We start from the raw sequence: 121,896 nt of genomic DNA on the forward strand, positions 1-121,896 counted from the left end.
GTCCTCAAATACCCCCTACTGTACACTTGCTTGCTTGCATAGCAACAGACCCACAGAACGCGTGGCGCGGCATATTCCAAGTCCTACATATGTATGTTCAACGTCTTCTTTCGCATCGTACGTAGCCAACCGTGATAATCGGAGGTGCAGGGGAAGGACAGCGAAATTAAGTTGGTACATACTTTGCTTCTCACTGTGAAACAATGTATGTGGTGGTGACACCGCTGCTGCTGCTGCTGCTGCGCTGGCAGTGGTGCACACGCACAATGACCAACAACAATAAACTCAACACACGTGTCAGTAATGCGGTGGCCTTAAAAGAAAAAATATATAATACTAGCATAAGTACCCGGCGTTTCCCGGGTGAAAAATATATTTCTTAATAACCTTACATATATACACAGATGGGCTGCTACCCCCCCCCCCCAGCCACGATCTCCTCGGCCGCTGTGCAGTAATATGTACGGCCTATAGTGTGGTGGGGTGTCGAGGCCTAGTACCGTGCAGAGCCTCCGGCCTCGCCTAAATTGCCCACCCGGCTGAGGCTGGGTACGGGTGCCATTCCCCCCCCCCCCCCCCCGTGCTACAATAATACTGTCTAATCGCTATAATTTTATTATTTACCGACCCTATAATAGTAATTGCACACATTGGGGTGGGGGGGGAGTGAAGAGGACGTGAAACTTTGATGAATTTACCTCAGAGTCACGTGGTGGGTGTCGAGGCCTAGTACCGTGCAGAGCCTCCGGCCTCGCCTAGATTGCCCACCCGGCTGAGGCTGGGTACTGGGTCCGGTACCCCCCCCCCCCCCGCGCTACAATAATACTGTCTAATCGCTATAATTTTATTATCTACCGACCCTATAATAGTAATTGCACACATTGTGGTGGGGGGGGGGAGTGAAGAGGACGTGAAACTTCGATGAATTTACCTCAGAGTCGCGTGTTAATGCGTGCGCATATTTTTAACGAGAATTAAAAATGACGTCCACCCCGCAGCGAATGCGTCGCTACCCGTTGCCAGGGGCAACCGCCGTCCAATGAAACTGCGTATGGTCCGGCCACATAGACACACACACAGACAGACAGATTTGCGATTTTATATATATAGATGCTACGGTTGGGGCAATACCCCTTCTTTTTGATGTGCTACGAAGAAGAGCCATTGTCCAAAACGTCACAAATTTTATAATAAGTTTTAATTTTAAGGCCACGAAGTTATTGGCAACACGTGTAGAGTTTTTTCTATTTCAATTTTAACTTCAGTTTTCTAAAAACCTTCCAAAGTGCAACAAGAAATAGTACATCTAGCGGAGAAAAAAATCTACGTAAAGTTACAAAAAAACACAACAACGTATAATTGCTACTGTTGGAGAGAGATGATACAATCAATATTGATATAGTTCATATTGTAATGAACGACCCCGGGGAGCCAATTATATGATAGTGGCTGAATCCCATAGATGGACATTTGTCCACACTTACCCAGCGCAGCCTGAGCCTTGGAGCTACTGGACCTCAGACAAGGGCAGAGGGCCCGATATTTGGAGAGCGCGCATGGATGTAATGCCAAATTGGGGAAGCTGGTCATTGCGTGTGGGGGAGTGGTGGCGCAGTGTTGGTGCACCGCGCTACGAATCAGGCCAACCCAGTTCCATTCCTGCTCACGGCCACCAACACCAGTGACGAATATCTGAACCGGTCCTGGGCATCCCCTGGGTCGATTCAGCATGAAATGTGTACCTGGTGTGATGTTTAAATATCAACAATAATAGATGACGTTTCGGACAACGGCCCTTCCCCTTCATAGCACATGTGCAGTGAAGAGGAAGGGCTAAGTGTGTGCGTGTGTTAAGAGTGATACAGTAGAGGGCACAGGTGGTGGATCTGCCGGTCATCTTAGTCAACCCATGGCACCTGGGTCTGTCCCGTGAGCTTTCGACACTTCACGTGGCCTCAAAGTGCACCAAGCATGGCACAAGCGCCGTGATGGCATCACTGAGAGCACGTGAGTCAAACCTGGCCACTCAGGCATTTACATATTAAATACATGTGCCCTTAATGAGCTGCGGGAGGCACGGGCGGGCTGATAATCCGTGCCAGTGGTGGAATTATCCTCACACTCGGACTTATTTTCTACTTCTTCTTCCATGTTGTGCTGCGTTATAACTCAAATGTATTCGTAAATAACCTTACAGTTTGTTTGTTTCTGTCGCGACAATTCCGTGCGAAGTTACCCGCAATATTACGGCCAACATTCGCTCCGCCACTCCAACGAGAACCTGAACTGAACATCAACGCCATCGGATGAAATGCGGGGAAAACTTTCTGGACGCTTCCGCCACAGCCGCGGAATATTAATAAGCATACATCGTGTGCGGCTATGGAAAGTGACACCTCGTTGGGAAGGAGCCCCTCGGCTCCCCTCTGCCGCGACAACCATGGACCGCGCTCGCGCCACGCTCGAACGCCCCGTTGGTTGGAGACACGCTCCCGCCTTTCCCACAAGCCGACGATCGTCAACGAAATCGCTGAAACTGCGACCGAAGAGTGGCGACGTGACGAGGGTCCAAACTGTCACACACCTCCGATTAGCACGGTTGGCTGCGTACGGTGCAAACGAAGTTCAACGTCCGGTGCAGTACGTAGGGAAGCGGACTGGCGAAAGTGCTCCAAAATAAACTTGAGCAAAACACTCAGTGAACCTCCGCTTCAATTCCTGTCTCATCTATGCGATGATGTCGGCAAGCCGTGGGAATGAGGAGAGCGAGCAGGGGGCGGGTGAGAGTGGAATGTGTTGGGGGGGGGGAGATATCGTGTGTATTCCAGTCGGGGGACTCATCGTTGCTTTAACACCGCATTAACCTGATGGATTAGCATTGATAACCCGCCCCAGGACCTCCAGCCGTGCCACGTGCGCTGCAAGGAATGAATCACCGCGGTGCAGCTCTGAATGAGACCGCGTGGCCATGGTGGTGGTGGTGGCAGTGGTGGTGGTGGCAGACTTAAATTATTCATACGCACAGTAACCAATTACACGTGGAGCATCAATTCAATCGGCGATGATAAGGCAGAGACGGACCTCATTCATCCACCCGTATGCATGGCGATCCATTCATAGATACCCCGCTGATGTCGAATGTCGACCCTTCGACTTTCTCCTCCGCGGCTGTAGGAATATCGTTAAAGCGATGGCTCCACGTGTTACAGAGGAACAGAGAAGGAAAAGTGGTGGTGTGGATAGAAATTCACTGATCTGTGGTATACAATATAAAGGCAAGATCCCCCCTCCCCGCACAGTGTAGCCTCAACAGGCTTTGGAACAAGTGCTGTTCGTGAGCCGTGCTGAAGGCCGGCACGGCACCAGGTACTGTACTCATTTGAGACTGAGCCAACGTAGGAGATGCCCAGGATCGGTTCAGATAATCATCACTAGAACAAAGAATTGCAAAACTTCATCGAGAATTCCACGATAAAGGTCCAATTCAAAATAATGTAAAGACATCCAAAAGCAGGTTCGGTATAACATTCTGCATGCATTACTTAATAGTTCATTATAAACAGCAGCAAAATTGCAATGCACATCAGCGAATAGAATAATTCCACTCCCGTGGAATGTGACATCGAAAGCCAACAGAAAGCGAGCCAATCCCCAACGGATGGGCGATGTGCGCTGATTGATGGACACGGCGCTGTGTGTAGTGAGAGCAATAATAGCAATAATGCACGCACAAGGTGATATCTAGACATGAGGATCGGTCCTCCCCCAGTCAAATTCGTGACCGCGTTAGTTTAGACAGCAGTTGCAGCGGCAGCTATTGGTAAGACAGCTGCAAAGAGCGGATTTAATCCTCGTGAAACAGTAAATATCGGTATGGCACTGTCATCGTTGCCTAAACCTCAGGGGCTGTGTGTGGACAGGCTGTCCGTAATCACTGTGGGGACACATTCACGTGATTGTGGAGAAAAATTAGCAACAAGATTTACGACGAAAGCGACATGACTTCTGCTTAATAATATAATCGCTTATACAGGGTGGGCCAAAAGGTAGGGTTATTGTCCAGGGTGGCCGAAAAGTCAGTACACATAGTGTCTTGTCTTGACCCTCCAGAGCAAACCCCGGACTCACTCCTGAAGCAGACCAGAGGCAGAGAAGCTTCAACATGAACGAGTGATTTACTGAAGGACTCAAAGAAGCGGCCCCGAACCCCAGAAACCGCGGCCCTTTATAGCTCCGAGCGAAGCTTGATATAACGCTCAGGACCGCAGACAATTACACCCAAACAACGAAACATAACACATCGGGGTTGTTGTACAGGGTGGGCCAAAGGTCAGGACACATCGGGTTCTTATATTTAGGTTAACACATCACATCGAGTTATTTCAGTTTTTTTAACAAATGTTCAAACTGACATCCGTTAGCATTAATGCATGATGCTAGAATTTTCTTTTCACAATGCATGCATGACTTGTTCAAGATTTCACGTGTAACCTTTGAACATTCATTGATTATGTTCCGTCTGAATTATAGCAATGATGTATTTTTCAGTTTTTTTTATGTCACCGATTGTGCGGTCGCACCGCCTTCCCAACGCGACGGCTACGCCGCTGAACTCGGAGATGACTCCGTCGTGGATTTCGGAGCGAGGGCGCTCGTCGCAATCACGGCGTCCCCTCGTCCCTCGGGCAGAGCCGTGGGAAACAAATCAGAGAGTTCGTGCGTGGAGAATCATCCGCCACGTTGACAACCCGCGCGCGAGAGATGCGCCCCTGCGCCTGCACACTGCTAAATATAGACACATTCTAACGCGGCGGATTCAGAGATAATTTCCATGGCCCACTCATTTGCATATAAATCACGCCCAGTGATTTTTGTTTTGATTGAGTTTTTTGTTAGTTTCTTTGTATGCCTGTCCTATATATATATAACATGTATGCAGGGTGAAGGATAATTCATGGAATCGTAAAACGAACGTGGCTTCTATTTATACGGCGCTGACCCCCGTGCCGGGCAGGCAGGCTACAAATACACGCAGGGGCTTGCGAGAATGAATGGGCGCATGCCTCTTCAACACTCGACGATCTTTGCAAATCAGCCCCTACCCCGTCCTTACGAGTATATTGTTTGTCTCTGTTTTGTTTGGGTTTGGAGGTGTAAACATGCCATTTATTGCAAAACGATTCTCGCGCTCGTGATATAACCACGAGTACTTGCCACCCCCGGTGAATCATAGCCAACTAGCCACTGCTGCTGGCCCTTCTACTGCCCCTAACCACCCGGCCACTAGTGCGAGCCATTACAATAACCCTAATCAATTAGTCTGCCAGCGACTAGTACTAGCTCTACCGCTGATACCAACCCCACGCGCTAACCCACCGCACGAGTTTCGCACAACCTCCTTTTCACTTTGCGTTTGTGTCTCACTGTTGGTCGGGGCGATTCTAGGGAAGCGCGCTGCACATCGAGTGTGGAGGCAGTGCAACTGAATCGGAGCCTCCACACAGACAGACCGAAGAAGCCTAGGTTGCAAATAAAACTGCTCAGGCAAAGGGGGCGGGGTGTTAGACAGGGGGGGGGGGTACTTATTTTATCCAACCAGGAGGAATGATGGGCTGATTTGAACTTGTGGCTTTACGGTTGCAAGTCGAGCACTCTTAACTAGCCATGGCGCCATATCCCACTCCCCATTAATAGGCCGTTCCACTGATTCGGCAGCCTCAATTAAGATTTCAACGCGTCTTTATTATACAGATGGGGGTGACATTTTGATGGGAATGATCTCGAGTTTCAGAGAAAGTGGCTTATTTATGGCGTAAACTGAATTCACAACCACCAAATGGCCAAATCACCCTGAATCTACCTGTCACATCTGAGAAGTTAAGCAGGCTGGAGCTTAGATATCACTTGAACGAGAACTGCGAGGTGGCCAAACGCTCATTAATGGAACTGTCCAAACTTCTCAACGCAGGACCCTCCTGAAAAGCGGATAAATTAATGGCATTATTCATATTTCTATTTTCGCTCGTGTAACTTGACAGCCAACTGTCACTTGGGAAGCATTTGAAATACCTCCATCAATTTGAGCCAGCATCGAATAACACTGGTCTACAGCCGAAATGCTTCCGAAATAAATGTAGTCCAACTTAACTCATTCTGAGTCACTAAGAATGAAAATTACGCTTAAAATTGTTGATTTGCTCTAGTTTTCAAGATATGCTGCTGGATCAGTATATACGACCCTTGAATTGGGAATGGTGGAGAATAAGTGAGTTTTAAAGGGAAGGGATCTCAATTTAAACCAGAAATGACTAAAATATATATTTGACTGGATCTATGAATAAATCTATGACAGTACTTGATTTTTGAGAAAAACAATTAATGATGCAATCTGAACCTGATATTGCGTCATACATGATATGAATTGCATAATGTTATTCCTAGAAGTCATGGATGATGCAATCATAACTAGGCTTACATCCCTCTGCTGAACAAATTGCCCTACATCAGCTCTAGAAATCATACAGTGTCGTGCTCTTATTTGTCAGTGTTTGATTTTGCAAAGGGACACATTTTTGTTCAGCCAATGTGTGCAGAGATGCCTCATACTTGTGTGAACAAAGCAGATAACTTCTGCTATGTTTGTGGTGAAGTGACTTTTGCATAACAAAAGCGCAGTATAACCACTATGGTTAAGAAAGCCTATCACCTTTATTTTGGCTGCAAAATTGGAGATCAGGACAAGGTGTGGGCCCCACACATATGCTGCAACACTTGTGCAATAAATATTCGCCAGTGGTTGAACAGGAAAAGGAAATCTATGCCTTTTGCAGTGCCAATGATTAGCAGAGAGCCAACAGATCATATCAGCAATTGCTACTTCTGCATGGCACCTCCAGTTGGGAAAGGTGCATCAAAGAAAAAAAAGTGGGCTGTGCATTATCCAAACATTCCATCAGCTATAAGCCCAGTACCCCACGAAGAAGGACTGCCGGTTCCTGATGCACCAGAATCATTCTCACTTGAGTCAGACGAGGAAGAGGATTAAACTTCTGGTCCTGAACCATCAAGGTCACATGACCCAGATTTTCTCTCAACCTCCTCCTCTGACCCACACCACATAACAAAAGGTGAAATGTAAGACCTTGTCAGGGATTTGGAACTCGCGAAGAGTAAGGCAGAGCTGTTGGACTCCAGACTGCAGCAGTAGAATCTCCTGGCAGGTGATGTTAGGGTTTCCATGTTCCGTGAATGTCAAAAGGATCTTGTCCCATTCTTCTTCATGGAAGGTGATCTTGTAGCCTGCAACAACATTGTTGGTGTGATGGCAGCCCTCAACATCGTTCATGCTCCAGATGAGTGGAGACTGTTCATTGATTCATCGAAGATGAGTCTTAAAGCTGTTTTTTCTGCATAATGGCAATGTGTTGCCATCAATTCCAGTTGGTCATGCAGTCCATATGAAGGAAACCTATGACAACATGAAACAACTTTTGAGGTGCATAAACTATGACCAACATCAGTGGCAGCTTTGTGGCGATTTGAAGGTTGTTGCTCTCTTGCTTGGTCTGCAGACTGGATACACAAAGTACTGCTGTTTTCTCTGCGAATAGGATAGTTGTGCGAGAGATTCCCACTACATCAAAATAGATTGGCCACTCCGACAGTCATTGGAGCCTGGGAGAAAAAGTGTTCAGCATCCACCAATTATTGACTAAAGGAAGATTTTGTTACCACCCTTAAACATCAAGCTGGGTCTGATAAAGAACTTTGTCAAAGCCATGGACAAAACACAAGCAGCTTTAAAGTACCTCCGTGGAAAATTTCCAAGGTTAAGTGAAGCTCAGATAAAGGATGGTGTCTTTGTTGGTTCTCAGATTCGTGAACTTCTTCGAGATGATGCTTTTGACAGTGCACTGCGTGGCAAGAAAAGGACGGCATGGAAAGCCATACAGTTAGCGGCAACAAATTTTCTCGGAAACAACAAGGCAGACAACTACAGGGAGTTGGTGTAAAACCTCCTCAAGGCCTTGGTGGCAACATGTCACTGAAGATACATTTTTTGCACTCTCATCTCGATTTTTTCCCACCGAACTGCAGAGCAGTGAGCGACGAGCATGGCGAGCGATGTCACCGGGACATTGCAACAATGGAGAAACGCTATCAGGGCAAATGGAGCCCATCAATACTTGCAGACTATTTCTGGACAGTGACAAGAGACGTTCCATTTAATGAATACAAGAGACAAGCCAAGAAGCGCCGAGTAGACACTGAATAAGGACTGAACTATTTACTTTTGTTTTATAATACATTTTATTTATATAACCCTTTTGCTGATTTTTAAAGTGTTACATGAACAGGACAGATGATATGTTATCATGTAAAGCAACCATAACACATGAAAAGACCTAGGTTTACACTTTATGAGTAAAACTCGACAATATACATACATGTAAAATGTAAAAAAACTTTAATATCTTGGGAACAGTAGCCCATCAGTTGTTTTAATTGTCATATTTGAATTCAGCACGTAAAAATACATAATAGGCAGCACATTTCACCTCTGAAGCAGACGACGTCTAAAAAATTGTCGACCAGTGTAATTAATCACCGTGCCAGCTGGCAATAAATTTCGATTTAAAGCTTTCGTGACTGCAGGGAATCATCTTCTTGGTTCTTTCGGTAAAAGTCACGTAGAAGGGAAATAATAAAATAATAAAAATAAAACATAATAAAATACAAAATATGTTGGGTTTTTTCCCCCTTGTGACTTTACAGAAAGAACCAAGAAGACAGCTGGCAATTCTTTAGCGGCACCAATTAATTAATATGGCCAACAACAGCGGACTACGGTTACGTATCATCCAACTATGGTGAAGAGTACCCATTACTGTTCTTCTCATATTAACGTTGCTACCCGCATGGCTAAATCGCCCGAGGCAGCACTCAATTTCACCCGGCAACACCAAATCTCTCTCCTGAAATGGCAGTGGATACTACAGAGTTCCGTGTTTTTCTCTCGTTTATAAAGCCACTCAGACATAAAATACACGTCTATAATTAGGTGCGAAATTAAGCTTTGGACTGCACGCGCGCGGTACCTATGGCTGTTAGCCACCGCGGGCTCGCAGGGGACACGGTGAGAAAAGAGGAGAGGCGACGGGGTGTTGGCGCAAAAAAGTCCACCGCCAGCTTCACCCGCGGCGCGTACAAAAGTCGCGAGACCGAGCCGAAACACCCGCAGTGGCCGCCTCCTCACACGCGTGGAACAAAGCCACCACCCCCTCCTCTCTCTCTCTGGGCCAGGCGCCTTGCAAACCGGCGCGTCTCCGCGAGGGTGAAATCACGCGGCTCGAATTTACGTTCCCACCGCATCGCCACCATTGAAGTTGGAGCGCCGCGCTGTCGGGAAGAATTGCACGACTCGGCTGTAGTAGAGTGGCGCGGTTGGTTGGCACGGACTCCGGGTGGGTGCGAGCAAAGGGGTTTAAACGCGCCTCCCTTACATCCACCCACCCACCCTTTCTTGTGCAATGTCACCGACTGACCAGCGCGGAGATGTTTCGTCAAATAAACTCTGCAGCACCTGCACTGGGGAGAGGATCGATGGTGGCCGTTTACGCTAAGGCAACGCTAACGACTCGTGTTATAGAGTTATGCCCGCCCTTAATTATTGACTGCAAAAACGCAAGCCCTTAATGATTTACCCATTCATGCTTTAAGTTGTAGGGCTCCATACAAAACCACGGGCAAGTTCAGCGCAGCGAATTTCCCCACCGCGTCGAGGGAGGGCATCGCTCTATCGCGGACGAGCAGAGCGGTGGCGCAGTGGTTAGCGCAGTGTAGGCTATGAACCCGGCAACTTGAGTTCGATTCCCGGCCAGAGGCAATGAACATCCTCAATAAGCGATTGATATCCAAATCGAACCTGCGCTTTGTGAGACTTAAACCAAAACGCGTAGGCTTTCACGACTGCTTATTCACCAACTCGCGCTGATCATCGTGGCGAAGTATGGTCAAACGACAACCAGTGACTGACACCGAATGAACGGGAGACCTTCACCCAGAAGCGGATTGACAAACGTGACGTGATCGTGATAAACACACTGTTCCCGCCGACCACGATCTTGTCGGCGTCACTTCATTACAACGAAGTTGCGCATCCGCCGCGTGTCAAGTCAATTGTCACCGTTAGCCCGCATCATGATAACAAAACAAAAAAAAACCCGGCCAATCATAAAAAAAAACACATTCAGTGAATGGCAGCGCGCGTGTAAATATCTCGTGCGATGCGCGCGCGCGAGCGTGTGCGTACAACGATTCAACGCCACCACCGCCCCCCCCCCCACCACCTCCCCCTCGACTGCAGCTGCTCGCGTCCACACGATGGCCAAGAAGGCGATGTTGGCTCAGCCCCCCGGGGCTCTCGCTCGCGACAAACCCAGAAAAATATCGCAAGGCGCTGCTTTTGCCGGATATTTGACGCGGTGTTTACCCGCGCCTTCGTGTTTACCTGGACAGGTCGATTGCTGCCGTGGCCTCGCAGAGAGAGAAAGAGAGAGAGAGAGGACCACTTGTCGGCAAACCGCCCCCCCCCCCCACCATCACCGTGATCAGCCGACGTCACCGTGAAAAACGCTGGCGGAAACTCGTCTGCGCGTCCGACTCCCTCCTTTGTACGACCCTATTTTTGTACCGACGGCGCAGTGAAGATGATGTTCGCGATCTTTCTATCGTCTAGTCAGCCAAGTCCCCCCTAACCCCCCTCCCTTGTGACGTCGCAGAGCCATCGAACGTGCAGAGCCGTTTGGATTGGAGCGGGCGGGGGGGGGTACGAAGAGCGGGATTGGGGGACACGATAGACCGAGGAGAGGCCCCCCATTTGATTCTGAGTCTCCATTTGAGACATCTGTGACTACTGGACATCTGTGAGTAAAACAAAACCAAAATAGCTTCATAACTCATCGGATTCCTCCAGTGTGGATACATGTTCTGATTCTGAACTCCTTGCACCAGGGCCCATGCCAGCCAGGCTACCGCCCAACTACTACGACCACTAACAGCTGTATGTACCGCGTGTGTTCAACTTATTTCGCACCGTACGTAACCAACCGTGATAATCGGAGATGCTGTTGAACGGCGGATTGGCTCCTCCACACGGGAGGTGTTTACCGGATGCCACATCGATTGACAGCTCGGCACTCGGCCGGAGAATCGAATAATTGTCAGGATTCGGGGTCGCGACTTTCATTGCAGAATCCATCAAGAGTATCATGTCGTCGGCACGGACTTATCTACATTGTACTAGATACGTTGTCTGCCTCATTTGTACAGTGTTGTTCAATCCCTACCACCTAAGTGGAAGAATTTGCAAACATATTCTTGGTTCTTTCGGTAAAGTCACGTAGAAGGGAAATAATAAAATAATAAAAATATTAAACAATACAATTATCACGACGTTTCGACTGCAACACAAGCAATCATCATCAGGTGTGAAATCCACAGCAACAACATTTGCTGTGGCGGTTTTTCTTGCTGTGCTTTTCACACCTGATGATGATTGCTTGTGTGGCAATCGAAACGTCGTGAGAAATCAATTTGTTATTTTTATAATTTTATTATTTCCCTTCTACGTGACATTACCGAAAGAACCAAGAATATGAATCCCTGCAGTCACGAAAGCTTTAAATCAAAATTTGCAAACATCAACTATACTCGTTTCACATACTTATGAGTGGATGCCCATGAATGGTGATCCTAAGGATCGACCTCAATTGCGTACTCTAGTCATCGTTACATCCATAGCTAGCAGCGATGTCTCTACACGGAGGCATCCGCCACTCGTCTACGTGATTTGATATCGATCGGCCATATCCAACCTATGATCATATATCGTCAGATCTCAGGAGCTAAGCCGTGTTGAGCCTGGATATTACTTGGATGGGCGTCCACCTTGCATACTGCAGGTGCTGTAGGCTGCGCCCGAGCGACCTTGTGGACGTTACGGCAACATTCATCGTTGTACTGTACTATTCCTCTGCTCGTACGACCCCCGCCTTCACCAGCCCGCATTGACCAGCGTGGTGAAGTATGGTCAAATAACCTCCAACGACTCGTACGGCGTGCAGAGGTACTCATCCAGCAGTGGATTGACAAAAGGGCTCCATGTGCTCTGGCTCAACGCACAAACATCACATGCGAGTGTGGTCAGTGCCGGATTGAGCTCGTGCGGGGATTGTAGCACATGTTATGAAGCGGCTCTAAATAAATAAAAAAAACACGTAATATTAAAACACATACATTTTGTACTTGCATAGTAAGGTAATTGTATTTTTTTATTTGCTATACAGCCAGATAATACGACAAATCGCTCATCTTAAACACCCGTTCGTTCATAAATTTAAAGGCAGTATAGTACTATCGTAATCGAGCAAGTGCAGAATCACTGAACCGGAATTGATAGCTTGAAAGCATTCAGCGCGGGGCCCTTGAAAGTGCGGGACCCGTAGCATATGTAGCTACTTTTGCTACTTGGATAATCCGGCACTGAGTGTTGTTATACCGCGTTTTATTAACGTTTTGTAGTTTGACTGGCTGACTGGCAGGACGTCACGTCCTCGGGGAATGGAGTGACAGACGGACGGACGGACGCGTCAACAGGACGTGCGCGTTACTAATAAATAATAACTAACAACAATAACTTATTATCCTTTAAGAATAGGTTTTTCCCTTTTTTTCTGGCAACAAAACTGAAACCTTTTAACAAGGAATCATGTCTGCATTAACCACAATACTTGTGGTCAGAATGCAAACAAAAAACATATTCTGATATTATCCTTTGCCAATCCACACGTGGATGAAGGCCTCCCCAACGCCGTACGGGCAATGGGGGTCGTATGACCATACTTCACCACGCTGGCCAGCACGAGTTGGTTTACAGGAGGACCAAGATGGTTTCAGATATCGCTCGCCATTGACGTTAGCGTGGCCCGGAATCGAACTCGCGTGGCAGTGTCTTATCCAATGTGCAGGATATTATCCACCGTGTCACCTTCTTATGTTTTTCCAGGTTCCCCAAAGGAACAGCTTGCATTATGTAATATTCAAATTGACAATCAGCAAACAGAGTCAGGCGATACCTGATAGTGAACATTGGTCATTTTTTTCATCGTCAAGTAGGGGAGCCGGTTCAACTCATCATCTCTGCGCGGACCATATATTGTGTACCACTATGCGAGAAGTGCATTCAGCAGTCGTGCCATGGGCACACTTGACCCCTGCTACAAGAATGTTGAATTTCCACCACCAGCAGCGACTCAGGACTGCCACCCGATCTATAAATATTATACTGGGGATAAGAGGCCGTGCACGCAATTCAAGACTTCTGCACCAAACTGGGATGCGATGTGGCCAATAAAGGGCAGGACAGCCACAGCAAGTTCGTGACCCCGTTGAGGGTTATCCGCTCGGCCATCGTCATATCTGGAGACGTGCCCTGCGCAAGGACACTCGCTTGTGTGGTCGCTGAAATTCCCGAGGACAACCTCGTGTTGGAAAGCAGAACAGCATCCGTGCACACGCACGGTCTTCTTCTCATCCTTATTCTCTGAAGTCCTGCGATGGGGGGGGGGGGTAGCACTGAGAACGGCAGGAGAGGATGGCAAGTGAACCCCTGGGTTTGTGAAGAGCCCAAAGAACGCACCTCCGATGAACACGGTTGGCTACGTGCGGTGCGAAAGAAGTTCAACATACGCACATACGCATTCGAGAGCAGGGGCAGAAACTGCATCCCTCACACCTCCTCGTGCCACGTCTTACAGGTCACACCACCAACTCACCTGTAGACGCACACCGGGCGGTACATCCGCCACGCGTCTCACTCTAGCTGCGTGGACGGCACCCTCGTGTTCACCTTCTGAAGCGCTCGCCCGTCACCGTGGCGTGCGCGATGACCACCACCACCACGTGACTTTTCTTTCGTGTTGTGCGCGGTGCTTTTAGCGCCACAGCGCGTCGATTTGTAGCTTTTATTTTCAATTGTGTGCTGGTGACTTTGTGTATTTGAATATCGAAATCGCTTCCAGTGCTTTTGCTGCTGGCGGAAATAAAAGTTATTTAAAAGTCTAGCTGTGTGACGCACGTGTGCCCTGGTCACGACCCGTGGTTCTTCGCAAACAAAATAGACGACATCATTTACTGTCAGAGGTGGAGATGGGGGGGAAGGGAGTGAATGAATGTTGATGTGAATGAAGGCGATATGAGAGAAACAGTCATCATACGAACGTAACCGTAAAGTACGTAAGCCTTTTTTTCCGGTTGGAGAAGGTTAATCTGAGGGGGTGTAGGGGGAGGGGACGCGGGGAGATATTGAGATCGGGGAGGGGGAGTTCTCTCTCCACCCCCCCCCCCACCAACTCTCGCCCCCGCCCCTCTGCCACACTCCCACCACCCCATCTCCCTCCCGCACAATATAAAGGCGCCAGAACGAGGAGGCATGAGGTGTCCCATCGTCGATATCCCACGGTCTGTCGAGCTCCGTCTGCAGTCTTACAGCTCCGAGGCATAGGTAATTATCTCGTGTTTATTTCACTCATCCGCTCATTCATTTTCATACGACTTCATACATCCACTGCTGGACGAATGCCTCCCCAAGCCGTGTCGCTCACTAGGGTTGACTGACTCACGGTTGCACTTCGCCGCCGTCATCAGCAGCAGCACGGTGTGCGTATTCAAGAGCCGAAAGGCTCACAGGGCTATACCTAATAAATGAACTTGAACTTGTATCGGGCTCGCGAAGCGCACGCCTCCGAGGCCGGCTTCGGATATCGCTTTGCCGCTCGCGGTTCCTTCCTTCCCGCAGCTGGGAATCTAACTCAGGCGTGCAGGCAGGCAGGCGTCTAAACACAATGCGCTAACCACTTTGCCACCGCTCCGCCGTCGCGAAGTGACAGCAAAACTATGACGATCTCCATTTTTTTCATGACACCTCCCGCCACCCTTCTGCTTTCGACGTGTCGCACGGATGTTTCTGCAATCGCGTTATTCGCCGGTGCGGTGCGCGTCGCATGATTCTCGTGGTGCTCTGCCGATGCGCGCCCGTGGGTTTTCAAATGGCCCGCTGCGTCCAACCGGTGGCTCCTCGGTCGTTTCAGAAGTTGAGCAGGTTGCGGAAACACGAGGACGCGGCTTCTTGTATCAATGTGCGATACGCGCCGCGCCGCCTGGCTAATCCAGTTGTTGCAGGGGTGGGGGGGGGGCGCAGCGCTTACGGACCCGAGAGGACTGAGCCGAGAGGGCTACACAAAGTGGGTGGTGAGCGGACAGGGGAGGGCGGCCCCATTTCATTCCCTGCACCAGGAGGGCCCATGACCAAACCACGCTGCGTGGCTGAGTGGTCCGATTGGACCCCCGTGACGCTCTCTTTCAAAGACTCGATGGATCACGACTTCATACATTTGTGCAAAAACCGCCCGCTAACTCAGATCCCTTGCGTTTGCAGGCGGGCAAGTGGCGTCGCTGTCGACAGCACGATGCTGATAATTGTGCTGTCAGCTTCCTAATTAGCGATCAGCAGCAGGATCTATCGGACGTTGATGACAATCGCGTCCCCTGTGCGTCGCGGCGCGGCTGTGCGTGTCCCAACGCGTGTTGTGGGTTTCATCTCACCACTGATGCTGCAGAGATTTGAGGTCACGATGGCTGTTCGAGGTCGAGCGTTTAGCGCTAACTGCAGTATGCGAACCCGGCGTGAACAGAGTTCGATCCCCAGCGAGTGATATCTGAACCTGTCCGAGGTTGTGCTCTCCCCCCCCGCGAAACGCGACCGCAACCCCCCCCCCCCCCCACGCCTCTTTACCAATCCGCACTGATCAACGTGTTCAAATATGTTCTCAATCGTACTCTTCGGATTATAAGACGTCCGCTTCCAAAGTACATTAAAGTGGCGGTTGAGAGGCGCGTCTTACAATCCGCTAAGTGTGCGCGCGACCAAATGCGTCCTGTAGAGATAGAACTTTGAGATCGCGAAGCCGCTTTGGCACCCCCCCCCCACGCCCTTACTTTTCGGAGAAAGCGCTCGTCATGTTGGCCGCGTCCCGTCCACCGCAACAGACAGTTGCAGCAGTTGCCGGAGCTTAACACCCAACAAATACTCTTTGGTTCTTTCGGTAAAGTCACGTAGGTAAAAAAAATATAAAAACATTTTTTTAAAACAACTAAATTAAATCACGACGTTTCGGGCGCAACACAAGCATCCTTCTTCAGGTGGGGACAACGTAGCGAAAGCACAACCGCTTAAGTGCGTCTCAGAGATGGCTGTGACGACTAATATAATTCCTCGTCACAGCAATCTCTTAGACATACTTAAGCGGTTGTGCCTTCGCTACGTTGTCCCCACCTGAAGAAGGACGCTTGTGTTGCGCCCGAAACGTCGTGATTTAATTTAGTTGTTTTCATTTATTTATTTTGATTTTTTACCTACGTGACTTTACCGAAAGAACCAACGAGTAATGGATTCCTTGCAGTCACGAAAGCTTCAAATCAATACATATGTTTCTACATATACACTTGTGGAAATCGTCGTGAGTTACGATGCCCAACGTCGATAAGCACGCTTCACGCGTGGCGGAATGCGCGCTCGTAACTTAGGAGCGAGTCGTGAGGAGTGTGCGCGTCTCGTCGCGCCACAACGGGGGTCGTGTGCGCCACTCCGATGAGCACAAACGTGCAGACGGATCAATCAGAACGCAACACTCCGCTCGGAGCCACCCCACAGGGCAAAACAAAAACCCGCAAAAAACGCGGCGCGTTAACAACGCAAACGGAGTCTTAATTCACAATGGGTGCGATTGGTCTTCTTCGTTACGCGAGAGCATTAGAGTGTATTTGGGGATAGACTGGATAAGATGAGTCAATGATATAGTTGATAATTGGTTTGTTTACCCTTTTATCTGGCAACAAAACTGACACCTTTTTTATAAGGAGTCATGTTTGCATAGACCACAATACCTTATAAAAAAAGGTGTCAGTTTTGTTGCCAGATAAAAGGGTAAAAAAAACAATTATCATATTTTTTATTGGCAAATGAGGTTCCAATAATGGTATAGTTGTTTCTTTTCGAGTCCATTTTAAATCCACTGCTGGATGTGTGCCTCCCCCATGCCGTCCGCGTCATGGGAGGTCATTTGACCATACTTCACCACGCTGGTCAGTATGATATGGTGAAGCGGGAGGTGAACGCACGGTGCAACAATCGTTGTGCCACCACTCCTCCGCTAAAAAAAAATGGAAAGTTGTAATTTGTGAGAACTTGCGATAAAAAAATCGTCGATATGCTATGAAGAAGGGCCATTGCCCGAAACGTCACCTATTGTATTATTCAGTTTAATGGCCACAGTGTTGTTAATGAATATGTTGATTTATTGTTTTTTAATCTATATAGTTAACGCATTTTCCTACGAAACCAGCCAACTGAGTTACATTGATTCCACGGCTAACATCGGTGGCGGGTAGTATGCTACCTGAACCGATCCTAAACCCACCAGCTTCACCAGACGGCATTGCCCAGCGTGACGAAGCATGGTCAGACCACCCACAGAATGGGCACGGCACACGGAATAATACGAACGCCAAACAGTTATACAGTAATACCCCGGTTTACGTCGGGGATGCGTTCCTGAAACGTGCGACGACGAATATCAGAACGACGTCAATCAAAGCGATTCGCCGGGTAGGTGTCGGCGAAGGCTGAGAGGCGACGGATAACGAGAACGGACGGACGATGCTGCCAGCGACGTGAGTGTGGGTTGATGCGACGCAACTCACGTAGCGGTATTAATAAAGTGATGACGTGTTTGCGAAACGACGTAGAATGTCAACCCATACGGTTTAGCCCGTATTCTTGTAGAGGGAAATTGAGTTGTCAGGTCCATACAGCGTACAGCCGTTTTCAATGCGGGCAACACAAATGTGTCTTCTTCCTGGTTCTTTCGGTAAAGTCGCGTAGAAGGGAAATCATAAAATAATAAAAATAAAACATAATAAAATACAATTCTCACGACGTTTCGGCCACAACGCAAGCAGCCGTCCTCAGGTGAAGAACGGGTCTGTCGGAAAGACAGCGTCTGAAAATGAAAAAAATCGGGAAAAAATGTGTCTATTTGTTTGTGTTGAGATTGTTATACGGGGGAACAGGGTGATCAATAAGGTCTGAAGTGGTTTGTAATAAGGTAGGGCACTGATAAAGTGGTTGACAGGTATGGTATGACTGTATTTCGATGAGAGGTTGCATACAACCTTCCTGTGTTCTGCTTACCCATTGCGTTGAGACCCCCGTGGTGTTCATAAACCCAGACGCATTTTCTTTGAACGGACCACACCCTGCGGATGAGACTCAAAGAACGCAAAAAAACAGTTCAGGATTTGTCTCATAAGCTAATGCTGCGACAACCTGGAATGGGTAATCGGTCGGTGGACATCAATTCTACTTTACTCTTTCGTTCTTTCGGTAAAGTCACGTAGGTAGAAAAAAATTCTAATAAAATAAAATAAATCACGACGTTTCGATGGGCAAGCAGGCGGGGTCTGAGCTGGAAAGGAATTCCATCCCCGGACGCAAGCACGTCAGTTGTGTTCATGGGGAAGATTAAGGAGAGAGAGATTAGGAATTTGTCCATGAAGCCATCCAGATATATATAAACACAGAGACAATTTCAAACGAGGAGATGGGTATAAGCTGAGCAATCATTGGAAGGACGTTATTAACCAAGCAAAGTCGTAACTTGCCGTGGTGCTTCCATTCTTCCCTGCCGTTTGGCTGTTGTCCTGTCAGGTGTCTCTGCGTCGCCACATAAATAACCTCTTGTTGTAACAGCTCTCTCGCTGGTTCAGCAGTTCCACTGATGATTTTTTGATTTTTTTTCCGCCTGAGGACAACCGCTTGTGTGTTGCGATCGAAACGTCGCGATATATTATTTTGCTTCATTTAATTTTTTCTACCCCACGTGACTTTACCGAAAGAACCAAAGAGTATGGATTCCTGCAGTCACTAAATCTTCAAATCAAGACTGAAGAGTTCAAAAATATGTTAGCCCTCATTACGTATCAAACGTAATTCATTTATTTCGCGCTGCGTGTGTGCTCGTAAAGTGTACGTGCAGCGTATGTGCTCGTTTATGCGTGCACGTATGTGTGCGTATGTATGCGCAGACATGTGTGTGTATGCGCAGACGTGTGTGTGTGTGCAGACGTGTGTGTGTGCAGACGTGTGTGTGTGTGCGCACGTGTGTGTGCACGTGTGTGTAGAGGTGTGTGTGTGTGCGCACGTGTGTGTGTGCAGACGTGTGCGTGTGTGTGCACGTGTGTGTGCACGTGTGTGTAGAGGTGTGTGTGTACGCACGTGTGTGTGTGTGCAGACGTGTGTGTGTGCGTGTGTGTGTGCACGTGTGTGTGTGCGCGTGTGTGTGTGTACGTGTGTGTGTGCACGTGTGTATGCGTGCACGTGTGTGTGTGTGCACGTGTGTGTGTGTGCGTGTGTGTGCACGTGTGTGTGTGTGCAGATGTGTGTGTGCGCGCATGCGTGTGCGCACGTGTGTGTGTGTGTGTGCACGTGTGTGTGTGTGTGGGGAGCGATAGTGTAGCGGTTAGCACACTGCGATATGAACCCGGCGTCACAAGTTCGATTCCCGCTCACGGCCAACACCAGTGACGATTATCTGAACCGGTCCCGGGCCTCCTCTAGATCGACTCAGCCTCAAATGAGTACCTGGTGAGGTGTGTAAACATTGCCACTAGAGAGACAAAGGCGGTCGGGCGTGGTGCTGGCCACCCACCCCCTCGTGTACCGTTCCGGCCTTCATAGGTGCTCGCTAACAGCACTTGCCCCTACAGTCTGTTAAGGCTATATGGGGGATCTTTCTCTTTGTGTGTGTGTGTGCACGTGTGTGCACGTGTGTGCACGTGTGTGCGTGTGTGGGGAGAGTTAGTGTAGCGGTTCGCGCGCTGCGCTACGAACCTGGCGAACCCGCGTTCGATTCCCGCTCACGGTCACCAACACCAGTGACGATTATCTGAACCGGTTCTGGGCTTCCTCGAGGTCAACTCAGCCTCAAATGAGTACCTGTGTGTGTGTACGTGTATGTGTGTGTGGGGAGCGGTAGTGTAGCGGTTAGCGCGCTGCGCTATGAACCTGGCGACCCGGGTTCGATTCCCGTTCACGGCTAACACCAGTGACGATTATCTGAACCGGTCCTGGGCCTCCCCTAGGTCGACTCAGCCTTAAATGAGTACCTGGTGCGATGTTTAAACATCGCCACTAGGGAGACAAAGGCGGTCGGGCGTGGTGCTGGCCACCCACCCCCTCGTGTACCGTTCCGGCCTTCATAGGTGCTCGCTAACAGCACTTGCCCCTACAGTCTGTTCAGGCTATACGGGGGATCTTTGTCTTTGTCTTTGTATGTGTGTGTACGTGTGTGTACGTGTGTGTGTGTACGTGTACGTGTGTGTACGTGTGTGTGCACACCTGTGTTTGTGTACACCTGTGTGTACGTGTGTGTGTGTGTACGTGTGTGTGTGTGTGTGCAGACATGAGTAACTTACTGGCCGTCACGCTGCTGGTGTCGCTGGCGCTGGGCGCGCTGTGCCAGGAGCGCGCGGCCCCCTGGGAGGAGGCGCTCTCTGAGCAGCTGGCGCGCAGCCTCCTCGCGGAGCCGTCGTCCCTCTCGGTAAGCAGCGCACACTCGGCAAACAAAGACAAAGGTGTGCACCCCCCCCCCCCCCCGTGTAGCCTTCACATGCTGTTGGGGCAAGTGCTGTTCAGCACCTGTGAAAGCCGCAACGACACACGGGCGGCACCACGCCCGCTCGTCTTTGGGGCCGTCCATAAATGACGTCACGCGATTTTGGGTGATTTTTGACCCCCCCCCCCCCCTCGTCACACGGCGTCACAAAAAGTCAGACCTCCCTCAAATATGACGTCACAAAGCTCTGCCCCCCCCCCCAAACCATATTTCCATTTTGAAAATAAAACATGCTTCAAATCGCTTTAAACCATTGTCGTTATCGTGCGTATTTAATTTGGCGCTGCACTCTGATGTTGTAGCAGAAAACATTTATTAAAAAGGAGGCGCTGGGCAGCTGAAATGTTGCATAAAATTCACTTGAAAATATTCAGCGTCTAACTAAAACTGCAGATGTTCAGGATATTATAATTAAATTATCTTATAATTATAAAATATTAAAAGTAATTATAACTATAAAAAAACTTGAAACTTTGTAGTAGAACGAAGCGAAATTATAACAATCACATATTCATTCCACAGAATGAAAGTCCTGGTAAAATCATTATAATCAAAATGTGTACTAACGATCATTAAAAAAAATTGACAAAATTTATGCTTCTCCATTCTCCCGTGGAGAAACAAAATCCTCCTTCATGGAATAAATAAAAGGTGACCTTAGTGAATTTAAATAATCAAATAGTTAATAATGAACATTTATTAAAAATTGTGTTGTAACAATTCTGTTCAATTAACATTTATTTAAAGTTCCGCATTTTGATGCGACACCCCCCCCCCCCCTCATCCCACATCGTCACAAATGTCTGACCCCCCCAAGGTGCGTGACGTCATTTATGGACGGCCCCTTTGCCTCCCGAGTGTCGATGTTTAGACGTCCAACCGGGTACCCACTTTAGCCACGTAGGTTTCAAATAAAATAAATAAAACACTTTCTATTTTATACCTACGGGACTTTACCGAAAGTACCAAAGAGCTATGGATCCCTGCAGTCACGAAAACTTCAAATCTAGATACTCACTTGAGGCTGAGTTGACCTAGGGGAGGCCGTGAGCGGGAATCGAACTCGGGCTCCGTAACGCCGCGCGTGAAGAGCTGCCCTACCGCTCAATCACCACCAGACACTCAACAAAACAGCGCCTCGGCTCATTGCGCAGGCTCCGTCACGCTCACACTCAGTAACGCCCTCGGTCATGAATCCACATCGGCACGCAACTCACCAATGCACTCACACCGCAACCCCACGTCCTCAACAATTTACTCGCAGTCTCACTCACCTTCTCACTACACACACTCACTCACACACACTCACCCTCTCACTACAACAACAACCGCCATTCGCCACTAAGTGGCGGTGACGTCACCACGACGCTTGTGCCAGGCCATGTGCACCTTGAGGCCACGTGAAGTGTCGAACGCCCGCTGGCAGGAGGTCATGGGGCAGACCCAGCAGGTGCCACGGGTCGACTGACCGAGATGACCGACATGACTGGCTGATGCACCACCTGTGCCCCCTACTGTACCAACTTGCTGTGCTTTAGCCACCCGGCGCTCCGCTCGTTGTTGTGAGCGTCGCTCCTCCGCCCTCCGTTGTTGTTTGAGGGCGACTTCCTCCAACTGCCCAGTAGCGTCCTTCACAAGCCTCCTCCACAGAGGCCGTGCTTGACACCGCTGGTACCGGTCATCGGCAAGTCCACTCAGCTCCACGTCCTCCTGTACCACATCCCTCCATCTCTTCTCTAGCCCGTGCCGCGCCCGTTTAGCCCCCTCGATCCGGCCGAACAAAAACTGTTTCGGCATGCGGTGGCTGGGCATGCGGGCTACATGACCCAGCCAACGCAGCCTTGCCTGCCAGAGGAGCTCACCGATGGGACTTTGCCCAGATCTTTCAAGGATTTGTGAGCTCCTCAGGAGCTCCTCAGGAGCTCACAAATCAGCCTAAATGTGTCCAACCGGCGAAGATGCTCCATTAGGGGGGTCCACTCACTCACACATATACACACGCACCTTCTCACTCACCCACACATGCACGCACAAACTCATACACCCACTCACTCACTCATCCACCCACTTATCCACTCACTAATGCCCCCACTCACGCACCCACCCACTCACCAAACTGCGGGTCACCTCACGTCTATTTCTGTTTCTTCCCTCGCACTGCTCCACTCTGGAATTCCCTCCTCCCGTCATCGTCTCTTTTCCCCAAGTTATTTTCACCCTGCCCAATTCAAGAAATTTTTCAAGTTTTATATTCATTATAAATGTAATAGGGCTGTCTGTTGCTGGCATGATTGGGCTGTGCTTAACGACCGTGGGGACTACAAACAAACTGAACTCCCTCCATCCTGCCGCGTCCTTGAAAGTTCGTAGTGACGTTACTGTCCCTTGCGCTTTTGCTCCAAATCCTTCGTCCTTCGTCAAACTGGGAGTGTGTGCCCAACGCACAGGTTTTACCTCTTCTGTATTCCACTGTTCATATTCTATCCAGCTTGCATAACCATGCAACTCACTGCAACCGGCAACGCTTGAATTCATTGCAATCCGTTGTCAGTTGACTGCTGGGTGAAGGCCCTGCCCCACGCCGTGTCGGTCCTGCAGGTTGATTGGCCGTACTTCAACACGCCGGTTCGTGCGTATTCGATGAATGTGGATTCCTAGGACGGGGGCAAATATATCAATCGCCACTGGTGTTAGTCCTGGCTGGGAATCGAACCCAGGTGACTGAGGTCATAAAAGCAGAGCACTCACCATTGAGTCATCGTTCCAACCCACCACAGTCAATTATCAATATCCCATCTGCAATCTCATTACGATGTTTATATGACTCTGACCGCAGTCCAGACTTAACGTGCGGAGTAAAATGCGATTTCGAGATAAACGTTGTTGAGAGCGGACGAAATTATGGCGCGTATGTTTGCTCTGGGAAGGTAAACAGGGTTGAGCCTGGATAGTTGCCTTGGATGGGTGATGACCACGCACAAACAGGTTGTTATAGGCGGCTGTTAGTGAGCACCTATTACGGTCGGCACGGCACACAAGGGGGTAGAATAGCAAACCCCACAACCGGAAAGTCTCGTCTTCTTAGTAACCAATTTTACACTACACCGGGTACTCATTTTACGGCCGAGTCGACCTAGGAGAGGACCTGGACAGGTTTAGATACCATTTGCCACTGATGTTAGTCGTGGCCGGGAATTTAACTCGGTTGGTCGGGTTCAGAGGGCAGTGCGCTAAAGACACAGCGTTTATTCCACACACACACACAAATATCTCCAATATAGCTTGATTTGAAGCTTTCGTGACTGCAGGAATCCATACTCTTTGGCTCGTTCTATAAATTCACGTAGGTAGAAAATAAAAATAAATCACGACGTTTCGGGCGCAACACAAGCGTCCGTCATCAGGTGGGAAAGCATGATCTGCTGCTGAGGCAGACTGTTTTAAAAAGGTTTAAAATGGATGTAGCCCAAGGGTCATAAAGAAGTGGGCGGGGCTAGTGATGTTAATGTGAGAAATTAGCATGTAACTGTAAGATCGGAGAGCAGCCTCCTCGACGAGGGCATGGAAGTGGCTATGTTAATGTGAGAGATTAGCGTGTTAATGTGAGATCGAAGAGTGGCCTCCACGAGGCAAGAGCATCGACGTAAGAGAACCACCGCAACAGTGGCCATGCCAGTGAGACACACAGCCCATAACACAGTAAGAACCCACGATACATCGAGGCTAAGGAAGCAGAAGTGGCCATGTTAGTGAGACCCCAGCCCGTTAATGCAAAGGCATCCCACAGGGCAATGCAACTCAGAGAGTCAGAGATAACAGCCAAATGGCCTTCCAAAAATCCACAAAGTAGGTATCCCGCTCTGTCCTATCGTCTCCACCATTAACTCACCCACCGACAAACTGGCCCGATTTATGTCTGAGACCCTACTTCCTTTCACCGGCAAGTCCACCTCAGCTGTACTTAACTCAGCTCACTTGATTTCTCTAACCAAGGACATCTCACTGTCTCCAGATGATTTGCTTGTCAGTTTCAATGTAGTTTATATGTTCACCAATGTACCTGTACCTGACACCATTGCAATCATTGAAGACTTGGTCCAACAAGGACTGAATCCAGATGTACCTCTTGGGGCATGTGCTGTTAGCGAGCAGTGCCTTTGAAGGCCGGCACGGTACACGAGGGGGTGGGTGGCTAGCACCACGCCCGGACGCCTTTGTCTCCCCAGTGCTGATGTTTAAACACTGCACCACGTACTCATTTGAGGCTGAGTCGAACTAGGGGAGGCCCATGACCGGTTCAGATAATCGTCGCTGGTGTTGGCTGTGAGCGGTAATCGAACTCAGATTGCCGGGTTAGTAGCGCAACGCAGTAACCGCTGCACTATCACACATCCCCAAACACACACACAGACCTACAGACCTGTAAACATTTTTTACCAAACCGAGATGGAGTAATGACTGTCATTTGTCGAAGCCTATTGCATTCGTTGCACATGTATATAAATAAGCATCTAAATTTCAATTACAGCTCATTCACTTCTGCATTGGATCACTCAAGGTGCCCGCACCAACTATTTAGCACTCACGTGGTACAGGGTGCTAAACGATGCCGCGGAGTGACTCGTCTGGATTCATCCCGACAGATCCATGCGCAGGCACATCACTTAATTAACGTCACACAAATTAATTAACCGGCTGCGTTGGCAACGGCGCGCGGGCACAACTCCACAGAGTCCATGACAAGAGCAGAACTTGGTACCACCAATATGGTTAATACGAGCAAATTACTTAATTCACTGTTGTTGGTCATTTCAATAAATTAGAAGCGCTCAAGCTATGCCACTTCAGGTTGTACCAACAAGTGAACTATCTGGTCTGCGCACGTGGAATTATAGGGACCCGGCATATTAGTCATGAACTCTGCTTTATAATGGAATGATAATGCATGTGGCTAAGATCTCTGAACTTGTTAAATTTAATTACACTTTTATAATATAACGCACCAACTCCATCTCTTCGCCCTGAAGAAAGGCCGTTGCCTACCACGTCAGCCAACTATGTGCGCTCGTTCATCCGAATTAAATGTGCTTTCGCCAAATTTTTGGACGCTACGCCACACCACACCACCCTACGCCACCCATGCCATGCCACCCATCCCGTGCCACTGAATCTGTGCCGCACCACCCAAAGCCACCATGCCACCCATGCCGTGCCACTAAAGCTGTGCCACACCACCCAGAGCCACGAGTTTAGGCTCCCCCTTTTTTCTGAGTGAGAAAAACACTGCCACGGCCATCCTTTTGTGAAAGAGACGCCCGGTCTCGCCGGGCACTCAGCTGGTTTTAGAGGAGCTGGATTGAGTGATTGGAAGGAGCTGCTCCAACTTTGCCTCTTCATGTCCCCCCACGATCACGGTCTGAAACAAACACGCTCTTTCACACCTCTGCTGTTCTGAATTCTTTAATAGCCCTTTACCCCCAGGGGCAGCGGCCAAGACGTGAACAAACGGAGCCACACACGACTGCCGTTCTTCCGCCTAATAACGTCATCTGTCACACCCTCACATTTCGTCTCTCCCTCCCTCCACTTCACCAGATTCCCTCTTCTCTCATCTCATTCCGTCCCCTTCTTCCTCCATCCCCACCCCCAACCTCCCACAGTCCCACAGGGACTCGCGCCATTATATAATTGAATGCTCTTACAGTAGCGAATATTACTTATTAAAGCAACCATGGGAGAGATCACCCGCGGCGAGAGTCGATGCAGTCTCGACCACGGACTCTCAATGTTAATCTCCTCTTAACATTCAGGGGTATTGCCGCTACGAACCGGCGAGGCTTACGGAGGCTTTTGATGGAATTTAGGCGATTTTTTAATAGCCAATTAATACGCTATATTTTTAGATGGGAGATTTAATGCGGATCAGATATTATAGGTTCGCTTGGCTGCCAATCAAGAGGCACCTGAAAAGGGGCCACAAATGAGCCCCCTGCCATAAGAATGCAAAGATTTCGGTCATCCTGCACGCGGCCTTGCGCAAAGCAGCCCAGGGCCACTTCCTCAGACTTGGGGTCAGCCCGCCGCATTGTCTAAGTTCAGCCCACTTCTACACGCACACAGCCCTTTGTAGCACCAATCCACTGCTGGATTATAAGCCTCCCCACGCCAGAGGATGAGAGGACAGTTATTGACAACCCACCCGGCAGCCGGTCCCGGATATCGCCCTGCTCTTATTTAAATAGCTTTCCTCCCCCCCCCCCCACCCCCACTACTTAACCAGGTAATGTGCCCTCCACCGCCCCATACGAATGCATTCCCTAGAGGCAAGAGTCACGAAGCCAGAGGACACAATTCGCACGCCGTCTCCCGACGCGTGTCTTCTCGCCTGTAACCGTCGGACATGCAATGGGGTTCAATATATGTTTTTTTTAAAGACGTCTCCCAACGCCGTGCGGGTCACAGGCGCGTTACTTGACTGTCGTTTCACACACGACAAATGATAGATAAACGAACACCGCTCTGTTAGCGGTCTAATAACACCCGTTATTCGCGGGCGGTCGCACCGTCCCACGTCCACGCAGGTTCAATTTCTGCCCTATCGGCGTCCCGAGATCCGACGAAAGATAGAGGGCCGCATTCCGGGTGATTTGGTCGCAAGATGCGGCCCACGTGGGGTCGTAGTGGTAACGTCGCGCAACCGTGCCGGGGAGATCGAAGCTCTGCGAGATGTGGAGATGAGGTATCGATGCAGCTGTAAACACGCAATCCCGGCCCGGCTGCATTCCCCAGACTGCATTTAAACCGCTATACGCCCCACCCCCCCGGTATTGGCGGATAATGCCCCTTCGCGGGCCGCGAGGGAGACACACCGAGAGCAGAGCACCGAATGTGTTTTGGTGTTGATGCATTTATAAAAGCAGGGTCACACACGCGGACGGGATTATAAGAAGACGCGTCCTTATATTACGCGTTGAAATACAGGAGAGGGGGAAGTGCGTCTCATAATGCTGAGATTACGGTAGATTACACTATTAGTAGATGTATGGGACAATGCAACAACGGATATGTCGGGGCAAGTGGTGTTCGCGAGTGCCTTTTAAGGCCAGCACGGCACACGGATGAGTGCTGGGCGTCGGCACCGCGTCCCTACTCACCTTTGTCTTCCCTGCCGTGCGTATAAGGCTGACTACATCGTGTCTGTCGCTCATTAAGACTCAGGATAATTCACCCAAATTATGCGAACCGTGGCCAGAAACTGCCCCCGGAATGGCCAGGATCGCAGTTCGTTCAGTGCAACAAAACCGACTCCCCCTCCAACCGACAGAACACCCCACCCGCCTGCCTACCCTCTCCCCACCGCCCCCTCTGGCCTTTAGCTCAGTGTTCTTCATTGCAAGGCCCGCGCGCCACTGGCAGCCCCTGGTGGCCTTGAGTGTGACCCCTCACGTGCGGCACCAGACAATAAACGAATGTGAAAACACCTCCCATCATCATCGAGCTGCCAAAACCCCCCCCCCCCCCCAATGGTTTCAGATGTGTGGCGGAACATCACACTGATGATGTCTCATCGGCAAAAGTGCCCCCCCCCTCCTTCTAAAAAAATTGTGACAGAAAAAAATGTCTCTTCTTGTTGTTTTGGTTGCCGACCTCTGACCCCTTCCGCCTCCTGCCCCCCCGTGCGCCGTGCAGCAGGTGGAGCGCTCTCTTCACGAGAGTCTGGCACGCCTCGCCAAGCGCTCGTGGAGGAGGAAGCCTCATCCCAAGGAGTTCGTGGCCCTCATGGGGAGGCGGGCCGTGGGTACGTGAAGAGCAGTCGCACGCTCACTCGCTCGCTCGTCCACCTGCTCACTCGCTCGCTCGTCCACCTGCTCACTCGGGCGCTCACTCGCTCGCCCGCTCACTCGCTCGCCCACTCGTTCGCTCGCTCACTCACCTACTCAGTCGCTTGCTCATTGACGTACTCAATCGCTCGCTCATTCATTCACTCACGTATTCGCGCGCTCACCTACTACTCAGTCGCTCGCTCATTCAGTCGCTCACCTACTCAGCCGCTCGCTCATGCGTGCATGAATTCACTCACCCTACACAATGTCTCACATGCTGACGTACTCGCTTATTCATTCACTCACTCAAGTGCTCACCTATTTGCTCACTCAGTGACGTGATCACTCGCGTACTTGTTCGCTGACGTACTCATCACGCGCGTGCCCATTCACTCGCTCACAGTATTCACCCGCGTACTCAACATCGATGCTTATGCTCACGACAGAACGCCCGTCGAATCGTGCGTGCACGAATCGATAATTATTTTCGACGCGTACATGCCGTGTGTCGGCGTGGTGAAGTATGGTCAAACAACCCCCCTCCCCGACCCACGACGACTCACGAAGCGTGGGGGGGATGCCCTCATCCAGCAGTGGATCGAGAGTGCTGTGCACGTAGACATGCGCGTATTGCTGCGTGCAATCAGATCAGCTGAGCCCTGTAGCAAGGAGAGGCATGACTACCACCGCCACGATGTACTGTTGAACCGTACAGGTTTCCCTCGCAAGTATTGCGGCAGTAGATGCGTTCCAAAAAGAAAAGGGGGTGCACAATGCGAAACCGCACAGGACAGCTGCCTGCCGAGCAACCCTGACAATGTTTGCCCTCCACGTGCGGCCGCACAGCCGCATGTTAGTGAATTAAAACCGCATGATATGGCGAATTTAGGAAGAAATAGGTTAGCCGCGTGGACGCTAAATCGCACCGACCGAAGCCGCATAAAGCGAGGGAGACCCGTACCTAATCGATTCTTGATATCGTATCGCGATTCGGAACAAATCATGTAACTCAAGACGGCGAATGGTTACGGGCACCGTGTTTAAAAAGCGGCGGGCATCTCTAATAGACAGAGGAGGTGTGATGGCACGTTGAGGGTGCTGGTGCGTAATGCCCACCACGTGCACCATCAAGCGAATGCACAGCCGTTGCCTGTGATACTTCAGGGCGGATAGGTACGAAATGCACCTCCGATTAACAGGGTTGGCTACGTACGGTGCGAAGAAAGTTAAACATACATACAGAGGCGCCACGGTGGCAAGATGTTAACTACCTCGCCGTGTATGCAGGAGGTCATTGGTTCGATCTCGACCTGACGCCTGTATATTTGGAGTTTGCGTGTCGCTCACCCCGTGGACGCATGGATTTTTCTCCGGGTCGTCCAGTTTTTCCCCTCCACATTTATCATCAACGTGCATTTAGAGTATTAGAGTGATTAGCCCCTTCGTTGAACTGCTATCATTTGTGACCAGATCGCTTCTGAAAAAGAGCTATATAGCTCAGTGGGCCTTACCTGGCAATTTTTTTTTTTACAAATTGTTAGTTAAACAGTTAGTTACATGCAACGCACGTTCTTCATCCACTGAAGCCTCGCCGAGTCTCAAGAGGCGTACTGTATGTGTTTTCAGGAGGCTGCCGCATTGGGCCAATCAAATAGATGTTCGGTTTCGTGTTTGGGGGTGGCTGGAGGGCCTGACGCTCCATTCAACCCATTGCTGTGGCTGACATTTGCTGGCCACCTCGCAATGCAGTAACCCTAGCCGACAACAAGCCGTCTGGATACCACCAAAGATTTGTCCATGAGGCCATACAGATATACAAACATAGACATAACTTCAACCGAGAAGATGGATTCAAATTGAGCAATCATTGGAAAGATGTGATTAACTATGTTAATGACATGTTAATGACATGTTAAACCTCAACCACTACTCTCCCCTGCTCTGCGTCCCCCCCTCCCCCATCCGTAGCTCCGTCGTGTAGTATCAGCTTCACCTGCCTGGCTCCCCCCCCCCCATCCTGCGCCCGTCCTCCTTGGCCCCTCCCCCTCCTTCTCTATCACCTTCCTGGCTCCACCCACACCCCTCCCCCACATCCTGCGTCCGTCCTCCTTGGCTCCTCCTCCCCCTCCTCTTACCCTATATAACAATGTCTCATCACAAATAACTCTCGCTACGGTTATTTTGCTGTGCCTTTTTGACACCTGATGAAGGAAGCTTGTGTTGCCTCCGAAACGTCGTGATTTAATTTAGTTGTTTTCATTTATTTTATTCATTGTTTTACCTACCTGACTTTACCGAAAAAACCAAAGAGTATGAATCCTTGCAGTCGCGAAAGCTTCAAATCTAGAAAGAGTGGGTGTTAGGACACCGCACGCTTCCGCCAAAAGATGCTGCACGGTTGCCCCCTAAAGTCGCCCATCCAAGTCGTAACCACACTCAATCTCGCTTAGCAGTCCGGCGTCGAAACGAGATCGGGCGCATTCAGTGTGAGATTTTCGGACTCCACGTGATAGCCCTGTCCTTGAGGCTATTGCACCATGTCGGCGAGGTCAGGGTTAGTTCTGGGTTTTTCACCGTTGCGTGTCGCGTTCTTACTCCTGTGTGTCGACACCGAGGGTGGCACAGTCGGGTTTTTTTTTTACACCTGGAGGAAAATGGTCTGATCCGCTTTTTGTGGCTAACGTTGCGCAAGTTAAATAAGTACAGCACCTGGCACATTGATGAAAGTCAAATAAACGCATAATAACATTCATTGTTCCCCGACTGTGCTCCGCAGGCTTTCAGAATCTCATGGAGGGACAGTATGACGGTAAGTGTCAACATATCCCCCACACAGCCCTCCCCCCGTATCTTTAACTTGTGTCTACCATGGGTGGAAAAACCCCGATATTTCCAGCGGCAGGCATCGGGTTTTTTCTTTAATACAATTAAACCCGATTTCGGGGAATTAAAACCTAGTTTAATGAATACGAAACTCTGATAGGCTTAGGCTGCTTCCTCGTCGGTGCTGCTATCGTACTCGGGGGCCGTCGGGCACGGGGTAGTCGTAGAATGCGGCGGGCAGGTTGGTCTTGATGAACACGAGCTTCTCCTCCACAATCGTGGGCGCCAGTGAGTTCCTTAGCTTGGAATGGATGAAGCCCATCGTTGAGAAATTGGCGAAGTGCGGTTCTGCAATTAGAACCAATTAAACCGGATTTCTCCCAATCTCAGATGATCGGGTTTAATATAAAAAGACAATTAAACCCAATTGTAAAAAAAACCCGACTGTGCCACCCTTGGTGTCTACACACAGGAGTAAGAACGCGACACGCAACGGTGAAAATCCCACAGCCCAGAGTTTCTAAAACTCCCGTCCTCGCGGCCCACTCGCCACGGCTAGCGTCGTCTATGTGTACTGGTCTTCTCAGTTCAGGTGCAAATTAAGTCGCGTCACACGCGCTGCACGTACCCGATGATTTGTAAACACGCCCCGCGTGATTTCAATAATGGGGCGTTTGTTATCAGTCACGTGGAACAACGCACGCACAACAAAGACCCCTCCGCGTAGCCTGTACACCGACTGATATCACTGGTCAACAAAAAAAACATTATTTTCTGGTCTGGACTTTTGCAGCTGTTTTAGACTAATATCAGGGTGCTGATTCCACATCTGATCTCAGATTTGCTCTATCACATCTCATTTTATGCTATCGGCATACCCATTTTCATTGATTTTACCCGAAAATTAACTCTGTCACTTATGATTGCAAATTGTTGCGAGTCAGTGACTGCTTTAGTGTTAAAATATGGTGCTGTATTTTTAGGATAGTGTGTTTATAATATTATTTTATGTAGATATCCACATTTATTTAATAAAACATGTCTGCAGTTTTTATTTAAAATGCAATATTTGATATCTCAAAAACCTGATGTGATATACAAAAACTGATGCCAGATTTGGAATCACCACTCCAAAATTACCTTAAAACCGTTGGAATACCTTATGCCAGAAAATGTATGTTGACCAGTGTAATAGGGGTTTTACCCCTTTTTTCTGGCAACAAAACAGGTGTTAAGATGTTAAAACACCAAACTGAAACCTTTTACAAGAAATCATGTCTGCATTAACCGCAATGCTTGTGGTCAGAATGCAAACAAAAAACATTCACTGGTCAATACACTTTTTCTGGCATAAGGTATTCCAACGGTTCTAAGGAAATGTTGGGGTGCTGATTCCAAATCTGGCATCAGTTTTTGTATATCACATCAGGTTTTTGAGATATCAAATATTGCATTTGCAATCAAAACTGCAGAAGAAAAATATTAAATAAATGTGGATATCTAAATAAATGATATTATAAACACACTATCCTAAAAATACAGCACCATATTTTAACACTAAAGCAGTCACTGACTCGCAACAACTTGCAATCATAAGTGACAGAGTTAATTTCGGGTAAAATCAATTAAAATGGGGTATGCCGATAGCATCAAAATGATGTGATAGAGCAAATCTGAGATCAGATTTGGAATCAGCACCCTGAAAATAGTCTAAAACAGCTGCAAAAGTCCAGGCCAGAAAAAAAAAATTGTTGTTGAACAGTGTAATATATGCATTGTCCTTGAAACTGATTCAAGCACAATGGATATATTAATTATCAGAGTATGTTTTTTGTTTTGTTGCCAGTAAAAAGGGGAAACCCCTATTATTATATTTTGGTACTGGCAAAGGAGGTCCCATGATGTACATAGACTGTTGGGGCGAGTCGTGTTAGCGAGCAACAGTTAAGGTCAGGAAAGCGCACGATTGGTTGAGGGTGGTCAATAACACGCCCGGCTGTCTCCACCTCCCCAGTTATGTTTTGCACACCGCAAATGGTGCTCATTTAAGCCTCAGTCGACCTAGGAGGGGGCCAGAATCGGTTCAGATATCATTCGCCACTTATGTTAGCCGTGGCCGTGAATCAAACCAAGGTTACTGGGTTCGTAGTGCAGCACATGAACCACCGCCCACCACTCCCCAACACAGAGACAGAGACCACCCCCCCCCCCCGTATAACCCTTAACAACCTATTGGGACAAGTGCTGTGAGCGAGTAACACATATTAAGGCCAACACAACACACGAGGGGGTGGGTGGCGAGCACCATGCCCGGAAGCCTTTGTCTCCCCAGTGGTGATCTTTACACACCGCAGCAGGAAATCAATTAAGGCTGAGTCCAACTAGGGGAGGCCCAGCACCGGTTCAAATATTCGCCATTGATGTTGGCCATCAGTGTAAATCGAACGCGCGCACGCAGGCGCACACAGTAACAGGCATCTGGCCCCATTTACCTTCCTAGCCGACCTCATTAGCTTTCCACATCACGGCTGCCACATTAACGTTCGGCCCAATCATATCTGCATCGCATCGTAGGTCTGGTGCATAACGCGCGCGCTTTTATCTTCAATGTGAACCACGCATGTATTCCGGGTCAGTGCCGGATTAAGCTAGTGCGGGGGCTGTAGCATATGTTCTAAAGGTGCCCTAAATAAAGAAATAAACCGTAAATATTAAAACACACATTTTTAACTTGCATAGTAAAGTAATTGTATATTTTCATTTTCTATACAGCCAGATAATACGACAAATCGCTGACCTTAAACACCCAGTCGTTCATAAAAGTTGAAGGCAGTCTAGTACTATAGTAATAGACCAAGTGCAAAAGAAACTTATGGGAAATTAAGTAAAACTATTAATTTTACGTGCTGTTTGTGTAGTGAGTGGACTCAAGTACTGTGACTCTCTCATGAGGTGGCCGTGTGGCTCAGAGGTCAAAGCACGGAGCTAGAACCACCGAAGGTCATTGTCACAAATTGAGGCAGTTGCCTGTGATTAAACCGGGTTCTCAAGTCGACAGCTTGGTGGTTTCAGCCCGACCACCAATTACTTAACAAAAAAACACCCATCACTTTAAATGTAGTGTTGCAATTAATTTAGCCAAATGTCAACTCCGAGAATTCAAAATGTCAGTAATAACTCTCTTGCAGCAGGGCAGGTGGGAGATGTCGTGCTGCTGTTCGAACGAGAGGTCACCTGAAGGATTCTCAGATATTAGCTCTGTCATATTGTATATACGGTATGTTGAACTTCTGTTGCACCGTACGTAGTCAATCGTACTAATCGGAGGTGCGAGGGGAGGACAACAAACTCAACACAAAAATCAGTTCTAAAAAAATGAGTTTTCAAGTGGGATTATTTGAAAGTGCATCGCTCCAGTGGCTTCCTAATGTCGGAAGGAAGAGCGTTCCAGACGTCCGGCAGAAGCGCGCCTTAAAGTGCGCGATGCGGTGACCGTCTTTGTCCGATTGGCCAGCCAAAATCCGCTGCTGTGGCGAGGATGATGACCGGCGTTCGCGCATGATGGCTTATGCTCCTTGACGAGATCAGCGAGGTATTTCGCTTCCGTAGGCCATTCTCCAACGCGAATAATTTTGCACCGCCTCTGCTCGCGAAATCCGAACGGATTCATCGTCGTTCTCGTGACGCGACACCGGTGGCGGAAATCGGGATGGATAAATGAGAAAACAAAACGGATAACATCGTTGAGAATGGCAACTCATCCGTGCTTGTGTGTCTCTCTTTCTCTTTCCCCAACACTCGACAATTACCCCTTCCTCCCGCCGCCACGCAGGCGACGAGACATCGCCCATGTACTGAGAAATGCCCAACCAGCGCGTGCTCACCAAGACCGCTAACTCTCACACATATTAACACGAAGAAGACCCAACCCCGCCACACTGTATGTGTTAAAAGCTTATTTTTAAACGAAACAAAATGTAAGACAAAGCGTGATTGCCGTTGTTCGTGTCCACGTGATTGCATGCCGCCATTTGAAGCGCCATAGAGGTTACACAGGTAGTAATGCTGTATATGTCACCTCTCTCTCCACACTGCAGTGGTGATTGTACCCAGCCAGAAACACACATCCCCCCACCCATCAACTCACAATTCGAAAAGCAGAGCAGCGATGCTGTTGGCCGTGTAACTTATTCGATGTGTAATAGAACTTGGTTGTACTTCGTGACCTCTCTCACGGACATGTCACTCATGATATTTTCATATTTAATGTAATAAAGGCCATTTGTATAATGCGCAGACGTTTGCTATTTTTTTCCTCCTCTAAAAAGGTGTTACATTGTTTTGTCATTGAAAGAAAAACCAGGAAACGAACCCCGCTTATATCGAATAATGCTCCGATGTCCGTTGCAAGTGTCAAGCTTAAAATCATAAACTTTACTCTGAACGAACGCCGCGTTTTGTCACTTCATACCTCTGGGACCGGGTGGCAGTGATTCTCCCATCTCGCTACAAACCTGGTGACCCGAGTTGGATCCCCGATCACGGCTGATGTTGGTGGCAAGTAACATCTTAACCGATCCCCCCCCCCTTCCCCCACCCCTGCCTTCGTCGTCATAGCCCCCCCACCCCCGCCGGCAACCCCCTTCACCAACCCACACGATCAAGTATGGTCAAACACCACCCCACCCCAATGACCCTTGAGAGCGCTGTATCCGGTACGACCACGTTGTAACCGTCACGGGCGACCCCTTTGGTGGCCTTTAGCACGTGGCCGAACGTGCGGCTCCCGACAATAGACCAATAGTGAAACACACTCCCCTCCACCCCCCATCATCATCGTGCTGCTGTCAAACCACCAATGGTTTCAAATGCGTGGCGGCCCTGACACCGATGATGTCTTATCGGCGAAAGTGCACCGTGGCCACCCCTCTGAAAAATGTGTGAAGAACACTGCTATCGCTTCTCAAAAACGCATGTCTACGGACGGGCGGAATGATTCTATGTCATAAACGATTATCTATTCATACAAAAAAACTATATTTCACTAGTGGCCTAACTTGTCCACAGCCAGAGCACAAATTAATGCCACAAAAAGGTAGGGAAACTTGAATACTGCAGTACACAGACTTATATTCAAATGGCCAATAATAGTAAACTACAGTACTTGATAACACCCAATTGGTTCAAGTGTTTTGCCCACAATCTCTGTTATTGGCCAATTCATGCTGTACGCGTAAAGCCGATTCCAAGTAAGACTAAGATCTGTGTGCGCGTGTGTGCGCGCACGTGTGCGTGTATGTGTTCCGTGTGACGTTAATTGCTTAGCGCGTCACGTGGGGACGTGTCTCACAATCATTGTGCACGTGCAGGGTAGTACAAAACACATTCCTGCGGAGGGAGCTGGTAGGAACGTTGGGTTGCTCGGTCAATGGCCAGGGTCAACGGCGGCGTGGTGTATTCCGCAAATATGCCCGACTGTGAGGGCGGGCACAAGCCGGCGTTAGTAGGTTAAACGTTGAGTTGTATAAGGGCACCACGGGGTGACCAGCCCCTCCCCACCCAGCCCCACCCCTCCCACCCCCCACCCAGCCCCACCCACCCCACCCTCCCCACCCAGCCCCTCCCCACCCAGCCCCTCCCCACCCTCCCCTCTCCACCCAGCCCCTCCCCACCATCCCCACCCAGCCCCTCCCCATCCTCCCCTCTCCACCCAGCCCCACCCCTCCCATTTTTGGATGCACGACGGACGGACACAATAATCCCCTGTGGGCTGGTGTAACCAGGAGGTTCCTACCAGTACTACCTCACGTAGTATACCAGATGTCGTGGGTTTGATCCCGAACCTAACGCCTGTATATTTGGAGTTTGCATGTTCTCCCCGTGGTTGCGTGGATTTTTCTCCGGCTTCTCCCTCCAAATTGAGAAACATGCGTTGAGAGCAGTCTGCTATAATTTCCCACATGATAAGCCACTTTGTTGAGCTATCGTTTGTACCTCTGAAAAAAAGCAATACAGCTCCGTGGGCTTTACCTGGGAGAATTAAAAATAATAGTTTAACTGGAGTTTGGGAAACCTTGACTGAGACGTTCGTTATCCGTCAGCCCGTACAACCCAGTGCACAACGCAATGCTTGAGGCTGTATCGCTCTCTAGTGGCGAACAGTCGGCGATGCACCCACACGTGTTCACGTTTGCCCGAATTCGCTGGATCTTCCAAGAATTTGCCTTTGTGGATGTTCTACGACTGTGTTTCAATCTCAAAGGCACACGCCACATGCCACGCTTCCTTCCGCCACCCTTTCGACGTCATCGCCAGCCACGATCTGGGTGAAGGCCTCGTCACGACATCCCTCGCCGTCCTGCGATACAAATCCTTTTCGCTCCTGCGCACGAGCGGATTGATCCTCATCGCCCCGTCACCCCTTGCGAGAGTCATTCCTTCACCAGTCTCGACCAACGGGCAGCCTTCATCCCTTCCGGCGATGTGTCCAACTCGAGCACACTTACTTTTAACACATTCCTCCTGCGGAGGGAGCTGGTAGGAACGTTGGGTTGCTCGGTCAATGGCCAGGGTCAACGGCGGCGTGGTGTATTCCGCAAATATGCCCGACTGTGAGGGCAGGCACAAGCCGGCGTGAGTAGGTGAAACGTTGAGTTTTATAAAGGCACCACGGGGTGACCAGCCCCTCCCCACCCAGCCCCACCCCTCCCTCCCACCCCCCACCCAGCCCCACCCTCCCCACCCAGCCCCTCCCCACCCTCCCCTCCCAGCCCCTCCACACCCTCCCCATCCTCCCCACCCTCCCCTTCCCACCCAGCCCCTCTCCCCACCCTCCCCTCCCAGCCCCCTCTCCCCGCCCTCCCCTCCCCACCCAGCCCCACCCTTCCCACCTAGCCCCTCCCCACCCTCCCCACCTAGCCCCTCCCTGCGCGACGGACGGACACAATAATCCCCTGTGGGCTGGTGTAACCAGGAGGTTCCTACCAGTATGAACAACCTCTCTACATGGCATGACGTTAGTTGCGTTGCCCAAAATGTCACCTATTCATCATTACGATCCATGGGCCCGGAGATGCCCACTGCACATTTCGTAATGTTTACACTTTGCTCCGTCTTTGTGTCAATATACTCAAGTTCTGCCACATCTCTGGCACCAGTAATCGATATCAAGTCATTCTGTTAGATCTATTTATTTGCTGTACCTTATACCTTGCCAGAAACAAACATTTCGTGTGTACAATAACACGCCTAAATAATAATGCACCATGGTTTAATTTCCTAATGAGTATTTGGTTAAGGTGAGGGTCAGAAGGAGGGCTAGATCTCTTGGCTGGTTGGCTGGTTTTATGGTGCAAGTTAGGGTTATAGGTAAGGCATGCGAGTAACGAGTGAGACCATGGCTTTATTGCCGACTGAACATTTACCAGATAGCTAGCATACTGGCTGGGGCACATGCCAGTCAATAAAACTCAACACCATTGGTGGACGAGCTTTCTCCTGCGCAGCCCCTACAGTCGAGTATATCCCCCCACTCCATATCACATTAATCGAAAATGTCGAGGCATATGCCGAGGAATATAACATTTGGACGTTTGACCCATTGGCCTCAATTGGCCAATACTTTTTAGTATTCTACCGCCTCCATTGTTACGGTTTGCTGGCTGTTGAGAAGTTGGGATTGTGCTCTGGGATGTCACTTAGTAGACGAATTTCTCTGTTGCGAAGCATTTTTGTGTATACCATGTTCTTTTTCTTATTTTGGTGTTTCATTTACTTGAACTGGTAGGAACCTCCTGGTTACACAAGCCCACAGTGGATTATTGTGTCCGTCCGTCCGTCGTGCATCCAAAAATGGGAGGGGTGGGCCTGGGTGGAGAGGGGAGGGTGGGGAGGGGTTGGGTGGGGAGGGTGGGGCGGAGCTGGTCACCCCGTGGTGCCCTTAGCCGGCTTGTGCCCGCCCTCACAGTCGAGCATATTTGCAGAAGACACCACCGCCGCCGTTGACTCTGGCCATTGACCGAGCAACCCAACGTTACTCCCAGCTCCCTCCGCAGGAATGTGTTAAATAGGATGTAGCCCTTATATATCATTACTGGACAGCGTTGCGACATGCAATTGGCATGAATTACACTATGTAAAATTAAGATACATTTCCAATAAATTGTACAATTACTTGTACGATCAGGGGCGCCATGGAGGCGAGATGTTAACTCGCCTGGTATTTAAGGAGTCGTGAGTTCGATCCCGACCCTGACGCCTGTATATTTGGAGTTTGCATGTTCTCCCCGTGGTCACGTGGATTTTTCTCCAGGTCCTCCGCTTTTTCCCTGCAGATTTAGTCAACATGTGTTGATGTTTGAATGCTATAAATGTCCACATAAGCCACTTCTTGTTGAGCTATCATTTGTGACAGTCAGTTCGATTCGGGGTGGAAAGAGCTATGTAGCTCAGTGGGCCTTACATGGTAAAATGAAAAGTACTTTGTTTATAAGATGACCCAATGCAACCGAACTCATAACAGATAGAATATAATCTTGATTTATATAGCGTCTAACTGCAACATGAACGTTCTGGGCATACTTCTGTTTCTGACATTAACCCTTTTGCTCGAAACTTGAGTGAGATGTGATATTGCAGCAACAGGATTTTGAGTAACTTTATTCCTCTTTCCTCTCACTTGTAAGTTTAACGTAAAAAAATTACCTTCGTTTACGCATACATCTCAAATGAAACCGAACAGAGGTTTCTAGCTTTGGGATTGTTTGGCCAATTCCATCAGTGAGTGTTGCATGTGGGTGGGTGATAAAACCAGGTGGGGGCCGGATAAGGCTCACGCAAAAAGCGATACCCCGCTCAATGCTCCGAAAGATATGCATCCATGGACGCATTGCTGTAGTGCCATCTTCTGGTCATCAACGAGCACACCCTCGCAACAGCTGCAATCAATCTCCCATCTAAGAACAGGGTTAAAAAATTAACCCGTAAAAACAAAGTTTTTCACTATAAATCCTTTATATGCGTGGCATCGGGGCGGCTAGAGTCCTCTCGTCCTCTGGCTTGAGATGGCTGCCACCTATGGGTCAGATGATTGTCTGCCACCATTAAGCAATTGGTAATAAAATATTTTTAAAAAATTCCCTAAAGTGTAAAATTTGGGGAAAAAATTTTCACGAAATTAATTGTCACGCACAACGAGTCTGTGTGCAAAATGTCAGCTCGATTGGATCACGGGAAGTGGGTTAAAACACGACCGAAAGATTTGCATGGTCGTAGGCAAGCAAGCAAGCACGCAAGCGAACTTAATATAAAGGATTTAAAAAGAGGGTATTATTGGGGTTAGATCGCGTAAATATGCGGCGTTAAACCACACCGCCACCCGACAGCCGATTAGAGAGGTTTGTCACGGAAACAAAACATGCCAATTCCGTTACTAGTTCAGCACACCGGTGTGTTGGAGAAAAAACCCACATCTACAATTCGAGTACTGTTTCACGGGTTTAACGACATTTATATATACGCGGTCGAACAAAAAAATCCATTATTGGTCGCGAAAGCCTACGTGTTAAACTAAGTACAGGGCTGTTAACCAATCCACCCTGCCTAGGGTTAGCGATCTGACAATACCAGGCACATTGAAGGACATTTCATGACAAACAGTGTTGTTGATTGTATAATAATAATAATGATGCACAAATGTTTGTTGAGACACTTTATTTTTGAACAAGGGCAACTTGTAACTACAAGCCACTAGTCTGCAATTACCTGGTAGTGGACGCAGCATATGAAACAAGCGTGTTGCAGTTCAGAGTCCATTTCTGTGGCACGAGTCAGCAGCGACAGGATTTTAACACGTTTTTTGATGTACAATGTAATACGTTTTGCAAAACGTTACTCGACTCAGTATGCAAGCATCTAAAAAAAAACCCACACGAACACTTTCAACATCTTTCAGTGCCTATGACACTACTCGCCTAGAGTAAAGATTACATTTGCGTAAGGAGTTAAAGCCCGATCTTTACGAGGGACATCTAGTCAAAGCACTTCACGCCCATTTCACAGTCTGGCATCACCTATCGCTAATGGAGTGTAAATCTGGCTGCACAGTTCTGATACCAACGGTCAGAAAAGTGTGAGAGAAATCATTAACACGTACAAAAAAAAGTGAATGGCTCACAGGCTTCGAAGGGTTAATCGTTCCGTACAAAAAAACGTGCAACCACGAACATAAAAAAAAACCCTACACGACCACAGTACGTATACGCAGGTTTGTGGTTTTACACGGCGACAGAAACCCGAGTCCGTGACTTGGTAAAGTCTGTGTAGGCGATGGCACCACGCCCGCCGGAGGCCTCTTAGATGCTCATGGTGCACTGGATGAACTGCAGGGGAGAGAAAGGCGGCGCAACGTGGTTAGTGTCGGCGACAGAGTGGCCGTCTGGACGTGTATGTGTACATGTATGTAGAAATTATTTCGCACCTTACTACGTAGACAACCGTACTGATTGGAGGTGTGGGGGAAGGACAACAAACTAAACACAAAAAGCAGTTCGAAAGAAATAATTTTCAATCTAGATTTCAAAGTGCGTTCCAGACGGCCACAGAAGCGCATCTGAACACGCGCAATGCAGTGACCGTCTTTGTTCGATTGCTAGCCAAAATCTGCTGCGTGGATGACCGGAGTTCGCGTGATGGTTTATGTTCCTTGACGAGATCAGCAAGGAGCAAGCCAAAAGACTTTCAAGATAAAACGTCATCAGCGTCTTCCGTTATTCATCCACCGCTGGATGAGATGCCTCGCTCAGCCCTGCGATACAATAATCCAAGTAGCACCTCCACACTGGGGCTTGATTTTAATGGCAACATCGAAATAGATAGAGGTGGATATGCTCACGGGTGCATTTCCTGCTTTGGTTGCCACTCCTATCATAAGTCTTGACCACCGGACATCAACCCTTTCAGTGACGTGTTCTGACCAAGCCCACATTAAGCGTCTCTTAACAGTCAATCATGTTCCTAACTAGTGCATGTTCTCAGAACTATGCGTTCCTCTTCGTGCCTCTCGGTATAATTCCAAGACACCGTTTATTCGACTCAACTACATTGTCGCTTGCGACATGCAAAACGGTTCTAGTCTGTGACACACATTTACGCCATGTAGGTCTCTCTTGGTAGAAGCATGCAAAAATAGTTCCGAATTCGTCGCAAATTGAGTGACCGCAAAATGAGCAGCTTGACACCCGTCAGAGCCAAACGCTTGGTAGCCTCTCGAGTTTCCTGGGATAATTGGGATGGCCACGATAAAATGAAAACGTGAATAACTCAACCGTTTTTATTGTTTATATTTATTTTCTTGGTTCTTTCGGTAAAGTCACGTAGAAGGGAAATAATAAAATACAAATAAAACATTAAAAATACAAAATTAAAGTAATAACTTTTTATTACGTGTTATTTGTTATTTTTTCTTATTATTTCCCTTCTACGTGACTTTAGCGAAAGAACAAAGAAGATGAATCCCTGCAGTCACGAAAGCTTTAAATCGAAATTTATATTTATTGTTTACCTGTATAGAATGGTGTGTGGGGGGGGTGGGGTGAAAACGCAAAATGCTTAGTCTGATATTGTTTCTAAAATAAATCGGTCATCAAGCGAGTAACTACTAGGATCGCCACAGGCGCGTTGGTCCTCCGACGTGCGCGTGGTACACCACCTTTCTCTATTTCGCTTCCTTTTTCGCGAGCACAGCTAATTTGCAACTTGGATAATCGAGACCAAACTGTAGAAAGGAGAAACGCAAAACTAATTAAAAAGAATCCCAAGCGGCTGCTGAAAACTCACACCCTCGGGGGCAGTGAGATATAACCAAAACAGGTGCGCTACTTCGTAACGTAGCACATTCACAGTTCTTGCCGATGTGGAAAATTCGTGTAAAACAGCCCCGTCACCAACTACTTGAGTCAATTTCATATCGGGCCCATTGAGCTAAGCAGTTCAATTCCAATAGTAATCCAGCCAACACAGACTTTAAGCACCATCTTGTTTTTGTTATGCAGGTAGAATTAATAATACGCAACAATTATACGCAAGTATATCAGTGTTATTTGGTGATTTAAAAAAAATATATAATAACAAATCAAAGTATGAACACAGTATAACGTTGTCCCGCAAACCTTAACAACACCAGGGCAAAACGCCGGCACTCACGTCATCGTAGGCAAAGTTGACGTATCCCTGCTGGGCAGTGTCCCGCCGCCGGAAGGCATCTGTGGGCAAGAGGGATCTCTCGTCAGCGGCCACTCGCACGCCGCCTGCACCACCCCCCCCCCAGCGGCCACGTCTCCCTAGAGGACTTGGCGGCGGCAGCAGCAGCAAGATCACAACCAGGCTTACCAAGCAGTTAAAAGAGGTTGACTGGTAATGCAACAAAATTCAGATGGGGCCAAACACACCAAAGTCGAACCCTTCTGAAAATGTAATAATAAAATTATGATGTATAGCCACTGCTCATCCACTGCCAAGTGAAGGCCTCCTCCCATGCCGTATCGGTCACACGGGTTGTTTGACCACACTTCACAACAGCAGATTGGTGAAGATGGGACCCATAACTGGCTTAGATACCACTTGACACTGAAGTCCACAGTGGCCAGGGACTAACTCGGGTAGCTGGGTTCGTAGCACAGTGTGTGCCTGTCTGAAAGGAAGTTTGCAATTCAGCGAGGCTTCCTGGGTGAATAAAGAATATCATTACAGCATTTCTGAAAATCTTATGGCGTGAGTGTATTTTTATTACCAGACAAAATTCTATTTGGAATTATTTTGAAAACATCTTTAAAGATCAGCAAAAATAAATGAAAACATTTAAATGCATGCACTCTAACACAACACTCCAGGGAAATTCTTTAAAATTGATTACTTATGAATATGGAGGCAAATTATGCTAATTAAGATATTCCTGTTGTATTACAATTAGGTTATTTTCAAAATAGAACAAGCACAAACGATCACCACAGTATGAATGTTAACATCTCGTAAAACCCACAGACAACGAGAGAGCAGAGATTACCAACGGTAACAATGATGCACGCAAAAATATGATCTCAGATTTGTATGAGTTTACGGTGGGGAAGGGGGCATAGAAGATGTGGGGCATTGCTCAAAGCCAAGAACATGAGGTGAACAATAACCAGAACAAACTAACCACCACCACCAGCAACAACTGGATGGGAAAAAGCCAAGGGTGAAAGATCATGGTAACATCATTTAAACTAAACTATTTGTATTTTACCAGGTAAGGCCCACTGAGCTATTTAGCTATTTATTAGAAGCGACCTGGCCACAAATTTTCGCTCCACGAAAGTAGCCAAATACTCTAAATGCATGTTTTTAAATGGCGAGCGAAAAACCGAAGGACTGAGAAAAATCCACGTGACCACGGGGGAGAAATTGCAAACTCCAAATATATAGGCGACAGGGTCGGGATCGAACCCACGTCCTCCTGAATACCAGGCGAGGTAGTTAACATCTCGTCACTGTGGCACCCCATAATCACTGCAGCAGACCTTGACATCGAGGTTAGCTCCACAGAATAGGAGGAGCACAATGTACAGATCCAGCAGCTGGAGCCTCTAGCAATGCTGCTGAAACGTACAAGGGCTGTATGGAAGAGAGTGGCCATTGTGACCACATACAGCCCTTCATCAATCCACTTCCAAACGAGGGCCCTCCTCATGCAGCGTAGGTCATAAGATTCACTTACTGACGCTGGTCAGTAAGGGCTCGGCGAAGCTGAAGAGCATAGACGTGAGAGCCAGAGTACAAATATGTATATTTCTGCGCTGAGGTCAGCACGCCCACAACGCAGCCCCCCCCCCCCCCCCCCCCCCCCACAAGTCTACACGTTGTTATCCATGGCGGTACAACCATTCAAAAACCCCTCCGTCGGGCTCAGGCCCACTTAAGCCTCTGAGATCTGACGAGATCAAGTTCCCTCCCAAACGCTACGGTCCAGTCACTGCGCCATCAACCCTGTAAGCTTGCGCGATTGCACCGTTTTGTCAACGTCCTCCTGTATTCCGCCATTAACCGCAACCTACCTCGCCATCACGCAAGCACGACGATCCACTCTCTCATTGGCCTCCTTTTAAATAGGCTCTCTTTTAGGAAGGTTTGTTTTACCTCAATGTTTAGTTGAGAGCGGTGTTGCATGCTACGAAAAGGTTAAAAAAATAAAAATTCGCTCCCTGGCACTCCCAGGAGGGTTGCCCTAATTGAAACAGAAAAACACCGTAGCAAAAAGGCCACTCAGTCCATCAAGCGCTCAACACTGTGGATTAAGAAACTGGATTCAGCCAGTGTGCAGGCCTCCCCGCTGTTAGCCTCTCTCTTAGCCAATATCTCATCGGGATGACAGATCATTTCTCTCCGAATGTCTCCCAAAAGAAGCTCAGAACACATAACCTCTTTGAGCGAAGCCACACACTCCCCTACATACACATTAACCAGTGCTAAAAAAGGTAAGCTTGGTTCTGCACAAAAATTTGGCTAAATCTCAGCTCTGAAAATTTAAATTATCAGTTTGAATCTCAAGCGATAAACAATAGTCTCAATGGCATAGTGGGTGAGAAAAGGCTAATTTCTGGAGGTAGCTGTGGTATCCTTTTACGCAGACGATTCTCTAACATGAAGGGTTGCTGCTCTAAGAGAGATGAAAAGGGATACCTTCTTCATGACATCGCATCAAGAGCAACCTCATTTTGGAATACAAAATGAAAAGCTAAAAAGCTACTCAAACGTAACCCCCCCCCCAACCCCCAAGTTTGAATGAAGCTATACTACACGTTAGCCACGGTGTGCTGGTTTCCAAACACGACAGCTGTAGTGGGAAGGCAGGACAGCAGGATTGTGTCGCAATTAAAATACATGTACAACCAGTTGAACTTATGATAATGGTGAAATATGGTCAAGTAACACCCACGAGCAAAACTGCATAGGGGGAGGGGCCCTCATCCAGCAGTGGAATTATGCAAGGGTGGTACATGTTTGCTTAAAGGCAGAGGCTGGAATGGTTAGAACGATAAAAATATAAATTTTTATTACGAAGTGACCAATAATTATGCATGGACTTACATTTGCAATTTCCACTGCCGGTTTAGCACCTCTATTACTAATTAAGAAATGCAAAGCTGAAAATTCCGTTGTCTGCTGTTGCCGGAAAGGATGTCAATGGTGGTGGCCCCCTTCTGACATGAGAGCAATGCATTAGCCTTGAGCTGGCAAAAAAAAGCACTTGTTTAATGACCACTTAGCACATTGCCATGATTTATTATCCTGTAGTCCCCTATGCTCATGAGGTGAACATTTTGAAATTTCCCAACTCAGGAGTGCATACTAAAAAGTTAAAGTATTTGCACTCCCCCCTGGCAGTCCATTATCAAATCCAAACACACTGCGCTTTTCATTAATTCTTTAAACTTACACAGCATTAAGTATTATTTTACAACCCATCGGATAACTACAGCTTTAACCTGGTGTCTGTGCGTTCAACGAACAAGCTATCTATTGCAACCAGTTTTCCTTAACAGGTAGGCCAGAGATCTTCAACTAGATTTTCCAGCGAACCGCATGTAATAAATAGCGTGCGCGAACGGAAAAGTTGACGTCGTCATACGTGACTGCAATGCATGCGCACATGACGGTGTCGCACGTACAAGTGACACATGATGTCATATGGCGTCATATCTCTACATGTAACCACTAATTCGTATCACTTGCCTCCAGGTCACTCGCCTCTCTTGTTTTATCTCACTTATCCCTGACTAGTCTCTCTTGGAATCTCAGCACGCATGTCCAGAAGTGAACCAGATGTGGGCCCCCAGGCATACAGTTAAAAACAGATCTAACGTAGGCCAAACATTTTTCATTACGCCAATAAAGGGATATACCCTACAATGCCTCCGAAACAAACTCTGCCAAACAAAGATAGCTGAACCCCAATTAAATCGATAAAGTTAAATCGATTCTTATAACAATATGATGTGAAAATCGCTTTTGATTAAAGCTGATGGAAGAAAAGTCGGCAGAACATACGACGATATTAGAAATGTGGCAGCGCGAACGGGACAATAAATCGATATTGAATCCAACCGTCGCTTCAAATGATGACGACGAATTGTAACGCAGTGGAGGTACGAACGCCTTTTCACGCCTCATCAAAAGCCACCCAGTTCCACGGTCCGAATGCTGAGGAGTTGAGCACTAGCCGAACAAACATTCCAAAGACCTCATTTAACCGCAAGTGGGTTCCCCGTGACGAGCCGTACCGGTGAGCGCACGCAGCTTGACGCAGCAAGCCACGTAGTCATCGAAGAAGATCTTGCAGTCCCGGCTGAACCGCTTGACGATGTTGTTGATCGCCTGTGGGCTCAGCCGGTAACCTGCAGCAACACGGCCGAGACTCTCGTCGAGGGGACTCGGCAATGGTGCCGCGGTGCACCAGAGAACAACGCGTGGACACGTGGGCAAACAGGCGGGACCCACGCGTTATGGATGCGGGGGGGGGGGGGTTACTCGTATGGGTTAATAGTATATTTTCAAAATGATAGAAAATTGTTAACAATGTCAAAAATAGCATCTGGTCAGTAAGTTATGGTGAAAAGGCATTAATAACCAATGTTAAAGCAGTTTTGTTTTCACATCAGCCACTTTTTTTCATGAAAATAAACGATTTTAGGGAACCATTTTGACCAAAACACCAGACAGCATAAACCACTCATTGCCGTCAATTATAACGTGCAACTGTTTTGGGAAGTTAAAGGCTTCATCTTATTTTAAATGTAAGGATTTAGTCAAAATTGGTAGCACAAAGCTGATTTGTTTCCTTTCATGCAAAAAAGGGCCGTGCAAATGTGCGAGGCGTTAGTCTTCCGAGCAAGCCACAAAAACAAGGAGAAATAAAAAAAAACTCCACATTTTAATTAGCCACATGCCAGATCGCATGCCCGCCCCTCACCCCTTGGACACAGTGTCAGCCGTGGACCAAAGGAAAATCCACGCAATCGTTTTGGAAAGGTGGCGTCCAGCTCCTCATTCTCGGCACATGACGGTGCAACACTCCGTCCCGAGGAAGGTCTGTTCTCCGTATTCCACTTGCCATTGCAGCTTGTTCGACCGGCCGTGCTCATGTGGTGAGGGTCGCGCGCGCGCATCGTGCAGTCCTTTTTGCGGGTACGCAACCGTTACCCATTGACGCGAGGGCCTGCGACAGCTCCCCAGGATCCACCGTGCCGCTCATGTCCCGGTCAAATGCCATGAAGTTCTGCTTCCAGCCGTTGAGTGCCGTCCACAGCTCCTTGAATTCGTTGAAACCCATCTTACCGGACATGTCGCGCTGCGCCCGTCAGTGAGTGGTAAATCAAGGAAAACATTGAAAAGAAAACCCGTACTTTCATTTATGGGGCGCCACGGTGGTAAGATGTTAACTACCTCTCCTGGTATACTCTTTGGTTTTTTCAGTAAAGACACGTAGGTTAAAAAAGAAAACAAATAAATTAAATCACGACATTTCGGAGGCAACACAAGCTTCCGTTTTTGTTTTCTTTTTTAACCTACGTGACTTTACCGAAAAAACCAAAGAGTATGAATCCTTGCAGTCACGAAAGCTTCAAATCTCTCCTGGTATGTAGGTCGACATGGGTTCGATCCCGACCCCGACGCCTGTTTATTTGGAGTTTGGATATTCTCCCTGTGGTAGTGTGGATTTTTCTCCGGGTCCTCCAGTTTTGCACTCCACATTTAGAAACATGCATTTAGAGTATTTGGCTGCTATAAATGTCCACCAGATAAGGCCAGATCGCTTCTGGGAAAAAAAAAAAGAGCTAAATAGCATCAGTGGGACTTACCTGGTAAAAAATGTTTTTTTTTAAATACTGCTCACAATCCTCTTGCCTCTACATCACCATCAGCCTTGATCCATCCACTGCTGGATAAACGCTTTCCCCTCCCCCCTAAGCTGTCGCCATATCTCACAGGGTTGGGATATAATAAGCCATCAAAGCACCTGGACACGAGTGGATTCAATCGCAGTGAACGCCTCTCAAACGCGTTCCTTCCTTTTGCCTGCTACTCCGCAGTTAGTCTCCAACAGCAGCAATAATCTCTTTTGGTGACGTGTTCTAATCAAAGCCCTGCCCCTACAGCCTGTGCTCTAATCTATGCCAATTGTTATTGCACACAAGCTTTTATATACGAGGATGTTTTTAAGAGCATTTCTCTATACATCAAGCCATGAACACTTTTGTAATACAAATATATATTTGCCAAGCAAAAATTAAATACAAAGAGGATACATCCAACATGGAAATCATGATCTTGCAGGTCTCAAAGCTGAAAGCTGTAATGACAATGGGACAACAGTAAACTTCAATTTCAATCTGCACAACATGAGATTAAGAATTTAATTCGCTATTCAGAAGCAAAATTGCACAAAATGTTAACCTACCGTAAATATTCAGTTACAAAGCATTGTTACTAACAAAGGCAGTAAAGTGTTGTTTTCCCTTTAAAATTGAAATCTCTTAAGTAATTCACTGCAGCGTAAATAGGACATAGAGCTGTCAATGTGTTTATTATAAATAACACATAGGACGGCAAACATACAAATGAAGGTGAAAATATAGCATCAAACAACAGCACATGGGTAACCGAAACAGCTGTACGTAAATGAGCAAAATAACCGTCGCATAAATATCAACCAGCTTACAATAACAATCTCGTACACACGCGAAGGGACTTCAAATTAACGGTAGTTACTCATACAAGCGGATCGGCTGTGCGGCACGTACGCTGATAGGTGCCGCTGATGCCCGACTGGGTCAGACACCGTTGGAGTTCCTCCGCATCAATCTGACCATCCTGTTGAAAAACACAGGCGCTCACCTCTATAGAACCACAGGTTACGGCTCACCTACAACAACCTTGGCCACGAATGTGTTAAAAGTGTGCACGTACACAAATACAAAGACGCCCCACCTATCCCTGTATAGCCTTTAATAGACTGTAGGGGCAAGTGCCGTTCGCGAGCCCTTATGAAGGCCGGTACGGCACACGAGGCGGTGGGTGGCCAACAACACGCCCGGTCGCCATTGTCTCCCTAGTGGCGATGTTTACACACCACAACAGGTACTCATTTGAGGCCGAGTCGACTTAGGGGAGTTCCCAGATCAGTTCAAATACTCATCATTTGCGTTGACCGAGAGTGGGAATGGAACCCAAGACGGCAGGTTCGCAACGTGCTAACTGCTGCACTACCACTGCCCACGCACACACACACACAAACCTCCGCAGAAATCAATCATAATTCAATTTAGTGCCCAATGTCGCTCGGAATGCAAGCTTCAACGTCAGCATGAGTAACTGCAGGCGAGGGGCTAGACGAGAAGGTTTAGGGAACTAATGTATCACGTTGTGGAACCAAGCCAGTAAATTACACAGGTGCTCAGGTTCCAGGATAAAAACAAATAAAGAGTTAGTATTTATATCTATAATGTGTAACCCTTGTGTAAATCCACTGCTGGATAAAGGCCTTCCTACACTGTCACTCAAGGGGGTTGTTTGAGCACACTGTGCTTGACCACGCTGGGCAGTGCAGGGGGGGCGGGAGCACTGATCAGATATCACTCGCCACTGATTTTAGTCGTGCCCACAGACTGAACTCAGGTGACCGGCTTCATAGGGGCAGTGGCCTAAGCACTACCACCACTGCAGGTCGGTTAGCTCTTGAATTCCATAAACGTAATCATAGCCAAGTCACCTTCAACGTAATGGACAAACTGAAAATATTAAACCATCTCAAACAAAGGCAGCATCTGTAGCAAAAAGGGACAGTCATGTATTATTTTACCAAAGACAAATTTCAGGATAGATCCCTACAGGGAATCTTTAACTGACGCCGGTAATGATATAAAAATGTGGACACTTCCTTCCGCCCAAGTGACGGCTGGCATTATTTATGCCGCTGGTGGAAGAACCAGCCTTTTGGGAACTAAACGCTCATCCACATTTTTTTAATTAACACCCCTTCAGTCCAGCTGCACATGAGTTATAGTTTCTGGTATAAATAACAACATAACCCCCTTTATTTATCCAGAAAAGCCTCCCCCGAGCCTCATTTCCAGATTTTTTTCGGTTTGTTTGAACCGTCTCTATTGTGTGTGTTGGGGACAACCAGAACACCCAGAGAAAATTCAAGCAAATGAGAGAAAAACACTCCAACTCCACATAGATGGTCGGCAACCTGCTGGATGTATTAACCCAAAGCAGGCACCTCGGTACCTGCAGATGGGAATCTCACACACCACCAGACAAGCTTTATCTCAGCATGATTCACCAACCCCACCTCCAAATCATGGGTTTATAGGTGTGTGCATTGGCACTACTTGAAGTGCCTTAATTGAATAGCATTTGATCAATCCACTGCTGGATGAAGGGGAGGGTGTTGTTTGACTATGCTTCACCAAGCTGTTCAGTTTGGGTTGGCAAACGGAGGCCTAGGAGAACCGGGTCAAATGTCACTCTTCCCTAGTGTTAGCCGTGGCCGGGAATCAAAAGCGCAGGGTTCATAGCGTGACGCACGAACCACTGCACCGCCCCGTAAGTGGATTTAATTTTAAATGCTCATGTGACCCAATTTAAGGGAGGGCTTCACAAACTCTATCGAGGCTAGCATGAGCATGAAATGACAGTGGTAGTTGGCCTTCCAGATCACCGAGTGAGAGAATAGGGACAGGGATACGCACCTGCCCGGCAACTGCCGAGAAGTAGCCGAAAAGCGGATCCTGTTGCTGGAAACCTCCAGGGAATCCACCAGGGTACTGGCCAGGAGCACCGCCCGGCGCTCCGTACCCGGAGAACTGCTGCTCCCAGTGCACATGGACAGAGACACACAGACGCGCGCACACACACACAGCCACACGAGTTCTACATGAGCACCAGTTTCGGTACGCAGGTACAAAAGAGGAATAAACACAATGTCACAAGTGTGCACTCGTGTGTGTACATATACTGATAAAGATTCCCCCTAGAGCCTTAGACAGACTACTGGGGCAAGTGCTGTTAGCGAGCACCTTTGAAGGCCATCGCGGGGCACGAGAAGGAAGTGTTGTAGCTAACGCCAATCCCAGCCACTTTCATCTCCCAGTGGTGATAAATCAGGTACTCTTTAAGTCTCAGTCGACCTAGGGGAGGCCCAGGACTGGTTCAGATAATCGTCACTGGTGTTGACCGGGAATTGAACCAGGGTCGCCGGATTCACAGCGCAGCAAGATAACCACTGCACTACTGCTCTCCAAAGGCACAATGTTACACATATGCATATGTAGTGACATAGAATGGGTCACTACGGCGCATAGCGCTGGTTACTGGCAGAGAGGGGAATTGTGGGAGTAACAGCCGACCTGCCAGCAGAGCAGGGTGTTACAGCCGTTCTGCCAGCAGAGCATGCAATGCCACGGAATGGGTCACTAGGGTGCGTAGCACTGGTTGCTGGCAGAAAGGGGCATATGAGGACGTAGCAGCCCGGCCGGCTAACAGGGCACGTGATAGGCCCGGGTAAGGAGATGTGGGGTAAAGCTGACGTGGGGGCATAGCCCAGAACCTTCTGGTAGGTTCCAGAAGGGGACATGGCCGAGGGCGGAGCCAGGCAGGGAACACGTGGGATATAGCCCAAAACCTTTTGGTAGGTTCCAAAATGGGGCGTGGCCGAGGGCGGAGCTAGGCCACGCCGGGGGACATAAAAGGGAAGTCCCGAGGCTAAATCAGGGCTGTCTGTCATTGGAATGGAACCCGTCGAGCTCGGTTCTCATCTCCGGCGTCGTGGGTCAGGCAGCGTGCCGACTGCCGACCCGGTTGTAGTTATACCATGTGTCAACAAGTGTCGAAGTGTAGAATAAACGTGTGTTGCCTCCTACGACTAGTGTGTCTCTAAAGTAACCCACTACACATGGATAAACATTGATGCACATAGGCACACACACAGGAGCAAACAGCGTTTCGCAGTTCAGCACACAGATGAGTACACATACTGATGAACAGCGGCAGACGTCGTGGGAGGACACAGGAACATGTGCTTAGAGTATTTGGCTGCTATAAATTGCATCGTAATAAGCCACTTCGTTGAGCTTTTATTTGTGGCCAGGTCGCTTCTGAAATCTATATATATAAAATCGTGCATGTCTGTCTGTCTGTGTGTGTGTGGATTTCGGACCATACGCACTTTCATTGGACGGCGGTTGCCCCTGGCAACGGCTAGCGACGCCTTCGCCGCTTTCATTGGACCTGGCAACGGCTAGCGACGCCTTCGCCAAGGGCTGCAGTTTCATTGGACGGCGGTTGCCCCTGCCAACGGCTAGCCACGCCTTCGCCACTTTCATAGGCTCCGTAAATAATTAAATAATAGCCATTACACAGTATTGTTGGAGCGCTGAGGGGGGGGGGGGGGGAGGCACGCCACCCGTACCCTGCCTTTGCCGGCTGGACAATTTTGGCGAGGCCGCAGGCTCTGCACGCTACTAGGCCTCGACACCCACCACGCCACTCTGAGGTAAATTCATCAAAGTTTTTCCTACTATTCACTCCACCCCCACCACAATGTGTGCAATTTATATTACTTTTAAACCCAACGCGCCAACAATCGATTACTTAAATGTTCACTGTACAAATAGTCATTAAGCTGGGTCAGCGTACTGCCAGTCTATCATGTAGACTGTAGCCTGCTTATTAAACTCGGTGAGCGTACTGCCACTCTATCATGTACACTCTAGCCTGCTTATGAAGCTGAGTGCGTGTACTGCCAGTCTATAATGTGGACTGTAGCCTGGTTATTATAATCGATTCTTTATATGTTCTTTGTACAAATAGTCATTAAGCTGGTTGAGCGACCCCAGTTCCATTCCAACTCACGCCCACCACCGCTGACGATTATTTGAAACGGACCTGGGCCTCCCCTAGGTCGACTCAGCCTCAAACGCGTAACTGCTGTCGTGTGTGAACATCGTCACTGGGGAGACAAAGGCGGCCGGCCATCGTGGATCCAAGTCCCGGGCGAAGCCGGGTCATGTGTATGTGTGTATGTGTTTATGTGTATGTCTGTGTGTCTCTATGTATGTGTGTATGTATGTGTTTGTGTGTATGTGTGTGTGTATGTATGTGTGTGTATGTGTTTCAGTCCGGCAAAACAACCTCCTACCTCCTCGCGGTGCCGGACGGGCAACACTGTCGTGGGCAGTGCTGTGGGGGGAGGGCCAATGCTTATTGGCCTCTCCCCTCATGGCGTCTGTGACCACCACAGTGGCTAAACGGGGGCTCTGGACGGGTGTGAGGGGCTGGTAACCCCTCCACCTTCAATTAACCACCACTAAACCACGAATTAAACATAAACCTGTAACAAATAAGCTTGTGCCGGAGGCCCCGGGGGGTCAGGCTTTTATGACGTCTCCTGGCCAAACCCCATTTGGCGGAGCCAGGAGATTGAATTTTCACCCTCGGGGCTCCTCCAGAAACAACAAAAAACCATTGCGGATGGCCACGTGGAATGTTCGAACGCTCACTGCGGAGGAGAGGCTGCCACTCCTCTGTCGGGAGCTGGACCGGTACCGCCTGGATCTCTGTGGCATTCAGGAGGTCCGGTGGACCGGTTCTGGCTCCTGCCACCATGAGGGGTGGACAGTCCTCTACTCGGGGCAGGAGACTGCCAAACAGGGTGTGGCTCTTCTTCTGAACAAAAGAATGAAGGGGGCGTGGGAGCGTGGCGGTGAGGTGTGGGAAGCTGTAAGCCCCAGGATACTTTGGGCTCGCCTTCCCATCAACCAGAGGCGAGGAGTGGTGGTCGTGGTTACTTATGCCCCCACCGAAGACGAACATCCGTGGAGGGATGCAGGCAAAGCCGATGAGTCAGACTCTTTCTATGACCTCCTGTCACAGGTGCTGGCTAAAGTGGCCACTCGGGACAGAGTCATCTTGTTGGGTGACTTCAATGCCCGAGTTGGTCATGATGCTGATACCTGGTCTGGAGTGATTGGAAGGCATGGGCCAGATCAGCTCAATAATAACGGTAGGAGGCTGCTAGATTTTTGTGCAGCCCATGGGCTTGTAATTACCAACACGCTCTTCCGGCATCGGCGCATCCACACAACATCATGGATACATGCCGGGTCCAAGCAAGAACATCTGCTGGACTACATAGTGACGGACCAGCGGATGCGAACCCATGTCCTTGACACCAGGACCTACCGTGGAGCTGATCTCTCCTCTGACCATCGACTAGTCATCTGTAAGATGCGCCTGCCTTTCTTCCACTCCGGTGGTGGGTGTACACCCAGGATCCCATTCCAACCAAAAGTGGCCTGGTCTCAGTTAGCTGATGAAAGTTGCAAGCGAGAATTTCATCATCGCTTGCAGCTGGGGTTGGCATCGTCCCCCACTCCACCTGATGTCGAGGGGAAATGGGCGAGGTTTAAGACTGTGACTCATGCAGCTGCAATGGCTGCTTTGGGTACGCGGTCCAGACCTCCCCAGAAACCCTGGCTGACAGAGGTGTTCAGGTTAATTGAGAAAAAGCGTCAGGCCCACTCTCATCGCCTACAGCATCCCACGTCAGAGAATGAGGAGGTTTACCGCAGCCTTCGCTCAGAAGTTCGGAGAGCCGTAAGGCGCTGTAAGGATGGGTGGTGGTCGCGAGTTGCTGAGGAGATGGAGTCTGCCTCAGTGGCCCGTGATCACAAATCACTATTTAACTCCATCAAAAAAGTAACCTGCAGCGCCACACCTATTACCATCATTAGAGGAAAAAACGGTGATCCAATCTCCGACCCACAGGAACAGGTTTGCAGATTTGCTGAGCATTTCTGTGAGGTCCTGGGGGAGGGAAATTCTCTCAGCCAGGAAAACATCATGGCACAAAGTGGTGATAACCCTGCTGAGGCTGCGGTGCCTCAAATATTGGAAGAGGTCACCCCCTGTGAGTGGCTGGCTGAGGTGCCAGCTGTTGAGGAAGTACTGAGGGCGATCCGGAGTCTGAGACCAGGGAAGGCATCGGGCAGAGATGATCTCCCAAGCGAAATGCTGAGGGAGGGTGGCGTTTGTGCACAGACTGCCCTATATGACATCATAACAACAGTCTGGACCACTGGACGGGTTCCGCAGGACTGGAAGGATGCCCTGGTGGTTCCCCTCTTTAAGAAGGGGGACCGTACCGACTGTAACAACTACAGGGGCATCTCACTCCTCAGTGTGCCGGGTAAGGTCCTGGCAAGGATTATTCAACATCGCCTTGCTAGGCACGCTGAGGAGAGGCTTGCGGAGCCCCAATGCGGTTTCAGGAAAGGGCGGTCCTGCACAGATGCCATATTTTCTGTCCGTCTGCTACAGCAGAGGTGTAGGGAATTCCAAAAAGACCTACATCTCTGCTTTATTGACCTGGTCAAGGCCTATGATACCATCAGTAGGCCTGGGCTCTGGGTTGTTCTTCGTGCTTTCGGAGTCCCTGACCCTCTGCTCACGATCATTAAGGACCTTCATGATGGTGAGCGGGCCCGGGTAAAACTACGTGGCCGGGAGTCGGAGCCTTTCCCTGTACACCTTGGGGTGCGACAGGGATGTCCTCTGGCTCCCACATTATTTAACATCTATTTTGACCGCGTAGTTCGTGAAGCCTTCAATAGCTGTACCGGGGGAATTTCCATTTGGTACAGATATAATGGGAGGCTGATCGACGCCCGGGTGCGATCAAGGGATGGCTCCCTATTGGTCAACCACGTTATGTATGCCGATGATTTGGTAATAGCTGCTCACTCAGAGGAGGAGTTGGAGACGCTGCTGCTGAGACTGGAGCGTGCCACTAAGAGGTGGGGCCTTACCATCAGCCCCACCAAAACTAAGCACCTGCCTGGGTATTTTGTACCATCGGACACTCCACCCCCACAACTCCCAATTGGTGATGGGGCAGTTGTGGAGAGAGTGGAGAGTTTCCCATACCTGGGCAGTGTGCTTATGACCGGCTCCAGTCTATCAGCAGAGGTCTCACTCCGAATCAGTCGAGCGGCAATATCTTTTCATCGGTTGCGTAACGCTGTGTGGAAGCTACCTGGTCTGTCGCTCCGCACGAAGCTTCAGGTCTTCTCGGCCACGGTCATTCCCTCCCTTCTCTACGCTTGCGAGGCGTGGACCCCCCTGGTGGAGCGTCTTCGCCGGTTGGAAACATTTGGGCTGGCCTGCCTACGATCCATCCTGGGTTTAACCAGGCTGGATTGTGTGAGGAGCTCACAAATCCTTGAAAGATCTGGGCAAAGTCCCATCAGTGAGCTCCTCCGGCAGGCAAGGCTGCGTTGGCTGGGTCGTGTGGCCCGCATGCCCAGCCACCGCATGCCTAGACAGCTTTTGTTCGGCCGGATCGAGGGGGCTAGACGGGCGCGGCACGGGCTGGAGAAGAGATGGAGTGATGTGGTACAGGAGGACGTGGAGCTGAGTGGACTTGCCGATGACTGGTACCAGCGGTGTCAAGATCGGCCTCAGTGGAGGAGGCTCGTGAAGGACGCTACTGGGCAGTTGGAGGCAGTCGCCCTCCAACAACAACGGAGGGCGGAGGAGCGACGCTCACAACAACGAGCGGAGCGCCGGGTGGCTAAAGCACAGCAAGTTGGCACAGTAGGGGGCACAGGTGGTGCATCAGCCAGTCATCTCGGTCATCTCGGTCAGTCGACCCGTGGCACCTGCTGGGTCTGCCCCGTGACCTCCTGCCAGCGGGCATTCGACACTTCACGTGGCCTCAAGGTGCACTTGGCCTGGCACAAGCATCGTGGTGACGTCACCGCCACTTAGTGGCGAATGGCGGTTGTTGTTGTTGTTGTATCTGTGTGTATGTATGTGTGTTATGTGTCTGTCTGTGTCTGCATGTATGTGTGTGTGTAATGTCTATGTTTTGTGTGTATGTATGTGTGTGTTTGTGTGTATGTGTATGTCTGTGTGTATGTATGTGTGTGTATGTGTGTGTATGTGTTTGTATGTATGTGTGTGTATGTGTTTGTATGTGTTTGTGTGTTTACGCTCGCATTACACAAATGTGTTGCAGGTCTAAGGCGTTCCTCGCGCAGCATTGCCGCTTTCTTTTTTCAGTCGTTTACTGCCGTACGCACCCTGACAGTCGTGTGTGTCTGCAGCAAGCGTGCGTATGTGTACCTATCGACGCGCGCGCGTGTGTTGTGTAGGGGGAACGGTAGTGTAGTGCTTAGCGTGCTGTCTGTGTCTGTGTGTGTGTGTCTGTGTGTGTGTGGTAGTGTAGCGGTTAGCGCGCTGCGCTATGAACCTGGCGACCCGGGTTCGATTCCCGCTCACGGCTAACACCAGTGACGATTATCTGAACCGGTCCTGGGCCTCCCCTAGGTCGACTCAGCCTTAAATGAGTACCTGGTGCGGTGTGTAAACATCGCCACTAGGGAGACAAAGGCGGTCGGGCGTGGTGCTGGCCACCCACCCCCTCGTGTACCGTTCCGGCCTTCATAGGTGCTCGCTAACAGCACTTGCCCCTACAGTCTGTTCAGGCTATACGGGGGATCTTTGTGTCTGTGTGTGTGTGTCTGTGTGTGTGTCTGTGTGTGTGCGTGTGTGGTGTGTGGGGAGCGGTAGTGTAGTGGTTAGCGTGCTGTCTGTGTGTCTGTGTGTGTGTGTCTGTTTGTGTGTGTCTGCGTGTGTCTGTGTGTGTGTCTGTGTGTGTGTCTGTGCGTGTGTGGTGTGTGAGGAGCAGTGGGTGTAGTGGTTAACGCTACGCTGCGCTACAAACCCGGCGAACCGAGTTCCATTCCCGCTCACGGCCACCACCGGTGACGATTATTTGAACCTCCCCTAGGTCGACTCAGCCGCAAAACGAGTAACTGGTGTGGCGTATTAACATCGCCACTGGGGAGACAAAGGCGGCCGGCCGGCCGTGGTGGATACAAGTCCCGGGCGAAGCCGGGTAGTACAGCTAGTATAGCTATATAGCTCAGTGGGCCTTACCTGCTGACGTAAACATTTTTAAAGGGAGTAATTATATGCAGGCATCTGTACACAAATGGTGAGCATGTAAATTACTGAGATCACATACTGTATACAAATCAATCTTGATTTGAAGCTTTCATGACTGCAGGAAACCATACTCTTTGGTTCTTTCGGTAAAGTCACGTGGGTAGAAATAAAATAAAATAAAACAAATCACGACGTTTCGATCGCAACACACGCAATCCTCATCAGGTGGGACAACCACAGCAAGAAAATGCTGAAGTCGGCGGGAGAGCTGCCGTGGCAAGAGCTTATATAGGTAAGAAAGGGGGGAGGAGTCAAGGGGGGGGGAGAGAGAGAAGGGGGGGCTGTGGGGTAGGGGGAGGGGGGGGCCACGTGAGCACAAGGGGAAGAGGACGTGAGGCTGGGGGTGGGGAAGTGAGCAGGGCTAGAAGTGGGAACCGGACAGACACATAGCAACTAGCAGTGGCTCCACGCTTGCCAAGATCGTTGCTGTGCTGCATTTTATTTGGTTTGCTTTTGTCATTTGTGGTGGCTCAGCTCACTCTTGCAAATGAGCCTCATCCTGGTCTCTTAAGTTCTCATCCGGTTAAAAAAATTAACTTCAACTTGTTGAATAAATGTGTATGTACAGCCCGTTTAGACATACAACCGCCATGTTGGCTATGGGAGTTCATTCACCATCCTTCAAGCATGCTGGTCAGTGTTGGTTAGTTAAATGCGGGGAACATTGGGACAATAGTCAGTACAGTTCATCAAATGTCATTTTCTGTACTGTCTGCGGCCCGCCACGTAGGCCCGCAGCAGACTACAACAACCAGACATTTGTGGTGGTCGCCCGCCCAGGCACTAGCCAGGCTTAAACCTGCTTGGCTTCCAGGATCTAACGAGGTCATTGGCAGCAACAACATGTGCACAGTGTTAATGAGTTTCAATTACCAACCGTCTCCACAAAAAGGCTATTGTGTCTGATTTAGGTAGTAATTTCTGCAGATCTTCATACCGTGTCTTACACGTGCATGTTTAAATGTCCTGCAGTACTCACAATAACAAGTGTTCCGTTGTGGCCACTGCACAGCTAATGAAACTTTAATTACACGCATCCATTTATGCTGCAATTGTAATTCACTAGTCACACCGTTGTGTACAAACGGCTCATTAAAAATACATATGAGCATCTGCACGGCCACGTTGGAGTTCCTTTTAATAATGAGTCTACACGCAGAGCACAAACACAACAAAATTGCATGTTACAGTATTACATTAACATGACAATCTGTTAAATATGAGCTCAAGTTTCGGCAGCAGCATATTCCGCGCGACCATTATTCATTCCAAGAGCTCCATATTGAAATGTAAAAATGTCACATCCAACTAAACATCCGTAATATTTTGATCTCCACTTCAACACTTCAATTACTGTATGTCAATATGGTTGAGTATAAAATGCAAAGCCTCTGTATGTAATTTTAACACCCCATTTTCCACAGAAATAACCGAGCGTTTTATCCAGAACACTGCAGGAATTACCAAAGTATCCACAGGTTTCGGAAATGTCCAAGTCCAGAGAGACTGCAAACATCAGCTGAAAGGGGATATACTGTGGCTGTGTGCAGTGGTCAGCATGTTTTCCCCAAGCAGGCATCTACCAACAAGGGGATTGACGTTTCAAAACTCACCTCTGCCCCATAACGCTGTGGGGCAGTAATCACAGCATGTTTGGCACTGCTATGAAATTACCTTTAAAATATTATCTTGCATTCTTTGCAACGGATACGCACCTATATTCTACTTACTACTGGCGTGACCCAAATTTCGCTCAAATTGAAAAGTGCTCACAATGACTTAATTTGAAAAGCCAACTCAAACCCCCTTTAACGATCTTGCCGAACCTGCGAGGGAGCCACTGCGTGCATCTCTGTAGACCCGTCCAGAATAATTGTGCCTAGCTAATGCGTTTTACAAACTTCACCCCCGACCTTTGTCTGTTACATATTCGCTGCTTTCAGCCAAGTGAAGACTGGTGGTGCAATCGTTTTTTTTCTTACGCAATGCGCGAAGCAGGTGTTTGTCGTAGGGGGCGTAGCAAATGGCACACACGCCAAAAGCACACACCACACAGTAAACGCGTGCACACACACACACACTTCAGGCTTTGAACGTTCCCCATGGCTACGGCAGTTATATTTCAATTCGAAGGGTTTGTGTTTAGTCACGTATCTGCATAGGCATTTAACCCCTTAGGCATCGCTCACTGAAGTCACACCAAGCATGCGAGAACTTAAGTGTAAATGTCACCTGGGCTGGCTCAGCACTGAATAACCAACCGTGGGTTCATAGGTCATGGCCAGGGTGTTTATTGGCAGGCAACGGAGTCACTAAACTGTACCGATCAACCATTGAGGACTCCTAAAGCAGGATAAAATAGATGTCACACGACATGCAAGGCATGGGAGGAATGATTCAATAGTCACACGCCGTCCACAAAACCACGTAAAATGACGTTTAAATTACTTGGGTAGTTATTTGGTCGCGCCGACTCCATTCCATCACTTCAAGAGTAAATTTTACACTGCCACTTGACAACAAAGCAAGGCTTGCCCAGTGATCATTCTCGTCAAGGTGTAGTAAGCCGACAGAATCACACACGGCTCCGAAATCCACCATTGGGCCCACTTACTGTGGCCACACCCGACATCACAAAGACACGGGGGAAGCAGGGCCGACTCACTGTTTCCACATCATCCCATCCACGTTAAACGAGCAATGCAGAAACTCAATTTAAAAAACACACAAGAACAACATGACTTAACGTTCCCAAGCGTTAAGCTACAGAGTTAGAAATATTCAGCACATCACTCCACAGCCTAACCAACGTGCACCAGTGCAGGCCATTTTGTCCATCCCACTGGTGAATAAAGGCCTCGCAACATTGTTGCGGGTCAATGGGGTTATTCAGCCACAATGGACAGTTCAGTTTTGTTAAGGTAGAGAGCATAGGAGTACCGTACAACAATAGATGCTGCTGCATTGCCCTCCGCTGTCCACCATGCAGCCCCTTCAGTCTAAAGCCTACAACACCTGTCATCCATCTGGTCAGCCAGCTGACAGATCGGGCACATTCTGATTCTGGGCGACTTGGCCATAGACTTCAACAGACCCCGCCTAATACCAATCATTTCTGTGCAATGTAACTTGACATCAGCACAGGATTACTGTGTTACCATATTTATGTGAATCAGCAGAGTTTAGCCTGTGGGTCGTTTCAGTAAAAACAACATTGGTCAAATTGTACAATTTACTCTTATACTCAGTAAAATGCTCTGCTTGGGCTCAACTGCATTTGACCAATCTATTCTTGATTAGCCAACCAGCCAATAACCACACCGATAAATTGTGTCCAAGGGCATAAATAGGACATGGCATCTAAATGGACCCAATCGACCAACACGTGATGTACACTGCACATGGTATTAAAGGCTGGGTGGACCGATGGCGCACTGCACCACAAACCCAACGACACATTCAATTCGCGACCATGGTTAACCAAAGTGACGAGTGATGATAGATCCAGTGTTGAGCTCCCCCCTTGATCAACCCACACTGGCCAGAGTGGTGAAGTATGGTCAAACAACCCACTAAACCTACTACTAGGTGGAGGTCTTCATCCAGCAGGGGACTAACAAAGGCCTTTAAATGTTTTTTTAAGAATGGTGAACCAAGCTATATATCACATTAGCTTTACTACCCGGCTTCGCCCGGGACTTGGATTCACCACGGCCGGCCGCCTTTGTCTCGCCAGTGGCGATGTTTACACACCACACCAGTTACTCGTTTGAGGCTGAGTCGACCTGGGGGAGGCCCAGGAGCGGTTCAAATAATCGTCACCGGTGGTGGCCGTGAGCGGGAATCGAACTCGAGTCGCCGGGTTCGTAGCACAGCGCGCCAAGCACTACGCATGCGCGGGTGACATGACAATTGTGACGTCACAGCTCACTTGCCATGCAAAATATATCCATTATTGCGCCCCCCCCCCCCAAAAAATACAAAAGTCTATTTTCATAATTTTTTGCATGGTGTACAATCTGGAAAGTACCTACATGGCAAATTTCAAGTTTGTTGCATGTCGGGAAGTACGCTAAACATTTTGAACAGACACACATATTCACAAATTTCCCGTGTGTCCTTCCGAAACGCACCGTGAAATACAGCAAAAGATAAAACAGGTTTGGCTGGGTGGGGAGGTGGGGGTTATGTGAAAGGTAGGGGAGGGGTTAATTGGGCTGAGGTGGAGGGGAGGTGCTGATGACCTCAGGGAAACTGGGCTGTTGAGAGTAGTACAGTACACCGACGTCACGGCAGTTTATGGTGAGGCTGTGAAAAAAAGTGGGAGATGGCGTCACGACACGTTGAGGGAAAAAATTGGGGTTATGACGTCAGGGGACCTGCGGTGGCGAGATAGGGGATGACGTCACGCGACACTGGGGAGGTAAGGTAGGTGTGATGACGTCCGGAGACCGGAAATTTCGTCACGAGACACCAATGAACTGAGGGATGACGTCACGCAAGATTATGGTGATTTGAAGTTGATTTAATTACTTCACCATATGTAGGTGGTGAGAGGGGGGTGTGATGACGTCACACGAGATTGTGGTGAGTTGGTGAGGTGAGGGGGTGAAGTGACGAGACAAGAGGAGGCGAGGGAGTGATGACGTCCAGAGACGCAGGAGTGGTGAGGACGGGCGGGGGGGGGTTATGACGTCAGGCGACACTGGTGAGGTGAGGGAGTGATGGCGCCAAGTGGAACCACTTATTGTAAAAAAATACCAAAATAATAAAATAAAAACTCACTTTTTAATTAAGATACTAAAATATTCCAGTGTCTAAAACATAAAAACCAAATGATAAAACGTACATGATATTCACCATTCCTTTTACAGGGGAAGTTCCACGGGTTCCTGCCTAGTCAGAGTATGATAGGGAGCCAAGAGGCTTAAAAATGAAACTTCAGCATTATACTTGGTGCCACCTTTGCGAGTCCATGGAAGCTTACGCCGTCTGAACTAATAAAGTAATGGTGCAAGGTCCATTTCAAATGCAATAAAATGACAAGTGGCTTCTGCATGAACAGATAAAAGAGATGCCTCCGTCCAACCTTTGGGCTTTTGTCAACTGTAATTTACATGCCCTTTGTCAATCCACTACTGGATAAAGACCTCCCCCCCCCCCCATTCCATGGGGGTCATGATGGTCGTTTTACCATACTTCGCCCATCATATGATGATCAGTGCGGGTTCATTAAGGTTTCAGACCCCCAACACTCGGTTCATATAAAATCGCTCGCCATTGATTTATTAACCATAACCAGGAATCACACTCAGGACAACCGCACTCGCAGCACGGTGCGCTAACCGGTGCGCTAACCATCGCGCCACTCACCCCTCTGTCCAAATCAGTTAAATAAATCACTCGTCACCTGCGGCCCTGGCCCCACTCCGCTCTCGTGGCCACCGATGCCGTTGGCAATCTCGAACGTGCACGCCATTCTAATGGGGGCTTCCTCCTGATCTACCCGGTCGTTAAAGTAGTCCGCGGAGCACGGCCGGCCCCGTGCCACGCGACGTAGCCCGTACGAGGCATGCGCGGGGTTGCACGCGCTCTGCCTTATTCTGATGGCGAGAAAACAACCGTGACGACGCATCGTTCTGTCGCCAGCAAGCCAACAGGGATGGGAGCCAAGCGGGCGATGTGTGATCGCCGATTAGCGGCATGCACGATGGACGGGTTGGCATGTAGACTGAGCGGAGGCTGACAATTGTCATTGCTAGTTGGCTAATTCAAGCATACTCCAGGAGCATATTTAGGTCAAACAGCTGCTGCACTGAGTAGTCTGGCAATTGAGATACTGTGGGGTGCAAGCCAAAGGAGGGAATGCAAACAAGAGGACCCGTCCATAGCCGAGATGAAACAATGAAATCGGCTAGCGTGCCAGGTGCTACATGGAATGTTGTGTCACAAGATCGTGAAAGATGGTAATGGCTTGGAAAGGTTTTCAGCCAGTAGTGGATAGATCATCGTTGAGGATGATTACAGAATCTATTAATAGTGTAGCTATTTATAGACGTTATGAGCAATGGAGTAAAACTGCGGAGGCAACATTCAAAATACAAATGCCATCCATGCAAATTAAAAACAACTAAATTATACAAGACATTGAATGTCAATAGCATATCACTGGGCTAATTACGTATTGATTTATTGATTCAATTCTTTCAATAGAACAGACTTCTACAGTGCAATTCATCCAGTTAAAACGCAAGATTCATTTATGCACTTCAAATACAACACCGTGGAATAAAGTTGACGCACATGCGCACTTTCAAATGAAACGCATTCGATTCATTTTGAAAACCCAACTGATGTGATGTCTTCTCTGGTAAGTCACAGTTAACTTTTCCCCTCATATGCCCTCTCGGATCTATTGAACCGCAAACCACACCACCTGATGACAAATCAACCTGACAGAAGCCCCCTAAAAACACTCGAGCATCAACTCTGCAGAATATATTTCACAGCAAGCTACCCAATTAATTCCGGTGTAGCTGCAGTCAGAAATATTATATCTACAGAGATACAAAAAAAAATATTTGCCATAATATTCTGCTGCGATTGACAAAATCACCCAGAATGCAGATCTCAGAAGATAAGCAGAATCGAGATTGGACAAGCACTTGGGGTGGGTGACGTCTAAGCGAGCCCGGTTGTCATATATGTGGCTGTGGGGTTATAGTGGACAGCAGTTAAATCCATTGTTGCACTGCATTTCCTCTATGCTCCCAGGTTACGCTCCCCATCTTCACCAAGCATGCATTGACGAGCGTGATGAATTATGGTCAAATAACCCGCCACGATGCAGTGTGGTGGCCCTCAACAAGCAGTGTATTGGACGCAAGGGCTGTAACATACACATGCACAACATTCTGCTATCGCGATACGCTCAAGCGAGCTCTCAAGCACACGAAACTCTCGCAAACGGGACGTGTGAAAAACGCCCAGGTGCACACCAATCCGTGGCCACGTATTGATTATTGCATTTTAATTGAAACCTTATCGTACGCAGCAGCAGCTTAGCCATGTGTGGTGCACAGCAGTTGGCCTCTAGTTCCCGCACGTCACAATTCAATCATTTCTACAGTATGTTGCTATGCAATACCTCTTGGTATCTAAGCAACTGAGAGCATTCTGCTAGCAAGCAAAGCTGACCCCTGTCATTGAGCAAGAAGCATTTGCTCTTGTAAATGCAGCGTGGTACACAATACACCCTCAGCAATAAGGACCGTGGCGCAACACCCGTGACGCATGTATTCTCAATGTACAGAAAGGTGATTATGGATCACCATTTCCACACCAGGGGAAGGGCTCTTATTAAGAATTGGCAAGCAAGTGGTGACAAATAATTTAAAAAGCATTCATACGGACAATCTCCCGTGTACGCAATGGGAGCTAGGCATTACTTGATTAACCACCTCCATGAAAATATCACCTACATGACAACTGGGAGTGCGGAGACGGCACAATTCACGATCGCTTTGTCTCCACTGTACCGTACGTACTATTTGATTCGTATCGTTTTCCCTATTATCCTGAAGGTGGCACCTGCATATAATTTGCGTAAATAATCTTTATATATAAAAGGAAAATGTGTGAATATGTGTGTATGTTCGAAATGTTTAGCATACTTCCCAACATGCAACAAACTTGAAATTTGGCATGTGGGTAGCTTCCCGACTGTACACAATGCAAAAAGTATAAAAATAAACGTTTGTATTTTTTGGGGGGGTGGGCGCAATAATGGATATATTTTGCACGGCAAGTGAGCGGTGACGTCACATCTGTGATGTTACCTGCATGCGGCAGCGTTACGCAGTGTGCATGCTGACGTCACGCATCCCCCTCCACCCTCCGCGTAGGCCGTGTGTTAATCAAAGACAAGAATTAAAGTCTCGGGTGAAGCCGGGTAGTAAAGCTAGTTAATCATATATTCTTACACGCATGACTCAAAGCGTGTTTTATGAGTGCAAGTATTGATTTTAATCAATTAATACGTGCCAAGCGAGAACCGACAAGAAAATTCTCTAAGCAATTAGTTTGATTCCCAAACACGAGTTTGATTCTCACTAAAGTGCCAAGTGATATCTGAAATATCCATATTCCCCCCTCCCCTCATTTCACCAGCTTGCTCTAAACATAATGAAGTATGGTCAAACTCCAAGACCACAACAGTGTGGAAAGACCATCACATCCAGTAGTGAACCTACTATGCATTATATTGTATTAAACTAACTTTTATTTACCAGGTAAATCACACCGAGCTATTAAGCTCCATTTCAAAGGCGACCTGGCCACACATGACAGATCACCGAAGAGGTTATCATATATGGGAATTTATAGTAGCCAAATCATCTAAACACAAATGCCTAAATGTGGATGGCAAAACCCCACGCAACCACAGGTAGAACATGCACAACTACTGCCTGTTGCACAACTATTTACATTGTGTTAATGATTCATCAACACAGTTGGCTATTGCCTGAATCTGTTGATTGCTCGCATTGATCAAGTTAGAAAACATTTTACTGGTGCTCCACAAAGTATTAGGGGTTGACAGTAGTCCACTGGGATCTAGAAACATTGAGATGCCTTGCTTTTACAGGTTGTATTAGATTGAGTGCAATGAGTCGTGGAAAAGCTGTAGTTGGTACTATTAATTTTAACGGGTCCTATTGTGGCGCAAAGAGCACTTATGAGCCATACTACGGACACTGGTTTATATTAAACCACTACGCCACAGCCAGTGGCATATCACAGTTGGCATGAGCCCTATTGAAATAATTGTTTATACACGAAAACCAGAGCACCCGGAGAAGAGCTACGCATGCGAGGGGACAACACGATCCCATACAAGGGGGCAGATGATGCATTCTGCTGTAAGGCGAGGGTATGGCACCTCGATGTCAACAGGAATGGAATTTTTGCAACATTTGTCCGATCCACTATTCCTCGCCTCCACAATGTCGGATTCCAGACACGCGCCATCACCGCCCGTGTTAGTGTGGCAGGCTTCTTTTTGAGCTACAATCTACAGGAGTTGGCAGAGTTTTGGCATATAATTTTACATTCTAACACTAGGGTCTATATTTTATCCCTGAGCTCATCTTCTACTTTATCATTGCATGATTGTGCAGAACCACGTAGTTATGCTGGTTCAGACTCCCCCAGAGATCCAGCATGTAATGTGTATTATACACACCTGCCTTTTAATTATATTCATGTGAATGGGACCTCTGGAATTTACACCTATGCTGAAAAAGCAGCTTTATAATCAAATCAATCAGTTAGAGCCCTATGACAATCCAATGCTGGATGAAGGCCTTCATTTGAAATGCCGGCTATGTGGGTTGAATGTACACTACTACTCCCTGGTGGTTTAGTACAGATCGGCAAAGGTGGGGCCATGACCATGCCAGATGGAATCTTGCCATTGATGTTAGCCACGGTAAGGAACCGAATTCAGATTTCTGGTCTCAGTACAGTGCGCCAAACGCTGCGACAGCGTTTAATTTCTCTTCAAATCAAACCATTACAGTTGTTCTCAGATTAAATATATCCATACCTGTCAATCCCTTATCACTGCCCTATCTTATTACAGCCCAATTCAGACCGTATTGGTCAACCCGTGCCCTCATCCTACAAAGTCCCATCACAAGGGAGAAACAAAGACAAAAATGTCACGAAACAAAAACTGTTTTATCTATTAATTTTGATTACTTGTGTTAATGATGCTACTTATTATGCTGTCTGTGATCTTGCATACTGATGCTTGCTTGATATGTGGATGCGCACACACACACTCATGTTGTAAATGTACAAAAGAAACATAAAATGATGGTGTTAAACAATACAATGGACCTGAAAACTCAATTTCCTTGTACAATAATACGGGTAACCCGTATATGTTGGCAGATATGTATAACCATTACAAAAGATTAAATACAATTCTCACTTATGAAAGTGGTAAAATAGGACTCGCTTATATTGGTAAAAAAAAAACTTAAGCCTAAAGCTTGTTCTCAAGGACTCACTCGACGTCTAGTCCCACAACACGTCGGGATCAATTGCAAAACTAAAATTACCGAGCCTACAACAAAACTCAGTTGGGACAAATAAATGTGTACGTCTATCGTGTTTAAATGTACCTAAGCCTATACACTCTGTACAGTGTGAATATTTTGTTGATAGAGGCAGTCAAGCAGAGAAAGAAAACAAACCAAAATAGGAATAAATCTTGACTTAAAGCTTTCGTGACTGCAGGAATTCATATTATTTTGGTCTTTCAGTAAAGTCACATAGATAGGTTCAAAGAAAATAACAAAAAAACTACGACGTTTCGACCGCAACACAAGCGATCTTAACGTCGTAATTGTTTTGTTATTTTTTGTTATTTTCTTTGAACCTATCTACGTGACTTTACCGACAGACCCAAAGAATACAAAATAGCAATATAACTTGGTGGGGGGTACATCCAATGGCGTGAATACACCAATGCCATGGGTCCCACACAAACCATCAAGTCCACAAAAACACGAGAAAGCGATGTCAGGAGGCTGGAGGGGGGCTTGGCATGCCACCCTCCCCATCCCATCACCACTGCAACATGGCTCCTGACCCTCCCCCACAGTACGTGCTTCATCAGTGCTGAATACTGTATACAAAGTGGAAAGAAAACCTGCATCTTCCCCTGCACATCCCTCCCGACCTCCCCCCCCCACAATCGTGGCCACATTCATTCCTGGCTTTCCACGTCCGGCGTCGCTTGGGGCCAATTGGGTGTTGAATGCAGAAAAACCTGTGAATCCACTTCACGCACAGGGCGTTTCGTTGCAATGGCCAGTTGGTTACCGGTCGCAAAGCCCACGTCTACGGAGTGGCGGTCCAAAGGGTAACTGGAAGCCCTGACATTTTGTGGAAAAGATCTCATGCAGTGTCAGCGGTTTTTATTTCAGTCTTGTCAATGACAACTTGTGGGATTTTAAATCAAAGCTGTAAATGAATGTAGTCACTCAGAGTGTCGTGTACACCAAAGCATCCCAAAACATTTGCACTACTTCGTTTATAAATGTCGGTGTTGTGAGGCATTCTATTTTCCCCAAGCAGCAATATTTTGAGGTCAGCCAATCTAGAAACACAACATATTTTCACGATATACATAAACAGCCGATTTACATCAATCGGTATTCTCCAATCCATAGCAGTATCTAATAACGTGACCGAATTATCTTGCATTTCAATTCAGACTATTGTAGTTAATGTTGTCTCGTTGTTGTGACGCTTTGGTGGGCAGTGGCAGAGCCACCATTACGCTTCATGATTTCCCTCCAACCGGTAGTATAAATAAAACACTTTGGTTTACATATTTTCGTCCCGTTAACAAGATTAACACTGTGGCACCACGTTCAACGCACGAGCCACGCAGAGTTACTCAACACAGGATGTCGGTGAAGACGCCCAGCAGAATCGCTTGAATACCACAGCGGTCTGGCTTCCCTTATGAAATGGGGCCACACCCAACAGAGCTAAACCCAGCCCAGAGTCCTACCAAACACAGCTCTCAAAACGATGAGGCAACGTCAAACCCCACTGCTTGCCGAGGTCCTGCCTCGCACCGTTTTTTTGGATCATACTTCACCATGCTGTTCAGTGTAGGTTGGTGAAGGCGGGGTACATGCACGGAGGGAATTAGAACGACAGTACCCACCTCCATCGCAGCCTATGACACACCTGTATTACACAATGTTGTCACACAGCCAAACACGTCACGCTTCAACAGCTTAGCTACCGACATCTGACGCGGCGCATTTCGGATTATTTGACCATAGGCTAAACCCTAATAACGTATTAGGCCTCCCCACGCAGTGTCAAAGGTGAGGCTTGGTTTGACCATACTTCACCAAGCTGGTCATTCAGGGGTTCAAGGGCTCCAGTAACGTTTCAGATGCCACTGATAGCGAGGAGAACGGAACTCATTTGTGCCGGGTTCATACTTTCATAGCGCAGTGTGGTAACCACTGCACTACTCGCCTCCCTATACACAGGACTAACATAACCCAGCAAAACCCAACATGTGCACAACTCACAAGTTCAGCCCTGTTTTACGAAACTAACGAAGCCCCGTGCCCAGAGAGAGAGAGTGAGAAAAAAAACCCCAATTGCTGACGAGGGTTGACCACGAAGTCGGGCACTGGGCCAACATCAAAGGGGAGAGAGAGAGAGCGCTTTGACAAGAAGGCGGCCATTACAGCCCCCCTAATTAAAACAAACACGCGCACTGCAACGAAGACCCCCCCCTCCCACCCCAACCTCTTCCCTCCGACAGCAACCGAATAAAAGCATTTTAACTACAACATCTTTCTTGCAAAGGACCGCAGACACTCAACATTCTCACACACACACACACCTGTCCGTAGCCTGGATACGCCATGAGTATATCAGCGATCGCCGTTCAAGTCCGACTCGCTGCTGCTGCTGCTCGACTTGGATTCTGAAGCGGGCGGCGGTGGGGAAGCAACGCGGAAGCGTCAGCCAATGAAACGAGGCGACACCCTACCGCGTGACGTCAGCGCGATTGCAGCCAATGGCAAAGCGCCGTAGCTTGCGGAGGACACGCCCATCGGTGAGAGGACACGCCCATCGGTGAGAGGACACGCCCACCACTCTATATAAGGGTAGCCACTTGATAATTGTTTTTTTTACCCTTTTATCTGGCAACAAAACTGGCACCTTTTTTTTCTTCCAAAAAACAATTATCATATTTTTTCTTCTGGCAAATGAGGTTCCAAAGGAAGCCACTTGTTTGACAAGGGTGGTGGGGGGGTATGTGACATTCTAGATTTCGTGACTGCAAGGATTCATATTCTTAGGGGGTTTTTTTTTTAGAATATGGGTATGTGACACAATAGTGGGGGTACAGCTGGTGGTACATCTACCGGTGCATTTACAGGTCATCTCAGTCCGCCAAACAGACACACAAACAGAGAGAGACAACACAGAGACACAGAGAGAGAGAGAAAACAAACTGCAGGAAATACAAAAGAGACAACACAGACACACACACAGAGAGAGAAAACACACTTCATAAAAACAAACTTAGTAAAATTATACTTCTAAGTTTACTAAGTTTGTTTTCTCATTCATTCATACCTGATGATGATTGCTTGTGTTGCAATCGAAACGTCGTATGCTGTTATTTAATTTATTTGTCTTTCTACGTGACTTTACCGAAAGAACCAAAAAGTAATTATTGCAGTCACGAAAGTTATAAATAAAGTTTGAACCACCTCTACGGGGAGGATTTAAGTTTGTTTTCTCTCCGTATGTCTCTGTGTTGTCTCTCTCTGCTTGTGTGTCTGTCTTCGTGTCTCCGTGTCTGTGTCTTGTCTCTACTCTCTCAAATTTCACACTTAACTTTGAATTTAGCAATTTTTGGAAGAACGTAATCAACCAGGCTATGTGTTAATCGTGTGTTGACGACTCTCTGTGTTGCATTGCATTACATTTCTAAATTTATTAAGTTTGTTTGATTAAGTGTGGTTTTTTCTCTCTCTATCTCTGTGTCCTCGTGTTGTAGTATTTCCTGCAGTCATGAAAGCTCCAAATCTCTCATTGACATGCTAATTTCTCCACCCCCCTCTCTCTCTCTATTAAGGCCTCGACACAGAGATGTTATTTCTCTGTGTGCCTATGTGTGTGTCTCTCTCTGTGTGTCTCTGTGTTATCTTTCTCTGCTTATGTGTCTGTCTATGTGTCTCCAGGTAGGGTGTTGACTGTTATGTTAGCCGACTCTCTGTGTTGTATTGCATTATATTTCTAAGTTTACTAGGTTTGTTTTCTCATTCATTCGTACCTGATGATGATTGCTTGTGTTACAATCGAAACGTCGAGGGAGTTGTGTGGAATTACAGCCCATAGGGGAACGGGACGAGCTGTTTAGAAGGCCAGTGTCCAGCTCGTCCGTCTCCCCATGGGCAGGAATTCCACACAACTCCCCCTCTGCCAAACCCCTCTCTCTCTATTTAAGGCCTCGACACAGAGACGTTGTCTTTCTGTGTGCCTATGTGTGTATCTCTCTCTGTTTGTCTCCGTGTGAGTCTCTCTCTGCTTGTGTGGCTGTCTGTGTGTCTCCGTGTCTATGTGTTTGTCTCTCTCTCTCTCAAATTTAGCAATCTTTGGAAGAACGTAATCAACCCGGTGGGGTGTTGACTGTTTTGTTGGCCGACTCTCTGTGTTGTATTGTATTATATTTCCAAGTTTACTATGTTTGTTTTCTCATTCATTTATACCTGAAGATGGTTGCTTGTGTTGCAATCCAAACGTCGTATTCTATTATTATTTAATGTCTTTCTACGTGACTTTATCGAAAGAACCAAAGAGTAATTCCTGCAGTCACGAAAGCTTCGAATCTAGTTTATCTGTGAAAACTACTGGCCATCTGTGGAAAAAGGGCTTTTTAGCTCATCAGATTCCTTCAGCATAAATATTATGATTCTGTACAATAGAAATAGCGATTAATAGGTTAAATTCGGGTTGCCACCATTTCCGCACGCGAATCCAGGAAATGTGCAACACAATTTCCCCACATTTTCAGGTATAAATCAACTCTTACCACTGAAACGGATGCCAAATCCGGGACCGTCTGGGTCAAATCCGGACAGGTGGCAACCCATGCATGCGTTAAATAGAAATATTACATAATCGAGTTATTTTTACGTTAGATTGCGTAAATATAAATGTGTGGTTAGACCCGCTACCACCCGACACAACCAAATTAGGAAGAATTGTCACGAAAAACAAAACGTGCCAATGAGTTGCTACTTCAGCACACCGGTGTGTTGGAGTACATACCTTATCAGTGCCTACCTTATTACAGACAAATTCATACCTTATTGGTCACCCCGTGCCCTTATAAATCGCAACGTTGATCCTACGAAGTCCTATCACAAGGAAAAAACACACAAAAATTGACAAAAACAATTGTTATTCTTTGGATCTTTCGGAAAAAGCCACAGTAGAGAGAAAACTAATTTTAAAAATCACAATATCACGACGTTTCGATCGCAACACAAGCAATCGTCATCAGGTGAAAACTACTGAAGCAGGGAAAAATATATGGCGGCAGTGCTGCTAAGGCAGGGAGTTCTTAAGGTTTTAGATGGGTGTAGCCCAAGGGTCAGAGGGCAGGGTGAGAGATGAAATTTGCATGTAAATATAAGATAGGAGAAATCTTCATAAACGAAGCTGTGGGGGTGGCCATTGCATTGTGAGAAATTAGCATGTCAATGTAGGAAATTTGCTTGTAAATGTAAGCTCGTAGAGAGCTCGGAAAAGAACATCGCCACATGGAGGTGGAAAAGGATGGCAAGCCGCTGTGGGGGTGGCTATTGTATTGTAAGAGATTAGCATGTCAATGTAAACAATTTGCTTGTAAATGTAAGCTAGAAAGAGCTCAGAAAAGAACATCGCCACGTGGAGGTGGAAAAGGATGGCAAGCCGCCATGTACTAACACAGCTAACGGTGGCTGTGTTAGTGAATGAAGAATACGGGTAAACCGTATGGGTTGACATGTACGAGAGTAAACCCCAAAACATTTACAATTCTAGTGCGGTACCGCACGACGTTTTGCCGGTAATTACAGATTGTTACATATATATGTTTTGGGATATCAGAAGCATATTCTTGGTTCTTTCGGTAAAGTCACACCTGATGATGATTGCTAGTGTTGCAGGTCGAAACGTCGTGAGAATTTGTATTATTTTTATTATTTTATTATTTCCCTTCTACAGGTTCCGGACCATTTGGGAACCGCGTGCTGGAGATAAAGCGACCAGGGGCGATCCGTCATGCGCACCGCAAACTCCTTACCACATCCTGCAGGTAATGCAAGAACCTCAATGTGGATGAATTTTCACTTTAAATTTTCCCGACTGCAGGAATTAATATTCTTGGTTCTTTCGGTAGATAGAAATTTATTATTTTCAATTTATTATGAAAATTTGAAATATTATTTATTTTTATATATTTATTTTATTTTCTATCTACGTGGCTTTACCGAAAGAACCAAGAATATGAATCCCTGCAGTCACGAAAGCTTCAAATCGATATCAGAAGCGTGAAGAACAAAAAAAATGGCGGAAAAAATACAGAACGGTGACGTCACGCGCGGCTACAAGCCAAGAGAAAAAGCGCGCGAACGTGACGTCCCCGCTCCGCACCCCCTCCGCGTGACGTCATCGCCACGCCCACATTCCTCCTCTTATCCCGTCAACCGCAAGACGAAACGGACCCCTGGCTCCCCGTCACAGCGTGATGATAATTTTTGTTATTTACAAATTTTTACTAACTAAACTCAGTGCTGCTCTTATAATTACAATTACACTGTTGGTGTGAGTTTGTTTTTGCGTAAATTTAGTTTTTGCCTCACGTTTGCCCGTCTGGGATATTTTTCCCCTCACGACGTGGAATGAGGTGTGTCGTTGTACTTTTTTATGTTCACCTCGGACATTTAAAATGATCCTTATCATTTTATATAATCAAATGCCTTCCTTGAGCAAGTAAAAATAGCAATTGGGTGTCTGATAAAAGTAAATTAAATGATTGATTTGATGCGAAGAAGCGTTTTTTTGTGACCTGAGGCAGATTTTAATTGTGACCTGTTCTAAAGTAATTTAATTAGCGCGGTCTTTTCCCTCAGATGGAGAAAAAATATAGCGGTGTCAGCTTGACAAACTCGCAATATGAAGACATATTTAATGCTGCAATTAATGGTGAGAAAAATAATGGGATTTTTAAAACAAAAAACGAGTTAATATGCAAACATTCCACTTACAAGCCAAGGGCTGCTTTTCATCAAACCACAATGAGTCACTTAAATTGTATTTATCTCGTAAAGGTGATCAAAAAGAAGTTGCGACAGATGATCCTGGGTTGGATGGGACAACGGGGATGTTTGAAACTAACCCTAAAGTTGAATTTAAAACGGACGAGGCGAAGCTTTGCATTGCTACTTCAAAAGTGGACAACTCAGAGTCGAATAATAGAAGAAAGCAAAAAAAAGCGAAGGTCAGTACGATTGTAATGTTCGCTCCTCATTGCCCGCAAATAAATAACATCTTACAGGACGTAAAACAAACATTGTTCCCCTTTTTGCAATTGGTAATTTCCCCAATTTTGGTCGGAATCTGAATATTTATACTCTTAGGTTTTTTCGGTAAAGTCGCGTAAATAAAAATAAATAAAAATTGATATAAATAAAATTATAAAATAACAATTTATTATCTTATTGTTATTTCTATAAATTTTAGGTTTTTTAGGTAAAGTCATGTAGGTAAAAATAAAAATAATTTAAAATAACAATAGAAATGTAATAATAAAATAATGATTTATTACCTTTTTCTATTATTCTTTTATTATTTCTTTTTATTTTTACCTTCGTGACTTTACCGAAAAAACCAAAGAGTATGAATCCTTGCAGTCACGAAAGCTTCAAATCTAGAATCTGAATATTTACTTCAACTGCAGGAGGAATCCGATGAGCTACAAAGCTCTTTGTTGTTTTCACAGATGCCCATTAGGGGCCACGGGGTAAGAACGTTAACAAACAATACAAATACACGATTTGTTGTGCAAAGTCCAAGTAAATAAATCACCAAAATACATACAAATAAAACTAAACCATCCTAGCAGGCATCTTAGCAAGGCCGCTGAGGTATTAACTTTTACTGGTAGGAACCTCCTGGTTACACCAGCCCACAGGGGATTATTGTGTCCGTCCGTCGTGCATCCAAAAATGGGAGGGGTGGGGCTGGGTGGGGAGTGGGAGGGGTGGGCTGGGTGGAGAAGGGAGGGGCTGGGTGGGGAGGGGAGGGGAGTGGCTGGGTGGGGAGGGTGGGGCTGGGTGGGGAGGGGTTGGGCTGAGTGGGGAGGGGCTGGGTGGGGTGGGGAGGGGCTGGGTGGGGAGGGGCTGGTCACCCCGTGGTGCCCTTATTAAACTCAACGTTTAACCTACTCACGCCGGCTTGTGCCCGCCCTCACAGTCGGGCATATTTGCGGAATACACCACGCCGCCGTTGACCCTGGCCATTGACTGGGCAACCCAACGTTCCTACCAGCAGCTCCCTCCGCAGGAATGTGTTTTCTGAGAAGCGACCTGGCCACAAATGATAAGCTCAAAAAATGGCCTTATCATTTTGGACATTGATAGCAACTAAATAATATCGGCGCACGCAATTTAGTTACGCGTTGGGACTTTCACTTTGTTACAGAGCCTAACGTGACTTTTCGTTGTCTTGTTTTATTATCGCAATTGTCCCGCGTGCAGGCTGTACGTCTCAATATCAGTGATGCACTGTTTAAGCGTAACGCCTCCCCTAAGTTGAACAATTGTGACATGAAAGGTAAGAACAAACATTTTCTGAACGGCGACCCTTTTTGCACGAGAAATATATTGTGAAAAAAGCAGTGTAGAATGAAGAAATACATTTGGCAATGTGCCTTTTGACATGCGGTACCTTCAAATTTTTCTTGACTATAATTGAAAATTCCAATTGCCATGCTCTGCATTCGCTAACTTGTGCCAACCTCGGCAAAAAAGGTCGCTTTATACACAATATCTACTGCTATATTTACCCAAAAATGTCAGTGTGTAACACGCGTGACGTCACTTTCACGTCGACCAGTCCCCCTCATTAATAATCATGAAAAAGTTACGTCCTCCACATTAATAATCATGAGCGGGTGACGTCACTCCGCATGGAGAACCCCCCCCCCCACCATTAATATAATCATGAGCAGGTGACGTCACTCCACATTGAACAGCCTCCCTCAATAATCATAAGGTGACGTCCTCCAAATGGACCCCCCCCCCCCATTCATAATAATTAGCGGCAGACGTCACTCCACATTGGGGAGCCGAGGCGCCTCCTCCCCCCTCCTCGGCATCAACTTACAAACTCTTTGGTTCTTTCAGTAAAGTCACGTAGGTATAAAATAAAAGAAATCACGACGTTTCGGGCGCAACACAAGCGTCCATCATCAGGTGGGAAAGCATGGTCTGCTGCTGAGGCAGACTGTTTTAAAAGGTTTGAAATGGGTGTAGCTCAAGGGTCATAAAGAAGTTGCGGGGCTAGTGATGTTAGGTGCTGCTACTCGCTAACAGCACTTGACCTTTGTGGGTCGATGCAAAAAAAACTTGACTGCACGAACTCTTCTTGGTTCTTTCGGTAAAGTCACGTAGAAGGGAAGTAATAAAATAATAAAAATAAAACATAATAAAACAATTCTCACGACGTTTCGGCCACAACGCAAGCAGCCGTCCTCAGGTGAAAACCAGGTCTGTCGAGGCGACAGAGTCTGAATGAAACAGCACACGAGCTTGGAGCATATATATAAGCTGGGCGCATTGACAAAGGAATTTGCATATCAAAAGGAATTTAGCATATTTATGGGAAATGCAGGAATGTGATTGGTCCTGCATATGCATGTGCATTATGCAGGATTAACAGCATCAAAGGGAGCTGCAGTTACTGCTGCTGCTGAAATTACTGCTGCTGCTGCAGTTTCTGCTGCTGCTGCAGTTGCTGCTGCTGCTAGCAACTGCAGCAGCAGCAGCAACTGCAGCAGCAGCAGAAACTGCAGCAGCAGCAGTAATTTCAGCAGCAGCAGTAACTGCAGCTCCCTTTGATGCTGTTAATCCTGCATAATGCACATGCATATGCAGGACTAATCACATTCCTGCATTTCCCATAAATATGCTAAATTCCTTTTGATATGCAAATTCCTTTGTCAATGCGCCCAGCTTATATATATGCTCCAAGCTCGTGTGCTGTTTCATTCAGACTCTGTCGCCTCGACGGACCTGGTTTTCACCTGAGGACGGCTGCTTGCGTTGTGGCCGAAACGTCGTGAGAATTGTTTTATTATGTTTTATTTTTATTATTTTATTACTTCCCTTCTACGTGACTTTACCGAAAGAACCAAGAAGATGAATCCCTGCAGTCACGAAAGCTTTAAATCGAAAAATTGACTGCACGAATATTGATGTTGCCAAACTCGGTTGTTGAGAAACATGCATTCAGATGAATTACTACGATAATGAGCCAACACTCCACATGGGGGGGCGAGGCGCCTCATCCCCCCCCTCCTCAGCGTCAACTTATAACCCTCACTACCTTTAAGACAGAACCCTCACGTCACGCGATCTCCGTAACGCTATTAAGACATGGAAGTAAAAAGGACGTCATGATGAACAAGGGATTATAACCTTTAAATGAATCAAGTCTGTGTCACCGCAGCCTTACACATTGCACGTGAATGGATGCAATGAATATCACGTCGCGGTCTCCTTTTTGCTTGCAAGTTTCAGATTTACTGCAATACACCTGTTCTTGGACGGGCAAAAGGCTAGTTTAGAATATTTGGCGACTATAAATTTCACGGCAATAACCCACTTTATTGAGCTTTCATTTGTGGCCAGGCCGCTTCTGGGAAATAAGTTAATACCTCCAATGGGCTTTGCCTGCTTGGATGGTTTAGTTTTATTTGTACGTGTTTGAGTGATTTGTTTACATTTCCTGTACTTGGCACTCCTATCGTGTCTTTGTTGTTGTAACGTTCTTACCCCGTGGCCCCTACTGGGTATCTGTGAAAAAAGAGCTGTATAGCTCATCGGATTTCTCCTCGGCAGTATAATATCAATATGCTGATTCTGAAGTGAAATGGGGTTTTTTTTCTCATTTGGTTGATTTCAGAGTATGGATATGAAATCTGGGTGCAGTGCAGCAACCAAGTTTGCAGCAAATGGAGACGTCTCAATAATGCCCCGGATACCTCGGTGCTCGTTGACGTGTGGACGTGTGACATGAACAAGGGTATCGACGAGTCGAACTCACACCGCCCCCCCCCCCCTTTTATAATCTACAGAGCATTTAGTTCTACGTACGGCCGCAATACGTTTCAAACCGAATCTTACGTATTTATTTTGGTTCACCACATCACTGTACTCGAGATATTTCATGTTAATTAAATGAAACCCATTGCAATGCTTCTCAGAACAACAGGCGTTTCCATAGTTCTAGGAAATGTGCTTTACAGAAATGTACAAATATGCCACACCAGCTTGCACAAGTACACGCATTTTCGGCTGTGTTTGTGGTATTTTCCTTTAATTTTGCATATGTTTAATTGAATCTATTTCCCCCTCTATCCCCTAGATACAATGTACAACTCATGCAGCATCGCAGAGGAGGAATGTTGCTATGAGAGTAATGCGGAGACAGACTTTCAACCTGGTTTCCTCGTCTGGGCAAAGCAGTTTGGTTACCCTTGGTGTGTCACTGTATGAAATTAACACGTCTAGGTAGATTTTTAACTTAAAACTTTCGTGACTGCAGGAATTCATATTCTTTGGTTATTTCGGTAAAGTCACTTAGATAAAAAAAAAGTGAATAAAAATACAAATTTAAGAAAAATAATAAAAAAACAAAAAAACACTAATGTAGACTGTAGCCTGGTTCTCACGACGTTTCGGCCACAAGACGTCGAGAGAATGATTTAATGTTTTATTTTTATTATTTTATTATTTCCCTTCTACGTGACTTTACCGAAAGAACCAAGAAGATGAATCCCTGCAGTCACGAAAGCTTTAAATCGAAATGTAGCCTGGTTCTTAACCTCGGTGAACGTACTGGCAGTCTATAATGTAAACTGTAGCCTTTTTTTATTCACTTTAGTTTTTATTATTTTTCTATCTACGTGACTTTACCGTAAGAACCAAAGAATACGTCTGGGTAGACTGAATGTTTGAGAACATGAAGCGTGGTTCATGTTTGAGAACATGAAGCGTGGTTCATGTTTGAGAACATGAAGTGTGGTTCATGTGTATCGAATGAGATGATTCATGACTATCATGTTCCAGACATTGCTGTAACATACAAATTGGCAACATACACATGTAGTGAGTCCAACTGAGTCACAGACGTTGTCTTGGGAGCAACACTTATTTATTCAGTAACTCAACGTAACATAACACAACCTACACTTGGATGTTGAATGCCCATCTAGCCATGCTACGGCAGAACTAGACACGGTTCGCTATCACGGCCCGGACCACATGCTGGGTCCCGGACCGCATGCTGGGTCCCTGACCGCGTGGCTAGAGGCTTCTTAACCAGACGTTGATCTTCATCACCAGCAACACGAAGAACCCTGAGCCCCTCACGGGGCCCCCGTTATATCCCCCTGGACTGGGGCTGGCTCCGCCCCTCGCCCCGTCCACCTTCTAGAACTCTCGAGCTCTTTCCCGAAGGCTCCCGAGAGCTCTTTTATACCACGTGACCGCCCAGCGGCCCCCGTCCACCGGTGGCCCCCCTCCAATATCATCCGGTCACGTGTCGGCAGGTCAACCAGCGTATCATGCCCCAACGTAACCCTGGCTGGTTGACACTCCCTCTCGCTCCCTCACCGGGAGCCTGCACCGCACACTGTATGTGGTGCCTCCGCGCTGACCAGCGCTCACCCAAGCCCCGCTAGGGCTGGTACTACGCCCAGCAAGCGGGCTACACATAATGCCAACACATTATCCGCCGTGGCTTCATAAGCCCTGCACCACACAGTGACATACAGTCACTACACACACATTTAACATTTTAATGCAACAACACTGTCTTCACAATTAAAGACTTGTGTTTATTATTTAATTTGTAAATCTGCAGGAACAATTTTTACCACTTACTATTGAAAACAATAATCAGAATTAACGTCTGATCTTCCCACTACAGGATATGTACAGACCTTTTTCTCAATACACTAGTGGATGAGGGCCTCCTCACCATGGGGGTCATTTTACCATACTTCACCATGTTGGTCAGTACAGGTTGGTGAAGGCAGGGAGCATAGGCTACGGGGCATGGTACAGTACAATCATTCATTTGTCTGATAATGTAGCTCCACATTAGCCGATGACACCGATTTGTATGTATCATGGTTGCCCATCCAAGCACTATCCAGGCTCAACTCTGGTGGGTTCTAAATAGATCAGACACATTCAAGATATTGGTTAAAAGCACTGCTGTGCATATAGCGCTCAAAGTAATACTTGTTTTGAAGATTGGCCTTTAAGGTGGAATAATTTCTATAGTAGCAATAACACAGTATGTATTGTATTTTAATATCAATGGATAACATTTTTTTATTTAAAACTAAATTTGCATTTAGGTTGTAGGCACGACTAGTGAAATATGACCTCTGTGTAAAATGTTCGTTACGTATGTTTAAAATACCGAATGTTGTAAATGCAGTGTGACAACTAAAACTTAATCAATTGTTTTAAGGTGGCCGGGTATGGTAGAAAATGATCCAGAGACGGAAAAGTATTTTCTTGCCTCCAAGAAAAAGGGTGTGGTAGGTGATATCACAATTTTGATTTGAATACCTGCTTAATGTATTTTTCATTTACTCTTTTTTAATTATTTTTGGATTACATTCACAATGGATAGCTATAAAATGTCAATATATTTAATGTGCAATATTTAGTAAATTGGTGTCAGCTTTCAAATAACATGGCCAAGCGGGAGCGCATTTGCCACTTGTTGCAGAGGTTGGTGATTCGAGCCCTGTGGCTGCCCTAGTTAATACACGTGTTGATGTCACGTTCGAAATTTGAAATCAGTAGAATGCCTTATTTGGATAACATAGCAATGTCACCTGCTCCTGACAAACTATACTCAAAATGGGACCTGTGTTGCCAGTATCAAAATATGAATAAATAATAGGTTTTACCCTTTTTCTACGTAATAAAACAGGTGTTAAGATGTTCAAACACCAAATAGAAACATTTTGAAAGCAATCAAGTCTGCATTAACCACATGTACTTGTGGTGAACATGCAAACAAAGATGCAAACATCTTTTCACCTGTTTTGTTGCCAGAAAGGGTAAAACCTATAATTGTTTTCAAAATTTACACATTCGTGAAACAGCGCCTTTTTGATAGCCATGCGCAATAATAATGGTATGAATATAAAATGTACTGATATGAGTTGATTTAACAATACAAATCTAACATCAAGTGAAGCCTGTGCCTTGTCAAGGTTGATATGGGGAAAATATGTTAAATGTTTTTTTTTGTGTATGTAAGGCTGCATTTTACACAATCCTATTTTTTTTACAAAAATCAGAGGCAGATATTTGATTCTTGATGATGTTAGGAATGTTTTATAACGTTAACATGTGGTTAATCTAATAGGTTGTCTTTTCTGACCATATTGTTATGTGTGGTTATTCAAAAATAATTATTTTGTAAAAATGAAGTCACTGCACTTGATGGATTTCTTATTTTCTCAATTACAAATTTAAACCTATTACACTTATACAATTGTAAATATTGTGCATTCGAATAATTTACTAATTCCATATTTACTGGACAATGTGTGCAGATGAAATACCACGTGACATTTTTCGACAACGTAAGTTCTCGATCATGGATCCCCACCTGCTTCATCAAAACATTTGAAAGCTCCATGGAGAATATGTTTTCCACGAAGGTTGGTGACATACAAGCATGAAATGTATTGTTTTTAATACATATTCACATTTGAGAGAGTACGTGCCTGTGCTCCGATTTTCTAACAACTTTCACATATCGATGTACATACTGTATGTGGCGACATGACCTTACATGTTATTTCCAGGGTCAAAATGGTCGAGATTTCACAAAAAGGATTGCTGATGCTGTACGGAAAGCAAACTGCGCCACGAAGATGAGTATACAGGTGAGGTTCCCTTTGTTTTTGTTACGGCTTCATTACATATACACTATTATTAATAAGTATAACTCATTAGCTTATGCTGTTGTTATTCCCAGAAACGCCTGGATGAGTTTGGATTTTCAGAAACGTATAACCAAGATGCAGAAATGGAATACAAAGATACCAATAGCTCCCAAGGTACTCAACTATGGTTCAAGTATCTTGTAGAGTATTGTGAATCATCCATTGCAGCTGAATGAAGGGTAAACATGTCTAGTGGGTTCTATGGAGGCACACGCTTGAACTTGGAGGCAACACGTTTATTACACAACCCAAACAGGGTAACTACATAATGTAACAACGGTTAACTATACCACGACGAGGTAACTACAGAACTGGGTCAGTCAGCCAACACACTGCCTGACCCACGATGCCGAACGTGATGACCGAGGATCGAAGAGACGTAGCATTCCAGCAGACAGCAGTGATTGCTCTCGGGACCTCCCTTTTATGCTCCCGAGCGTGGCCTCGCTCCGCCTTCGGCCACACCCCCTTCTGGATCTCACCAGAAAGTTCTCGACCGAGCTCCACGTGTCCAAGCCACCCTTTGGGCTCCCTCGCTACCCTGTCCCGGTCACGTGCCCTCTCGGGTTCACCCAGACTGTCACGTCCTTACTTGCCCTCTCTCTGACCGTCACCAGAACCATGCCCCCTAGGGCCTGCTTCCATGCCATACCTACTCTGTTCTAGATTTGAAGCTTTCGTGACTGCAAGGATTCATATTTTTAGTTTTTTCGGTAAAGTCACATACTCACATACGTGACTTTACCAAAAAAACTAAGAGTATACCTACTCTGGTGCCAGAGGCTCAAGATGCACAGTTCCACTCTTGTGACAGTAGCTGGCGCTAAACGGCATAGTGACTCCATTTACGTCACTACACATGTAATAATTCAGCCACTTGCAGTTTGATGAATTTTCACAATGTGGGGTTGCAATTCAATTCCATAATCAATTTTGCCATTCCTGTATTGGAATAAATGCAATAGTTTTTGCATGGTAATGAAGAAAGAGTACTTTTCTGAAAACGAAAGTAGATAAATAAACAGTTTTATCTGAGGTAAACTTGAGTAGACTAAAACACTTATGTTTTGACTTTTCTGGAACAAACCGAAATCAACTGGTGTATGAAGTTACTGTATCAATGTTTTAAATTTACTTAGACTCTGAAGGTGAACTTTCACGTAAAAGGAAGACATCAAAGGAGCTCAATCAGAAGGCCAAACGGGGAAAGGTAAAATGTTTAGTTTTTAAAATTTTGTATTAAATGATGTATGAAATATATTAGGGGCCGTCCATAAATGATGTCACACAATTTTGGCCGATTTTTTACCCCCCTCTCGTCACACGCGTCACAAAAAGTCAGGCCCCTCTCAAATATGACGTCACAAAGCTCTGCCCCCAAAACCATATTTCCATTTTGAAAATAAAACATGCTTCAAATCACTTTAAACTATTGTCATTGTATTGCGTATTTATTGTGGCGCTGCACTCTGATGTTGTCGGAGGAAACACGTATTAAAAAGGAGGCATTGGAAAGCTGAAATTTAAGTAAAACTGCAGATGTTTAAGTAAAACTGCAGATGTTCAGAATATTATAATTAAATTCTCTTAGAATTATAAAATATTAAAAGTAATTATAACTATAAAAAAAATACTTTAAACTTTGTAGTAGAACGAAGCAAAATGGAGAGTACAATTATAACAATCATATATTCATTCCACAATGAAAAGCCCTGGTAGAATAATTAGAATCAAAATGTTTAATAATTATTCAAAAAAAATACAAAATGCATGCTTCTCCATTCTCCCATGGAGAAGAAAAATGCTCCTTCATGGAATAAATAACAGGGGACCTTAGTAAATTTAAATAATAAAATCGTTAATAATGAAAATTAATACAAATTTGTGTTAAAACATTGTATTTAATTAATATTTATTTAAAGTTGCGCATTTTGATGTGACATCACATTTCTCAACCCCCTCCCCCCCTCGTCACACATCGCCACAAATATCTGACCCCCCTCCCCCCCTCGGTGCGTGACGTCATTTATGGATGGCCCCTTATATAGATAATGGAATTGTATTTAAAGGAATACAGAGCTGACTGTAAATGTTACTTTTAATTGATAGATTCAGTTTTGGTACACTGTAAATCACCAGTTGATTTGTAGGTCTGCGATTTTTGATCATGAGAAAACTATTTGACGTAAGATTAAACAATGTTCCTTTAATACAGAAAACAGATAAGGAGAGCACTGAGGAGAAAGAGCCTTGTAAGCCACCACCACGCAAGCGTAAGTGTACTGTAGCCTAGGCACACGGGCGTTCATCACATTTCCCCTAACAACTTCCGACGATGTTTTTTTAAGCTCTTCCCAGCAGACCCATGATTATTCGTATTTAAGAAATGATGAAAAAAAGTGAAAATTACTAAATAATGCAATGACATTTGGAAAATAAATTAAATATACGCAATACAAATCTATTCAAATAAAGCAGCATCATTTTATGCTTTTGTAAGGAATCAAGTCTGCACTTTGTCATACATTTGAAAGTAATTCTATTGGGTTGCATTAATCTTCCACAGGAAAGAAGGCAGTTAGATAAATCAAATAAAGATGACATACAAAACAAACAGCAGGCTAAACCTACATACATGAAAGAGGAATCTGCTGAAGAGAATTATAATAGAGGCCAGGAGACTTCAAATGCAGATATGAAACATGTTGAGGATGAAAAGGATACAAGTAATATTCTTCAATGCACCACCAGTAAAAATATAAGCCCCATAAACAGGGAAATTATCTTTGATAAGAAAGCAGAGAAAATAAAGAAAACAGCTAAAGGCAAGTGTTTTACTCAACAAAAAATTGCAAGTTAAAATATATAGTTTATTAATTAAATGTTATATCTTGTTTTAACTGTTCGGTATTTCTGTTGAAATTCGAGAATATATTTTTTTTATCCACGTTTTACATGTCTATTGTGGTCATAGTAATCTCACTATATATGAAGATATCCATTTTATAATTGTAATTTAATCAATTTAAATCCGTTATTATGCACACAAACAGTATTTAACGGTATGCATAACAGGTTATGAACATCAACTAATTTGATATTTAACAACACAAAGGTTTGCTCGCAAACAGCAGGATGGCACAACCTCGATTATGCCTTTTACGTATGTCATGTGACCACCACATTGCATGCATAATGCTCTCAGCTTTGTGGAAGCAATGCTCGATAACGATTTGGCCATGCTGCCCAACAGGCAGCAGGGAAACAGACGACTATAGACTGGCTTCGCACTCATTAGGACTTATCAGTAATCAATATTCATTGCTGCTTTGTCTTTGGAGCCCAAATATGGATAGACCACTAATAGTACTTGCCTGCCTCCTGTTGTGATGGCTTTATTATAATTAACAAAGGTGCTGGAATAAAAAATATACTTTTGTAGTCTGTACGTGCTTAAGGCTCGCTGTTGTGCAATGTTTCACAGATGTACTTTACTACCATACAAAACGTGACATTCAGTTGTAAAAACTAGTGAAATATTACTAGTAATTGGTGAATCAATATTTATTCCCAGATGAAAAAGATGAACCTATTACATCTCGGTATAATGCTGCCAAAACACCAAGCCATGATGAGAGTAGCAATGACATCCATAAAGATACTGATTTCAACAATACAAATAAAATGAAATTCATTGTTGTCAAAGCAATAGATGAACCTTCTGAAATGAATACAGATGCTCCTATATGTATAAAAAACAAACTTAGCAGATCAGCTAAACACAATATAACTGACATTGCGAATAAGGCTAAATCAGTTTTTGCCAAGGAAAGTGGAAATGTTAAAAACGTCAAAGCCATGGAAAGAAAACAGATGAATTGTAAGTTGTAACAATTACAATCGTTCTTGATAACAAGTGTTTCTTACACATGATTTACAACAACACATAGTTCATCATTGCATAATTGTGTTCTGAGTTTGCAGGAGGCCAGACATCAGACATTTTTGCCAGATTTTGTGATTTAAAGTCACGTCTATTTTTGTGTAAATGTTCAATTTTGGAAAGTATTTGCATATTTCAGCTTTTAAACCAGACCTGAATGGGTTATTGCTAATTAATCATCCTGACATTTTGACGTGGTTGTGCTGACGTGAAAACAAGTTACAGTATTATGTTCCATACAATGTTGAGCGTGAATGTATACAATACTCAGTACAGTAGAAGCTGGACAGTCTTTGGAAGCATGTCTATGTTTGTTTTATACCAACGTGGCCTGTATCAAAAATTGACCATTGCCTTCCCCCCCAGAACTATGCTTATACACAATAAGGTATACTTACATACAGTTTCCACTGTATAGCATTGTATTCAAATGTAGTCTACCGTACATTTTCTTTCACAGTAAATAAATAACATTGTTTTTAAACCAGGTGACACATTCAAGAAGAAAGGCGTTCCTGCAGATTTGGAAAAAGGAAACAAAGAAAAGACCTTTGGGGAAAAAATAACCACACTTCAATTTCCCAGCGCAAAAGCAACGTCTGTTGATGTAAAGTTTGTGATGTCTAAACTGGAAAATGAGGCACCAGATGGAGTGGACATTGCAATGAACAGTGAGTCTTATAAATAACTATTTAGAATGATGAGTATATATTAAACAATAAACATGTCATAAAAAATGATTTTGTTATTTCATACCTGTCAACCCATACGGTTTACCGTGTTCTTATACAGGGAAATTGAGTTTTCAGGTCTATACGGTATACAGCCGTTTCAATACGAGCAAAAAAAGTGTCTTTGTGTTTCTCCCTTGTGAGTTAACTTTGTAGGATGACCGTTGAGATTTATAAGGGCACGGGGGTGACCAATACGGTCTGAATTGGTCTATAATAAGGTAAGCACTGATAAGGGGTTGACAGGTATGGAATCTATCTTAATTTTAGCACTTGCAGCATCACGTTTGTTGTCCACTCATTGATATGCTAATTTCTTCTCTAACCCCCTCCCTCTCTCTGCCTCCGCCCCCCTCTGTCTATTTAAGGCCACCCCACAGAGACGATCACCCCTCTCTGTTACCTGTGTTGCTCTCTCTATGTATCTTGGTGATATCTGTCTGCTAATATGTCTGTCTATAGTTTTCTGGTTAGATTTTATGTCGCTATTTCATTATACCTGATGATGATTGCTTGTGTTGCAATCGAAACGTCGTAATATGCTATTATTTAATTTATTATTTTATCTTTAGACGTGACTTAACCGAAAGAACCAAATAATAGGTATGGAATCTATTCGTCTTGGCCTACAGTTATAATTCCTGTAAACACTGGTTCTATCCATAACCTTTAAAAAAAAAAGCCCTCCACAGATTATGCATAAAGACTAGAAATTATTATAATTTCAGTTATTTTTCTTTTAATCTGTGTCATGGGCTCAGATAGGCGCACACAACTTCTTGGGAAGCAACACTTTATTAACACCAACACGTTACACTTAACATAGGGTGGTAACCACCGACCTGTCCTGACACACACCATCACTCGCTAACATGGACTCTCGGATACACGAGCGTGACCCAGCCAGGTGGGCTACTGGCGGGTCCGCTGACTGGAGGCTTGACTCTTCTTAGGATGCATCTTCACGATGCATCTTATTTCTTGACACGGGCAGCCTCGAGTCCCGTGAGGAGGCCACTTATATCGGCCTCGGCGTGTCCGGGACCCACGCCGGTCACGCCTTCCTTCCAGAACCCTCTCGAAGCTGTCCGGCTGTCCACGTGGCCTCCCAAGGTGCCCCCGGCCCCCACCTTTATCCGGTCACGTGTCCAGCCGGGTTCATTCAGTGCCACGGCCTTACACAACCTCCGTGGCCTCACCCACGGCCAGAGGTCGCAAACGGGTTTTGATTCCTTACCCGTACCCGGCCGCACCAGGGTCGCAAATGGGTACCCGCACCCGGGTAGCCGGGTATCGGGTAGGGTACGGGTATCGGGTACCCGATTGCGACCTCTGCCCATGGCCTCCAGATCACTCAACCGACCCTGACGTCATTTCCACCTCCAGACGGGATGACGTCATGTGTGTGTATTTAGACCCGCGGGGTAGTGACGCTCTCCCCGCATAGTGACGCCACACGTGTGTGTATGTTGCCATTAGTGACACTGCAAGTCACAACATTTGTATACTGAGCATACTCTAACATTGTTTCTGTTGGATATTGAATGGTACAAGCATTATAGATGTTACACGTTCAACTATTAAAATTGCTTATGCTCATGATGTGATGGGTTTATTGAAACTTGCAAGTTATAATTATGTCTAATGCTGTAAATGTAATATATGTATACCGCTATGAATTATTTATATTCATACAATTATATATGTTAAATGTACCACCAGAGATGAATTGCGAAGCAGAATTGATTCATGATTGAACCACACCTGTGACAGTTCGTAGAAGCATAAACAGGCGAATTCATATATGCCTACTAAGCAGTTTGGTTTATTTTGGCACAGGTAAAAACCCATTGAGCAATGAATGCCCATTTTCGATGGGTACCTGGTCACGCAATTATACCTAAACAATTGTATTCAATGAACATGAACAATTGCATTCTGTTGTACTGTATTCTCTTACATAAAGTATTTTTCATTTTGGAATTTGCACATTATTTTCCTGTTAGGTAACAAAACTGAAAACACAACATCTGCACAGATGACAAAACCAAGACAAAATAGAAAATTTCAAATTCCTGTTTCGAAGCCAAAGAACAACAGCAACAATGAAAACAATTCAATCAAAGCTAGAAACAGCAAGCATGATGAGGAAACTACCAACCTTGTAAAAAAGGACATACTTGATGTTTTAATGCCACAGTTAGGCAAACAAGTCGAAGGGAATGACAGCTCCAATCAGTCCACTGTACAGAGTGGAGAGGTGGTTAATATAAATGATTACACCAACGCTTTAGAAAGTAATTCAAGTGAAAATGAATATGTCAACTATATTGACTTGGCTTCTGTCACTAATATTGTAGAAAAGTCCAATTATGGGGGTATGGTTGTGACCAATGAGAAAAATAAGACGTTCAGCAGAAACAGCAATACGATGCAAAGAAAATCTGCATGTGTGACAGAACTCCATCAAGCTGAATTGTGGAAAGGGCCTTATGAGAACGTGGAAAAAGTTCCAATCGGAGACGAAGTGGAAGAACGTGCCTGGAACAAGAAAGAGTCAATGGACAATGCAGATAGTTCTGACTTTGAGTTTAATATAGACGATTCTGACATTTAACAATAAACATGATGAGATAGAAGCATAACGTTCCCCATCATTTATATTTAAAGAATGACCAATATACTGGGGGTTTTCAACATTTTAAAAAGTTACAAATGTACATACCTAAATGTATTAAAATAAGAGCTACATTGATATAATTATTTTAAAAGTTAGTTTTAAGTAGTTTAATGTTCATTCGGGGTTTGCCCTCGAGATGTTTAGAATAACATCTAAATAGTTAATCCGACTTGCATTTGTACAGCCACTGTTTAAGGCTGTTTGGAAACCTGCATTATATTACAATTTGAATATTCCGTGACTGCAGGAATTAGGTAAAGTCACGTAGCTCGGTTCCAAAGACCCAAAGAATATTACAATTTTAATCACATATATTTGGACGCTGTGTTGTACATGTTACAATGGTTGAAACAAATTATAAAATGTTTGCCTCGTTAAACATGGTACATTGTTATATGCAGTGATACATTGACAATTATATTTCTCATGTTAGATGAAGTAAAAAATATACTAAAATAGTTATGTCTGCAATGAACTACATTTTTCGTTACACATTTATGTTGAACCCTGAGTTCGAAATGAAAATATTAAAAGCCATGCTTATATGCAACATTTATACTTCGTCGTGTGATTTTGCACGTGTGCATATTACTGAGAACTACACAAGATGGCTTTTCCAAATGTACCTAAGCTTCATTAAGCACTATGTACTGTAATGGGTTTCAAATCAATTTCACAATTCTCGTCAGATTTTTACAAATATTTTCGTGTCTCGTATATATTTTATATCTAATCTCAATGAACATTCGTTTATAAGGTTCCTCTTATTACACCCATCGGAAAGGCAAGTGCTGTACTCGACAGTATTTCCACAAAGGACAATTCGATCCACGTATAACGCGAACGTGGTAATCGATTAGGAATCGAATCGTTACACGCCCACTGCCGTTGCAGGTAAGGGGCATGAGGATCAATTTGCCGCGTCTCTCTTTATCGTCGGAACCGGGTGAACGATGGGACGCAAGAAAGGTGAGCAAAAAGAAAACACTTGTGATGTAATTATTAATAATGCAGTATTAGTTTGTTTTTATTGTTTGCTGACTCGGCCTGGCTGGCAGGCCGACAGGCTTTGCGACTACAACACGTGGTCACCACGAGGGCCGCAGGATGGGACCACGCGTTTCCCCCCCTTGTTTTTGCGAAATCACTTTTGTAACTTCGGAAGAACAACAACCACGGGCATTTAAGGGTGTATCTTGTAAACGGGGTGAGTTGTTTGATTTGTGTTTTTGATGGGTTGTATTTTATTGAGTAAACTTCGTTTCCCCGTGTCTGCGGCCTTCAACACAGAGTGATACCGGCGTTTCCTAGATTCCACCAGCCTCATGCCCTGGGACGATTGGCTGGGGACGATGGGCCACGTGGCAATATTCATGGTTAAGTGAAGCTCCCTGTGCATACGGTGATATCCAGAGCCAGTCATGGAAATACCATATGCACATGGCAGGGGTCCTCTGTTAGGACAATCAATTCAATGTCTTCTGCATTCAATCGTTGGAAATAATGCCACGTTCAGTCCACTGCTGGATGAAGGCGTTGCCATCTCAGGGTCCTGTGGAACCAACGAGTCCACCGAGCAAGTGGTGGGTGGACTTGTTGGACATTTGTGGAGGAGGGTGGGGGGGGGCGGGAGAGCTTTACGGCTCATCGGATTTCCTCCAGCGTGAATACATATTCTGATTGTGAAGTGTGATCGGTCTGGTCGACTTAATCGCTGCGCCACCGCTCACGCAAGTCGACGTTTCTCCTCCAGCAGGGAACAAGAGGCCACCGCAGCAGATGAGCACGAGGGAGCGGCTGCAGTATAAGGTGAAACAGAAGGGCAGGGAGAGAGACGAGAGCAGCAAGTACACGGCGGAGCAGCTGCTGGAAAAGGTGCGGATTTACAAGAGTTGTGGGATAAGTTTGGCCGGAATGGCCAATTCATAATCAACGTTTTTGGGTTAGATCACGTTATTTATAAATGTGTCGTAACCCTCCACCACCCGACACTGGCCAATCAGCAAAAAAGTGTCACGTTGACAAAATACAAATAGTTCACTGCTTTAGCCCACAGGTGTGTTGAATCGTGAAACCACAACATTTACAATTTTTGAGTACGACGTTTCGCTGCTAATTGCATCCAGCATCATCGGGCAATTCGCCAGAATGGTGAGACTCTGCTCGCCAACTTGCCATGAGCGCTCACTTCGAATTGGATTTGTGTTTTGTTAAACTTCTTTCGCACCGTACGTGGCCAACCCGCAGATCGGAGGTGCGGTGGAAGGAACACACAAAACACAGCATTGTTATAAATAAATTAGTTTTCAGTCTGGATTTAGAAAAGCTCCTGTTGCTTCCTAACACATCAGAAGGAGAAGAACGTTCCAGACGGCCGCAGCAGCGCATTTGATAGCACGCGATGCAGTTCGATGGCTAGCCAAAGACAGAAAGGGACGTACGTGTCCATTAGAGTCGGACTTGTATCTTGTCCGTGGTAATTGAATGCACGGCCGAATGCTGTTCAGGCCTGCTGTGGCCTGGACATCCAGACACCGTGCCAGAATATCGTTCTACCACCCCCTGAGTCAGTCACTACGGGTGGAGTTTGCTCATAGCCTCACCTGCTGTTGGCACAGTGCTGGGACAAAACATCTTCACTGGCGACATAGATAATTTGTATTTATGCTGAACTTATTTCGCACCGTGCGTAGCCAACCGTGCTAATTGGAGGTGGCTAAAATTCTGTGAAAGAATATTTTTTGACCCCAGAATAAATTTGTTGATTGATTGGGTGGATTTGCTTATGCAAATATTAGCTTGGAAGTGATTATGCCCTTACAATGAAACCTAATTGTAAGGAAGATCCAATGTTTGAAATTTGTGTGAGAGAAAAAATATCGTATTTTTTTTTATCACTAACATGTTTTTCATTAATCTGTCAAACGCATTAAATCTTGCCAAGTAAAACGTATTAGAGTTGGAGCAGTGGTTAACGTATTACGTAATGAACCTGGCCACCTCCAGTTAGATACCTGGCCAAGGATAATGCCAGTGGTGCATAATACTTTAACTAGTCGTGGACACCCCCTACATCATCCCACACTGAACAACTTTGTGCAGTATGCTTACACAAAACTCCACAACCGACGGGGTGTTGAGAGGCCAACGTCCAACAGTGGATTAGCCAGTGGGCTGTAAATGATAATATAAAAAAGAACAGGCGGACCTTTCTTACATTTAAACACATTACAATATCTCTTGAGACATGTGCCAAGCCACCTCTAAAAAATCTACACGTAAACCTGTAGGCACACATCCTTTGTCATCGCCCTGCTGTTGTAGCCTTTGGCGTGCGTGTGCTGGCTGCGCCGGTCCGGCTGTGTGCAGTACAGGCGGGCGAGTGTGCCGACAGCTGCAATGTGGAGCTGGCCGCCATGTTCTGCCAACGAGCGCTGGAGATGGAGCCCGACCATTTGCAGGGGCTGGACATGGCAGGCAGCCTCCAGGCCGAGCTAGGCAACGTGGACAAGGCGCAACGCATATCCTCTCACCTCGCCGCCCACACTTGTGTAACCAGGGTCTATTTCTTTTTCCCCGAATATTTTTCGAGTCAATTGGTGCCCTGGAGTAGGTGGCACGTGACTACTCGATTTTAAGAAACATTTCCATTGATTCAGCTGCCATGCCAAGAATCTGAACCGGTAACCTCTGGATTACAATTCCATTGTGCTAATAAATATTACTTTCCGGCAGCATCATATGAATCGTAATTATTACCAAGTGGTGGAGTAGTAGGCAGGGGCCATCCGTGGGGGATCTTGAAGACGGTTGAGTGCAACGGTGTCTTCCTTGACTGCGTGGTCCACTGCCTCCTGCGTGCCGTGGAGTTGAGTCCTGACGAGGGCCACGCCAAGTACATGTACCTGGGCCAGCTGAGCGCCGGCGCAGATGCCTGTCGCCTTCTTCAGCAAGGGTGTGGAGATCATGGCACGCGCGCTGCAGGCGCAGCCCGCACAGGCTGCTGTAAGTTTCTATATAAGAACCAAACCCTCATATATATGGGAACTTGAATTTCATCAAAATAAGATGAATACGTGTCCACCGATTACCCTGTGAACATTTCAATCCTATAACTGCTGTTTGCATGGCCGAATGCTGCGCAGGTCTGTGGTGGCCTGGGCATCCAGACACCATGCCAGAGTAACATCTCACCCACGCCAGTGTGCGATTCCTGTGTGCTGGGCGTGACCCAGCCCAGCACCTGTCTGCACATACAGTGGGACACGCTCCTTCCTCTAGGAGCAGTGATGGGCAACCCATACGAGTTGGTGGGCCACTCGTGCGGCCCTCCTGCACCTCAGTGGGCCGCAAGTGTGACATCGTGCTTGTGCACTAATCATGATCCCACACACCACCCTGGACACACTTAGACCAGGCCACCACAAGGGGCTTCACGGCCGCATGAGGCCTGCGGGCCCTAGGTTACCCACCACCAGAGGTCGCAATCGGGTACCCGATACCTGTACCCTACCCAATACCCGGCTACCCGTACCCGGCCGGGTATGGGTTCCCGTTTGCGACCATGGTGCGGCCGGATACGGGTAGGCCGTGAGTCACTGGTGAGTAACCGTTTGTCACTCATTTCCCAACGCCTTGTCTCTTATAATTCAAGTTCCTAGAATCAACCCACCCGCGCCTGCAACATGGCTTCATCCCAGAGGTCGCAATCGGGTACCCGATACCCTGTTCCCTACCCGATACCCGGCTACCCGTACCCGTTTGTGACCCTGGTGCGGCTGGGTACGGGTAAGGAATCAAAACCCGTTTGCGACCTCTGCCCACCACTCATTCTAGAGGCTCCTGTGCATCGCGCACTTTTAAGAATAATTATTACGACTTAAAATATTTTGACATTTCGTGACTTAATTCTGAAGGACACTTTTGTGTAATATTAGACAAGCGATTACACCAAATGATCTGTGTGTATTATGTATGAGAACAGAGGTTTCCACATACCTCCTTCATGCCAATCCATACTTGTTTGTAATTATTCTTTGCTAATTTTGTTCTCTTTCACTTAGTTTTTTTCAAAATATCCATTAGCATCTCTCACAGAGCAGTGAAAAAACGCTCCATGTTAAAGAATCCCCCGTGAAGCAAATATCACAGAACTGCTTCTGAGGTCACCTGAAGTGATCTCTATTCCACACAGTTGGGGGACAGCACTTTCCCTCAAATAGCCACATTGAGTAATATTTGTCACCTGATAGCCAAACAAACATTCTCAAAACTGGAATATAGCCCAAGTAAGTGCAGAATCCAACATCTTGTTTTGGGGTTTTGTTTATGCATTCACTGGTGTCCAAACTGAAACAATGAGCTCGCTTGAGAACAGCGTGTGATCGCGGTTGGTTGCCAGGTTTTGAATTAAATCCTAGTGGTGCCAACTCTGCTATGAGCTGGCAGCACTTAGCCACCATGCCACTTCTACTTTTCCCTCTTGCTCATTTCCTGCCAACCCAGTTCCCTTGTGGTGCTGCATCCATTTAGTTTCCTGCTTTCATCCTCAAGCGGTCAGCTGCCTGTGCTCTTTCTGGCCTAAATTGTAAGAGGTACACGCACAACGCTTCATTTATGCCACTTCCACCACCGTCTGTCTGCTTCCAGGCTGCCAGCCCGGATTATGGAGCCGAGGTCACTCCCAGGGACGTGTCTGCTGCTTACTGCTCCATCGCTGAGATTTATCTCACAGACCTGTGGTGAGCCCTTGCATCGAAACTGCTACGGTGGCAAGATGTTAAGTACCTCGCCTGGTATACAGGAAGTTGTGGTTTCGATCCTGACCCTGACGCCTATATATTTGGAGTTTGAATGCTCTCACCGGGTCGTCCGGTTATTCCCGTCACATTTAGAATCAACTCGCGTTGAGAGTATTTGGCTGCTTCTGTAAAATTCCTCACTTACCCAGATCTCTTCTAAAAAAGAGCAATAGCTCAGTGGGCCTTACCCGATTAAATAAAATACATAGTTTAGTTTGCTATCCTAAGAGACGCACACCAAGCTGCAGAGCATGGCATCATGGATGCGCGTGCTGCGGAAAGGTCATGCATGTCTTTTCTGTAGATTGAAAATCGCCTCCTGATCAATGTTTTCTGTCGTATAAGGACTATTGCTGATATCAGAGCCTTTGAGTCGCCTTCAAAAGGTTGCGAGTTCAAATCGTGGTCGGGGAGTTTCCTTTTTTCCATGACGCAGACGAAATGTACCGATTTGCGGGAAGTTAACACATAGTTCTGGACATCCATGAGTAATAGCTCATCGGATTATTTCAGGATAAATAAAGATTCTGAATCTGTGTGCATACAAATGTAGTTTTCCTAACTTGCTCTGGGGAGATGAGCACCCCTCTACTGATTTGAGTTGGAAAACACCTTGAGTTTTATGTACAGTTCTGAAAGTATTTTTTAATTAATTATGCCGCCCTCATTCGTATATTAATTCCTGGCCACAGCCAACGTCTGTCGCCAGTGATACGTCAACTGGTCCTAGCCCCTTCACCAACCTCCATTGATCAGAATTGTCGATTTATGATTAGACAAACCGCATGACTATCAGTGGAGTACTGTAACTTAACACCTCACCGTAATGTATGAAGTCACCAAGCGAATACATGAACACAGTGTTTCATTTAGCTATTTTATGTAAACGCTTACTGTCACTAGAAACACAGGGTGTGGTCCTATGAATTGGCACATTAACAAATGCAACTAGTTCTGAACAATAATTAGGGAGAAATTGCACCTCATGCCAGCTTAACATTTAATCAAACTACATTTAAAGCCAAAATTGTACATGCTGTTCTGCCAGAGGACAAAAGGCCACCAACACATCAGTTGTGCGCAAAATTATTGGTTATAAATGTTCACACCCGTTTTGTTTAAAGTGTTGTGAGTAAAGGCGTTGTGGCTTGCTTACACGCGCTTACAGCATGGAGGAAGGGGAGTCTACGACAGGTTACGTAATTTCATATGGCCAGTGGCCACGTGCAGCCAGCAAACGAGATTTATCCATCACTGCAAGTATCTCGGCTGCACTAATCGGGTACTAGAGAGGAATATTTCCATCCAGGCAACACTCTGTTTCCAAGTCTAGCGTGGTGAGTCGCATCTATCGCTGCGAGGGCCCCCCTGTACACTGGGATATCACGCACGTTGTTTCCGCGTCATTATTAGAAAGCGTGAAGGTGTGCGTTAATTGTATTGTCCCGCAAAAGTTTTTGAAAGTGATTTTTGGCCCTGGGTAAGGAAAATGTTGTCCCCCCTCCACCTCTGCTGTGCAGCATGGAGGAGGGGTCGTCCGAACGGTGCAAGCAGACTCTGGGACAGGCCCTGGAGGCTGACTCCAGCAACCCCGAGGCCCTGCAGCTCATGGCCAGCTACCTCTTCAGCACCGAGCAGCCACAGGTTCGTGCTTGCCCCTCTGCCTTTACTGGGTAGATAAATCAAAGCTCTAAACTTTTTTTATTTTACCAGGTTAGGCCCACTTGCGCTGTTTAGGTCTTTTTTTCCATAAGCGACCAGGCCCACAAATGATAGCTCAACGAAGTGGCTTATGTGGAAAGTTATATTCTTTAATGCATGTTGCTTATACTTGTGAAGGGGAAAAACCGGAGGACCCAGAGAAAAATCCACACAACCACAGGAAGAACATGTTACCTTCAAATATACAAGCGTCAGGTTTGGGATCGAACCCACAACATCATGTAAACCAGGCGAGGTAGTTAACATCTCACCACCGTCATAATGATAATTATTTACGATAAATAATTATCATCATACCGTTCATAGGGCTTAATTTCTCACCAATTATTTTATCGCTGTGTCACCGCTCCAACCAATATAAGATCTGATGGGATGGGGACACGTAGGAGATTTGTTAGTTGGCTTGTTCTAATCAAACACTAACAAAACGTTCACCCTGTGATTGTTCACTTGATTAATCGCTGACACTGAGCGACGCTGCTTTCACCCCCTGCTGTGTTGCCCCTCGCATGACGCAGGAAGGGAAGGTTTACCTCCTGCAGTCTCTCTCTGCCTGGCTGCCCAGCCGGCAGCAAGGCCAAGAAGCAGAGAACCGGACAGAGGCACCAGACGATACCACGGAGATGCTGGTGAGTAGTTCTCTCCCAGTTTCAGGTCTACCAAACGCTGGTCTCCATGTCTCCCCCCACAGTCACTGTTGCACATTCACCAGGCTTGTTGTTTACATTTACCCATTTAAGTGACGGAGATAATATTTCACGCCAGGAATATTTTAGACTACATACTGGGGTAATGCAGGTATTTTAAAATCAAGGTTAACCCCCTTTGGTTGATTGGCCTCTAATTTGTTAAATTTTTGGTTCCCAATTAACTTGAATAATTTACTGGATGCTAATAGGTCTGTGATTCTTCAAGTCAGTTTTGTCTCCAAATATGAATCGAAGAATGACTGAGGCATGATTCCATAATTGAGGTATTTCATGTGTTTAATACCATGCACCAATAGTTTTTTTTACATGAAATCATCTTGTATGTATGTTCAACATCTTTCACATAGTACCGAACGTAGTCAAAACATTCTAATCGGAGGTGCGTATTATTTATTATTATGATTTTTGCATGGCCGAATGCTGCGCAGGTCTGCGGTGGCCTGGGCATCCAGACACCATGCCAGAGTAACATCTCACCCACACAAGTGTTGCACCTCCTGTGTGCTGGGCGTGACCCAACCCAGCACCTGTCTGCACACACAGTGGGACACGCCCCTTCCTGGAGAAGTTCCTGTCCATCGCACAATATTCAGACTCAACAAGTACAATTTTCTTAGCATTTTCGAAAGGACACTTCTCAAATTGTTGTCTAAAGCTTTCTACACATTGTAAAGCATTTTAAGTGTGAATTTATAACAATAAAACACGTTCATCCACCCTGACTCGTTATCAGCCATCATCAACCCACTGCTAAAGGCCTTCCCCAAGCCATCGCCAATACTCAATCCCGCAATGGAACGATCTACCTAACACCGACACACCCCGGCTGATTTCATTGCTCCGTCGCCGTGATTTACGTACTCTCGGGCTGCAGTCCCTGCTATGGCGCTGCCACTCCGTTGTTAGACTCAACCACCAGCCATCCCTTCAGGTGATGCGTTCTGTCCAAGGCTACTGTTCTTAACATTCACTAAGATGTCTCTGATCTGCCTCGTGTCTACGTACCTGATTGCACTGGTCACTTAATTTTGCTCCTGAGCACCCTTGCGATGTACTGCGATATATTGTCTTCTCTACCGATTCCATCTTTTTGTAGGCTCAAATCCCTCCCTATGAGAGCAGAATATCAACAGCGAAACTCCTCTCCGAGGTTGAAGAGTATGAGGTAAAGGAGTGATAGTCTTACCTTTCATCATGTATGAACTCTCGTTTATTGGCTCAAAATATCTTAATCTGTGCGCCTCCGTGTTTGCGGATTGTGAAGCGTGTGATACGGTTACATAAATGACTATAAAAACGTTATTTCATTACCTTATCCACAGTCACACCCACGGGAACTAATCATATTTGGTAACATGATTAGTTTGTATGTCCTGTGTCAATCCACTGCTGAATTAAGGGGCTCCTCAAGCAGTGTAGTTCGCTGTGGTTTTGACCATACTTCATCAAGCTGGCGAATGCGGATTGGTGAAGGCGGAGAGCCCGGGTATATATTTGGCAAATGCATTTAGCTGGTGTCCGCATCTTACGCTACGATGGATGATCGTTATCTCAGCACAGGCATATTATTCAGCGTAATAAAAAAGAGCTGCCGAAAAATAAACCCCTCTCCTTGCTCCCGTGCTCATCATCCTCTTAAGACCACGTGATCCATGACCAAACACAAATGTCATGTGACCCCCTATAGTTGGCGTCCGACGTGCTGGAGGGCTTGCTGGAGGAGGACGACGAGGTTGTGCAGGTTGGTGCTTGCGTCTCGTTCTTTGCCGCTCACAAGGGAACGTCTTATCATCTTGAGGCGGGGGCGGTGGGGGGGGATGTCGTGATCAATGCAACGTTCGATGATGCAGGCCAGTTTGCTCGACAGTTTAGTCTCGTTTGCAGTGGTGGAAATGGGCCGGAATGCCGTGATGGGAGTGAAAATTTTCACCCGGACTGCATTCCGGAAGGAATCCAGGATTCATCTTTTTTTTTATTTGACTCGCAGACATCGATGCTAACAGAGAGATTCACAGCCGCGTAGATACACACGAAGCAAAGCTCCCCTTCTTCCTCAGATCTGGTAGGGATGTGGGGAACTATTTGAGTTCCCCCAGTAATTTCCCATTTCCAGTCCTGCTCATCTAAGATACAAAGAAACTCATTATCCTTCAAACGATATGGATTATATATTCCAGAGTTGCCCAGATCAAAGCAGCATTGGGGTGGAACTCTTCATTGGCGGCACTGAACCAGTGGTGGTGATTCCACTTCATTATGGCAGGGATCGGTCTCACTGGAGGTTGATTTTTATTAACTTTCAACAAAGTTTTGCTCATTCTCTCTACCCTGAGGAGATGATTGCGCTGAGTTGATGCCCGACCCAGATTTTTACAAGTTTGACAACCTTGCAATTATAAGTCAAGTACTGTACTGGTAACCAGTGTCATCTGGCCATATATTAATATTCGTCCCTGTTGGTAATATCGTCATCATATATTAACAAGTTCTATGTTTCCGTAAGACCTCGGTGTCAAAACTATGAACGTAATTTGGTCAAAATAAATATACGAGGATCTGCATTATGAGGACGGGTGCTAGTTCCGTGTGTGGTTGCGGTATTTGACTGATTGTCGGCCCTGCACAGGTGTGGTACCTGCTGGGGTGGGTGAGCTACCTGCAGGCCAAGTGTGCGCCTCCAGATGAGGCCGCGGGACAACAGGACTCGGCCAGGACGTGTCTGCACAAGGCCAAGAAGGTAGCCACCCCACACGCCTTGGACACCGCGACTTGAGTGTGGCCGCAAACGTTTCTCTTGCCTAAAGTCCAGAGTACGCAAGGGAAATAAGTCCTTTAGAAGGATGTGGATGTTTTCATGACTATTTTTTCTTCAAAAACGATCAGCACACATTGTCAGGAAACTTTTTAGAGCGGTTTTTGGACTGTCACATGATCGATGATTCGGGCTTGGAGTCAATCCTGATTTGCCAAAGGTGGAATGTTTCCTGAGATTGGTTACCTAAATAAAAGGCCTGTCTACGCTGGGGAACATGTTGTCTTGTTTATAGAAACATTGAAGCCCAGAAAACTCGAGAAAAATATTTGACCTGGAATCTCGTGTCTCCCGTGTATTTTGGGATTTGACCTCTTTTCCACTCCCAACTGAGCCGTACTGGGGCCGTACTGAGGCAACATGGTGTTGCTTTTGGAGGTGACAGGTCGTTTTTCCACTGCAGAAGTTGAGCTGTGCCGAGTTGACGTCCTTGTCAAAACGTTTGGGGGTGTACCTGGCTGGTGCGATGTACGATGACAATTATTAACCCTGCCCCATGGCCTTGTTTGGCTGTCTTGTGGGGTCAGAGTTTTGACGGTTTGGTTCAAGGTTGACAGGCAAATAGCCATAAAAAAACACACCATGAGGAGGCCCCATACGTACTGGCGCATCTTGGATGTGCCGTTAAATGATGGTTATTTGTCAAACACCAGCTAGGTGATTTCACCCAGCAAGAGTAGCGAATCTGAACGTCACCGCATGCCCACCCTGTGCGCCCCCCACCCCATGCCATCCCCTTTTTGATTCTTCCTCTGCATCCGTTCAAAGCTTGCCGCCAAACTGGGGTGCGACGACGAGGCTATGATGGCCCACGTGGAGGAGCTCATGGCGGAGCTGGGGCCCGGCGACGGACCCCCAGACAGCGAGGACGATGACGCGGCGCCCATGGAGGACGGTGTCGATGATGATGAGGAACTGCTGCAGAGCAGCGATGATGAGGAGGAGGTGACCAAGGAAGATGAGCACATGGAACAGTGAACCTGGGGAGATGGAACATGGGGGCTTGGCTTGGCAGTCTGAGCGAACTTTCTGAAGTGGAAGAATTGTGTATCTGTTTGGCTCGCCTTTGGTATAAAGCAACTCTGATATATTTCATAAGAGGAGTGGTTTTCCAAGCCGTACCTCTGCTGTACCGTTTGTAAATATGAATGATCTGCACTGCATGAACAGGTGTTTGTACATGTTTAATGGTGATTGGCATCCATATGGAACATTTTTATAAGCTAGGTTCATTTTGATGCGTAATTATATGATCTTTGTTGATATGTTTTTAATTGTTATTTTTACTTATCTTATACTAGCGATAAGTACCCGGCGTTGTCTGCACTATTAAGCAGGAATTTCAAGAATAGTTTCTATGCATGTGTGCTTGTGGCATGGTCAAAAGAATTGGTTCCACCTGATGTTTTCATTTCGTTATGAAACAGAATGTTGCTGTTTATGAATTGTACAGCTTTGGGGCATCTGTGAAAAAAAGCTTCATCGCTCTTAGGATTCCTCCGGTATAAATAAATACTCTGAATTTGGGGACGTCGATGTAGTAGGAAGAAGAGGGGTAAGTGACGAGCACATTAGTAGCAGAGAACTGGTGGGGAGTGTAAGCGGATTTTGGTAGCTGGAGAGGAGCCAAGGCCCAGAGGGAAGATGTGAGGCGTGTAAGACGATTGGGGGAGATGGTCTCAAAAGTAAAACAAAGTAATACTGTTTCGGACTTTAATTTGCGTTCTTTATTTTGCTTAGGCGTGCAACTCCGTTAATGTTTAACGTCAAGATTATTGCCTCTCGTGCGGACATGACACCTGCAGCAGCTGTGTTGGATGACTCCTGTGCCGTGCACTATATCCGATTTCAATTTTCATTTTTCCTAAAGTGTTAGCTTTGTTTCAATAAAGTTTCAGTTGTATTTAAAATATTCAATTTTACTAGCTTTTTTACAGTTATAATGGCAGATGAGTGTGGACGGGGCCAAAATGTGTCCATGACCAACGTGGAGTTGTGCTCCAAGCTAAAGGAACACTTGGATTGGGGAAACACATCTGAGATCTCACTTTAATAAGAGTTGGTGTTGAGGAAGATGCATCACAATATAGCAGTGGTTTTTAACCTTTACTGAAGTCTTGCACTATTTCGGTTCTCAATTGTAAAAAGAATTATAATGTTAATACATAGGTTTGATTAAACAAAGGCAGTTGTACTTTTGTGCCCAAGCTGAATTTGTATTACGATGATTTACCTTCTAAAACATCTGGCTTGTCTCGCACCCCCATAAAGGGCATCTCGGACCCCTAGGAAGTGCGTGCTCTCCATGGTAAGAAGCACTGCAATATAGGATGATGGCTGATGGACGAGGCTGATGATGGAAGGGCAGCTAAAGAAGACAACCAGCCCATCCTGCGACTCTTACCCCCCAGCTCTGACCAGGCCCCAACCCCTATCACGACTTAACCATTCCCACCTGTTCTAACTGTCGCCATAACTACACCATTTTAATAACCCCCTCGCTTTATTTCAACCACTACAATTTTATAATGGTTGCAAAGCACTATTGGAATTAAGGTGCTACAGTGAGGGAAAAAAGTATTTGATCCCCTGCTGATTTTGTATGTTTGCCCACTGACAAAGAAATGATCAGTCCTATAATTTTAATGGTAGGTTTATTTGAACAATGAGAGAATAACAAAATCCAGAAAAACGCATGTCAAACATTTTATAAATTGATTTGCATTTTAATGAGGGAAATAAGTATTTGACCCCCTCTCAATCAGAAAGATTTCTGGCTCCCAGGTGTCTTTTATACAGGTAACGAGCTGAGATTAGGAGCACACTCTTAAAAGGAGTGCTCCTAATCTCAGCTTGTTTCCTGTATAAAAGACACCTGTTCACAGAAGCAATCAGATTCCAAACTCTCCACCATGGCCAAGACCAAAGAGCTCTCCAAGGATGTCAGGGACAAGATTGTAGACTTGCACAAGGCTGGAATGGGCTACAAGACCATCGCCAAGCAGCTTGGTGAGAAGGTGACAACAGTTGGTGTGATTATTCGCAAATGGAAGAAACACAAAATAACTATCAATCTCCCTCGGCCTGGGGCTCCATGCAAGATCTCACCTCGTGGAGTTGCAATGATCATGAGAACGGTGAGGAATCAGCCCAGAACTACACGAGAAGATCTTGTCAATGATCTCAAGTCAGCTGGGACCATAGTCACCAAGAAAACAGTTGGTAACACACTATGCCGTGAAGGACTGAAATCCTGCAGCGCCAGCAAGGTCGCCCTGCTCAAGAAAGCACATACATGCCCGTCTGAAGTTTGCCAATGAACATCTGAATGATTCAGAGGACAACTGGGTGAAAGTGTTGTGGTCAGATGAGACCAAAATGGAGCTCTTTGGCATCAACTCAACTTGCCGTGTTTGGAGGAGGAGGAATGCTGCCTATGACCGCAAGAACACCATCCCCACCGTCAAACATGGAGGTGGAAACATGCTTTGGCGGTGTTTTTCTGCCTAGGAGACAGGACATCTTCACCGCATCAAAGGGACGATGGACGGGGCCATGTACCGTCAAATCTTGGGTGAGAACCTTCCCTCAGCCAGGGCATTGAAAATGGGTCGTGGATGGGTATTCTAGCATGACAATGACCCAAAACACGGCCAAGGCAACAAAAGAGTGGCTCAAGAAGAAGCACATTAAGGTCCTGGAGTGGCCTAGCCAGTCTCCAGACCTTAATCCCATAGAAAATATGTGGAGGGAGCTGAAGGTTCGAGTTGCCAAACGTCAGCCTCGAAGCCTTAATGACTTGGAGAAGATCTGCAAAGAGGCGTGGGACAAAATCCCTCCTGAGATGTGTGCAAACCTGGTGGCCAACTACAAGAAACGTCTGACCTCTATGATTGCCATCAAGGGTTTTGCCACCAAGTACTAAGTCATGTTTTGCAGAGGGGTCAAATACTTGATTCCCTCATTAAAATGCAAATAAATGTATAAAATTTTTGACATGCGTTTTTCTGGATTTTGTTGTTGTTATTCTGTCTCTCACTGTTCAAATAAACCTACCATTAAAATTATAGACTGATCATTTCTTTGTCAGTGGGCAAACGTACAAAATCAGCAGGGGAACAAATACTTTTTTACCTCTATATGTCAGATAAGGTTATGTGCAGGAGTGAGATGGATGGCAGCAGCGCTGGACCATTAGGGATGGTGGCGTGGGAAGGCCTTAATCCAGCAGCCACATCTACAATGGCAGATGTCGCCAGCCTCTGGCATTGATTGCAATGGCACGTTTTGATTAAATGGGCAATGTAATGGAGTTGACATGCATGGGCATCTGCAGAGGACCAGGGGGGGGGGGTTATTGTGGAAGATGTTTCATGATTCTATATTTGATGCTTTTGTGACTGCAAGAATTCATACTCTGGTTTTTTTTTCCGGTAAAGTCACGTAGGTAAACAATCAAATGAACAGGGGCGGTTTCTTCATTAGGGCGATTGGACGACGCACCACCAAAGTGTGAAAGGGACTTTTTCAATCACATTCAAAATCTCATTCAACCAGAGTTACGCTAGCCGTTACTGTGCCTCTGGATATAGTCCAATCAGCGTCATGTCACGTTCTGTGGAGTACCGCCTCTTTTTGGGCGATTTCACTCTGGCTGAGAATCGCCCAGAGTGTTCCCATAGACTTACATTCAAAGATGTTTTTTTTCGAACGGCGGGCGCTGCAATGCATTCTCTATGGCTTCCGGGAGGGCTCGCACTAACGTGCTTACGTCATCATACGTCAGCACGTTTCAGTCAACAATATTATTTGTCGCCACCTAGTGGAATCTTTAATAAAAGAAACTGAGTGGATTGTAATAATAGTGAGTATAGAAACAAACAAGGAGATGTATTGTAAGAGTCACTTTATTTTTCATTAACATTAAAGTAGTGAAGTTGCCTTTACATGCTTAAGCTGTTCATTTATCCATTGCATGGGTGGACCTTATCCTTATCAATCATCCAGACATTTGCCCCCCCTGAGAGATTTTGCAGGAGCCGGCACTGCAAATGAAATAAAATAAAAACTCAATTAAATCACGACGTTTCGGGCACAACACAAGCGTCCTTCTTCAGGTAGGGACAACGTAGTGAAAGCACAACCGACACACTTAAGCGATTGTGCTTTCGCTACATTGTCCACACCTGAAGAAGGATGCTTGTGTTTCGCCCGAAACGTCGTGATTTAATTTAGTTGATTTCATTTATTTTATTTTTTACCTACGTGACTTTACCGAAAAAAAACAAAATTTATGTCTCATGATGTTGCCCCGGAATGCCGTGGTGGGAGTGAGGATTTGAACCTGACTGCGTCTTGTGGATAACTTCCGCTCAAGAGATTGAGACTGGCACCTTTATGATTTTCACGCTTCAGTGTTAATGCCCAAGACAGGTGTGTAACCTTTTCCACTTTAGACCAAAATTCAGACATTTTATTTCTCAGTCAACCGCAGTCTGTCTAAACTGCGGCATACTAATAATAAAGTTCCACTCCATACCAGTCCAGTATCATATCTTGGTGCAAATCAATTCCTGCCAACGGAACACAGGTGGCAATTATCAGACAGATGGCACCCCTAACCTTAAGACTCGGAACCAAATGCAGACAACCTTTAGGGTTCTCAGGGCTCATTTTCATGACTTACAAGAGGGCCTTGCCTAGTTTTTGTGTGCTGTTCAGTATAATCCCAAGTGAGTAATTTGCTCGAAGCGTCACCAATTTTACGTACATTTCGAGTATTTTAAGGTAGTGATATTTACGAATTACTTGAGTTTCTTGTTTTCGTATACATCGATTATTTCAAAAAGCATTCCTACCCAAGACCAACAGGGACATCAGATGCACATTGGTGGCCGTCTGGAACGCTCTCCTTCCGATATTAGAAAGCCACTGGGAGCTATGCACATCTAAATATGGATTGAAACCCATCTCTATGGAACTGCTTTTAATGTTTAGTTTGATGTCCTTCCCCCGCACCTCCAATTAGCACGGTTGGCTACGTACAGTTGCGAAAAAAGTTCAACATACTTACGTTACATCTGGGGAATGTGGCTTTAGTGTCTAATTCATTGCTGTCAACCCATACAGTTTACCCGTATTCTTGAACAGTGAAATTGAGTTTTCAGGTCCGTACGGTGTACAGCCGTTTCAATACGGGCCAAAAAAAAGTTTGTCTTTTTGTTTGTTTTTCTCCCATTGTGATGGGACTTTGTAGGGTGACCATTGAGATTTATAAGGGCACGGGGTGACCAACAAGGTCTGTATTGATCTGTAATAAGTTAGGACACTGATAAGGGGTTGACGTCTCTGCCAACTAAGGACTCACAGACACAAGTATTGACCCCCGTTGCTGTAATTGCTTCTATGGCTTTATTTAGGTGATTTTCGAAAAGTTTCTTTGGTTTGGCCATGTTTGTTTGTTGTAGTACGGAGTTAGACTGATGGCCTTAATCTAAGTTGTCTTGTGGTTGTTGTTGTTTGACTTGCATCCCACTGGGATTTTTGCACAGAGCATTGGTGTACGGTGTTTTTTCTGCAATATTTTGATGTCTTGTCTTGGATTTTCTGTTTTCACTTAATCACTTTAAGATGTTTTCTTGTTCATGTTTTAGTTTTTTGTCTGTTGCGGTTGCGACCGATTCAAGAGCCGAATGGCTCACAGGGCTCTATCAAATAAATGAACTTGAAACTTGACCCCGCCCCTCCCTCCCTTCCTCCTCAGAGGTCGAGAGCCGTGCGTGTCGACGTCACCACGTTGCAGCGTGTCGTGCGTGATGACGTCGCAGGGCGCGTCTGACGTCACCGCGTTGCCGGGTCCGGGTTCAGGGGTCATCGCGGTTCTCATTCAAAATCGGTGTCTGGGCGGGAAAAGCAGAGGCGCTAATTGGGGGGCCTCGAGTTTTGCGAGAAAGAATATTGTCGTTCTATTTCCTTTTACCTCCTTCCACCACCACTCCCTCACTTTTCAATCCTTCAAGGTGCGGAGGGTCGTACAGAGACGCCATGGAGTTTGCGGGTGAGCTCCGGGGCGATGTTTAAAGTGAGGGTGTATGACTAGGCCCGAGGATTAGGGCCTACGGCGAGGAGGCCTCGCGTCGCGCTTAGTTTTAACTCTGTGTAATTATTAGCTGCGTTCTTGTTTGTTTTGTAGCAACCGGGCGACGACGCCAGGGACCAAGATGATGGTCTTATTCGCAAGAGTGATTTGGGGGCACGAGGCAATTGTCGTTCGTATTATTGTACTCGTAGACTAGGAAATCGTTACCCGAGTGCCATTTTAATGTAACAGCAATAAACTCTTGTCACGCTATTACACGTAAAACAAAATTACACAACATTCTAATACTTTCCTCTTAATGACGAGAAGCTTGTAGGTGAGAAAACTACTTTAAAGCTATAAATGACAAGATGATGGCAACAGTTGACCGGTACACAAAGAACCCCGGGGAGATGCATGCTGTGAATGACGCTACAGAAAGATGAACACGTGGAGCAGAGAACATGCGCTATTGAGAGACACATCCTTAAAAAAAGCAAGTGGGGCATGGGCGCTATCGTCACGAGAAGGGATGATAGCTAACGGGCGAGACTGACTACTGAATTGCAGCCAAATGCGGGCAACACGCCTCGGTAGACATCCACTGTAGAGACGGAAGCAATGAAATAATCCGCTCGTGTGCAGGTGCTAGGGCGGAGATGGTGGCATCTTGGTAAGGGCTTCATCCAGCAGTGGATTGGTCATGGCTGTTAAGATAAGTGGCCAGGACATGTCCCTTGAAGGGTGGGCAAGAAGGTTTGGTCAATAGTTGGAGAGCCATTGTTGACTTACAACAAAGTAGTGTCCTGAGCCTACCAACCCTGAAGCGATGATTGGCTGAGTTCACTTCCAGTTTTAGGATTTCTGCCTTTTCCAATTGTGGATACTGCACCACAAACAAAAATTATCCCCCGTATAGCCTTAACAGACTGTCGGAGCAAGTGCTGTTAGCGAGCAGCTAATGAAGGACATGTCACCAGCATATCAGCCGCCACCCAACCTTTTACCACCATCCACATCTACCACCCTGTTGCCTGTATTTTACCAAATCTATATTTTTAAACGTCGATGTAGAACGACCTTTCAACATAAATGTTTAAACATTTAAATGAATAGTTAAAAAACATTGATATAATACCACATTCCGGGTATAGTACTATTTATCAGCGTGACTGCGTGTTATCTTAGAGACAATGGACTGCACCAGACCTTGTTGAAACGATGCAGAAGATGTTCGGCCACCTCCATCAGTCAGGAATATTGGGGGTTGCCGTCTAATTGTGATTGCTGTGAATTTGAAGTCCACATCACCAATCAATACCAAATACATTAAAGGAGGTACAAATGGAAAGCATCTTGTAACCCCAGACGCCATCAAATATATTCTTAAACTTAGCATACAAACTTGATTGGAAGCTTTCGTGACTTCAGGAATTACTCTTTGGTTCTTTCGGTAAAGTCACGTAGAAAGAAAATAAGTTAAGTAATATAATACGACGTTTCGATTGCAACACAAGCAATCGTCATCGGGTAGAAAACAAACCTAGTGAACTTAGAAATATAATTCAATACAACACAGAGTCGGCTAACAACAGTCAACACCCTACCTGGTTGATTGCGTTTTTCCAAAGATTGCTAAATTTGAGAGACAACGCAGACGCAGAGACACACAGACGGACACAAGCAGAGAGACAACACAGAGACACACATGTTGTACCTGATGACACATGCTGTGTGTCTCTCTGTGTCACTGTGTTGTCTCTCTGCTTGTGTGTTTGTGTGTGTCTTGTGTTTAGTTTCTTTCAAATTTAGCCATTTTTGGAAGAACGTAATTGACCAGGTAAGGTGCTGACTGTCGTGTTAACCGACTCTCTCTGTGTTGTATTGCATTGCATTTCTAAGTTCACTAGGTTTGTTTTCTACCTGATGACGATTGCTTGTGTTGCAATCGAAATGTCGCATTCTATTTTCTTTCTACGTGACTTTACCAAAATAACCAAAGAGTACTTAGCATACAGTTATAAACACGTCCATTGTTTTCCATATGACATACGAAAGAAAGACCACTTATTACCCACCCTGACCACCAATATCCATGCTTCAATCGCTCTCAATTTGCACGTGCAGGAGCAGAACCGATGACACTGGGCTCTCCTACGTCTCCCAAGACCGTGGTGGGAACACAGTTCCTGCCAGGCTTCCTCCTGGGGGACCTCCCGTCCCCAGCCACTGGGCAGCCACGCTCGCACCACACCCCCACCACCGGCCTGGAGTTGCGCTCCTCTCCCTTCACAGGTGCGTACGGAGGATGGCATGCTCCAACAGCAGAGGATTTACACAGCTTTCTGAAGCCAGGATCTCGGTGGAGCCAGCTCAGCGCTGTGATCTACAAATACCCGGCCACTTTCAGTAGACTGCATTTGGATGCCATGGTGGCGAGATGCTAATTCACTCGCCTGGTATGCAGGAGGTCGTGGGTTAAATACCGACCGTGATGCCTATTTATTTGGAGTTTGCATATTCTCCCTGTGGTCGTGTGGATTTTTCTCCAGGTCCTCCAGGATTACCCTCCACATTTAGAAATGTGTGTTTAGAGTTTTTGGCTGCGAGACATCTGCACATGATTCGTCAAGTTTCATTTGTGGCCAGGTCGTTTTGAAAAAGAGCTATATAGCTCAGTGGGCCTTACCTGGTAAAATAAAAATAGTTTAGTAAATATGTACTGGGAGCCATGCACATGAATCGGCTGCTGATACTCTGTTTACAGGTCGCTCCACCCCACAAGCAGCTCTGCCTGTGACTAAGGACAAGAGTGGTGCCCCTCCTGTGCGCAGCCTCTACGATGACATGCAGCCCTCACCCCTGCAGGCTCGCACCAGGGTACGGGCACATCATTAATTCTGCGTGCGATAAAGGATGCTATGAACACGCCCTTCAGTTCGTAACATACCCTTTAGAAAGTGATATGGAAGGAAAATGCAGTATGACCTACTCAGAGGAACTGCATACAACAACGACAGTGTGGATTCATATATATTCAATCGTTTCTCAGAAACACTGTTGTGAAAACTAGTTTTAGTTTTGAAATGGAAATAACACTTTTTCCGTAGTACTTGTATCTAGCCGCTGAACACAGTGCAAGCACCAACTAACGTTATAAGGGTTTACTATATCCATTGCTTTCACATTTAATACCACTTTCTTTTGTTACTTGGACAACAATTTGTTTTCTCCAAAAATAAATGACAAACAAAAAAATGTTATTATCACAAATTATGTTCCAAGGATTTTAAGTATTTTCTTAGTTGGAAACGAGATTTTGAATCATTAGATTTTATTTATCTTCTTCAAAAGTAGAGGAAATGGTTGTTATAAGTTAAAATCTATATTAACCGTACGCTTAATACAACTCCTTTGGCATTATTCCAGTCCTGTGTATATTTCGGCATCGAGGTAGGCATGTGTCTTGAGCTACAGTCTGTGGGAGAAAGAATTTGTACAAAAAAGTCCACAAAGCTGTGTTTTACTTTGCAGATGAACACTTCGCTGCATCACACGCCGCTCTCTGGCAGTGTGGTCAGGACTCCGGGCTCCAACAAGACCGCTCTCGGTCTGAAAAAGTCACACTTGCAATTCACGCGAGGGCCATGTATAATTTATTTAAATCCTGACTGGGAACAATGGTTATTTTCAAGCTGTGAGAGATAGCTGACAATAACTCTTGTGTGTTCTCTTACATCGTTTATTTTCTTTAGCTGCTGCGGGAGTTCAGTAACGGGAAAACTGCATGTTTAGCAAAAATACAATGTGCTAAAATACATGGCAAATAAATGAAAACAAAATACTTTTCTTGAGCGTGGATTATTTTAATGTGGATGAAATGTGAATCAACAAATAAACTCGTAATTTTCTCTACAGCGCAAACACACATCTACTGTACATTGTCCATTTAATTTAACAAGTCTTAAACTGAACATTGCTGAGAGGCCGCTGAATGGCTCAAGGCAATTTGGCTGTATTTTTGTATTTGATATCATCTGTTGTTTGTCTTGCCCACGTGCAATCGCTGTATACATAAAATGTCTCTTACTGGATTCCACATTGATTGCTTTGCATAAGGGCAAGTAGAGATCCCCCGTTGCCATGTTTGGGTTGTTGCTGCACAGGTTCAAGCAGCCTCTTCAGTCCTGGAACAGTGCCCTTGTCACAGCCGCGCGCAACACCGCCTTCGCCAGCCCAGCTGGATCCGTTCTACACACAGGGCGAGAGTCTGGTCTCCAGCGACACACTGGACCACACCTGGGTTACCGTCTTTGGGTGCGTCTTGCCTGCTCTGCCTCATATGGGCACCTCGGTGGCGAGATGTAACTACCTCGCCTGGTATGCATGAGGTCGTGGGTTCGATCTTGACCCTCGCACCTGTATATTTGGAGTTTGCATGTTCTCCCCGTGGTCATGTGGATTTTTCTCCTTGTCCTCCAGTTTTCCCCTCCATATTTAGAAACGTGCTTTAAAGCCTTTGATTGCAATACATTTCCAGATGATAAGCCACTTCGTTGAGCTATCAGTTGTGGCCAGGTCACTTCTGAAAAATAGAGCTACATAACTCAGTTGGCCTTACCAGGTAAAATAAAAAGGTTAGTTTATTAATATGTGGACCATTGTTAGAGCTCACACTCTCGAAGGGTTTACATCTGTGCACGTTCACGGATGTATCGTAACCAAACTTAAATTGGTCTAAGTGGGCTTTGACAGGACACGTTGCTGTAAGGGATGATGGCCATTGGGCGAATGTCAGCCAAGGGAGGGAACTCTCGTCTGAGAGCCTGTCCACCGTGGAGATGGGTCGATTGAAATCAGCTCATGCGTTGGTGCTGGGTGCATTGTTATGCAGGACCAATGTTGGTGACAGCTTCTTAACGAGGCCTTTTTTATTGGTAGATGGCGCCCTTAGAATGTGTGGCCTTGTTTCTTGTTGCTTTTTTTTGGTAGAGAACACCTATGGCAACATTACAACTGATACGTGGTCACTGAGGCTTTGACTCTTAAGCACGTGCTGTTTTCTCTTCACAGGTTCCCACCTGCATCTGCCTCTTACATTCTCATGCAGTTTGCTCAGTATGGGAACATCCTCAAGCATGTGGTGAGTTGTTCATAATCAACGATTTTTGGGTTTAGATCGCGTTTATTTATAAATGTGTCGTAACCCTCCACCACCCGACACGGCCAATCAGTAAAAATGTGTCACGTTGACAAAGACAAATAGTTCACTGCTTTAGCCCACCGGTGTGTTGAAGCAACAACATTTACAATTTGAGTACGACGTTTCGCTGGTAATTGCAACCAGCATCATCGGGCAATTCGCCAGAATGGTGAGGCTCTCCTGTGTCTCCCGTTCTTATATAGAGCAGCAGCAGGGTGACGTCATCATTAACTCATTAACTCATCAGGTGCAAAGATTCAAGGGGGGGAGTGATTGTAATTATATACTAGATTAGTAATCAGGCTATTGTTACGATGCGAGTTGTAGATTAGTAATCATTTAGAATGTGTTTTATTGTGATTATGCTACATTAGTAATCAGTTAGTGGTTGTTTCCCTTATAAGTAATTGTAATGTATCTTATTTAATAATACGCTTCCAGGCCGCACTAAGCCTATAGCTGTCTGAGCGATTAAAGTTATTTCTGTTTCTCTCAATTTCAATCGATTCTCTAATTAGTCTTTGCCAGTAGTAACTAGTTTTACACAACACTTCCACGTTGTCAAAATCAATTGAGTGTCCCTGTTGGCCTGCATGTTCTGCTACTGCCGACAGTTGTGTTTGTGATAGTTTAATATTTCTCTGGTGTTCTTTTAGTCTTACACTAACGTTACGCCCTGTCTGTCCAATATAGCATCTGCTATATATGGTGAGTTGATTTAAGTGATTGTTCACTCCCAACCCTATTTCCAGTGATGTTGGTTGCCAACTCTGATCCCAGCCTGAGGAGCCAATTTATTGCTTATGGTGACGTTTGCCACTTTTCAACTTAATACGTTGGTTCGTCATTTGGATGACTAGTTTGTATTTCTCTGGATTTCAGCTAGCTGACGTCGAGAGAAATTAGCAAGGTAGGACCGCAGCCAGACGGGGCAGGCACCAGCTATCACCCACAGACAACAACTAACAGAGATTAACAGCCACTAGATGGAGAATTTGCAGCTGAAGGGAATGCACAGCAGTCCTTTCAGATAACGTGTCATTTTTAGATATTATTTTGCTGCAGCCAATACAGCCTGTTAAGTTTTATATTTCTCCATAACAGCATTTTACCTAATCAAGCAAAACCCCAGAAACATGTGGTTAATGGGAGTCGTGTGAACGTATGCAGATGTCGAGCAGCGGGAACTGGATGCACATTCAGTACCAGTCGACCCTGCAGGCGCGGAAGGCACTAAGCAAAGACGGCAAGGTCTTTGGGGAATGCATCATGGTGGGAGTGAAGCCGTGCATAGAGAAGGTACGGCGGAGTGCGGCATCTTGAGTGTCAATGGCAGTCGCGTGTTTTATTGCTCCTATGCAAGGTGTGGCTTTAGCCAGTGATTCAGTGGCCTTGAGCAAGCCGTAATGCAATTTGACGCCAGTATTTTATACCTCAGCAACTGTTTTCGCTGTGGTTGTCCCCACCTGATGAAGGACGCTTGTGTTGCGCCCGAAACGTGATTTAATTTAGTTTTTATTTTATTTTCACCTACGTGACTTTACCGAAAGAACCAAAGAGTATGGATCCTTGCAGTCTTGAAAACTTCTAATCTAGAAGTATTTGATCGTTTCACATGTAATACGAACTAATTTATTTAGTATTGCTTTTGGATGATTGAAGATTTTATCTTACTCAGTAGCTACTAATGGATAAAATATGAATATGTCAATTAAAAAATTGGTCATCGGAATTTTCTCAAATGTAATTATCATTCGGGTCCATGATGTCAAGTGCATGTTCTAACTCTAATTCTCTACTCTCTCTCTGTGGCCTCTGTTTGTCTCTTAAGAAGAAGGGCCATTGCCAATTATATTTTTTCTTTTAAAGGCAATGCGTTGCATTCTCTTGAGATGATTCTGATTATCGTTCACGACCAATAACAGTGGCGATTATTTGAACTAGTCCTGGGCCTCCCCTAGGTCGACTCAGCCTGAAATGAGTACTTGGTATGGTGTGTAAACATCAGACTTGAAAGACAAAGGTGGCAGAGCATGGTGTTGGCCAGCCACCCTCTGGTGTGCCACAGTGCCGGCCTTCATAGCTGCTCGCTAACAGCACTTGCCCCAACAGTGTGTTTGAAGGCTATGTGGGGGAGGATCTTTGTTGTTGTGTGCTCGGACACTGTATGCGTTGGGTGTCTCAGAACGTGATGGAGAATGGAGAGGCACACGGCTACCCGCCTCTCTCGGGCTTCACCACCCCCGTGCAACCCCACACAGCCACCCCCGTCCCCATCGCGTCTACGACACCGCGGCCCTCCACCATGCGTCCCATGACCGGGCGAATCACCACGAACGACCTGCAGGTGACGCCGCAAGTGCACGAACACGTGGGAGTTGCACAACATGCTCTTGGTGTCCAATAGGGTTGGGCTCGTTGGAATGCTTCTTCAGGCTGTGGCAAGTGAAAGTATGTCTGTGGCACACATTCCTTAGGTAGGTTTTAAAAAATAAATCTTTGTTTACAGCTGTCTGTTTCCCCCCTGTATTTTCCATTTCCTCCAGCCCAAGTCTCACATGCAAAGCCGATTTATTGTCACTATGGGATAATTTATTGTGAATGTGTTGGAGAAATACTCGAGCAGTAATGCATGCCTGCTTTGCATCTTTTTTACTCTATTTATAGCGTGTTGTTCGTGCACATTAACATTTCAAGATTTTTTTTTTATTTTAAAGAACAGCAAATAAAAATCTATTTAGGAATATTTTTTTCTGATGGCTTTTAAGCTGCTCCGTTTTTACACGGTAGCCCGCTCTTGTGAATACTCCAATTGTGAAATTATTTTTGAGCTTCAGTTTACAGATCCGTCATTGTTAATAATGCATTGTCTATGGAATCCCCTGATCGGCTCTACATGGGCTAGTTTTTGTTGCTTTGAGCTAGAGATGTAACAGGTTTAACGTGAACGTCTTTCGTGTGCTTTGTTGCTGCACAGGTGGTGAACGACAAGCAGGTGCTCAGCAAGGATGATGGCATTCTCTCCAAGGCACTGGAGTATGTCTTTGGCTGGTGACCCTTGACCTTTCGGTAGCCAAAACTGCAGCCGTGGTTCACATTCATTTTAAAAACATGAACAGACGCGCCATGCACGCACACATACAAATGTACAACTACGTACACAGACATCGATGTTGACACTGGTCCGCTTGAGGAGGGAATCCGACCTTCATAGCTATCATGAGCTGGATTTATTGAGTTACATGCAATGAGACTGAACTTCCCAAATGCTTGGACCCATGTTGTAACAAAGCCTGTGTTTTTTTTACTATTACACTGTGTACTCCCAATATAAAATTTGCAAAACTAAATAACTGTTACTGGAGCTCCATGCTGCTGGAGGGTTATGGGGGGAGGGGTTCAGAAATGTTGTGAAAGGCTTGTTAAGATTGTCCCTAAATGACGTCCCGTCGAGCATCTTGATTCCTGCTTATTATCATTGCAATTTCTATTTTTCTGTCCCTATTTACAAAAATGGACAAGAGGTCGCACATAACCCCGAGTTTATCGTTGAGCAGATAACAACTGCTGCCTCTGCAAAGTTGGATGGACATGCGTGTGCCGGTGGGTGTATTAATCAGTGTTTTCGTCCAGACAAAGCGGACACTGGGGAGGAAGTGAAAACCTTACTATCTGCTCACCCACTGGTGCATATGGGTGGGCGGTTGCAGCTGCATTTATTTGGTTGTCAAGAACCAAAATGTAGGTTAATTTTCATCGTTATTGGCCACCATCATTGCCATTGTAAGTGAAAGCCACACGCATGTTGTTTTGCCTGAGAAAGGGACATAACGATGATTGAGGCAGGCCAGGCGCAATTATGGGATGCTCTTAAGATCACCTGGCGACAATAGTCGTAATTGGCTACGTACATAACTTTTTTTATATGGTTATGTTATTGACAAGCCTGTTTTGTAACATGGATTTTAATTATAAGTGGAATTCTCTCAGAAATCGAATTGAAACCACACTAAGTATACGTTGGTTCGAGAAAGCATCCCGTACATGTGTAATTGTAAAATTGTATTTTTGCAACACAGAAAAAATATAACACCTCTCTATTAGTCACGTTTATTGGCTTCTATCTGTTCCTATAAGTTTGCTTTAGGCCAGTGTCACTTAGGCCACTGAATTGTCCACTCATCTTGAGCTTTGTCTCCCAATTTCACGGTATTTGTTTCAACTTCAGAAAAGTGTCTCCAGTGTGCCTTCTCTAAACCATTTCTCAAAGACCTATTCCGACATCCGTCTGTTACAACTGAAAGCATTGCTGGACACTCGCTTTAGCAGTGTTGTTACAGCTTTGGAATCCAGTTTATAGAGGCAGCAGTTATTGTTCTTGTGACCGCCAGAATTCGAATATTTGAAACCACTGTTTATTTCTCGAGGCTTGCGCCGCTGAAACAAAACTTTGAGGTTCATCTCGGTCCCATTGTCTTTGGGTTGCTCGGGGAGAAAAGAAATCTTATTTTAATTACTACAGAGAACACTTACAGCCTTTGTTATGCCATACAGCTTGTGACAGCACTCATTTTATCCGCTTGGGTTAACTGCCCGAAAGCAACGCTTCCCCTAAGCTGCATTAGAGTAATGGGAGTTTTAAAATTAATCTTATAATAATATTGTGAAAGAAGCCGATGGATGGTAACAAAACTACGCTCCCACTTATGGTGTACTGCCTTATCTCCGCTTATGTGCAGTGGCAAATGTTGCCGTGTCGCGTTGGATACGAGGCAGTGTTTTTCCATGCTGGAGGATGTGGGTTTGATGTGGTACAACAGCAGAGCTGTCGGCTGAATGTTTCTATACCTAATTCGGGGCAATATTTTCTATGTTTTTATGCCTTTGTGAGTGCTAACAAACGGTTGTTTAAATCGACATCTTCAGCTCGACAGTATACATGTTTGTGTAAATACAATTATGTTATTAAGCTTTAAGCATGCTCAACAACCACACTCACAGCTGGCATTCTGCAGGCAGCTGTGGATGGGGATGTCCTGCGCGTGCTTTCAAGAGCATTTCTTTTCTCACACAAACGCCATTACCTCCGTTGAGAATGAACCATGTGAATATAACTTTAGGTTTATAATCAAAATGGCCTGCTTTAAAATGCATACTTAGTAAAATATGGGGGGGGGGGGGGGTTTGAATTTTGGAAAAACATGAATTAAAAACCATGCATGAGTGAATTTGTTTCTTTGTTAACTCAATTTAACAGTGAGATTGGATTGGTAATATGGCATGGGTAGATAGACATTGCTCTGTAGATGGACATCATTTTAGATGGTTCTCATGCTGCTTTTCTGGACCAACCAGATCAAAACTGCTGCACATCCTCCCCATGCAATACAGATGTGTGGTTTCTAAGTGAACATTCACGATCCCATTATTTTACAAAGGCTATTTGATCAATTGGAAGCATAATTAATCATGTGTCTACAAACTGACACACATGCTAAAGCAGCGCCGATTCATCTACCAGTGACTTTGAGCATCCAACGTTGACAGGGATTTACAGGAATACGTTTACATTTCACTGTGATGCTGCCAACCACCTGTGTTTCTGTTGTAATCGCCGAAGTGTTTACGTCAACATCGGAGCATTGTCTCGACTTGGCATAGAGGGGCCGAGAGAATTGATTGTAATGCTTTTCATCCTTACCGTCCCCACTGTACATGTGGTCAGATTTTGCTGAAGGGGTGAGTTTTTAACTGCACAATGTATATTTATGTTACGTCAACATTAAAGATTGATTGACTTCAGTTGGTGGTGATTGCTTTTGGGATTTATTGTGTGGGTTTTATACAGCTCTGTGTTTTTAGGGCTTAATCAGTGTTTGCATTTGTGCTTGAGACCTAACGTTTTCCTTTAACGTGATCCATGGCAGTCACGTGTGGAGTAGGCAGAACCGGCACACACGCATAATAAGTAATGGTCAGATATTGAATCTTTCGTAAGCACTTCATGCCTTAAATTCTTAGGTTTGTAAATTGTGTATTTGGTCTTACAGAACTTTGCCGCTATTACAAAGTATATTTCACGTGAGAGACCTGGATACTTATCAACTATTCTACAAATAAAAATTATCTGATTTACTTGAAATGGGGACATGCAGAGAATAGTTTTTTTTTTCTTTTTTCAAGTCATGTGTGAATTTACATTATTCTTTTTCAACTTTCTCTGCTCTAATAGCTGTTGTCAATAATGGATTTACAGGTACTTGTGGGATGACAGTTACAAACGCACTCTGTTTTTGCAGTGTAGCGCAAGGCCTCTGGGACACGCCATGGGGTGGAAAAACCCCGAGTTTTCCAGCGGCAGGCATCGGGTTTTTTCTTTAATACAATTAAACCCGATTTCGCGCAATTAAAACCCAGTTGAATGAATACGCAACTCTGATAGGCTTAGGCTGCTTCCTCGTCGGTGCTGCTATCGTATTCGGGGGGGTGGGGGGGGCCGTCGGGCACGGGGTAGTCGTAGAATGCGGCGGGCAGGTTGGTCTTGATGAACACGAGCTTCTCCACAATCGTGGGCGCCAGTGAGTTCCTTAGCTTGGAATGGATGAAGCCCATCGTTGAGAAGTTGGCGAAATGCGGTTCTGCAATTAGAACCAATTAAACCGGATTTCTCCCAATCTCAGATGATCGGGTTTAATATAAAAATACAATTAAATCCGATTGTAAAAAACCGACTGTGCCATCCTTGGGACACGCGATTAATAATGTCAAAGCTGCGCAGTAACATCATCCATGATCAATCC

General features: G+C 46.1%; 5 protein-coding genes across 6 annotated transcripts; 4 read left to right on the forward strand and 1 right to left on the reverse strand.

Moving 5' to 3' along the window:
• Positions 1 to 41,132: 41,132 nt before the first annotated feature.
• On the reverse strand, positions 41,133 to 72,152 carry SRI (sorcin). 2 transcript variants are annotated; one of them, XM_061555742.1, is made up of 8 exons: positions 71,994 to 72,152; positions 52,228 to 52,344; positions 50,275 to 50,344; positions 49,780 to 49,823; positions 48,674 to 48,821; positions 47,755 to 47,868; positions 43,640 to 43,698; positions 41,133 to 41,817 (listed from the first exon to the last, which is right to left on the reverse strand). In XM_061555742.1, exons 1-8 carry the CDS (start codon positions 72,015 to 72,017, stop codon positions 41,791 to 41,793), a joined length of 603 nt encoding a protein of 200 aa, XP_061411726.1. In that variant the 5' UTR covers positions 72,018 to 72,152; the 3' UTR covers positions 41,133 to 41,790. The 2 variants fall into 2 exon arrangements, with proteins under 2 accessions (XP_061411726.1, XP_061411725.1); XM_061555741.1 differs by having other exon boundaries at positions 48,668 to 48,821.
• A 3,697-nt stretch (positions 72,153 to 75,849) lies between these two features.
• Positions 75,850 to 86,709, forward strand: LOC133345398 (zinc finger CW-type PWWP domain protein 1-like). The gene is made up of 12 exons (XM_061556121.1): positions 75,850 to 75,896; positions 76,285 to 76,357; positions 76,483 to 76,652; positions 77,911 to 77,986; positions 80,339 to 80,458; positions 80,801 to 80,915; positions 82,919 to 82,988; positions 84,021 to 84,128; positions 84,276 to 84,356; positions 84,449 to 84,530; positions 85,556 to 85,626; positions 86,632 to 86,709. The coding sequence occupies exons 2-12, from the start codon at positions 76,285 to 76,287 to the stop codon at positions 86,707 to 86,709; spliced, it is 1,044 nt and encodes a 347-aa protein (XP_061412105.1). The 5' UTR covers positions 75,850 to 75,896.
• A 279-nt stretch (positions 86,710 to 86,988) lies between these two features.
• Positions 86,989 to 92,171, forward strand: LOC133344977 (uncharacterized). The gene is made up of 4 exons (XM_061555309.1): positions 86,989 to 87,241; positions 87,991 to 88,296; positions 88,848 to 89,030; positions 91,097 to 92,171. The coding sequence occupies exons 1-4, from the start codon at positions 87,052 to 87,054 to the stop codon at positions 91,705 to 91,707; spliced, it is 1,290 nt and encodes a 429-aa protein (XP_061411293.1). The 5' UTR covers positions 86,989 to 87,051; the 3' UTR covers positions 91,708 to 92,171.
• Positions 92,172 to 92,623: 452 nt separating this feature from the next.
• Positions 92,624 to 104,725, forward strand: LOC133345198 (uncharacterized). Its single transcript, XM_061555743.1, is given in 12 exon segments — positions 92,624 to 92,739; positions 93,524 to 93,645; positions 95,145 to 95,291; positions 95,619 to 95,705; positions 95,707 to 95,775; positions 97,420 to 97,511; positions 99,092 to 99,215; positions 99,812 to 99,922; positions 101,100 to 101,168; positions 101,691 to 101,744; positions 102,630 to 102,740; positions 103,584 to 104,725. Coding segments are annotated over 12 exon segments (1,212 nt in total). The 5' UTR covers positions 92,624 to 92,723; the 3' UTR covers positions 103,794 to 104,725.
• A 4,962-nt stretch (positions 104,726 to 109,687) lies between these two features.
• Positions 109,688 to 120,898, forward strand: NUP35 (nucleoporin 35). Its single transcript, XM_061555744.1, has 9 exons — positions 109,688 to 109,872; positions 112,021 to 112,188; positions 112,661 to 112,773; positions 113,428 to 113,503; positions 114,060 to 114,210; positions 114,967 to 115,036; positions 116,267 to 116,395; positions 117,282 to 117,443; positions 118,074 to 120,898. The coding sequence occupies exons 1-9, from the start codon at positions 109,860 to 109,862 to the stop codon at positions 118,149 to 118,151; spliced, it is 960 nt and encodes a 319-aa protein (XP_061411728.1). The 5' UTR covers positions 109,688 to 109,859; the 3' UTR covers positions 118,152 to 120,898.
• Positions 120,899 to 121,896: the final 998 nt, after the last annotated feature.

The sequence above is a fragment of the Lethenteron reissneri genome, chromosome 21 (assembly GCF_015708825.2).
Source record: "Lethenteron reissneri isolate LAM-NWPU_2019-01 chromosome 21, ASM1570882v1, whole genome shotgun sequence".
NCBI lineage: Eukaryota > Metazoa > Chordata > Hyperoartia > Petromyzontiformes > Petromyzontidae > Lethenteron > Lethenteron reissneri.

Excerpts from the sequence above, each read along its gene's own strand:
- SRI (XM_061555741.1), bottom strand. The coding sequence starts at position 72,017 with ATGGCGTATCCAGGCTACGGACAG. Across the intron at positions 49,824-50,274 it reads CATCAGCGGCACCTATCAGC|CTTTCAGCTTTGAGACCTGC; the intron begins GTACGTGCCGCA and ends TTGTCATTACAG. Across the intron at positions 48,822-49,779 it reads TCATGATTTCCATGTTGGAT|CGCGACATGTCCGGTAAGAT; the intron begins GTATCCTCTTTG and ends TGACGGGCGCAG.
- NUP35 (XM_061555744.1), top strand. Across the intron at positions 113,504-114,059 it reads CTCCAACAAGACCGCTCTCG|GTTCAAGCAGCCTCTTCAGT; the intron begins GTCTGAAAAAGT and ends GTTGCTGCACAG. Across the intron at positions 116,396-117,281 it reads TGAAGCCGTGCATAGAGAAG|AACGTGATGGAGAATGGAGA; the intron begins GTACGGCGGAGT and ends TGGGTGTCTCAG.
- LOC133345398 (XM_061556121.1), top strand. The coding sequence starts at position 76,285 with ATGGAGAAAAAATATAGCGGTGTCAGCTTGACAAACTCGCAATATGAA. Across the intron at positions 84,357-84,448 it reads CCACGAAGATGAGTATACAG|AAACGCCTGGATGAGTTTGG; the intron begins GTGAGGTTCCCT and ends TGTTATTCCCAG. Across the intron at positions 84,531-85,555 it reads AGATACCAATAGCTCCCAAG|ACTCTGAAGGTGAACTTTCA; the intron begins GTACTCAACTAT and ends AAATTTACTTAG.
- LOC133344977 (XM_061555309.1), top strand. The coding sequence starts at position 87,052 with ATGAAAGAGGAATCTGCTGAAGAGAATTATAATAGAGGCCAGGAGACT. Across the intron at positions 87,242-87,990 it reads AATAAAGAAAACAGCTAAAG|ATGAAAAAGATGAACCTATT; the intron begins GCAAGTGTTTTA and ends ATTTATTCCCAG. Across the intron at positions 88,297-88,847 it reads GGAAAGAAAACAGATGAATT|GTGACACATTCAAGAAGAAA; the intron begins GTAAGTTGTAAC and ends TTTTTAAACCAG.